The following is a 121,896-nucleotide window of genomic DNA, read 5'->3' as shown; positions in this document are numbered from 1 at the left end:
CCACAGCTGCCTACCACTGGCAGCATGTGTCTCTGATGGTGGTGCACGTCCGCACATGCTTCAGTGCAAATAACAAAATTTAATCTATACATGGATGGCAAAAGTTAGTGGGAACATTGCTCATGAGTTATTGTTAGTTAATGGAAGTTTCATATGAGTATGTAAAGGCAAACCTGGGGCCATAGTGCACAAAGCCGCACTGCTTCATAATTACAGAATCAGGGGCTGGGGGATCTTTAGTTAACTGCATCGTGCTGTATTTAAGACAGTGGAGCTCTTACACACTAGCTCAGGCACTGAGAAAGCTGAATCTAACTATAAGAACTTTGGGGCAGACAAATGTGTTTGTACCACACCCAGTGCTGATTTTAGCCTCTAAGCACCTCCCACTGTAAATAGGAATAGCGTTGTACTGCCATTGAGTATTTTGGAGGACTTTTCTCTGTTTTGATTCTGGTATCTGTTGGCTTTTATAATACCCCAAATGATTATCTGTGCTCTGAAAACATGAGTGCAACCCAACCACACATTTTTTATTTTGACTGCTACATTGCCCCAAGGCTGCTGTAATTCATTGTCTCTGTGTTCTGTTCTTCACTTAAGTTTTAAATCCTCCTGCAAAGAGTAACAGAATATCATTAGCAAAACAGCAGACACAGGGAAGGAGTGGAACTTGTAATCACCAGGACAAAAAGCAGTCAAGCCGCATTTTAAAGACTAGCAAAATAATTTATTCGGTGAGCTTTCGTGGGTCTGTCCCACGAAAGCTCACCGAATAAATTATTTTGCTAGTCCTTAAAGTGCTACTTGTTGGCTTTTTGTTTTGATAGTATATAGACTAGCACCGCTCCCTCTCTGTTAGTAATCACCAAGGCATACTTAGGCCCTAATGAGATATGCTGCTGTTTGGTGATACGAGGAGAGGAGCAGTGCTAAGAGAGAGCTGAGTCACAGCAGCAGGCAATCACATCACAATCAAGAACTCACTGCCATCCAAAGGTAGCCAAAACCCTGGGTTCTTTGTGGGAGGAAAACAAAGGGATGGGCAAGCAAATGGAGTACTATGGAAGCTGGTGGGGCAACTGACACTCGCAAGGAAGTGGGATAGAATGAAAGGAAAAGAGGAAAGGGGACTGATGATGAGGAATTAAAGATATGGGAATGATTTAGACTGCATAAAGGAGGACAGACTAGTGAAGGGAGGAGCTGAATAAGCTAAAAAAAATGGGGACGGGAAAGAAAAAGAATTTGAAAAAGAGATGAAGAAAAACCTAGCTTATTGCAAACTGCTTCTGCTCCTGGTCACAAACAAAAGGAACTTTCTCAAGAAGACCTCATCCAGGCAATGTAAATACAGTGGCAATAGGGAATGGTTGAATCCACCTTGCCTGAAGTAGGAAAATTATAATAAATCACTAACAGATGAAGGAAACCAGAGAGGGAATGGAGGCATTTGCCCAAGGATATTACAGTAATTGTAGACTATCAATTTAAAAAAAAAATCAAAGACACACCATAGGTTCAGCTTAGCACAAAAGAACGCAAAGGACTTTTAAACTGTGGATTCAAACTGTAGCAAATCTAGTTTCTCTTTGCTTTCACTTTCATTCTTTCTCCTCTACCCCATTGTATTCCGTTATCTCCTGCAGTGGCCAAGTTGGTCTCTAGCTAGCTCTAGGTCATAATGTGAGAATTTCAGAATCCAAAGATAGTAACAGAGAGGTAGTCTGTTAGTGTTAGTCTGTACTCCAACAAACCAAAGCAGCAGTAATGTAGCACTTTAAATACTAACAAAATGATTTATTTGGTGATGAGCTTTTGTGGGACAGACCCACTTCATCAGACCAGTCATTGGACATACTGGGCAAAACCTTCGCCAAAGAATAAATGGACACAAGAACAGACATCAAAAAACTCAATACACATAAGGGCTGGTCAGTAAACACTTCAATGGAGTGGGCCGTTCTGTTAAAGACCTGAGAAATTGTGTCCTGAAACACAGAGAATTTAACAACAGATTACAGCGAGAGATTTGTAAGTTAGTACATATTAAAATTCAACACATGAACACATGGTGTGAACAGAGACATCAACTCCCTCACACATTACAAGGACTCTGCTTCCCTTCCTTTGATGCTCCTAATTATCTCTGACAGGACACTTAACATCTTCCCACCTCTTACCCTTTTCCTTCAGTCCTATTTGATTTGTCAGTTTTTATTGCAATTTTTTTCTTTTTTCTTTGGTCCTCTGTACTTAATAAATGTCAGTCTGTGTTGGAAGTAAAATTGATCTGGTGAAGTGGGTCTGTCCCATGAAAGCTCGTCAGAAGAATAAATAAATCATTGTGTTCGTCTTTAGAATCCAAGGATGTTATTCAACAATGAATACCTAACTGAAGAATATTGTGAATTGAGACTCACTTCCCACATCCTTGGGAAGACTGGACTGTTTCTCCCAAACTAGAGTAGTGTTTGATGAAGTGATGGATTTCTCTGGATTTGCAGTGAAGTCAGGCTTCAAATATGTTATGGAGGAGACACCTGTGTGATGAAAGCAATTAGAAATTGAGGAAAACTATGCTTTTGCTTAGAGGAGGCTATTTGGTGGATATATGCAAACTCCAAAAAGAAAAAAAAGAGAGAGAGAGAAGAATTGATTGTATATTTTAGGGCATGGATTGGGAGGACCTGAAATTCACTGCAGATATGAGCTGCAACAATTCCCAGTGCCTACAGTGAAAGAGCCCTGGCAGTGAAGTAAAACGTTATCCATGTAAACTTCAAGTGGCTGTAGTGCAAGGAACTGGGGAGACAATGCAGTGTGCAATACAGAGCTGAAATGCACGGCTGGTGGGTACTCTCACACAGCTGCTGTGTCAGTGCCTGGGCTGAAATCATGTGCATTCCCCTCTGTGCTGCATGTGCACTGCAGTGGTAACACTGGGTCTGCATAAATGTGGATCCAATGGCCCTTCCCCTGGCTGCTCTCAATCCCAGTCTTATCACTGAGCTGGCTGAAGAGCCCTTCTGCAACGGACAGAGTAACGGAGGCAGCAGGACCACCCACACAACCTTAAAGCAGAGCTAAAACAGGGAAGGCCTCCCGCTGTGTGACTTTCACCACTAAATATTTAGCAGTCAGAATATTGTCCTCCTAAACCACAGAACATGATTAATAACCTGTAGAAAACAGTGATGTTCTTTTCTCCAGATCTTCTTGCATTTTAAGGAGTACTCTCTCCTGCTCCAGGGCTTCTATGTACTTGGAATAAGACCAGGAAACCTGCAAAAAACATTTTCAAACATCAGCTTCTGTATCACAGGACTGGTAGTTGATGGTCTATTTCAGCAGCGGGAGTGCTTGTTTATGTTAATACAATACCAGCTTTCTCACAGCTGAAGAAGTTACTGAAAGGGGGAGATGTGCTATTAAATACTGGAATTGAGAACCAATTCTCTAGCCAGATTTAAATCACGAAGCTTTGGGAGGTGTGATTCAGAAGAGTCTAACAGACTGGACGCATATCCTAATTGATTCAGGTCTCCACTTTATTTCACACTTCCTTCTCCGTGCCACATTTTTCTTCCTTTACTCTCCCTAAAATGTTACAGAACCTCATCCCCACCAAAATTTCATTCATTTTCTTCCTTTGCTCACTCAAATGTGCCCTCTTCCTTCGACCTTCTAGGAGCCTCTCTGCCCTCTAACAACACCTCCCAAATTCCAGCAGGTTACATGAAATTTCCCCCTTCTTTCTGCCCACATCTGGCAGCACCCTTCTTCCTAGTGAGATGGTTAGTCCACAGCATGGTACTTTCTCTTGTGCTGTAAGGGGAAGAATGTTGTTTTTAAATTTTAATATACCTAGTCAAGTTCAAAGCAAGCTTTAGGTTGCTCGCCCTAATGCGTCAGAAAAAAGGCAGCTACCAAACATAATGGCTGTGTCTACACTTGCATTCCTGTTTCGAACGAGGCATGCAAATGAGGGAAATCGAAAATGCAAATGAGGTGCAGATTTACATATCTGGTGCCTCATTTGCACATTCTTCTTTTGAAAGAGCTTTTTTCGAAAAAAAATATGGTGTAGACATAGCACTTTCAAAAGAAGAATGTGTAAATGAGGCACCAGATATGTAAATATGCACCTCATTTGCTTTTTTGATGTCCCTCATTTGCATGCCTCTTTTGAAAGAGGAATGCAAGTGTAGACATAGCCAATGAGACTGGACAGCTGTTTGGTTTAAGGCAGAGCCCTACTCAGCAATGTTTGGCATCAGCCTTTTTTCCCTGACACTTTCAAAGTCAGAGCAATTTTAGCTTTGGTGGTTAAGTCCGAGGAACTTTAATTCCTCTCCGACTGTGGTGCACGATTTGAAGATAGCTCAGTCAACAGAGATTACCAGACTCCTCGAAATTCTGAAGCCTCTCCACCCTGGCCTATGCATCTACGAGAGCATGCTGGCTGCTGAATCAGCCAAAGCAGCCTTTTGCAGAAATGGACATCAGTGAAGATAAAAGGCCTGTTTGGGTGAGAGGACTGTGTTGGGGAGATTGTGCTCATCAAAACTTCACTGAACCCAAAAACGCGATTTGGATTTGGGTTGGTTTGAGATGTTGAATGAAGTTCAAGTTGGGCTACATTCCAAATTGTATTCTAGCCACCATTTACACTATAAACCATCACTTAGTGTTCAGAAGCTTCTGTGCTCATTCCTTCTGTTAGCTTAAAGGGAAAAAAAAAAGACTATCCCCCCTGTTTCCCCACACTGTAGAACTCTCCCTTCCCTTCCCTTCCCACCCCCTCCAGATTGCAATATTCCCAGTCTTTGAGAAAGTTTTGACATGAATCTGAAACGCCATTGCCTTGCACTTATCTCGTGTGAATCAGTGCTACCCTCTCTTCTAAATGTACACCTTAAAACTTATTAAAAATAGCCTAGCATCTTAAAATGAAAGAACGTGAGAAGAGGCAAGGCAGGTTTTTAACTAGAAAGTTAATTTGGCAGGAATTAGCAGTTTTGTAAAAACCGTGCAACAACAGCATTCGAAAACTGTCCTCCAGCTTCCCTTTACCTGAGCACTCTGCCTTACATCTCTTCATTGAGGCAGATGGGGCTGGGGGGGAGGTGGATATCAGTAGTGGGATATTTTGTTACTCACGTGTCGTCCATATCCAGTTACAGATGAAGGTGTTCCTCTGCCCATACTGAGCTCTTCTACAGAAATACTGTCTGGTAAACTGACGTTTTTCATTTGCTGTTAGCAATAGAAACAATTCATTGATTAGTTGCAAAAAATCACAGCTGAGCGCTGAAGAATGAAGCCAGAGAAGATGACATTTCAGCTGACACATGCAATGCACTTGAACCTCTTTAATCCAGCAACCCTGGAAAATGGGGTATGCTGACCTAAGGATTTTGCTGGGTCATGTGTGTGTTCTGAGGGGCCAGGTGGGAGAGGACTGGGAATGGATGCTTATCTGGTACCCTGCTCCCAGGGCCACACATGGCTCTGTGTCCCCTGCTGCTCTCAGCCACCACATCCTGGCTGCTATGGGACTGATAGGGAAAAGCCTCTGGGGAATCGGCTCTGCAAGTCGCCATACTCCCAGCTGGGAGGGAAAGAGAGCAGCAGTACACAAGCTGCTTCCTCCTCCATTCCATGGGTGTCCCCAGCTTAGGAGCACCTGGCATACAGTGAGTCAAGAGCAGCACACAGCACCCCAAGCATACTTTGTAATGCCTCATTTTGAAGTTCGTCATTGTTGCATGCTAGGAGGATTTTGGTTTGTGTAGGTGTTTCTTTGCCCAACTCGAGGTTCCCCCACTTGAAATTTCTGCCAACCATTTCCATTGTGAAGTTCCCATCCACCCTCTTGGACCCAAAGGGTATGTCTACCCAGCGAAGTGATTTCAGACCAGCAGCCGTGAGCATCTACACAGCACAAACGCTATTTCGAACCTATGTTGAAATAGCAGATGCCTAATTTCAAAATTGGTAAACATCATTGTATGAGGAATAGCCCCTGTTTCGAAACGGTTATTTCAAAAGAGGGGCTGCGTAGACAGGGAACAGAGCCTATTTCAAAATAAGCCACAGCGCATCCAATTTCAGAATAGGTTTTATTGGGTGTAGATGCTCTATTTCTAAATAGCTCAGTGTTGTTTCCAAATGCCTCTCATGTGTAGAGCGCTATTTCAGAATAAACTATTTCAGAATAAATCTTCCAGAATAGATTATTCAGGAATAATGCTGCTGTGTAGCCACACCCTAAGTGACAGGCTGGACTAGCAGTGGAACACATTTCCATTGGGGCCATCTATAGCATCATTAGTCTGTAGCCAGGGGGGATATGAATTTAGCCTGTCATGCACTATCTGTGTGGACTCTGCTAATGCACATCAACAGTCTGTTGATGCATTTCCAGAGCTGTCCTTAGGATTTATGGGGCCTGATGCAGTACTATTAAACTGGTGACCCTATTCCAGATGGCAGCCAGGGAGGGGGCAATGATTATTTTTATAGATGTTACTTTATAATATTTAGCAACACAATAATTAAATATTTTAAGGAAATTTTAAAGTAAGGTCCAGGAATGAACAGTGAATTCAGAAACTGACAATATATGCCTGGGGTTGGCAAATGCCTGTTAAAAATGACTTCATTACCACTTGAATGTCTCTTTCACAAGTTCATTTTTCTGCCAATAGCTCTGGCAGACTTCTTCAGTTTTAAGTTAACTACATCCTCTCTGGAGGAAGCACAGCCACAGAACTGGAGCAGGAAAAGGCAGATAGATGGACATTAAGACCCAGTGGTGCCTCATATTTTCAGATGCCCTATGCAGCTGCATATTCTGCGTATGGGTAAAGACACAAATGGTGTCAGGTGGTGTTTATAAACTGGTGATAGACTAACATACATCTGCCAAGAACCTGCTTCAAATAGTTGAAGCTTTATGATCTAAAACTTAAGGGTCCTGTTTCTGCTAGACACTGAGCAGAACGTTCATGGAAAAGAGAAGCTCAGCACTAAGCAAGATCTGGCCCAATTTGTTTAGTAACCCACATTTGTGCTGAGAGGCTAAAGAGAAAAGGGAAAAGTCAAACACAGATATGGTGGCTTGTCCTTGCTTGGTAGAGGAGGCTGGAAGAATGAGCACAGAATTAAAAGTACTTGAGATTTTTCAGCTAGGCATTGGATGCTCTTCAGGTTAAGATTTCAATAGCTGTTTTTGTAAGTGAAGGGCGACTGCATATGCAGAAATATTGGCATAAGAGCAATTTACAGAGTAACTAACACGAATAGGAATACGAATGTAGCATGTACAGCCCAATACCATACTCAGGAGCAAATCCACAGCCATGAGTAGCTGGGGCTTAGCCATGGGCAGATATGTGAGAAGGGAGGGGATAAAGCAGCTTCCCCAAAGCCTGCAACCTTTACAACAGCTACTTCAGCCCAAGTATCTGCATGTACAGGGCAACAAAAATGATTAAGGGGCTGGAGCACAAGACCTATGAGGAGAGGCTGAGGGATTTGAGCTTGTTTAGTTTACAGAGGAGAAGACTTAGAGGTGATTTAATAGCAGCCTTCAGCTTCCTGAAGGGGAGCTCTAAAAAGGAGGGTGAGAAACTGTTCTTGGTGGTGTCAGATGGCAGAACAAGGAGTAATGGTCTGAAGTTGAAGAGGGAGAGGAGTAGGTTAGATATTAGGAAAAACTACTTCACCAGGCGGGTGGTGAAGCATTGGAATGAGTTGCCTAGAGAGGTGGTGGATTCTCCATCCCTTGAGGTTTTTAAGTTGCAGCTGGACAAGGTCCTGGCTGGGATGACTTAGTAGGGGTCGACCCTGCTTGAAGCAGGGGGCAGGACTAGATGACCTCCTGAGGTCCCTTCCAGCCCTGTGATTCTGTGATTCTATGTCAGCAAATCCTCTGACCCTGCTGTGGCCTGCCATCATCCCCCACCCACCCAGCCCAGCTACATTGACAACCAGGGCCTGGGCAAAGAGTTGGACTCTGCACTGGACAAGTATCAGAGGGGCAGCCGTGTTAGTCTGTATCCACAAAGCCAATGAGAAATCCTGTGGCACCTTACAGACTAACAGATTTTTTGGAACATACACGTCCGTGGGCAAAGACCCGCTTCGTCACATGCATCTTATCCACAAAAGTGTATGTTCCTAAAAATCTGTTAGTGTATAAGGTGCCATTGGACTTCTTGTTGTTTTTACACTGGGCAGAGATGATGCAACCCATATATACCTCTCCTGTTTCCAGCCCCTCTATGCTGGATTTGCTGCAGCAGGGCCATCAACAGCCACAGATGAAGGAACGGCATTTGCCCACAGTGGCACATAGAATATTAAACTATTCCTTGCCCTGTAACAATCTCCTCTTCTCAACAGGACTTTTTCGGGGCTGTGTAAGGGCTAGAGATTTTCAGTTGTTGCTCCAAACTGCATTCAAACAACTGTCTTTGAGGAACCACAGACTAAAGGGAAGGAAAGGGGAAGACACAAACGTGCCCTACCCATTAAAGGTGGCACTCTTCACCCACACCCATGGCAAACGCTGGCATTTCAGAGGGGTGGTGATGTACTCTGGAGGAATGAGCGTGAGTTGGGGGTTTGCTGATGGCTTGACGCTGATGGCTTGACACTGATAGCTTGGGAAAGCCATAGCATCTCTCTGTGGCTCTGTTTCCCCTTCAACAGAGGGGATAATAAAGCCTGTCTGCAGGCACACATAGTTCACATTACTGCAGTGTCTGTGCGCCTGAATACGTACAGGGCTAGATAAACGTTAATTAGAAGGCTTGCGGGACACTGGCATCTTTGCTCTTAAAGGGACACAAACACATCACATTTGGCCTAACATTTAGATATGGTAACAGCAACCTTTCATCAAACAGAATAGCAGTAGAAGGTTTCCCGTATTTTAGAAACAAAACTGGAAGAGAAACAGCTTCACACACGTTGCCCTGCAGTGACTGCATACCAACCCAGCCTACTTCTACTAGCGCATGGGTTCCCAAACTGGGAGGCGTGCTCCCCGGGGGGGGGAAACAAGAAGAAATTCCAGGGGTGACATGAGGTGACCCAGCCCCCTCCCCGTAATTTCCCCCACCTGACAAAAGAGCCGGTCTTGGCTTCCGGCTCTCAGCCCCTGCCATTTTGTGTGGGCGACCTGGTGCAGCCACTATAAAAAGCGGGCAGCTGGAAAAGACCCAAGTGGAGCTAACTGCCTGCTGCAACGTTGAGTGAGTGTGGGTTGCAGGGGGAGGAGGATGGGGTTAGATGGGGGCCTGGGGGTGCCTGGCTCAGGTGAGGGGGATAGAGATGAGGTAAGAACAGGGGGGCTGGTGATGCCTGGCTTTGTGGGAAGGGAGGGGCTTGGGCATCTGGCTCGCGGGGCTGGCAGGGCTCAGGTGGCTGGCTGGCTTGCAGGACTTGTGGTGCTTGGACAGCTGGCCCTGACATCGCAGGTTTGGGTGGGACAATCTGGCAGCTGGCCCTGGCAGCATGTGGCTTGGGTAGGCGGCTTACGCAGGTGGCCCGCAGCTGAGGTGGGTGGCTGGTGGCAGGTAGCTGGTCCCAGCAGCACGGGGCTCAGGCAGCCAGTGCACGGGCAGGCAGCTGGCCCTGGCAGTGAGGGACTTGGGTGGGAGGCTCTGGCAGCGTAGGCCTCAGGCAGGCAGGAGTCTGGTGTGGGCAGCTCTGGAATCTGGCAGGGGGCTCAGGCAGCTGGCCAGCTGGGGCTGCACCAGGCACCTGCAAGGGACCAAGAAAAACTATTTGTGCTTGTTTTTAATTTTAAATAACATTTTTATGTCAAGTTCTTGTGTTCATTTGAAATTCTGAATTGAAATTGTTTGTTAAGGGGGGTTGGATGATGGTAAAGAAGAGGTGGGCGGGGCGTGAGGGTTTCTCGAAGAGCAAAAGGGGGGCGTGATGCCGAAAGGTTTGGGAACCGCTGGGTGAGCAACGTCTAACAGCTCACACTGACTAGAAACTGCTTGCAAACAAAAGTGAAAGCGAGCGGCCGGGGCACAGCAAGGGGGCATGCAAGGCATGCTGTGCATTCGGGCCCATGACCCTGGTGGGCCCAATCCTGGGAAGCCAGCAGGCTGGTGGTCTTGGCTGCAGCTGCTCCCAGCTGGGCTCCTCGGGTTCATCTACAGGACGTCATCCTAAGCAGCAGGCAGCCAGGCAGGTGAAAGGGGCCAGCTGGGGGTGTCCCCGCATCCAGGACTGCCCCAGCCCCTGAACACCACCCTGCGCCCTTTAGGGATGGGGAGGGAGAGCAAGGGAAAAGCACCTTTCACTGGCTCCTGGCTGCCCAGGGGCAGGGCAGAGGAGACTGCACACAAGTGCATCCACCCCTTTGCTCTCTGATCGTCAGTGGAAGAGCAGCAACAACCCAGTGCTCATGGCTTAGCTACAGCCACCCTCCTCCACACTCCCCCCCTACAGGCACACCAGCCCCTGCTTTGATTTCTGTCCCCCAGGTCCAGCCACCTGCCCTTGTTCCTGACACCCACTTCCCCTGCCCTCAGCCCCCACACCTCTGCCCCCTGCCTTGCTTCCTGCCCTCCCCACATCCCTCCTGTCCTGAGCCTCCCAGCCCCCACCCTTGTTCCTGAATCCCCCCAACTCTCCAGCTCTGATTGCTGCATCTCTGAACATTGCTCCTGCCCCGAGCCCCCACATCCCCAGCTCCTGCCCTTACTTCCAAACCTGCCAAGTCTCCTATCCCTCTCCCCTTATTCCTGAAACCTCCACACCCTCAGCCTCCTGACCTGACCGTCACCCCATCCCCTCGCCCTTATTCCTGACCATCCCAAGCCTCCCTGCCCTTATTCCTAGTCCCCTGCCCTGATCTGCCCCCTGACTCTAATCCTCCGCCATGAACCACCCCCCCACTCCACCCCACATGTACATTTTTACAGGTATTATCGTATCACACCCCCCCACCCTCCTGCCCTGAGCGTCTCCGTGCAGGGCTGTGCAATACGACAGTAACTGTAGGAAGCTTGAGTTACTTTTACCCCTGCAAAATACTAGGTGCAATTAAAATGACACAGACATTTAATGGCTCTTTAATACATGGCGAAGAAGGGGTAAATAATTAATGTTATCTAAGCAGTAATGTTCAGGAGGTGAGCAGTGAGAAGAGGCTTTGCATGCCCCCTCCTCCAAACAGCTGGTTGCGTCCCTGGTGAACAGTCTAATTTCATTGTCAGTGCTGAGAGAGATGCAGAAATCAACCAAAAGGGTAAAGAGTGAATCCTGGCTGAATAATCTGAAGTGCTCTGTGCTTCATATGCAGGAAACATGTTGATTCTAAGTAGTATGTGCTGATCATAAACAGCTAAGCCTGGCCTACTGACGGCGACAATGTGTGCTAGCCCAGTTCCACGGGCAACTGTCCCTTTCCCATAAGCGAAGCTGTCTTTTGTGTTTTCACTTTTCCCTCCCACCACAAGGGAATGAACAGAACTATATTCCCACCCTATTTCAAATGAGAGACAGGGCAAATGCTCTGATCCTGCAAACACTTATCCATGGGCTTGTCTGAAAGCACACAACTTAAACAGATGTGTGAGTGCTCGCAGGATTGGAGCCTCATTCTCCAAGGACTGAACTGTACCCGCAGCCTGTATGTTAACAAAAGACATTTAGGGCCTGATCCAAAGCAAACTCAATGGGAGTTTTCTCATGGTCCCTAAGGGGATGATTGGAATTTTACATGGGCTGTTGAAAAATGGATGTATGGAATTTCCACCTCTCACCTTTATGAGGGCGAGTCTCTCCTCTGCTGTTTTCCTTTTCACTTTTTGTCTCTTCTTTTCCTTTTTTCTCTCCAACATTGGCAAAATTTTCTCATCAGCCAAATTGCTTCGAAATTCACAAAATTTTGGCCAAAATTTAAACAGAAGAGCAAAAATAGTCATCTGAGCAGAAAGAAAAGGAAGTCTAACATGACTATGTTAAGAAAATAAGCGTGTACTGTACACAGTAAATGTAGTTTACATAACAATGCAAGAACTATTTCCTTTTTAGTACAAAGCACGTCTCCTCCCACATATAGTCTCCTGACATTTCAGTCCAGCTTTGCTCTCTGCACATGCTTCTCATCAGTATGGTTGTTGCTGGTGAGAAATACTCCTAAAACACCATCAAAAGGCACTCTTTCTATATTTCCCTAAACAACTGTTCACATTAATAAAAACATCCATCATTTTTCATGAGTATTCTTTATAAAATATTCACCACTTGGAATGCTTTTTACACCACTCTTCTGCTTAAGAATTCCAAATATTCCGTTCATCAGGGAGACAGCTTGGGGGTTTTTTGTTGTGTTGTTCTTTTGTTTTCTTTCTCCTTTGGAGAAAGAAAACTTATTTTCCCTTTTTAGCTTCTGGAAAAGCTCTTAAACCACATTAGAGATCTATGAGCAAGTCTTGGAAAATTTTTAAATGATATAATCTCTCTTGGGGTCTTTTTGAACTGGAATAAGAAAAGAACAAAAAAGCAGTCAGCAGGGTTCAGTGCATGTTTCTGGCACACTGTACTAAGGCTTGACATTGCTGAGAATCCCGTACTGAAACTTCAGTGGGAGCTGAAGGCGCTCACCACCTCACAAAAATAGGGCCAATGTGCTTAATAGTAATATTTGATAAGAATGTGCAAAATTCTTCCATCAGTTCTAAGCTGTATTCTACACAAGTTGGGCCTTTAAATAAGCCTCTTCTCTTATGAGCTATGTGACTCCGCCTGACTTCCCAATAATTCACCTCATGATCTGAATGTTTTATGGATTGCGTTAGTAGATCTTTAAAAAGAGCTAGGGTGGTTTGGTGGGAAATGGGGACAGAAACAGCTACATGTTTTTGAGGAATAGACGTATAAAAAGTAATGACTGTAGAAGGTAAGAAGTGTGGGTTTACAAGTGACCTTATTTGGTCTGTGCAGCAGAATGAGCAGAGAGTGAAAAAACCTGTTCCCATCCTGTTCCTGTTGTGCAGAGCTTCTGAAGAAGAGCAGGAGGAAGCGGGAGGAGAAGAAGGCAGCAGCAGTATTTTCAGTAAAAGGTATAAATAACTTTTGTGGTTTGCTACAATGACTACAACCTTTTCTTACATCTACTTAAATGTTCCTCAAGCCACAGACTTTGGCTGTGTCTACACTACCACCTGTCTTTGAAGGAAGGATGGTAATTAGGGCATTGGGAGTTTACTAATGAAGTGCTGTGCTGCATACACAGCACTTCATTAAGCAAATTCCCCCCTGCGGCAACTTCGAAGTTTTAAACTTTGAAGTACCAACATGTGTTTAGCTGCGGCTCACCCGCCGGTACTTCAAAGTGCTGGGGCAACTTCCAAGTCCCCTTACTTCTCAAAATTTTGAAGTTTAAACCTTCGAAGTTGCCGTGGGGGGGAATTTGCTTTATGAAGTGCTGCCTATGCATGGCAGCACTTCATTAGTAAACTCCCAACATCCTAATTACCATCCTTCCTCCAAAGGAAGGTGGTAGTGTAGACAAGATCTTTGGTCCTTACAGTTTGATTACTTGCATCTAGCAATTATGGAAAATGGAATAAGAGCTCTAAAGCAAGAGCTCCTAACGCAGGGCTGGTCACCCCTTCCCACATAAATACCAGATGAAAAAGGATATGGTAGTGAGCATTTTGGTGATTAACAGTATTCAGAGATCTAGCCCCAATCTTGACCCTTCACATTTCAATATACTAGTATAATAGGTGCAACTTTGTGTCCACTATGATATATGAGTCCCAATATGCCCATAATACCAGAGACCATCTCTAAAAACCAGGCATAATATTTCTAGCCTAATATGATACTGCTTCTCCCCACCCTTTCCCAGCTTACCTGTGCCTCTCTAAATACATATGGCCCTAGTTCTCTCCTGTGCTCTATAATCTTCTGAGCTTGCTCTGGTGGGATATCAATTTGCAGAGCTGGTGGGATGCTGGAATTAAGAAAGCAGCTGATGATAGCTGTGATCTTATTTTGGATGATGGCATCATCACAATGAGAGTGGCACAAGTCCTGAACAGTGGAAAATGCAGCAGAGAGTGAATATATTACTCACCAGTAATTAAGCACTCAGTCCTTTACAAAAGCTAACCAAGCTGAAGAATACCAGTTATATGTAAATAATATGACACACTGCGTTTTACACCCCGCCCCCCCAATAACTAGGATGCAATGGAATTCTTGCACTGACTTCCTTAACAAATGGCATAACAAAGGCCTGTGACATACTGGGTTGCATATTTGCATTCACGATCATGGTGCAGAGGCGACATTTCCTGTATGTACTTCTGGTGAGGCCATGCACTTGCTATCCTAGCCGAGCACGTTACTGACAACAGTAAGGTAGTTCCAAACACAAATGAAGGCACAAAAAGGACTGATTACCAAGAAGACTGAGGTCGCTATGGATAACATGGTGAGCTGTAACTAGAGAGGACAGGGAGGCTTCCTACAAACACTGAGATGTGAATGATTAGGATGGTACAGGGCGACCATTTCTCCCTGTCCCAAATACAGTACAGGGAGATGGGGGAGAGCAGCAGCTCTTCTTGGTGCCTCCAAGCCCAGGGAGCCGGGAAGGAGGTGGCAGCCGGCCCCCCACCCCGAGCCCCAGGCCACAGCAGTCCTCACCTCTCACAGCAGCCCTGAGGAAGCGGCAGGGATGGGGCAGCTGCTGCATTTCTTCCCCCCGCCCCTTCCCTGAGCCTCAGCGGCAGGGACAGCGTAGTCACAGCACTTCCCTGAGGAAGCAGCAGGGATGGGGCAGCCACGGTACTCCCCCTCCCCCTACCTTCCCCAAGCCCCAGGGAAACGGCAGGGATGGGGCAGCTGCCCATGCTCGCCCCACTTCCTCAAGGGGAAAGTAGGCTCACCTGTGGGATCCCTGATCACTGGCCAGCAGCTGCTGGCAGAAAATAGGGGACGATCAGTCCCTTTTCTAAAATAAGTAGGGACACCTTTTTGGCGTCCCAAATATGGGACCGTCCTGCCAAAAACAGGACAGATGGTCACCCTAAGATGGTATCATGAGCTATAACCAGGAGTACTGGAATACAATTAAGAAAGGGAACAATTTAGGCTGCCAGTGAAACCTTCTGGCTGTGTCTACACTAGCTCCCAACTTTGAAGGGAGCATGGTAAGTAGGGTGTCGGGAGATTATTAATGAAGTGCTGTGGTGCAGATGCAGCACTTCATTAAGCTAATTCTCTCCCGTGGCAAACTCTGAAGTGCTGGCTTGCATGTAGCCGCGGCTGTCCTGCCAGTACTTCAAAGTGCCTGGGCTACCTTGAAGTACCAGTGGGTTAGCCGCAGCTACATGCGAGCCGGCACTTCGAAATTTGCCTCTTTGAAGTTGCCACGGGGGAGAATTAGCTTAACGAAATGCTGCATCTGCACTGCAGCACTTCATTAATAATCTCCCGACACTCTACTTACCATGCTCCCTTTGAAGCTGGGAGCTAGTGTAGACACAGCCTCTGTGTGTTACAGTTTCCCAAAGCCCCATGGTTTAGGATTGTTAAAAGTAGAGTGGACACATCTCTAAAACACATACAGCAAGAATTCACTTATATAGGTCTCATTCCTATGATCATATAATTCTCATAAAACTTGTGGCTGAATGCAAGTGCTATGCATTCAAGCTCTGATGAATTGCAGCTGCACCATTAGCCTACGAAAATGTTGTAAAGAACTGTCATCAAGCCCTTTGATACACATGTTCCTTCCATGCAGGAACCCTAACTTTCCATGGTATAATGTGTTTATCACAGTCCCTTCAATATCTCTAGCAAGATGCAGCAAGCACTCCAGAGAACTTGTGAGAGCAGATCTGACTGAGCTCAAGAATTTGGGTCAACTTTTGATAGAAGAATTTGTGTTGCCACTTGATTTTAATTTACAAAGAAATTCAAGCCCAGGATTCTTAACAAGATATTTCATAATTCAGAGACTGGTTTGGTTTTTATTATTAATATTTCATTAATAGTGCAGCGGGAAAAAGTGATAACTGCCATGAGAAAAAGTAAAACCGTATTCAGCATATCATAATATAGCATTGCAACTTTTCTTTCTCACTTAAGACGTAAAAATAAAATCAAATAAATCATACCGGAAGAAGAAACAGGCCATAGGACATAAAAGTAAAGATGAGAGACAAAACTTAAGACAGTCCTCTAATATTTCTTCATATTCGTTTTAAAAGTAATTTTTTCTTTATTATCGTCCACTTGCCCAAAACAATGTCCTGCCAGACTGCCAGGTGGTAAGGAGCACTGCAGAGGTCAACTCCCACAGGGAGTTCTGTTTGAAAACCCATGGCAGGATATGATCCAGGCAGTGCAGGCAGGAGCTATGCAAAGTGCTTCATGCAGCTTTTGGCAAAGGTCCTCTGGTACATCCTGACCTGCAACACACCTGCTAGTCTAGTCCTTGGCATCTATGAAGAGCAGCAGCAGCCAACCCTGCCAAATTGTCTGTGTATATAATTATGGTCAGATTGTACTTTTCTTTGTTCGATAGGAAAACAAATAAAATTAAAATAAATGGAGGGTAAAACAATAGGTTTCTCCACGGACGATGTACACAGAGAAAATGCTTCAGATTGGAGCCCACTTTTCTCTGTAATTTAGCTCAGAAGAAACAAAAACTCTGACATTTGTGGGTGAGTTTTGGCCTCCCAGCTACTCCCAGTTCTGGAGTAACAAGTGGATGATCATCTCCCAGCCTTAGCTAGAGTCTCAGTTCTGCTGTGCCTCCAGAACCCACTGGCATTGGGAAGCATTTGTGTGCAGTAATTTCAAAGTCTGATGAGCCTGCTCTGCTCTTCTGTGCTGACAGCAATATTCCAATGCTAACTTATATTTATCACATCTCCCCAAGTGGCCAGCAGCGATTACAGGTTTCATTAGCATCTCTTACACATGTAGCTATTTTTTATTTTAAATAAAAGTTTGAAAGATGCAAATAAAGTTCATAGCCTGTCCAAGCAACCCCATATCTTTGCACTATTATCCTTTTTCTCCTTAGAATCATAGAATCCTAGGGCTGGAAGGGACCTCTAGAGGTCATCAAGTCCAGCCCCCTGCCTTAATAAAGCAGGATCAACCCCAACTAAACCATCCCAGCCAGGCCTTTGGCAAGCCAGGACTTAAAAACCTCTAGGAATGGAGATTCCACCATCTCTCTAGGCAACACATTCCAGGGCTTTACCACCCTCCTGGTGAAATGTTTTTTCCTAATATCCAACCCACACCTCCCCCTCTGTAAACTGAGACCATTGCTCCTTGTGCTGCCATCCGTCACTACAGAGAACAGCTTCTCTCCATCCACTTTAGAGCCCCCTTTCAGGAGGTTGAAGGCTGCTATCAAATCACCCTTCATACTTCTTTTTCTGCCAACCCTTCTGTAGTGTACACCAACTGGGGACCTTTTTCAATGTGTGCGTTCCCACAGTGCCTGGCACAGCTGGGCCCCAATCCTGACTGAGGTCTCCAACTGTTACTACTAATATGATATGAATGATAATCATTAACCATAGTAAATAATCATAGCAGCCTTCCTCCTCTCTGCACCCTGTGTGTAGAAACCAGGCATAATTGTAGCAAAGCCATCCTGGGTCAATCTAGCTGAGTGTGCTGTCTTCCAACCAGTGGACAGTGTCAGGTGTCCCAGAGGGAATGAACAGAACAGACATGTATCAAGTGATCCATCCTCTGTCGTCCATTCCCAGCTACTGGCAAACAGAGCCTAGGAACACCATCCATGGTCATCCTGACTAGCAGCTATGGTTGGACTTACCCTCCATGAATTTGTCTGGTTCCTTTTTGAGCTCTGTTTTGATTGGTACTTTCACAGCATCCTCTGGCAAAGAGTTCCACAGGTTCACTGTGTGTTTTGTGAAGCAGTCCTTTATTTTGTTTGTTTCAAACCTGCTGCCTGTTAGTGTCATCTAGTGACCCCTAATTCTTGGATTATGAGAAGTATTAAACAATACCTCCCTAATTACTTTCTCCCCACCAGTCATGATTTTATAGACCTCTATCAAATTTGCCCTTAGATGGCTGGTTTCCAGGCTGAAAAGTCCCTACTTTATTAATCTCTTCTTTTATGGAAGCTATTCCAAACCCCTAATTAATTTTGTTGCCATGTTCTGAATCTTTTTCAAATCCAATATATCTGTTTTGAGTAGCGGTGAACACATCCAGTTATGTAGACTCTCTCCTCAAACCCTATGCCACCAACACTCACAGCTATCTCCAAGATACCACTGAATTCCTGAGGAAATAACAAACCATCGGAAAACTTCCTGACAACACCATCCTTGCCAGCATGGATGTAGAGGCACTGTACACTAATATTCTACATGAAGATGGATTACAAGCAATCAGCAATATCATCACTGATGTTAGCACAGCCATTCTGGTGTCTGACCTCTGTAACTTTGTTCTCACCCACAAGTATTTCCGATTTGGGGACAACTTATACCTCCAGATTAGTCAAACTGCTATGGGCACCCGCATGGCCCCACAGTATGCTTATATATTTACGGCTGACCTAGAACAACGATTCCTCAGCTCTCGTCCCCTATAACCCCTCTTTTACTTACGATACATTGATGACATCTTTATGGTTTGGACTCATGGTATAGAGCCTCTAGAAGAATTCCACAGAGACTTTAACAATCTGCACCCCACCATCAACTTATGCCTCGACCACTCCATGTGAGAGATACATTTCCTGGACACTACAGTACGAATCAAGGATGGCCTGATCAGGACCACACTCTACCAGAAACCCACTGACAGCTACGCTTACCTACATGCTTCTAGCTTCCATCCTACACACACAACAAGATCCATTATTTACAGTCAAGCCCTTAGGTACAATCGCATTTGCTCTGATCCTCCTGACAGAGGCCAAAAACTACAAGATCTCTACCAAATATTCATAAACCTGAACTACCCACCAGGAGAAGTTAAAAAAACAAATCGACAGGGCCAGATAAATACCCAGAAACCAGCTACTTCAAGATAGGCCCATAAAACCAACAACAGAACACCACCAGTCATTACCTCCAGCCCCCAACTCAAACCACTGCAACACATCTTTAAAGACCTATACCGCATCCTTAATCAGGATGCCACGCTCCAGAAGGCCCTAGGTGACAGGCCTGTTCTCTCCTACAGATAACCCCCCAACCTTATGAGGATTCTCACCAGCAACCACAGACTATACCACGATACCAATCCTGGAACTTTTCCTTGCAACAAGCCCCATTGCCAGCTTTGTCCACATATCTATTCTGGAGATACCATCACTGGACCTAACCAGGTTATCCACAGAATCACGGGCGCATTCTCATGTTCCTCTACTAACATCATATATGCCATCATGTGCCAACAATGCTCATATACTTTGTATATAGGACAAACAGTAAACACGCTTTGACACGGAATGAATGGACACAAAACAGACATTGAAAAGGTCTTAACTCACAAGCCTGTCAGCCAGCAGTTTAATGGAGTGGGCCATTCTGTTAATGACCTGAAATTCTGTGTTTTACTGAAAAGGAACTTTAAGAATCACCTGCAAAGAGACAGAGCTGAACTCTTTTTTATATTCAAATTTGGCACATTAACAAATGGTTTGAACTGGGACACCAATTACCTTGGTCATTATATGGACTCTTTTACATACTTTGCTTTATGTGACTCTTGACTTCCCCCACCTCCTACTGCCCCTCTGCTCTTCTGATTTGCCCACATTGATTACAATTTTTCTGATCTGTCAACCTTTATAACTATTTTTGTTTCTCTGTGCCTAAAATATTGGGTCTGTTCTGGTATGGCTATGGTCTGAAGAAGTGGGTCTATCCCACGAAAGCTCACCACCTAATAAATTCTTTTTTAGTCTTTAAAGTGCTACTGGACTGCTTTTTTGTTTTGATAGTGTATAGACTAACATGGCTATTTCTCTGTTACCTCCACACTCAGTATTCAATATGTAGGCATTTATATGAATTCATATAGAGGCAATAAGATACTCTACCTATAATTATCTATCCCTTTCTTAATGATTCCCAACTGACTATTAGCTTTTTTTGACTGCTGCTCCATACGGACTGGTTGTTTTCAGAGAACTATCCACAGTGACTGCAAAACCTTATTCTTGAGTCACAGTAGCTAATTTTGTCACCATCATTTTATATGTGGAGTTGGGATTACATTTTCCAGCTTCCATTGCTTTCTATTTACCAATATTGAATTTTATCTCCAATTTTGTTGCCCAGTCACTCAGTTTTGTGAGATCACTTTGTAGCTATTTGCTGTCTATTTTGAACTTCACTATCTTGAGTAGTTTTGTATCATCTGCAAATTTTGCTACTTCACCATGTACACTTTCTCCAGATCAGTTATGAATATGGTGAACAGTATTGGTGTCAGTACAGATCCCTAGGGGATACCACCTCTCTCCATTCTGAAAATAGACAGTTTATTACTACCCTTTGTCTCTTGTCTTTTCACCAGTTACCAAAAGAGGATCTTCCCTTATAGCCAATGACTGCTTACTTTGCTTAAAAGCCTTTGGTCAGTGTCAAAATCTTGTCAAAGATGTTCTGAAACTCTTTGTATACTATATATTGATTGGATCCCCCTCTCCACATGATTATTGACCCCTTCAAAGAATTCTAGTAGATTAGTGATGCATGATTTCCCTTTACAAAAATCATGTTGACTCTCCCCTAGCAAATTAATCCTTGTGCTCTCCTAAACACAGGCATGACATACTTCCCATTAGCTCTCAGATGTAGCTCTATTAAAATCAACAGAGCTATGCTGGTCTACTGCTATGGAGAATCTGGTCCAGAGGAGACATGAGAAACTGGGAGAAACAGAGGATGATGTCAGATTACAGTGTTTAGGAAATATGCAAAACTGTACACATACCGAATATAAAATAGTATTCACCTTACTTACAATGGGGCTATTATTGGAACTATAGTGCCTCTGTAACCTGAGCAAGCATGTTATGTATGGCCATTGCATTTTGTACAGCACAATGAACACATTGCTCAACATATAAAAAATGAAATTTTGGACATCAGTTAATTGACAATATCCCTGTAAAATTCATGATTTTATAAGGTATATAAACACAAAGGAATGTGAGTATGAAATGCTCAATTAACTTAAAATAGTTTCTCTAAGGAATAGAGGGTGTGAATGGAGAAAAGGACAATAAAGTAGTGAAACAGGTGGCATTAATGTTGACAGTAAACATTAGTTAAGTGTCCTGAAGTATGTTAATGGATATATGTTTTTAAATCGGCATGATACTCCCTGCTCTCATTATAGCACCATACCTTATATTTCTGAACTTCTTGCCAAAAAAGCACTCCATTTTCCAGTAAATCTCCTTTCAAAGACACAAAGCGCTGAAACTGTAATGCTGTTACTGGATTCAACAGTGCTTTACGGAATGTAATTATTTCTCTAGATGAAGAAACCCACTTATTGTCCACATGCTGTCAAAAGGAAAAAAAAATGCACTAAATAAATTGTTTCAAAAAGCTATAACAAAAGCATTAGTTAGGATAAACCGATTCTTATCATTGCCCTGACCCTAACTTTCAGTAGTTTATGACAGAGATACAATAGAACTTGGCAATCTTTTTTTTCTTTTCTTTTCTTTTCTTTGTATGGTTGGTTAGTTGGGGTGACACTTTTTGGAAAGGATGGACAAGCAAGGAAATGGAAACAACTATTGCTATTAATTATGGCAACAGGCTGTATTTTAGGGAACATTTTGAGTTTTGTACAAACAACAATACATAGAAAGGAACAGACAAACCACATTGCTAAAAACTCTAAAATGGTTTCGACATGGACCTCACTAACAAAACCTATTTTGAAATGTGTTCCCACCACCAGAAGCTGGGAAGTTTGTTGTTTCTGGAATGAATTCTATAAATAGTAATATATGATTTAAAGTCATCATGACATTTGGGGAAACTACATGCTTCAAAATAGACAGTAAACAGAACGCATGAAAGGGTGAGCTAAAAGGAAAGCCAGAGTGGGTAGAGAAAGAAGGATAATTTATGCAGAAGTTCATTTCACATGAAGTTTAGAATGGAAGTCGACCCTCAGTCTTCCTTTACTGACTTCACAGTTCTCATGCTTTGCTATTATTCTTTGAACAATAAGCCAAACAATTCCTTGTTATTATCAGATGGATGACTGAAACCTACCCTGAAACATGAGGGACGTAGAGAAAGGGAATTATATCCAAAGGCTAGCAAGCAAGGGGTAAAGGAATATTTTTTGTTGCATGTATATCATAGAACACTAGGACCAGAAGGGGCCTCGAGAGGCCATCGAGTCCAGTCCCCTGCCCCGACGGCAGGACCGACCACTATCTACACCATCCCTGATAGACATCTATCTAATCTGTTCTTAAATATCTCCAGCAAGGGAGATTCCACAACCTCCCTTGGCAACTTATTCCAGTACTTGACCACCCTGACAATTAGGAACTTTTTCCTAATGTCCAACCTAAACTTCCCTTGCTGCAGCTTAAGTCCATTGCCTCTTGTTCTCTCCTCAGAGGCCAAGAAGAACAAGTTTTCTCCCTCCTCCTTACGACACCCTTTAAGATATCTGAAAACTGCTATCATGTCCCCCCTCAATCTTCTTTTTTCCAAGCTAAACAAGCCCAATTCTTTCAGCTTTTCTTCATAAATCATATTCTCCAGACCTTTTATCTTTCTAGTTGCTCTTCTCTGGACCTTCTCTAATTTCTCCACATCTTTCTTGAATTGGGGTGCCCAGAACTGGACACAATATTCCAGCTGAGGCCTAACCAGCGCAGAATAGAGCGGTAGAATGATTTCTCATGTCTTGTTCACCACACACCTGCTAATGCATCCCAGAATCATGTTTGCTTTTTTTGCAACAGCATCACACTGTTGACTCATATTTAACTTGTGATCTACTGGAACCCCTACGTCCCTTTCTGCTGTACTCCTTCCTAGACAGTCTTTTCCCATTCTGTATGTGTGAAACAGATTATTCCTTCCTAAGTGCAGCACCTTACATTTATCTTTATTAAACTTCATCCTGTTTACTTCAGACCATTTCTCCAATTTATCTGGATCATTCTGAATTATGACCCTATCCTCCAAGGTAGTTGCAACCCCTCCCAGCTTGGTACCATCTGCAAACTTAATAAGCGTACTTTCTATGCCAATATCCAAATCATTAATGAAGATATTGAACAGAACTGGTCCCAAATCAGACCCCTGCGGAACCTCACTTGTTATGCTTTTCCAGCAGGATTGAGCACCATTAACAACTACTCTCTGGGTACGATTAGCCAGCCAGTTATGCACCCACCTTTACTAAAGTCTAGGTATACCACATCCATTGCTTCTCCCTTATCTACGAGTCTCGTTATCGTGTCAAAAAAAGCTATCAGGTTGGTTTGGCATGATTTGTTTTTTTACAAAACCATGCTGGCTGTTCCCTATCACCTTACTACCTTCCAAGTGCTTGCAGATGACTTCCTTAACTACCTGCTCCATTACCTTTCCTGGCACAGAAGTTAGGCTGACTGGCCTGTAATTTCCTGGGTTGCTCTTATTCCCCTTTTTGTAGATGGGCACTATATTTGCCCTCTTCCAGTCTTCTGGAATCTCTCCTGTCTCCCATGACTTTCCAAAAATGAGAGCTAACGGCTCAGCTACCTCTTCTATCAGCTCCTTGAGGATTCTAGGATGCATTTCATCAGGCCCTGGTGACTTGCAGACATCTAATTTTTCCAAATGGTTTTTAACTTGTTCTTTTTTTATTTCAAAAACTAACTCTACCCCTTTTCCACCAGCATTCACTATGTCAGGCATTCCTTCAGACTTCTCTGTGAAGACCGAAACAAAGGAGTCATTAAGCATCTCTGCCATTTTCAAGTTCCCCGTTACTGTTTCTCCCTCCTCACTGAGCAATGGCCCTACCCTGTCCTTGGTCTTCCTCTTGTTTCTAATATATTTGTAAAAGGCCTTCTTGTTACCCTTTATGCCTGTAGCTAGTTGGAGCTCATTTTGTGCCTTAGCCTTTCTAATTTTACTCCTGCATTCCTGTGTTATTTGCCTATGTTCATTCTTTGTAATTTGTCCTAGTTTCCATTTTTTATAGGATTCCTTTTTTCGTTTGAGATCATGCAGGATCTCCTTGTTAAGCCAAGGCGGTCTTTGCCCATATTTACTATCTTTCCTACATAGGGGAATAGCTTGTTTTTGGGCCCTTAATAATGTCTCTTTGAAAAACTGCCAACTCTTCTCAGTTGTTTTTCCCCTCAGTTTTTCCTCCCATGGGATCTTACCTACCAGCCCTCTGAGTTTACCAAAATCTGCCTTCCTGAAATCCATCATCTCTATTTTGCTATTTTCCCTCCTACCAGTCCTTAGAATTGTGAATTCTATGATTTCATGATCACTTTCACCCAAGCAGCCTCCCACATTCAAATTCTCGACCAAGTCCTCCTTATTTGTTAAAATCAAATCCAGAACAGTTTCTCCCCTGGTGGCTTTTTCAACTTTTTGGAATAAAAAATTGTCTCCAATGCAGTCTAAGAACTTATTGGATAGTCTGTGCCCCGCTGTATTAGTGTCCCAGCATATATCTGGATAGTTAAAGTCCCCCATCACCACCAAATCCTGGGCTCTGGATGATTTTGTTAGTTGTTTAAAAAAAGCATCATCCACCTCTTCCGCCTGGTTAGGTGGCCTGTAGTAGACTCCTAACAGGACATCACCCTTGTTTTTTACCCCTCTTGAACTAACCCACAGACTCTCAACACGTCCATCTCCTATGTCCATATCCACCTCAGTCCAAGTGTGCACATTTTTTATATATAAGGCAACACCTCCCCACTTTTTTCCCTGTCTATCTTTCCTAACCAGGCTGTAGCCTTCAATACCAACATTCCAATCATGTGTATTATCCCACCAAGTTTCTGTGATGCCAATAATATCATAGTTGTATTTATTTATTAGCACTTCCAGTTCTTCCTGCTTATTACCCATACTTCTTGCATTGGTATATAGGCATCTTAGATATTGATTTGAACTTTCCCCCCAGTTTTTTCCTGGCCCTCTTTTTACTCTGACATTGTTGCCCATGCTCCCTCCTACTTCCGACCCATCTCCCAGGTTTCCATGTTCTCCACTTACCTGCCGGCTTTGCTCCCCTGTCCCTGGCAAACCTAGTTTAAAGCCCTCCTCCCATTTTGTTGGAAATGTAACATGATAGCTAGAGCTGAAAGCCCATCAATGGTTTCTCCTAAGAGTAAAATAAAATCACAGGCATGCATAATCTCCTACTACAGTCACCCAGCATGGCTTTTGGGCACTGTGGTAACTCTGATAAGTCCCTCAATGTCTGGGGAAGCTACAGACAGAATCAGTATAGGCAATGCTACCTAGGCTGCTGTTGGCATTCCTAGTGCAGATGTAAGCTCCCTACTGGCTGCCAACCATCTGGATGGTGTTGAGCTGGTTCTTCTACTGAGCAGCTAGCATGCTTCAGGTGACCACGGGTGCAGTTCAATAGAACAGAACTTCAATGGAGTGAATTAAGGACAGCACTGAGAGCAAGGGACTCTCGTTTGCTAATCCAGTGCCTGACACATAATCTGACAGTTCTTGGTCCAGTCCCTTAGCCTTTCTGCCTAAATTTCCCCTCAGTAGACTGTTGTTGTTACTATTATGATATGTGCTTGATTCTCTAGTTAAATAACTGTATGACCCCATACACTGCCCCTGAGCAAGCAGGAGGAAATAATCCCAACTCATGAGGATGACTAATAGCCTCAACTCTTTCAACACTGCTGATCATGAAGTTTGTTAGCTCAGCTGCAACCATAACAAGGATGGGACTGGCTCCTGGGACTGGCTTTCTTGTAACACTGTTGAGCGCTCTTGGAGAGGATGGTGGTAATTGCTCCTCAAGGCTAAAGTTCTGCAAGATTCCAACTTGTTGCCCCTCTTGTTTCACATGTGTATGAGGTTGCTGGGAGGGTTAATAAGGAAGCACGGACTGTAGTGCCTTTTGTGTACTTATGATACACAGCTGTATTTCTCCATCCCTTTTGATCTGTCCGAAACTGCTATATGCATTACTCAGGGCTTGTCCACAATACCAAGATAAGTCAACCCAAGTTATGCTGCTACAGCTATGTGAATAATCTAACTGGATTTGACAAAGCTTAGGCCAACTTACTGTGGTGTCTTCACAGTGTTGCATCAACAGGAGATGCTCTCCTGCTGACTTACCTTACTCTTCTTGGGGAGCTGGAATGTGTTGTGCTGTCGATTTAGTGCGTCTTCACTAGACCTACTAAATCAACACCTGCTACTTCAATTGCAGCAGCACTGATATTACAGGTAGTGAAGACAAGCCCTTAGGCTGTGGCCACACTAGCCCCTCTGTTTGGAGGGGCTATGGTAATGTGGCATTTTGGAATATGCTAATGAGGTGCTGCCATGAATATGTGGTGCCTCATTAGCATAATGGTGTCTGTGCGTGCTTCAAACCTGCTGGTTTTGAAACGCAGCCGCCCGTGTAGCCACGGGCCTTTTGAAAAGGCCCCCTGATTTTGACAGCCCCTTCTTCCCATTTGGTTTTGGGAATAAGGGGCTTTCAAAATAGGGGTCCATTTTGAAAGGCTCCTGGCTACATGGACAGCATGTGTTTTGAAACCAGCAGTTTTGAAGTGTGCATGGTCGCCATTATGCTACTGAGGTGCTGCATGTCCATGGTAGTGCCTCATTAGCATATTCAGAAGTATCGCATTACCATCGCCTCTCTGAAAGGAGGGGCTAGTGTGGCCACAGCCTTAGTGTCTGGGGAGACAGGACATGGCTGGGGACAAGCTAGGTGAGTCTTAATCCAGCTAAAACTCGGATTCATAGATTTTAAGTCAGAGAAGACTATTATGATAATCAGTCTGATCTCCTGCATTATGCAGACCAAATTAGGTTGGTCAGAGGAAGAAACAGCAGGAGTAATATCAACCCCTCATCAAGGGCTTATTGGATTCCCTGTTTGGATTTATGGTTTGTCCCTCAGCTGCTGCCAGAATATTCAGGGACAGCAGCAACCACGTTGGCTTTTTCTCATCCTTAGATGGGAATATGTTGTTGCAGCCATCTCTTCTTGATATTGACTTTGTGACTGCCATCGATACTGTTGTCACCTAAGGGTTGAGATACCATACTGCGTTCCTCATGCAGTAGCTAGACACAGTTCACAGCACAAGCAGCTGAGCTGTACTTGTCTTGCACTGGAGATGGGAAGTGGAAACCTAAAAAACAACATGCTTTAAGAGAAAAGTAGCTACATTTGACTAAAAAGAATCTTCTTATTGGTCCTCCTTCAAATGCAGAAGCTACTTCCATTCAGAGTGACGTGACCAATTGACCAGGAGATGGTTAAGTGTAGGGAAATGGGGGTGAAAAAAAATCAAATTCTTATATGATGAGATGTAAGAAAAAGCACAGCCTTAAGTGATATGCTGCAATTATTTAGTTCTCAAAACAATAGGCATCAAGTAAAAACCCAGTTGACAGAACCTACCTGCACTTTGGATTTCTTTCTGTCTAATGATTTTTTGGGGTAACTGGTGACCTGGTCTCTATTTTGAATTTGATAGATAATAAAATTTAGATGAATAAATGCATACAATTTGCACATCGACAACCACAAAGAGATAAAAAGTGCTCTTCGGGGGGAAAAAGAACTGGCAAATGTCTTCTGAAATGTCATATTACTGAGACATAAGATGGTTAAAGTTGATTTCTCAGAGCTGTAAAGCTAAAATACAATTCTAAATGAAACAGATACTGTGTGATATGATTAAACTTGCCCATTCTGCTGCATACTTCACATTCTTGTTTGCGTCTGCATGTAATTCACTCTCAATAATAAATAAACTACCAGATGCCGGAATGAACAGCTTGTCCCAATAAGTCCACATCATGGCAAATAGAGATGCATGTACATGAAAGAAATCAGTACCAATTCTGAGTCTCAGAGGAGCTCAGACTGTTGCTCAGCCCTGGGGAGAGACTTGACTTACTCCAGGGTGACCTCTCTGGCCAATACAAGGAAGGGAACAATAAGGGTTCCTTTCAATTGGGGGCCAAATTAACACCTAATGTCAGCCACTCCACTGAAGCCAATACAATTACACCACTGAGGCCAGCAGCGTACTTGGGCCTACACATGTAAAGCAGGGAAACAGTAAAGAAATGTATAAGAGCCAACAGGAATGAATCCCAGGGAATAGAGACATAATACACTTTACTTGCCTTCCAGGACTCAATCTTCTTCTCATTTTTCTGGATTAGGAAATCTTCAGCTATGTCCCGTATCTGTAGCTGAACACAAGATTATCAGAATGTTCATATGCCAAGCGCTAAACTTTTCTTACTTAGTGGGCAGGCTAAAATGGGTTTGGATATAAAATGCTCCCAGGTTTTAAGTCATCTGCTTTGGAAAGGGTAGACTTGATCAGGCAACTCCTTTCCAGCCAAAACACCCACTTAAATCAAGGGAATATTGTCTGACTCAGAGCTGAGTGGTCAAATCCAGTGTGTTTGGTCACCCCGAGTTATTAAGACAGATGGAAAATGTCCGCTGGTTCCACTTCTACTAAATAAATGCTCCACAGCAGCTGTTCTCAACCAGGTTCTAAAGCACAGAGCCCAGCATTTCTTGCGGGGCTGAAAATGGGTATGGAACCAAAGACCAAAGCCCTGGTACCCCTTGTGGGGCTGAAGGCAAATCCTGGCACCCAGGGCTGAAACCAGGAGTGGAAACGAAGGTAATCCTGATCCCTGGTCCTTCCCCAGGTCTAAAGCCCTGAGACCCAGTGCCCCCTGCAGGTCTAAAGCCAGGAGCAGAGCTACAGGGCTGAAGCCATGAGTCTCAGCACCCCATGCAGGGCTTAAACGAAGTCACCCCCTTTCCCATGGCGAAATCCCAGCTCCTCCTTTCCCCTGCCTGGGGGCTGAAGTCTGGAGCACAGAACTCTCTCCTCCCTCAGCTGAAGCTCTGAGCCCCACGTTGGGTGGCTGAAGCCAGGCGACCTGGAACTCCCAACCCCCTCAGGGCCCTGTAATTGTTATGTTGCAGTGGGAGCAGGGGAGGTAGATCAGGAGGAAAAAGGTTCAGAACCCCTGCTTTACAGGACATTTTCATCCTTTTACTTCGTGGTAAGATAGGGAACCCAGCAAAGAAATGTAAATGAGGTAGAAAAAGACTAAAACAGACCCTATGATTATTACAAATCATGGTCTTGCACAACAATTTTGGCTTATTTAAAAATCTACAAAATACAGGCTTGGGGAAAGTGTCCAGTGTTCTAAATCAATGAATGGAGAGATGCATGATCCAATGTGCCTACACTCTGGAAAACCCTTTAAACCTCTTCATGTTTGGAAAAAAAAAAAGAATTAAAAGCAAGTCACGTCTGCTTTGCATTAATTCAGTGCCTGGTTGGAAATGTAGATTTCCCCTCAATCAATACAATACAAACTCTCAGTTCAGTTTGCGAGAATGGCTGGTAAAAAGAAGATTTTTGCTCTTCTCAGCACTAGTGTAATATTCCCCTCCCCACTTCCATCCCACACTCAATACACAGTCATAGAAGTCAGAGAGGTGGAAACTATGCCCATCCCCTAGCTTTTTTGCTATGGGCTGTGCCAGCAAGAAGAAAGCTCTCCCCACTCCAAACACTCATGTGTAATTTAACTGACCATTCTTTCATGCAACCAGTCAGAACCAGGCCTGCAGCCAGCCAGTCTTCCCTATTGGCAGCTCTGCAGGAGGCCTGGAGTAACTCCTGTAGGCTATACAGCTTCAGATGGCAGGACATGGGTGGCTGAGAAACTGGGGCAGCAGGGTGTGGGAAGCCTGCTCATTTGCTTGTGTTCTTGTCTCCCTGAGCACCTCTGCAACTCTTTTCCAGGGAGCTGGATTTCTTCTGGGTGTGAATAGGCGGAGGAGTATCAAGGGTGAGCTTTACTGCAAATTTTCAACTTTTTCCCCATGTGGGCTGGCTGTGTAGGCAGCATCAACTGCCTTCTTCAACTTCCTGAAAATGGTACTGAGACAGGCAAGGTTTGCAACATTACCTTTGTTTTCCTATGTGCTCCAGGTTGTTCTTTTGCCAGGAACAATGGCAGCCACTTTTTTTCTAGCCTCATTTGGACATACTTTTGAATTTCTAGCAGAACCGCTGAGGAAAGTCGATCATGAAGCATGTGCCCCCAGCCTCCACCTGACTGCATTAGCTACACAATCCAAAGGCAATAATAGGTTAGAGAAGCTTTTTTGTGTATGAGCAAAAGGCACTTTCCTTGTGACAGATACGATGCTATGGAAACCTGGAATGTTCAAAGGCGATTGTGTAAAGTTCATAAATATTAAGTGTATCTTTATAGGCTGGCTAGTGTTTGCGTTCCTGGCTCAGTAGGTCAGGTAAGGGATGATTCCTGCAGGAATTGAAGTCAATGGGATAAATTCATGCAAATTCCCAATAACATAACAATGAAAGTAGCAAGTCTTTTTCAAGTTTCAATCCCTGAAGATAGCTTAGACTGGCCTCACCTTGTTCAAAATCTTGCCTCACAAAAGATTTCAAACTGCATAACATACCTGCCCTGAGCTGAGGAGATCTCAGGCACACCATCCAAAAATGACAGGACAAAGCAGAATCAGGCCCTGTGAATGTGTGTTCGATCTATCGGAGTGTCCAAGTGGGAGATGGGAGAGCCATCTCATAAGGTAGGCATACATATAAGCTGTTTATTATTTTTCAGTTGTGTTTTCTCTGAAATTATTAGTACTTTGCTTTATAAGAGCTGGCTGATCACTGACTAACACTGTCTATGACCCAGAGAAAGCATACTGAAGGTGCTGACCTGAAGTCAAATCTGTTTGGGCAATCAGTGTGAGCTGTAGGACCAACACACTTAAACACAAGCTCAGCTTTTACCAAAGCATATGCTCATCCAAGGATCACATAAAATAGAGCAGAATGAAGTTGCCCTATCTATAAGAGAGACATATGGTCTACAGAGACTATGGTTGATGCATAAAATACTCTATCCTGATCCAAGCAAATGTTACAAGCATCATGACAGAACACAGTAGAGGTTGAACCTCTATAGTCCGGCAGCCTGGGGATCTGACTGGTATTGAACAAGAGAATTTACTGGACCATGGGAGGTCATTATTGTCTAGCAATACTTCCACTGTATACTGGGCTCTTAGAAGATATACTGGAGCTATATAACAGCACAAAGCACTGACAGCCAGGACAAGAGGCTGTAAACAAACTTTATGGGACCATGGGAAACGTGGCCACACCCATGGCAAGTGGATATCTGGCTAATCAGATTCATGCCAGATTACGGATAGGGTCGAAGGAGAGACCGTGCTGGACTAGAGAGGTTCAACCTGTACCACCTGCTTTAGTCATATAGTTACACTGGTGGTTTTACCTCCATACTAAATACAACAGCTGGAACAGATACTACGGTTGGCTTAAAGTCCCTTTTCGAATGCTTCTTTCTAAACTATACCATGAATTCCTGAACTGAAGCCTAGGATCTGAGCCATGGGGCATAAATTAATTAGGCACTGAGAAACTTTTGAGGACAAGAGAGCGCCTACCAAAGGGATGCATTACACCTTATCCAAAATGGAACAGGACTGCTGGAGTGGAAACTGATTAGGCTTTAGGAGATTTGTTTAAATGCAGGGCTGAGGGAAAGCTGGTGAGTTCTGAGGGCCCTTAGATTAGACACAGGTATCTGTTAGGGATAAAAAAATACCAAAGTCATTTTCAATTAAAAATTCTGTTAGAAAAATAAAATTTTGCATGCAACAAGTAGCAGCTAATTAAAGTGGATGTCTCTCCGTCAACACAAGATTTTGCTAAAAAAATACATATCTTTGCATAATTGTTAATGTGACAGTTTGGAGAATCTGTAGGCAGCTGATGACTTCTGTTTGAAACTGGAGTCTCTCTATGTATATGTGAGTCAGATTGCAAACTCCGAATGTGGGGAGTATTTGCCTCAGCTCACTATGGTAGCAAAACAGAAAATAACACCCACAAGAGGTGACAGGAAACATTTTTGCATCTGGCACTGGGCTAACAATATAGAGTTGTTAAACTCTGGTGATCAGCCATTAAATTGAGTACTCTTGCACAAAAATGGCTACTGCCCAAGCCAACCCAGTTTTTTCATGTCTGGGCTGCTAGTGGAGTGAGGGAGTAAATAATCAACAGTTCATTTGGTGAGGGACTTTGATCACTAAACAGAGGGGACTGGAAATTATAAGACAAAAGGTCTTTCAACAGCCACTGTAGAGAACAAAACAGCATTGTCTGAAGGCATCAGAGAGAGACTCATGATTCAGAGAAGTTATGTGCAGAAGAAGAAGAATCTTGGACACCCAAGATGACTCTGATCAAACCCCAAAGAACATTCAAAACTGATGAGTAAACTGAGTTAGGGAAAAGTGTAAAGGCACGTTACCAATTTGTCTAGATCTGTATAATTCTTTAGCCATTGGCAGAAAATAATGATTTCTTTTGGAACCTTGAAAAGTCAGCGTGGCTATCTGTTTCCATCATCACATGTCCCTAAGGAAGTGAACTGTAAGCTTGAATACCTACAAAGTGAATCTCTGGGCAACTGGGGTATCTTTGTGGGCACATCACCGGTTCTGGGGGCTTAAGGCAACTGGACTGTGAAGTCCCCTATATAGAAAGGGGTAACAGACAGCTGTGCTCAGAAAATGTTCCAGAGAAGCACAAAAAAATGGTGGAGTAGTGTAGCGGGACTACTGCCCCACTCCTGCCTGGAAGGGGTTAATGCAGGCTGGAGGAAGCCCGTGTAACTCCCCAGCCAATGAGGAAAGGGCTCCTAGGGGACACATTCAGAGGGCAGCTTGCTGGAGCAGCCCTGTATATAAGGAGCTGTTCAGCAAAGTGGAGTCAGTTGGGGCCTGACTAGGGAAGGTGGACGACTGTCTTCTAGCAGGAGAGGAAGCAGGTGGACAAAGCATTGCTGGGCTGGCTCTGGGGAACAGGAGACAGGCTCCAACTATCATCTGCCAGACTGCTGATCCTGATATAAGGGCCAGAAAGGTATAAGGGGTCATGGGGAAGTGGCCAAGGGAAAGAGATGCAGTTAAGGGAGAGGGGAGGAGGGCAGGACAAGGCTGCCACCAGGGGGTCCCTGAGCCAGGACTCAGCGTATTGGGTAGGCCAAAGTCCCTCCCTTTCCCCATTATACCACACCTAGCCACACTGAGGAGTGGCCTATACAGACTGTAGCTTGCCCCTGAGGTGAGGGGCTAGACTGAGGCTGCCGTGGGCCACAGTGATGGACATATGGAGGCAAGACCGATTTAACCCCCTGGAAGATGGCAAGAGACTGCAGTGGACACTGCTGGAGAGCAGCGCCCTGAGGAGGACGCCACGGTCAGGGAGTGCCGCAGGTTCAGATATGCAAGAAAGCCAGGAGCAACGTGGATGACACACCAGCCAGGCAAGGGCACCCTGTTGACAAAGAGCTAACCCCCAGGGTAACCAGCATAGGGGGCGATGGTGGTGAGTCCTGCCCCATTACAAGGACCCTATTCATGCTCAGGAAGCTTAAAGCCTGTATGCCTAGTATGTGAGAGTCAAACACAGCAGCCTGCAGAGTGACCAGCAGGGGGAATTCCACCAGAACTGGGACAGCTAGGTATAAACGCTGTTTTAGGTACTGATACCTGGTCTTGTTGTTCTTTTGTAGCTGGGCTATTGGGCCCAAAGAAGTATTTTTTATTCAGGTACTTGTTTTTAATGTCTTTAGATTTTTCCTCTCTCTTTTCTTTTTCCTTATGAAGCATCCTTCTGAGTTGTTCGATGTCTATCCAGCACATAAGATCCATGCTACAAAGAAATTAATGAGAATATTCTTCATTATTCCATGTTGATAACATTTTCTTCAGCATTCTAACAAGTTACTATTTTAATTACAATCGACAGCAATGGAATCAAGCATCCAGATCTTGAATTCGGTACTGGAGGAGCGGTGGTTGACTTTTTGCCTCAGTTATTCCCTGGCAGGTATGAAAAAAGCTCCTATGAGAATGACTGTGACACTTCTTCAAAGCTCACATGTAGAAGGGAATGCCTTCAAATTTTGGTCTATAATAGACCAGACCAAACAATTTCTTTGGATTTGCCTCTTGTGCTCTTGTTGAATATATATATTAATACATTCCTATTTCCTCACTTATTTTATCCATATTAAAATATGAATAATTTCTACATAAAATTCTTGGCCTGTAAATTTCTCATAATCAGTTCAATGTGGGTACTTGCCATTAAAAATGCCAGTTGTTTAGTGAGTTAATCTTGACTGGACACACAGGTTAAATTATACTGGTTTTATTCCTTTATCGCACAAGAGAAATATTCAGATACTCACATTATCAAGTTCACTTTCTTTGACTAGTCTCTATTAATATTTGGTGTTTCTGTGAACATTTCTGACAGTAACTCGTTTGCTAGAATATTTGCAGAAAGTGAAACAAGCAGAGGCAGACCCAGCCAAACCACTTCAATGCATCGTTCTAATAAATATTTGATGACTTTTTTATTTCATTTTTTGCAGTATTAGCTCATGGGTAAGTTTTACAAAACAATCTAATTGATTTAGAAACTGAAGTCCCATTTTCAAAAGTCACTTGGGTACTTTGGAGTTTAATTCCTAGTAGGACCTAGGATCCTTGGTAGAGCTGCTTGGAAAAATTCTAACAGAACAATGTTTCATTGGAATTTGCCGATTTGTCCAAATTGGAATGTATAACAGAGACTGTTTAGTTTCAAAAAAGTTCATCTGGAATGTAGCCTCATTTCCTAGCAATTTATCCACCCAGTCCCTTGGCAGCCCATCATGCAGAGTGCCTCAGAGTTGGGGACCGCAGAGCTTCCAGGGTCCGCAGCTATTGGACTGCTTGCCGGGTAGACTGCCTCAGAGCCAGAGACCCCAAAGCTTTCGAATCAGAATGAAACTGCAGTTTAAAAATCTCAATCCACCATGAAAGAAAGCCTTTTCTCCACACAGCTGTACTCATAGGTCACTTGGGCACTTCTGATTCTTCTGCTCCACACTTGGTCTATAATTATATTTCTATTTACCCAGGGCCAGTAGACAACACCCTCAGCATTAGTTTAAGGAACCCAATTTAAATAAACACTTGGGTGTAAAAAGGGCTTAAGAAGGCTGAAAAGGGGCATGTTTGAGGTCTTTTCAGCAGTTACTTAAGAAGGGAGTACTTTCACAATTCTCTGGAATGTTACAAATAGGGGGACGAATGTGGGAAGATATAAGGAAGTTAGGGAGAAAATCCACATTTACTTCAGTTTAGAAGGTTATCTTACATATGTAGGCTCTAATTTTGAAAACTGGCTCTGTGCATAAGTTACACATGCAGTTACTGTGCTTGTGTACTTAACTGTGTTAATTGCGTGAACCAAAAAGGCAGTTGTTTAAACACTCGTGATAGCTGTGTGCCCAAATTCTTTTGTACAGATTTGCAATTCTGAACCTTCAATGTGGCGGGGGGGGGCGGGGGGAGTTCAAACTGTGCTCCCTCCCAAAAGGAAGTTCTACTCATTAGAGGTCAAATTCTGTGTTGGGTGCATGCCTTTAAATTGTCCTGGGACACATGCAGGCAGAATTTGACCACAAATGATTTCATAATGTTTTCCTAACAGCCATCTGACAGAGCCATTCTGATGTCTGAACAAAATGCTTGGTTTAGGACATATATCTAATTGTTTTTAAAAAAAGTTGAAACTGGAATCCCATAGCCTTTACATAGCCAAAACTCCCATAAAAGACAGTGTGCATTTTGAGTGCCGAAATGAGTGAGGAACAACAAACATACACTGCGGAATGCTCTTCAAGAAAGAGTCGGAATTGTTCTAACTCCAGTCTGTTGCAGATCAGGTCACGAAGACAACAACCTCTGTATTCCTCAGGGACTTCACTCAAGAGCTGTGCTTCTCTGAGAACGTTAGGCTGAGGTAGGGGACTGACTTCAGGAGCAAAACTCTACCAGAAGAAACAATTTCAATTACATAAGCAAGTGTTCTGCCTCCATATCCTAGACAATGTAATTATCTTCCACTACTGGTTTTTACTGGTTTTAATTCATCTTTCTCTTCTGTTGTTGTTAATTGCTGCCATGCAGTCACTTTATCTTCTGTTACAGGAGACTGCTCTATCATGACCAAGCAGACAAGGAATAATGCTGCTACACAGAAAATGTTACCATTGCAGAAGAGGAGTAGAATCCATCTTGATATAAAAACTTCTTGATTCCTAAGGACATGATCTGCATATGTCATTAAGGTACATCAGTGACTTTATTTTAAACATATTGGACCAGATTCTATCCTTAAATAAACCAGTTGCTCAACTGAAATTAAGGGATTTACTCAAGATTTAGGACCCAAAACACTACCCCACACACTGAAGTCAGTTGAAGTCAGACCATTGACTTCAATGGAGGTTGGGTCAGGACCAAACATGGATGTAACTGGGGGCAGAATTTGATCCATAATTACAAGAAGTATGGTTGTTGAGCTAGTGAACAGCACAGTTGATCCATCAAACCTGCTCACAGTCTCCTCTCATTGCTGATACACAAAGTGTTAAACCTCACTGATAGAAAAAGAGTTTGTTTTTGTTAGTAGGTGCTTGTCTTACCTCATCCTTCTTGGAAACACTCTCTTGATGCAAAGCCTGTAGCTTTCTAAAGTACAACGAGTCCAGCTGTCGACTTTCTTCCACCAGCTCCACCTAATAAAAATAATATCTTATGTCATCCCCACAGTACATATTATAGAAAGATGGAGAGCTGGGTAGGCAGCTTGCCAGTGACACTGGGTAGAAAAGAAACACCCGTGCCAGTAATGAGACAGATGTTTAGAAGAAGAAAAAATCACTACGGCCATGTCTACACTAGCCAAAAACTTCAAAATGGCCATGCAAATGGCCATTTTGAAGTTTACTAATGAAGCACTGAAATACATATTCAGCGCCTTGTTAGCATGCGGGCAGCCACGGCACTTTGAAATTGACGCGGCTTGCCACTGTGTGGCTCGTCCCGACAGGGCTCCTTTTCGAAAGGACCCTGCCTCCTTCGAAGTCCCCTTATTCCTATGAGCAGATAGGAATAAGGAGACTTCGAAGTAGCTGGGGTCCTTTCAAAAACGAACCCCATCTGGACGAGCCGCGTGGCGGCAAGCCACGTCAATTTCGAAGTGCTGCAGCCGCCCACATGCTAACGAGGCGCTGAATATGTATTTCAGCACTTCATTAGTAAACTTCGAAATGGCCATTTGCGTGGCAATTTCAAAGTTTTTGGCTAGTGTAGACGTAGTCTACAAGTTGCATCCCTATGACAGCCACTGAGAACAGAAGTCCAGTTCTTAGAATTATAGGACTTCAGAGGAAATGATGGTCACCACCAGTTATGAAACACGAGTACCTCAATAGATGATCCAACCAATGTATATGAAAGCTATAAAACAACTAATCTGGGCTTGTCCTGTTTTGTTCTGTATTGCTTCAGCTGATGACTGCAGATTGTAAATTGTTCACGGCAAGCACCAGGCACATTTACGGTGCTCAGCAACAACCACCGTGCATTTGTGTGGTCAGTTCAGCACTGAGGTGCATAAGCAGCTATTTGATGCATCAATGTGTTGGTCAGAATATTCATATATGGCAACCAAACATTAACCAAACTTGGACCTACAGGTTGGGGTAGCGAGCGACTACAGACCTTCTTCCCCCAGCACAGTCTTAACTATGCAAGAGCTTATATGGAAGAGAAAATAAATATTTCAAAATTAACATCTATCTAGACATTAATTCCATGCTCAGCATCACATATCTGAATGCAACAGGCCATGATCTAACTGTTGTACTGCTGTACAACCTTGGTTTGTTTGTTTGTTTGAGACATAATGGCTATGTCTACACGTGCCCCATACTTCGAAATGGCCACGCAAATGGCCATTTCGAAGTTTACTAATGAAGCGCTGAAATACATATTCAGCGCTTCATTAGCATGTGGGCGGCAGCGGCGCTTCGAAATTGACGTGGCTTGCTGCCGCGCGTCTCGTCCAGACGGGGCTCCTTTTCGAAAGGACCCCGCCTACTTCGAAGTCCCCTTATTCCCATGTGCTCATGGGAATAAGGGGACTTCGAAGTAGGCGGGGTCCTTTCAAAAAGGAGCCCCATTTGGACGCGACGCGCGGCGGCAAGGCACGTCAATTTCAAAGCGACGCTGCCGCCCGCATGCTAATGAAGCGCTGAATATGCATTTCAGCACTTCATTAGTAAACTTCGAAATGGCCATTTGCGTGGCCATTTCGAAGTTTGGGGCACATGTAGACATGGCCAATATGTAGTTTTAAAACAAGTAGGAAAATAATTTTGGACCATTTTGTGCAAAGATTAAATCAGAGAATTAATAGAAGTGGGATGAGCCTCTATAACGTAAAGGATTATTTGATTTGGTAAACAAAACAGCATTACACATCAGAGAAGAAAGCCACTTAACCCAAGGTCATATTGAAATCCAAGGTCATATTGAAACTATTAGGATAAGCACTCACATTGCCAGAATCTCACTCCTGTTAAACACTTCTCTGTACCAAGTCACCTGATCCACAGATACACTTTATGAATCTGAGAATAAAGCTGTCCCAATTTTTGTAACTGCTTGGAAATAGTTGAATTTCCCATTATGCTCTTAAAAAAAGTCCACATATAGAATATAGTCAAGACATGCAACCTTGTTTAATTAATTCTTGTTCTCATAGACACAACTTAATTCGAAGCACCAAGGTGCATTTGAGGCAGCTAGTCTTGACTTACAGTCAAATTGATTCTCCGACATTATTGCTTTTTATCTCTTTATGGTTTTATATATATACATAAAACCATAAAGAGATAAAAAGCAATAATGTCGGAGAATCAATTTGACTGAGAATCAATATATATATGGCTCCTTGGCCATGCATGCCAAGTGAAGTCAAAAGTGAAGACTCAGCTGTGGCAGGCATGGCCCAGGCCCCACTCCCTGAACACCTCTGGACCTCTTAGTATCTCCCATCCCAGTGGAGGGCTTGCCCACACTGTTCACCACCAACCACAGTGCCAGCCCTCCTTGGGCAGCTGCACCTTGGCTCCAACCTCACCCCAAGCTCTCCCTGGGTGGCCAGCCTGCCGCACTGTGGCACCAGCCCCAGCTCTCCCTGAATGCCCAGGCTGCCATGCCACAGCCCCAGGCCTGAGCAGTGCAATTTCTACGGCTCTGGCTGCTGCTGTCTCAGGGCATCTGGGCTGTGGTGCCAGCACCATGGTCCCAGCCCCACCAGGGCGGCCAGGTAGTCGCACCACAGGCCCAACTCTGGCCTTCCCATGGTGGTTGGGCAGACGGCTATGGCCACAGCCTCAGCCCAGCCATAGCCTTCCCGGGCCTGTCAGGCAGCCGTGCCATAGCCCCAGCTCTCCCTGACTTGTTGGAGAGCCATGTCACGGCCCCAGCCCTCCCTGGGTGGCCAAAGAACGTAGGCAGTTTTGGGAAGGCAACACTTTCCCTTGCCTACATTACCTGCCACCCGTGATCAAAAGTGTGGCCTTTAGTCAATGATGTGACTGAGGTGGCACACAGGACATCATCTCCCAGAGAAAGCCTGTGCCTCAAGTGCTTGCATTCCCTCCCAGAGCAGAGTGGTCCAGTTCAGTAGAGGACTGTGCCAGCTGCATCCTCAAAATGGTGTAACACTCACTCCATGGGTCGGTGCAGAGGGGAACTGTGGCTGTGCCCTCGTTCTTTCCCATATGAAAAATATTGAGGGAGCAGTACTTGAACTCACTCAAGCCCAGTGACTTGAATGGGCCTGATGAAGGGACAGAGTAAAGGCTCCTACCTAGCTGGCCTTGTATAAGTTACCTTCCGATAACTGCACTTGTCTTTTTCCAACATTTGCATCCATGGTACCAACAGAAGTGTGAGGATATATTCTTCCGCTGGGTCAAAAAGGTCCTCATAAGGTGGCTCCGTTTTCTGATAAATCTTGTTTTTCTTATCCTGTTGCAGTCCAATATCCATGCTGGCAGAAGGAGCAATGTAAGTGGCATAAAGGAACTACAGGAAAAGAGAAGACAACAATTTTTAACCACCATCCATTCCAACGGCCGCAGTAAATAAGCTAGTTAAAGTAGAGTGTGGTAGCATGCTGGGTTTTATTATTCTAATTATTCTTTCGGTCACATCATCTCCCCTCTCCTCCTCCTCTATTCCCTGTGCACTACTAAATTTTCCAAAATAGAGTTTTTGCCACAGCTCCCTGACTTCCTTACGCCTACATTTTCTGCTTATTAAAAGCTTCTTTGGTGCCAAAATCATGCATACTGGTGATGGTAATGCTTACACAAGCATTTTGCTGATCCTTAGTTACATTCAAGCAATCACAACAGCAACAACAAATGTGGGTCTCCATCTACGCGTTACACATTTTTATTACTCTAAATATTTAACGGTAACAGGATGCAGTGCACTCTACCGCATGCTGTGAAAGAGGGTTACTTCTTGCTTTTTACCAAACAAACCGAGCAAGATTAGAATTTTCAATTTTTGGTTAAAATTCAAAAAATGCCAAGAAGACTGCAGGCCTCCTGCAGGGATCGACTAGCACAGGGCTTCCGTTTGTATGCAGAGCCCCAGTGGTTTCATTGGGACTCTGCCACAGCACAGAAGCCAACTTGAGAACTGGGGCCTGAAAGCTCACTGAAGCAAACATGTATTTGCCTATGAGAACATTTATACAGTATTAAAACACTTTATTATTGTTGTTATTATCTGCTTCTTAAATTACTAAAGTTGTAAGAATATTCAAACTTTGGGGGCAGATTCTGGGCTGCGGTAAATCAGCTGAGCGCACTGACTGGAATGGAGCAATCCTAATATACACCAGCTGAGAAAAAAGCCTTCCTGGTCAGTTTTACTTTTTGGGTCTCACACACTCACAAAATACTGTTGTGTTTCGGTATCTAGCACAGCAGAGGAATATTTGAATCTTGAAAAATAACTTTTCTTTTCTTTCTTTTGCATGTCAAGGGGTGCCAAACCTCCGCCTTCCCAAAATAAAAAGCAGTTAGTAACCCTTCTGTAACTGTTATCCTTCAAGATGTGTTGCATGTGTCCATTCCAGTGTAGGTATTTGTGCACCCCAAGTGGAGTTGCAGGAATTTTTTTCCCCATGATGGTATCCGTCAGGTCAGCTCCAGTGCATAGCCTGGTTCCACGCACTAGCAGCATTGGGGTAAATGGCCCTACTAGCCCTATGGCCCCTCAGTTTATCTTCGTTGACTGACTCAGTGAAAAGAGATGGAGGGTGGGTTTTGGAACGAACATGTGCAAGATATCTTGAAACACACTTACAGAAAGGTCAGCAATCATTTGTTTTGGTTTTTTTGAGTGCTTGCACATGTCCACTCCAGCGTAGTTGACTCACAAGCAGTTGTACAGGAGGTAGCCTCAGAGTTCCAGGACAGGTTGACTGCAAAACCGCACAGCTGAAGCTGGCATCATCTCTAGCCTGTTGGGTGATGGAATCTGTGCACAGACAACCAGGTTGTTGCTCTGTTGATGTCCTGAACGAGGCCTTTGCTAGGAAGGTGGCTGAGAAGGCCTGTGATCTTGTGGAATGAGCAGTCAGATAAACTGGAGGGTAAAATGGCAGTGAGTTCACAGCTCACCTGGATGCAGAAAGTAATCTAGGATGAAATTCTCTGAGCAGAGATGGGGAGGCCCTTCCTGTTCCCTGATATCATGATGAACAGCTGAGTTGATCTGCGGTACAGTTTGGCCCTTTGTATATGGAAAGCCAGAGCCATCTAACATCCAAAGAGTGCAGGCCCTGCTCCTTTCTGATTACGTAAGGTTTAGGGCAGAATACTGGCAGGAAGATTGTTTATCTGGAGTGGAATTGCGAGACCACCTTTGAGAGGAATGACAGGTGCAGGTGCAGCTGAACCTTATCCTTGAAGCAGATTCTCTATAGTGGCTCTGATGTAAAGGCCCAGATCTCTGATAACCTCCTTGCTGAAGTGATGGCCACTTTTCAGGAGAGGTGTAACAAGAAGCACTTTGCCAGCTGCTCAAATGGTGGGCCCATGAGCTTCGGCAAGACAAGATTTAGATCCCAGGAATGGGTTCTCTAACTTGGGGTTGTATCCTCTCTAAGCCTGAGAAAATAGATCATCATCCTAGCCGTGTCTACACGTGCACGCTACTTCGAAGTAGTGGCACTAACTTCGAAATAGTGCCCGTCACGGCTACACGTGTTGGGAGCTATTTCGATGTTAACATCGACATTAGGCGGCGAGACGTTGAAGCCGCTAACCCCATGAGGGGATGGGAATAGCGCCCTACTTCGAAGTTGAACGTCGAAGTAGGGCACGAGTAGACGATCCGCGTCCCACAACATCGAAACAGCGGGGTCCGCCATGGTGGCCATCAGCTGAGGGGTTGAGAGACACTCTCTCCAGCCCCTGCGGGGCTCTATGGTCACCGTGTGCAGCAGCCCTTAGCTCAGGGCTTCTGGCTGCTGCTGCTGCTGCAGCTGGGGATCCATGCTGCATGCACAGGGTCTGCAACCAGTTGTCGGCTCTGTGGATCTTGTGTTGTTTAGTGCAACTGTGTCTGGGAGGGGCCCTTTAAGGGAGCAGCTTGCTGTTGAGTCCGCCCTGTGACCCTGTCTGCAGCTGTGCCTGGCACCCTTATTTCGATGTGTGCTACTTTGGCATGTAGACGTTCCCTCGCAGCGCCTACTTCGATGTGGTGCTGCGCAACGTCGATGTTGAACATCAACGTTGCCAGCCCTGGAGGACGTGTAGATGTTATTCATCGAAATAGCCTATTTCGATGTCGCTACATCGAAATAAGCTACTTCGATGTAGGCTTCACGTGTAGACGTAGCTCCTGTGTGAAAAAACAGGTTGATTGTCGACCTTGGGATGGAAAGTTGAGATGGCTGCGAGGTGGATCTTGACTGAAGAGAAGGTTAGATCTTGTTTTTTCAGCAGCAGAAGAAACTCCAAAATGAGCTGCAGAGTGGACCACATAGCTATAATTCCCTGCTGGGAGGACCAGAAGGAGACATTCTTCCATTTGGCCCTGGTAGAGGGGTTTCTACTGTCCAGTAGGACTCTATAGACCTGCGGCAAGCAAGCCTGGTCCTCAGGGATCAGCTATGGAGCTTCCAGGCTGCTGGACGAAAGGAAATGAGGTTTAGATGGAGCAGCTGACTCTGGTCTCAAGAGATCAGGTCTGGTAATAGAAGCAACAGTAATGGAGTAACCACTGAAAGGCCTAAGAGGATGCTGAACTAATGTTGCTTGGGCAATGTGAATGACCCATGCTCAGTCCTGCTTGACAGTCATCAGAACCGTGTCAATCAGTAGGATAGCATAATATAGATGTTTTGTTCAAAAAGATAGGAATGTGTGTATGAGAGACAGTGGGCTGTGGCCTGACAAGGAGCATAACTGATGGCATTTCCTGTTGTCAGAGGTAACAAATAGATCTATAAGAGGAGTCCCTCACCATTAGAAGATGTTCCTTGCAATGTTCAATCAGAGGGCTCACTCACAGTTAGAGGAGAAAGACCTGCTGAGGTGATCTGCCAGATGGTTCTGTGTTTGAGGTAGATAGGATGACTCTAGACTGACTGATTGAACAATGTGGAGCTCCTACAGCTGGATTGCTTCCTGACACTAGGAGGAAGATTGTCTGTTTATGTAAAACATGGCCATTTTGTTGTCTTCTTCGTAATGTGAGGGAGGAACACCTAGCAGGTTAGGTACCAGTGTTCCCGCTAACTTTTTCCATCCATGGGCAGAATAAATTTTGTTATGTGCACCAAGGCATGTGGAGATGTGCACCACCAACAGACACAAAGGCTGCCCACTGTGGGTGTTCTGGTAATCAGCTGAGTGGCACCTAAATCTTTCCTGGGTGGCTGCCCAAGTGCTCAGCTTACAGAGAACACTGTGTACAGAGGCACTCCACCCACCAAAAAAACCCCAAAACCTTCATGACATTGATATGAAGGGAAAGCTCATCTTGAGACCAGAGGCCTTGAATCCTGAGATGCCAGAGAGTGGTCCAAAGAGAGTCTGAGTGTGTCTTTGTCCCCTTACCTGCTTGTCTTCAGCACCAGAGACTGACTATTCTTTTAGTGCTTGCAGTGTTTCTTCTTAGATACCACAGAGATGATCAGTTCTGGGACCCTGAAGTGGTGGGAGGAGTGCCCCACACCGAGGCTGATGTGCTTGGTGCTAAGTCTGGTCATGGTTTCAAGGTGGGTCTTCAGGCAGCCTCCATAACAAAGACCTGTTGTCTTGCTCATGGTTCTTTTTGGTGCAGGGTTTAAACCCCAGCAAATCTGTTGTGATCTTTCCTGTGAGAGTCTGTTAAGCACTTAAAACAACTTGATGCTTCACTGAGTGGCACTGGGCTTGAAACTGGGCAGCCAAGGTTTGCCCTGGCACCAGGACATGAATGATACGGTACACTAGGTGCAGAAGCTTTCAAACTTAACTGCAAAACTACAGTAACTATTTACACTATAAAAATAGGAAAAGTCACTTGGAGAAAATTGCTGAGGTCCAGGAGCTAAAGGGATGCGGGGTTGACAGGGCCCTTTATATCAGCACAATGAGTGTGAGGCAGCAGAGGCGCTGGAGCTGACCTGATGGATACATGTGGGGAGGGAGGGGAAATTCCAGCAACTTTGTTCAGGGCGCACATACACTAACTGAAGAACTCAGCCAAGTTTATCCGATCAATGCACATCTCTCTAATTGTAAAATGAACTGAAATTTTGCAGATATTGCATGAATTAGACACACGGTGATGTCAAGTCTTGGACGTTACTTAAAACTAATAAAATTACACTGCATCATATTTTAATCTGATCCAACACAGTTCACGTGTAAAAAAGCCAAGTTAGAAAAAGAAAAGTCCGGTCATAGAAAGCTGTGATATCTATCAAAATAACCATCTCATACAGGTGCTATCCATTTTATTCAAGTCAAATTGGACAGCAATAGGACAAAGTTGGTCCATTTACTATGACTCATAAAACCACACAGGGAAGCTCTGAATTAGAGAAGACCACAATGTATTACATTTAACCAGGCCATTTAAATGGCTAACTTTCTTGTAATGTGGCTTTTTAAAAACAAAACAAAACACTTCTCTCTTTGATGGAACTGTTTCTCAAAATAGACTTTTTATGTACCAAATGGTTTTGCTGAACTGGTTGCTTGTCTTGGGTTAGAACTTGGAAAAAGAGAGAAAATTAATCTGTAATGGTCTTTGATAGACAATGGCTATGTCTACACTAGCCCCAAACTTCGAAATGGCCATGTAAATGGCCATTTCGAAGTTTACTAATGAAGCACCGAAATACATATTCAGCGCCTCATTAGCATGCGGGCGGCTGCAGCACTTCAAAATTGATGCAGCTCGCCGCCGTGCGGCTTGTCCTGACGGGGCTCCTTTTCGAAAGGACCCTGCCTACTTCGAAGTCCCCTTATTCCTGTGAGCAGATGGGACTAAGGGGACTTTGAAGAAGGCGGGGTCCTTTTGAAAAGGAGCGCCGTCAGGATGAGCCGCACGACGGCGAGCCGCGTCAATTTCGAAGTGCCGCGGCCGCCCACATGCTAATGAGGCGCTGAATATGTATTTCAGTGCTTCATTAGTAAACCTTGAAATGGCCATTTACATGGCCATTTCGAAGTTTGGGGCTAGTGTAGACACGGCCAATGTCATAAATTATTAGCAGGTTTTGAGACCATTACCTTTGCAACATCAGGTCTGATTGATGCCACTTCCATTGCACATGTGGAGATGCTACAGGGCGACCTCATCCATCAAGGCAGACATTACAGTCACTAAGTTGTACATAGTTATAGCTCTAAATTGCCATGCTGAGCAGGTTATTAAAGGAGCTACAGGAAGCTATAATTTTCCTTAATTAAGGTATGTCTCCACAGTACAGGAGACCCAGGCTCTGCCTCAGGCTTAAGCCCAGGCCTTCTTCTGTCCGCACACACAGATCAGTCTGATTCAGGTCATCAAGCACCGAAGACCTGGGTTCTGGAGCCCCTCTAGAGGATGGGTAAGAGCCTACATCTCACTGTGACTTAAGTCCAAGCCAGTGTTCCCTGTAAACTGAGCGCTTAGGGAGCCAGCCAGGAAGATTCAGATGCCACCCAGCTGATTAGCAGAACAGTTACGGAGAGCAGCATGTGTTTCTATTGGTGGTGCAATGTGGAAGCAGTTCAAGACACTGACCTGAGTCAAAAGTGCAGCACGGATGTGTTAGCACGGCTGTGAAATCACAGTCCAGCAATTATAGTAAATCCAGGTTTACAGTGCAGTGTAGCGATATTCATAGAGTCATAGGGCTGGAAGGGACCTCAGGAGGTCACCTAGTCCAGCCCCCTGTTTCAAGCAGGATCAACCCCCACGAAGTCATCCCTGTGAGGACCTTTCAAGCCAGGACTTAAAAACCTTGAGGGATGGAGAATCCACTACCTCTCTAGGCAACGCATTCCAATGCTCCACCACCTGCCTGGTGAAGTAGTTTTTTCTAATTTCCAACCTACACCTCTCCTTCTGTAACTATAGACCATTACTCCATGTTCTGCCATCTGACACCACTGAGAACAGTTTCTCACCCTCCTCTGTAGAGCTCCCCTTCAGGAAGCTGAAGGCTGCTATTAAATCACCCCTAAGTCTTCTCTTCTGTAAACTAAACAAGCCCAAATCCCTCAGCCTATCCTCATAGGTCTTGTGCTCCAGCCAGTCTTGCGCTCTATTCCTTAAGGGCCAGATCCTCAATGGCTTTAGACTGATGTAATTCTGTTGACTTCAACACAGATGTTTGACATCTGAGGATTTGGTATGCAATCTACCTTTCTCTCAAGATTTTTATCCTATGCCCATCAGTGTGTCTGAGCCCCATAGGGCCAGAGCAGGACTAAGTGTTTGTACTGACACACGATGGGAGAGGTGACAAGGAGCCTGCCACCTCTTTATGTTCCCCGTACGTGGCTCAGTCACAACTGCAGACCTTTCCCTGGCTGAATGTAAAGAGTGAATGGGATAGTGCTGCAAATGCTGCTGGTCATCATAAACCAGTGGGGAAGAAGTGGTTCCTATGGCTCTTTCCCCTTCCACAATGTCTAATGGAACCAGCCAGTTTCAGAGCGAAGAACACATTTCACCTTCTTAAAGTGTGTATCTAGGAGTGACCTAGTGTGGAAAACATTTTCAGTGCTCATCTTCACTCATTGGCTACGTCTACACTAGCCCCAAACTTTGAAATGGCCACGCAAATGGCCATTTCAAAGTTTACTAATGAAGCGCTGAAATACATATTCAGTGCTTCATTAGCATGTGGGCGGCCGCGGCACTTCGAAATTGATGCGCCTCATTGCCGCGCGTCTCGTCCCCACGGGGCTCCTTTTCAAAAGGACCCCGCCTACTTCGAAGTCCCCTTATTCCTGTGAGCAGATGGGACTAAGGGGACTTCGAACTAGGCGTGGTCCTTTCGAAAAGGAGCCCCGTGTGGACAAGCCGCGCGGTGGCGACCTGCGTCAATTTCGAAGTGCCGCAGCCGCCCGCATGCTAATGAAGCGCTGAATATGCATTTCAGCGCTTCATTAGTAAACTTCGAAATGGCCATTTGCGTGGCCATTTCGAAGTTTGGGGCTAGTGTAGACACGGCCTTTGAGTGGCCAAGACAAAAGAAAGAAAATAAACAAAATGCACAACAAACAAAACACCAAAAAACCCTGAGCTCCACAGCAATTTGGCTCCTCCTGGAATCTGGTGTTCCAGAAGACTGCCTTGCTCTGTTGCCTTGGTGCCTCACTGGCTGTGCTTTTCCTCTGGGCCAAGAAACTATGAAGTATTGTGCTTCCAGATTCTCATTTGGACTGCGAAATTCCTGAATGGCTCCTATAGGAGCCTATATCTCGAGGCTATGGTTATGCTACAGCATTCTGTCGACAGAAGTCACTGCCAGAAAAGATTTCCTGACAAAACTTCTGTCGACAGACTGCAGCCGCACGCAAAAGCCAATTGGAAGAGTGCTCTGCTCTGTCCACAGAGCAACCTGACTGCCCAGCTTCTCTGTGGACAAAACAGACACTTGGAAGCACAGCAGACAGGACTGACCCTTCTTCTGGACGCCCTGTCTGTCGAGAGAAGGCCCCCACGGGTGTCCACACAGCTTTTTTGTTGAGAGAATATGTTGACAGCAGCCGTATGTCTCATGGCTCAGGGCAGAACACTGCCCTCAAAAGTGATGAGTTTTATGGACAAACTGTTGACAAAACCCATTTTGTGTGTGGACATTCCACCACTTTTTTTGACAAAACTGGGATTTTGTCAGCAAAACTTGCTAGTGTAACCATAGCCTGTGGAATTCACAAAGCATTAAATTGTATATCACAAGAAAACTCAGTTCAAATTAAGTGACTATAAAGCTGTAAAATTCAAATAAAGATCTTTGTGCACGTAAAATCTCAGGCTCAAGTGCCTTAATTTATTCAATGTTTTGCAACTTCAGTAAATCATACAAAGAATTTTCCTACCTTCCAGCTATATATTTTCCTATAAAAGTATTAAAGTTAGTGATGGGTCCAAACCAAATCCCAGATCTGGAGTCTAATCAGAGTTTGCATCTTGAAGTTATTTATAATGGATCAAATGCAAAGATGGTAAACTTCTGGGAAATTCAGATTGTAATTCAGGTCTGGGTTAGGAACTTCCAAATCCGGGAATGTTGAGATCTGGGGTTTTGATTAAGATTATCATCCTGAAGTGTGAGTATGTAATCTTGGAATGCTTAGATTCAGGCAAAACCGCAAAAAGAATGCTAGTGTTGGTCCACAACAAGTTTGTGATAAGAACTTGAAATCAAAATTTGCTCTAGTATTAAAGTATTATATTTCCAATGATGGGATTAAATTTATTTAGCCTGAAATAACTATTTGTATAACAGATTGCAACTTGTGTTTATTTGTTTTTCTTTTTCAATTCATTTTACATTCCAGCATGTGTGTTCATAATGAAATATCTCATACATTCCTGGATGATTATTGTCATTCATCTTTTTCCCAGTTTATCACATTTTATCTTCACTTGATTTTATTGTACTATATACACTGATATATTAAAGAAACACATCCCAGGGCATGTGGCAAAGCTTAGATAAAACACTGACCAGAATGAAACAGTGATCAAAGTTTCGTCTTGCTTGTAATTGTGTCATGTACAGAAAACTGTATGAAACATTCCGAATATCTCTTGGTAGTAAATAGTAAAATATATGACAATGTGCTATTAGAATCCTGCCATTAGGAGTAGTTGCAGTAACTACCTCCTTGTTTCAAAGGTGAGTGCAGGAGTTAGGAAGGCATCTTTTCCATAAGCAGGCCCTTTTGATTGGATGCAGCTTGACTCTCATCTGTGTTCCAAGGAAAACAAGAATAATTTGTGTGCAGCCTTAAAAGGCAAACTTGAGAACGATACCAAATGTTTCAGCACATGTGTTGATTTGTTATGTTTCATTTCAGCTGTTATGCTAATGGAACAGTTTCACATATTTTGTTCTGATGTATTTACTTTAATGGCCATGCCTATGTAGCTTTTTGTAATTGCACAGTAACAGTGATTGCATGATGTTTTGCTGTCACCACCAGGCCGGGACTGGAAATAGGATAAGAACAGACAAAAATTTGTTTTTCAGTCATGTAGCCTTTTACCCCAGGACAAAGTAAGTATAAAGTACAATCAACTCAGAATGGCGGGTTTTCATATCCACTTTGCACTGGTGCAATTGACAGCACAAGGTGCAATGCAATGGAGACTCACGACTAAATGCTAAAAATTTCAAATGTAAACTTGGCTCCTAAATCCCTACATGAGACTACCGCTCCCCGTGCCCAGTCATAGCCTTCAACTGTTTCTGGGCAGGCATGAAAAGATGCCTCCAAGCCCAAAGAATAGGCTTCCCCCACCAGTTCAGTCAGTGCCCACAATCAGCCACTTACACAGCACCCTCAGTGCTATGGAAAAGCCATGGAAAGACAGTTACTACTGCTCAGCACAGCAATATCCTCAAATGCAAAAGCAGTGTCATTTAAGTTACCATGGCTGCGTGAAAGGCCATTCCTCTCTGTACGCACATATGCTCTATGGAAACAAGTTGTGCTCCCTGGATCTGTTCTCTTTAGAGCAAAAGACACATATATTTAAAGGTTTAGATATAATTTGCTAAGGACAGAATAATTTAGGAAGGAAATGGAGACCCAGGTTTCTCAAAATGGCAGTGAAAACGACATGACATTCTTAAGATAGCAGTTATCTTTCTCCCTCATCAGCGTCCAACAATCTTACAGAGCCAGGGTCTGAGTTATCCACACTGTTGATCTGTGGGAAAATAATTAACTTTTTCACGGCACCTGAACTTACATTGTATACCCAGGAAAGACTTCTCATACACATGCAATATCATTAGCACTATAAAAATCCATGAAGTAGATTAACACCAAGAATGGATATTAATTGTATAATCAGGAGTAATAACAGGAAGAAATTAAATAAAAGGAAAAATTATAGGACTGACAAGTGGAAGATCCACTTTTATGACTAAAAGTAATGTTTTAAACAAAGGTTTCAGGATTTAAATTCTAATCCTTATGGGAGAGAGTAACAAATGATTTACTCTCTCCCTGTCCCTCCCCCACTTCAAAGAAACAGAGTGAGAGGATGAATGATCTTCATTAACAGTAGAGGAGGCTATTTCCAAACAAGAGGTAACACAGGCAGTGAGTAGCAAAGAGGAGACTGTGCAAAATGAATATTAGTTGCCAAAGCTGGGAATGGAATTGATCCTAGGAAACAAACTATGCATGGCTAACATTAAAGTCAAGCAACTCCATGGTAACAATTTAAAGTTGGATTTATTATCCAAAACCTCAAATTTCCTTTGCTTGAGATTGGGAAGACTTGGAAACCTTTTCAGTTCTTCTGTCTTTTTCAAAGAGCCTTACACTGAACAAACATATTAATGAGGGGAAAACACATTTATAACTTACTTGAGCTTGCTTGCTTAGTTTAAAAGGCTGAAGGGTTTCTTGGTAGAAAAGTTGATGATAAGCCTGTAGGTCAAACCAAAAGTACACACTGTTCTTCCACAGCTACAGATGGAAAAAGAATATAAGTTATTACTACCCAATTATCAGGGCTTTATAAAAGCTTGGATTTCCAATCCAAGTAATTGTTTAGCTCCTGGGGTCATCATAAATCAAGCTCAATTTACAATGGTTTTAATCTTCTGTTGAATACTGGCAACAGGACAACGTGTTTAATGGCATTGTCACTGCGATATTATATCTTTTATTGTATCCTTTGCATATAATTGACCATTAAAATTGCTAGCATTACAGTTAACATTTGAAGAGTAACCACATTTTGATGGCGTGAAGCCAGCACTGAAGAAATTTTGATAACGTATGTGCAGAACTTGTGCCATGGTGGGATAGCATTTTGCAGCAATAGCCCATACAATTAAACATTTTATGTTAGACTTATGTTACTGTGACTATATTACATGGTGATATTTGTTTCTATGGCACCATATCTTGGCACCCATTTCACTGATTCAAACAAATATCAGACATCTTTCAGAAGAAAAAGCTAGCATTTCCCCTCCTCTCCCGAACTCTTTATTTTAACCTTTCACTTATGGGGATGGGATTTGACGAGCGTCCCAAGAGCATGTATCTGAGGATACTTGCTTCATGAGACTGGCAGGTATTCCTATACTGTCAAAGAGGAGAGCTTTACTCCATAGCCTGTTGGTTACAAGACGTTTCAGTCAGAGGTCAGGCTAAAAATAAGTTCCACATCTAAAGACACTTGATACAAATGGCTTGATTTTCTTAAGGGAGTGATCACTGCAGATTCTGTTTTCTTCTGTGGAATTTATGGATGCTCTGCCTCTTTGAAAAGTCAGGCTATTTTTATATAAGTGGCTAAATGCACATGTAGGATTCTAACTTAAGTCAACCAGGTTTGAAAGATTTTGGGTAGTGTCTTCTGGAGAGCCAAAAGAGAAGAAAGCACTTCTGGCCACTGCTGCTGCATTTTGGACATCTGTGAGAAATATATAAGAACCCTGCCAATGGCTAGAATGAATGCTGCTTCCATCCTCAACGTCTTAAAATCCTTCCTAAAGATTCATTGCTTCTGCAAAGCCCACACACTGACTAGGTACAACCCATCCCTCATTTACATTCAGCAGCAAGTAATGGCTTTGCAGACAACATAGAAGAAATATAATTACATTTTTCCAGAAGTCCATAGCACTTGAGTGAGCACTGAAGAATTTTAAGTAAATGCTGGATACTTCTGGACATTACTGACACAATAAGGAAGGTCAAAGAGACTACATTCCAGGAGATAGCCTTCCTTTTCCCCTCTATACACATGTTTCTGCAGGCCAGGATCACATATTGTTTTTCTGCCAGATGGAAAAGGCAGTTATTCACAATGAATAGTCCCTTTCACCCCGAAGGAAAACTCAAACTTCAAATAAGTTGAGAAAGTCAGGTTAAGGCCCATCGTTATTTTCAAAATATGCATAAATACAACACTTTCATTCTCCAATTAATGTTTCAGCCTGGATACCCTCTGTAGCGTGGTGTTCAGTCAACTGTGGAATAAATTATCCCAGGGTAGGGAAGGCTCATACCTCATTCCCTGACTTCTCACAGAAGCGTGTAAAGAAGTAGCCTGCTCTGTTTTCCACATAAAGACAGCGCAGCATGCATTCCATTTTAGAACCCCCTAGGACCAGACTGTCGGTAGGACTTTCACCCTTGTTAAGAAAACAGCAAGAAATAGAGGAGATTAATGTTTCTTATATGTTGGCAACCAGATTTTACATTTTATAACACATACAGTTGGTGAACAGAAGTCTGTTAGTCCATCCTTCTATGTTGAGGCAGGACCCACGACATCTGGACCATCACTGATTGATGTTGGCCTAACAAATTCTTTAAACTTTCTAAGGAGGGGGATTCTACAACCTTCCTTAGTACTTAAACATCCTCTTGTGGGTAAGAGCCACAGCCCCAGAATGTGGCATCCTCAGAAAGGGGGTCTTACCCTCAAAAGCTCATTACCTAATAAATGTGTTAGTCTCTAAGGTGCTACGGGACCGCTTCTTATTTGTGAAGCTACCAACCAACATGGGTACCCCTCTGAGTATATAATTATAATGTTTTTCCTAATATCTCATCCTGCAGATTAAGCTGATTACTACTTGTTGTTCCTTCAAAATGGGAAGAATAATTATTCATCCTCTTTATAAAAGCCCTTAATAGACTTAACATCTTATTGGATTCCCCTCCATATTCTTGTTTCAGGGAAGGGCTGCCAACTGGGAGTGGAGGACATGGGGGCAGTTGCCCCCGGGCCTGGTGATTTAAAGGGGCTCCAGGCTGTTTAAATCACTGTTAAAGCCAAACACTTTTTGCTCAGGACCATGCCGAGGACTGGTGGAGGGAGGCATGGTACAGTCCAGGTCCTACTGGGGGCTGGCTGCCAAAGTTGTGCTGCTTCCACTCAAGGCCATGCCCTTTCCCACATTGCCCAGGGCCCAGCCAAGCCTGTCAACAGCCCTGCTCATAGATCAGGTTTTTCTAAAGCTTTTATCATTTTTGCTGGTTTTCTCTGAACTCTCTCCCCAGTTTGTCTCGTCTTTCTTAAAGCATGATGCCAAAACCTGGACACAATGCTCCAGCTGAGGCCTCAGAGCCAAGCAGAGTGGGACAATGACCTCCTGTCTCTTACATACAACACTTCTATTAATACACCCCAGAATGATGATATCCTTCTCTTAAAACACAACAAGAAGTCCTGCAGCACCTTACAGACTAACAGATATTTTGGAACATAATCTTTCATTGGCAAAGATGTTGCATCTGACAAAGCGGGTCTTTGCCCATGAAAGCTTATGCTCCAAAATATCTGTCAGTCTATAAGGTGCTGCAGAACTTGTTGTTGTTTTTGAAGATACAGACTAACACGGTTACCTCTCCAATACTTATCCTTTTTTTGCCATTGCATCATTGTTTTCACTCAATTTGTGAACTACTGCCACTCACAACTCCTTTTTCTAGCAGTACTACCATTGAGCTAGTTATGCCCTATTTTGTAGTTTTGCATTTGATTTTTCTTTCCTTAATGTAGTACTGTGCCTTTGTCTTTATTTAATTTCAGATCGGTTCATCAAAGCTGTTTTGAATACTAATCCTGTCCTCCAAACTGCTTGAAACCTTTCCCAACTTAGTGTCATCTACATACTTTATAAGTATATTCTCCACTCCCTTAGTGAAGTAAATAAAGAAAATATTGAAGCATACGCAACTGAGGAGAGACCCGTCTCGGTCCCATTTGCTTTCTTTGGCAGCAAACTATTGATAACTCTCAGTGCAGTCTTTCAACAAGTTGTGATCCTACACCAGAGTAATTTCACCTACCCAATATTTTCTTAGTTTGCTTGTGAAACTATCACAAAGAATTGTGTCATAAGTCTTACTAAATACTAAGGAAAAATTACTTTTGCTACTACTTCCTCCTATCCTCTAGTCCAAAAACCATGTCAAAGATAGAAATTAGGTTGGTTTGGCTTTCCAGGTTCTTACAAATTGATTTGTTTATTAATATGTTCTGGTAACTTTTCAGGTATAAATGTATCCAGGAGTATTGACTAAGACAGGAAAGATCTGAGGAAGAGATAGTCTGTTTTGACACTCCCCATTCCTCCTCCAAAGAAGCCAAGGGAAAATACAGACAAATGAGCTGATTCCTGAGGAGCTGAGTAGATTGTGGTAGACTGGTCACATCCTGAGGACACTGGAATTGGATGGAAGAGTGAGGGTGGAAGGACAATAGGTTTCCCTCAAAAGATTACTCAGCAGCAGGTATGGAAGAAATAGCAGGGCCTATTGAGAGATGGTCTTGTGAGAAAGATGTCACAGTGGGAAGCTTGAGAGTATGGGATATTTAGGACCTTGGATACTCTGCATATACTCAGTGTGGTCAGCCATTGGATAGCAGCAGCAGTGGCTTGGTAAAGAACTGGGTGGTGGCAGTGGGAATCCCTTGAAATCGAGGATGATCTCCTCCATAGATATTACTTTTTATGGGTCCTTTGGTGACCGGGTGCTTAGCTACAAACTCATTGGCAGGTATTGCAGGTGATGTTGGAAAGCAGGTTTGGGCCATGATTGCTCAATGACAGCCATCTATCTTTTTTCTGACATTTTTCTGTGACTAGGGCAGGTGATTTTTCCTCAAAAGTGGTTGCTCCTTCTCTGAGAAGTCTTCACCAGTTAGCTCAGTCCTGTGCTACTGTCTCCTAGTGCACGGTATTGATGCCATCTCTCTTAATCTTTGACTTGTGGGTGTCTTTGAAGTGTTTCTTCTGGCCTCCCAATCTCTTTTTGCCTTTGGCAAGTTGGGCACTATAGCAATTAGTTAGCTAGGTATGGATCAGGCACGTGCACATAGTGCCCACTTCACCTCAGCTGGTGCTAGTTAATCATGGCCTCTGTACTGAAGGTGTTGCCCTCTGGGAGGACACTGATGTGAGTGTGGAGATCCTCCCTCTTTATGCTGAATAACTTCTGGAGAAAGTGCTAGTGCTGGTGTTCCAGGTTTTCAGGTGTTTTCTCTGGGATACCCATCTCTCATCTATAAAGGAGAGTTGGGATTACCACCACTTTATAAATTAAAAGTCTAGTGTGTGTTCTGACGATGAGTTGTTGAATGCCTATCAGGACAATCTGTCAAAGAAAACAAAGCCAGCATAGCAGATTTCCTACTGACTTTTATGTCTGCCTTCTGTGAGAGATGCCTGCCAAGGTAGGCAAAGTGTTCTACATTTTCCAGCTCTTCTCTGTCAATGTGGAGGTTCCTTGCTGGGTGTGAGGACTGACTAGGAGCTGGCTAGTGGAGACCTTTTGTTTTGCTGATGTTCGGGTCCTTGACTTTTGTAAGGTTCATAGAAGTAGTTAAGGGTGGTTTATAGCTCCCCCTTTGAGTGTGCAACCGCAGTTCATGTCATGCAGTTCACTCACCATCGAAGTCAATCACTATGTGTAAGGATATGCAACGTAGTCTGAAGTTGACTACCAAACTCCGTTTGAAGAGACTAGATGCATAATTGCCCTGTCCTGTTCAAAACTGGTTCAGGGGTGACCACCTAAGCTTGAGCATGTCAAAACGTGGTGGGAAAATGGCTGGGTTGGTGATCAACAGCGATCATTGCTGACCACTCATTACACCAACCAGCTTCCACCATCATATCCTGTGGTGGCATAAGAGACTGTAAGAGCCTTTACTGGCCTATATGGATAACTAAGTAGAGAATAAGTGGCTGAGTCTCTCTTCCATCAGCCAGAGATAGCCTCCTTCAGAGAGACGACATTGATGTACAAATGCAGATGTTTAGCGATGTGAATATCTCCTGAATATTTGGTTTCCCAATATAAGTTTCACTTGACCACAAATATCAGCCTACTCTCCAAGCCCTTCTTTAAATGAAACAAGAATACCTTTAACACAAGAACAAACAGGAATAAAATCCTAACGAAAAAAATTAGTCCATTAACAGATTAAGGAACTCAATGCATATGTGGAAGGTCCAACCACTACAGTCTATTTCCTGAACTGGCACCCTGACAGTGCCACCATCTCTGGGAAAGAGCAGGACACCTTTGGAATGTCCAGTGGATCTGAAGATTATGGGATTTATAGTTGTACAAGTGACATTATTTCTTAATTCTTGGACTTCAAGAAGGAAGAAGCCCCCAAAGCCTCTATAATTTTAACAACATTTAAGTAAAGGTTCTTCCATGCACTGGATTCAAGTAGCTGCTTTTGGAGGCAGTAATTTTACAAGCCATATAATAAAGTTTAGACGTGTTGAAAAAAATTAGGACTGGAACATATTCCTGCTATACATTTTAATATTTTCATCACTGCATATTTTAGGGCTATATTGAAGCCTTCACTTCCACTGGTCACTAAAGTACTGCCTCAAACAGTAGTAGGATGTGGGAATGTCCCTACTGAAGTATTTATACATTAACTCATATATAATAATCCTTTTTACTGTCATACAAAGCTCATTATTATTAAAACATAATCAGTTGCCAGAAGTTACCAAACCATAGTATCTGAGTTACCACCACTCTTTCTTACTCTAAGTGCAAAGAAATAGTATGTACCAATAGATACCAAAGTGTGGTAATTCTGGATGACTACTGGCTTTCTAATTGAAGCATTGCACAAGGCAAAGATATCATCTGATAATCAGACACATTTTCCAAAATCATTAGATATATTCCCTTTGATTGATTTTACTGTAGAATAAAGTGTATTCAACCACAGATTAGGGGAGGCCAAGTTTTTCAAGGGCTACTTACCGGGAGCAGCTCAGCATAGGTAAATTTTCTATCTTTCTGGGGATTCAGGCATTTTGTATCGTTAGTAACAGCTGAGAGATGAATCATGTTGGTTCCAAGTGATTTTGGCCTGGACTCAAAAAAACCACAAGTGTTTGATAACTGCATAAGAAAATATTAGGAATGTTTAGCATAGAGAGGAAACAAATTAGATGGGGCATGATACAGTGTAACAAAATAATAAACGGTATAGAGTAGGTAAATTGACCATTCCGATTTTACCTGTCTTCCTACAGAAGGAAGAAGGAGACATTCAACAAAACTGAAAGGCAAAAGATTTAAAATGAAATGAGAGGATTTTTTTATATACCACATAATTAACCTGTGGAATTCTATCCCACAGGTCATCATGGAGACCAAGTGCTTAGAAGAATTTTGCTTAAAAGATATGTAGGTGCCCAGTCAGAATATTGACAGTTATATCAGAAAGGATTATAAATGTGTAGGAAGAGAAACTCTCGTGCTCCTGGGCATAAGCAAGCCTCTAACAGATAAATGTTAGAAATAAATTTGCTTTACAGGCAAATGAAATATATGTGCTCTTGTGAGCAATAATTGCACTGAATTAGCAGGCAATGGAAAAGTTGCATTCTATGAAAAGAAAAAGTATCTTAAGACTTTTGTAAAGGTATGCTAAATAGTTGAGAAGTATGGAATTTATAGATGATACACAAGATATTTTTGCACCTACCACTTTGTCCTAACATCTGGTTTACTGGTTAGGCTGCAGAAATCACCCCTTGTGATAATTTGATTTGGTGACAATAACCTGGTAACACTCTTAGGAGATAAATCTGTCAAAGTTGTTTTTAATGAAGTTGTGGGTGAGTTGGTTTCACTTCTCTAAAGGAACAGAAAAACAGAACAAATCAGAAATAATTTTTCCCATTTTTGTTCTTTCCGGTGCTCTCCAGCTAAAAGTTTCTATTGACATCAGGGACTTTCTTTCCAACTGCAATATGAAAAGTCAGTTCAAGCTTTTTCCTTTAGCATTTAATAACTACAAAGTGTTAGAAGCTCCTTTGCTAGCAAAAATCAGTATTTCACCCTCTGTCTTTACATAAGAGTCCATTCAACATCAGTGGGATTTCTACAAATGGGATGAAGGTACAGAAGAATATGCCATATCTTGTTTCATGTGACCCATGTTAAACAATCACCTAAACAAGATCCTTCAATTTCAATGTAACCTTTTTGTCTTTGTAGTTCCTGAGTCGATCTAGAAGACATGAAAACTCTAAAACACAGCAGATTATTGTTCTGTGCAATGCCTGATAAAATGCAGCTTCCCCCTACACAAGTTATTATGCAATTCACCATAAGGGGGAAAAATGTGGGCACACCTGGGACATGGCCAGTGGATTTACGCACACAGTACAGATGCAGTCTCCTACCCCTTTCTTTGCCCCTTACTGTCTCCTGCCCATGTAGGATTCTATCCACCCCTGCCTATGTTTCTGAACAAAGCCTTTTTACTCAAACTTAGCTCAGAGGACCGTGATTTGTTCCTTAACAGACTGTAAATATGCTGATGAAAATGAAAGGCAACAGATAAATGTCCTTTAGTTTACAAATCGGTTGAGATGTTCAGAAGAGAACTTAAAATTATAAATTGTCTGCACAGTTTTGACAAAACCTAAGCCCACACAAGCTAACCTCGTTTCAGATTTTCCTATAAACTCCATTATCAGAATCCAACTTTACAGAAAGTTTTGCTAAAATACAAAACTCTTCCAAGCAAATCAGCCAATTTACAGCTATGCAATGAAGCTGTGCACTACGTATGAATCTGAAGTGAAAGCAGGTGAAATTTGTTGGTAAAGACAACAAGAACCAGAAAAATCCCTGTAAAATGAAATCAAGACACTTCCTGAAACGTTAATTAAACATCTGAAACAGTTTGCAGTACCACCAGGCCACCAAGATTAATTTGGACCATATTAAGCCATCTTTTTTCCATGAATTAGTCTTTTAATACACATGGAATGACTTTTAGAATGCAATTTTAGTATCTAACAAAAATATTAGAGGTGGACTTGAACTCAATGCCTGATTTAAAACATTCCATATTCTTGGGAGTGTTTGAAATCTGAACTGTGATCTGAATTCACTATTTGTAAATACCTCCCATCATGAGACCTGTTCTGAGTGGTGTGGGTACTTACAAATTCCACTGAAGTGACCTCTCCTACTTAGGACATTTGTGATAAACTGTGTCCAGAGCCCTGATCTTACAAGGTACAAATTCCGGTATATTAAAAACCCATATCTAGAGCTGACTTTTGTAGCTTGCGACCATCCTTAAAATAAATATCATGTCTGGTTGTTCTGCTGAACACTTATGAGAGACAGTAGGCCATACTCTGCCCTCAGTTACACCACTAAGTGTACATCCAAAGTAACAACCAAAACCAGTGGAATTTCTCCAGATTTCTCTCAGGATACTAGAGGGCAGAATCTTACCTTTTATCAAACTCTATAAATGGCTTTGAAATTTTCTGCTAAAATCTGCTCTCGGGTGTATCTGTGAGGACCACTGACATCAACAGAGTTGTGAGGGTGAAATGTTGAACAAAAGCAGACCTGCAAATCCATGTCCTCTTTAATTCAATAAAAATGTGCCATTACCTTCTGAGGGTCCTTGTTATACCTACCCGAGGATGGGAAGGTGCTATCCTTGGAATGCAAGACTTAGCTCTCAGTGGCAACAGTGTCACCATTTGTGGGTAAGGATCAATATCCAGTCTTGGCCTCTCGTGAGAAGTGTGCCACTGCTTCAGCTTTGCACTGGCAGTTTGTATTGCGGCTGTATGAGTGACACAAAATCTGGGACCCCTGAGTGTGGGGAAAATACATGCTACTAGAATTTATTCAAAACACATGCTATTGGACTAATGTGATATTTACTACATCACTATACAGGGCTATTAGTAACCAGAGTCAAAGACCAGGCAAACAGAAAAGATAAATTTATCTCCCACTCTTTTCTAAATTCAGAAGTGACCTCTTGCCTAAATATATTAGGGTTCCAATTGGCTGCTCTTGAATATGAGACTGCAGTTTGTTCAATCTAATACGCTATGCCCACTCTCCAAAAGAGAATGGAGCCAGAAGATACATAAACTACAACTCCCATGAGGCACAGTGGTATTATGAAGTCATTTGGCAGCCTTAGCTCATTACAGCAGATATTGATGGGGAAAGGGGAGGCAGGAATGAAAAAGAATATGGGTGATTAATCTTTTCAAAATAGGTTAGAATCTGCATAATCTACAACAACAGAAGGAGAATAATTAATGTGAAGACAGAGAGGTAGCCATGTTAGTTTGTACTCCAGCAAAACAAAGCAGTAGAAATGTAGCACTTTAAAGACTAACATAACGATTTAGTCAGCGATGACCTTTCGTGGGACAGATCTGATCTGTAGAAGTGGGTCTGTTCTACGAAAGCTCACCATTGAATAAATCATTTTGTTAGTCTTTAAAGTGTTACATTTCTGCTGCTTTATAATGTGAAGACAGATGATTTACTGTGAAGTCCTTGAAAGAGAAGCCTTTGTAAATCAAAGGTAAATAAATATTAATCAGTTCTACATAATACTTTAGCTCCCAGCTTTCAAAGTGGTTTTCAACAGAGGCAAATATAATTATCACCATTTAGACTTTTGGCAGCAGTGCAGTAAGCAGGTTTTCAAAGTTCACGTAAGACAGCTATTAATATTCTGTTTCAGGTCCAATTGAGGAAAATTGTCAGGCTCAAACTATGCATAGATTTATACCATGTGCAACACCAATGACTTTAGATAAACTGTACAGGTTGCAGCTTAATACGGAGCTTGACCTGGAGTCTCAGATCTCGCAAACAAAAATTCACAGGACCAAGATGTGCTATCCCTTATGCTAACACCAGCTCCATGGGATTGTACAAGAGTAAATGAGACCAGAATTTGCCTCACAACTTTAGCAGATTGCAGTCAAAGTAAAAGGAAGCATATATTGCAAACACAATGGGTACACTGTTCATCTTCAATTATCCTACCAGTAAAGAAGTAAAGGTTTCACTACTTCAGGCTGAATCCATTTTAAGTGTCTTGTATTCCATTGGTCTCCAAGTAGCAGGTCCAGTTTGAGTAAGACTTCTGAGTTGAGAAAATAATCTCCACTGCTCTCTAGATAGAGTTTTTTCATTTTATCAAGCTGTCTTGAGTCAAAGAAAATGTACACATGTATTATGTCCTGTACATTATTCAGAGATTCCAAGGTCAGAAGGGGCCACTGTGATCAGGCCCACTAATCATACAGACAAAGGAGGCAACTGCCCTGGAGCCTGGCAATCCCAGCTGCTACTGTGGCACTGTCAGTGGCTGGAGCTGCAGGCCCTTTAAATTTCCACCAGAGCACTCCAGAGCCCCAAGCAGTGCAGTCCAGGCAGTGCTAAGGACTGGCTGCCCCTTGTTCCGCCCCTTCTGCCCAAGACCAGGGAAGTCTGTTGGTCCCCGATTGTCGTAATCTGGACTGACCTTCTGTACAGCACAGGATGTAACGCTTTCCCCAAAATAATTCCCAGAGGATAGCTGTAAGAAAAACTTCAAATCTTGATTTTAAAAATGGTCAGTATTGGAGAATCTACCAGAATCCTTGTTATAATGTTCCAGTGGTTAATTAACGTCACAGTTAAAAAATTAAACCTGATTTCCAATCTTAAATTGACCAGCTTCAGCTTCTACCCATTAGATTATACTACACCTATCTCTGCTAGCCTGACGATTCCATTACCAAAAAAGTTGTTTCCCCTTGTAAGTACGTCTACATTTATAGTAGCATGTCATTACAGACACTGCACATTCAGCTACAATAAGTATAAATAGAAATATACAGTGTGCCCCATTTCAGGCAAGCAGAGCAGAGCAGAGTGCCTCACATGTCTGAACTCTCAGGATATACACCTTGCACATTTCTCTATGGGCCCAAGCATGTTGACACTGCTATTTTTACCATCTATAGTGTCCTCCTACCTCGCCCCTGTTGGAGCCTTTCCCCACCACAGTGAAAGGTCAGGCAACATGGAAAGGTTCCAGGAGCCCTCTGATACCAAAGCCTTTTTCCAGGATGTGTAGCTGCACACCACATTGACAAGAATGGACACAGTTTTCCTTTCACTTTGGCTTGTAGCCACACGTGGTACCCATACTCTACCTGCTCTCAGAGCCGCAGGGTATAATCAAGTTACCCCTTAAACTTCTCTGTGTTAAACTAAATAGATTGAGCTCCCCATTTCTAACAAAAAGGGCATCTTCCCTAATCCTTTAGTCATTATCACAGCTTTCCTCTGAATCCTTTCCAAATTATCAATCTTTCTGGAATTAGCATCGAGGGGTCCTGTGGCACCTTACAGACTAACAGAAATGTATGAGCATGAGCTTCCGTGGGCAAAGACCCACTTCGTCAGGCAGTGATAGACATTTAGCAGATGGCTGGGTCTTTGCCCACGAAAGCTTATGCTCATACATTTCTGTTAGTCTGTAAGGTGCCACAGGACCCCTTGTTGCTTTTGCAGATCCAGACTAACACAGCTACCCCTCTGACACTTCCTGGACTTATTGACCCCAAAAGTGGAATCTCTTCTAGCAGTGGTCACACCAGGGCCACAGACAGGTAAAATAACCTCTTTGCCAATTTATACGATTATGGTCTCCAGTTATAAAGCTGCTGATGAGCTTTGTATGAAGTATGCCTTGTGAGGTATCATTTGAAAACTCACAACCTGCTGAATGTACTAGCAGTGACAACTAGTGAGGGAGACTCCGGGGCAGGGAGGAGACACTATCCATGTGGCCTCCCCCTTCAGTCCCATTCAGCCTCAAACCCCTTTTCACCCTACTCTGCCCTGCCCCCACCTGCCATTTCCTTCAGATGTGCCACAGTGCCTCCAATGGGTGTGGTGGGGGGGGTCTTGTCTCTCCCCCAGAGTGGCATGTCACATGAGCACTTACCCGGAAGCGGTCCAGTGTGACACTGACAATGAGTCTGGGAGAGGTGGGTGCTGCGGGTGCACATGGACCCTCATGCACCACCTATACATTGTCCCGGCGTACTATACAATAGCGCTGTAACTTACTCTGAGGCTGTGTCTACACTACAGCATAAATTCCAATCTAAGGCACTTAGCTCAATTTTAAATTGTGACTGTTCACATGTCAAATACCATTATTTCAGACTTAGGGGTCACTACAACTGATATTCTTAATCTGACTACCTCAGTGGGATTAACCAGAAGTTCAAATATAAATGTTCGGATTAATGGTAGTGTGGAAACAGCTGCCATTTAAATTGGTTTTATTGGCCTCCAGAGGAGTCCCACATGTATCCCACAATGCCCCACGGTTGTCCATTCTGGACAGCTGCATCTCCAATGCTCTCCAGGTGCACAGGAAGTGAAGTAACAGGCAGCCTGCAAATTTAAGATTTAAGCTAGGGGAAAGTCTCCTTTTAAAAATGGCCATTTCCTTTCCAATGCTATGCAGTGTGGGTGGGAAGGTGACATCACATACCCACAACCACTTGTGGGGTAATTTTTTTCCCATAGTGCGCCAGCGAAGAAACCCAGAATGCTACAGGGCTGACGGAACTATGGGATAGGTTCCCACAATGCACTGCTGCAACAGCTGATGTTTGGTGCTGTAGTGTGGCAGCACTAACTCGACTTTGTTGGGACTTGGTGGGGAGGTGGGGGTACTCAAATTTTAGTTTATAAAACCCAGCATTACAAAATCAATGTTAATAAAATGAAGTTCACCTCGTAGTGTAGACGTAGCCTAAGTTTATGAAAAGTAGGCCAAAACCAGTTCCACCAGAACAAAAGACAGACCAACACCCCAGCCATCTGCTAAATGTCTATCACTATTGTAAGTAGCTGTTCTCTGGTAGGGGAAAGGCATGAATAAGAAATGTATGTTTTATCATGGGAATGATTCAAATCTCACGTTCACAAGACATTGTTTGTCACCTGAACCCCAGCTGAGGGTACTCCTCAAGGAGGAGAGAGTGGTATAAGAATGAGAGACTGTGGCCTTTTCTTCCTCCCTCTCTCTTCCCGTCTATACTCTAAAATGTTCGAAAGACAAAGGAAACATCTTTGAACTGGAGAGGGGTCCTGTCTAGAAGGCTTTTCAGCCCGTCCAGACTGCTGCGTATGGAAAGACAAAAACCCTTTGCTTTAAGTTCACTTAACTTGTAAAATGGTGAGCTTGTTAAATTAGGTATTATCTTACATTTTATCCTTTTATTTTCTCTTCATAACCAGTCCTGACGTTATGCATCACCACTTGTAATCACCTAAAATTCAACTTCCCGCAGTTAATAAACTTATCTTATTGTTTTATTTTAAGCAGCCTGTTTGGATTAAAGTGTCGGGGGGGTGGGGGACTCCATTTGGGATAACAAGGTTGGTGTGTTATCATTTTCCGTTCATGAAATGGCAGAGATGAGCCCCTACAGTTGAAAGGGTACTGAGCAGTATAGGCCCTGCCTCTCGTTTTTGCCAGTCAAGTCTTGTGCCTCTCTGCCCCATGCCTGCATTTTGAGTGATGGGTGGGACCTCATGGGGGAAGAGAGCAAGACAGAGGAGAGCCCACAAAAGATTAAGTTGGTCTTGCAGCCGTCCCCCAGCCTCATTTTATTTAGTGGGTGCTTGAGCTCAAGAGCATCCACAGAGTTGATGCCTGTGCTGAGCATTGTAAGAAAAACATTTGGAGAGAGAGGAACAGGTCTGGGAAAATCAATTTGTGGATATTGCCCTAATTCATGAGTGACTGGTGTGAATGCTCATGTATTTAGCTGGCAGTGAATATGCATGCTGAATCCTGCGTGAAGAGTCCAGGCCTGGATGTTCTGACAGCAGTGTAAAAGGCACCCCAGACTAGAGCAATGACTCCCAAACTGGGGGTCGTACCTCCTGGCAAGTGGGAGTGCAAGTTCTAGAGTGATATGAGGCAATGAGAAAAAAAAATTTAAAGTCAAATTCAGCTGAAATACAGTTAACCGTTGAGTTACACAGGGGTTGTGTTCAAGCAACCCTTGCATAACTCAAATTTTTGTGCAAGTCAAAGGGAGACAGGAACCAGGCTGCCCCCTAGTTCCCAGCTCCCCTGAGCTTGCAGGATCCAGGAAACTGACCAGCCCACCAGAGATGGTCAGTTTCCTGCCTCCCAGAGTGGCGGGAAGCCTGGAACCAGGGGGCAGCCTGGTTTCAGTCTCCCTGAAGCTTGCAGGACCAGGAAACTGACCATCTCATGGCTGGTCAGTTTCCCAGGTCCAGTAAGCAGTGGGGAGCTGGGAACCAAGCAGCACCCTGGTTCCCGGCTCTCCTGCACTAGTGGGGCCCGGGAAGCTGACCAGCCATGATCTGGTCAGTTTCCCAGGTCCTGCAAGAGGCAGGGAGATGGGAACCAGACTGCCACTTGGTTCTCATCTCCCCACCACTTGCTGAACCTGGGAAACAGACCAACTCATGGCTGGTCAGTTTCCTGGGTTCTGCAAGCAGAGGAGAGAGGAACCAAGTGGCAGCCTCATCTGGGGCTGCTGCTGGGGGCTGGGCAGGGAGCCCACCTTCTTCCCAGCCGTGAGGCTGCAGGTCTCCCCATCTCAGGCCAGGGACCCTGCCACTGGCTCTGCTGGTTGTGCTCCACCCCCCCCAACACTGCCCCCCACACTCCTTCTCGTGTAAATGCGAGATACGTGCATTTCGAATGTGCACATCTCAAGGGATTACTGTACTCAGTTTTTCAGCTGCATTTAATCATCTCTTCTATAAGCACCAGTCCAAATTGTTAATCCATTCCAAATATTAAAAAAAGTTAGAGTGGTAAGATTTCAACCTTTGTCGGCATTATTCATCACCAAGTAAATACTGCTGCATCCCTGCATATCCTCAAAAGTGGAAAGATTTATTTTTAACAAAGGGGTGGCCGAAGTATATAAAGTTAACTTCTTTTTATCATAGATATTTCTATGAATGCTAATCTTCCCCACCTTTCAATTGCTTTCTTGGACAATCATTCTTATCCTCTTCAAGCCATGTGCTGCTCAGTTTGCTGATAATCATTGTCAGAATAGTGCTTTTGTTATTTGATATTTCTTCCAGCAGACAGTAAATTCTATTATTTTAAAATGGTGACTATAGGCCTATAACAGTTAGGCGCAGGTGTCTTTGTGTGTTTTTCAATCATTTATAACTGTTTTAATTAAACATTGATATTCAGCACCTAAGTTTATGTTGACAAAAATTACTGTTAATTCTTTCTATAAATATATAGGTCTTGTTAATTACAGAATTTTAAAGAGACTTTAATGGCATTTTATTCAAGTTATATGAGTTGAGAGGCTCAATTTCTTCTGATATATTGAAGGCCCAGTTATTTTTTTTTTCAATTTTTGTATAAAAGTCTGTGACAAAGAAAAGGAAGTATGATGAAGAGTATATCAAGCTTGGCTTCAACACCACTGAAAAAATGGAATTGGCTTCCCTCATTGCATCATATGGCATGCAGTTCTCAGCAATGGTGCCATGAGATCTGGCCATCTCAACTGACATTTGAAGATAAACCACAAGGCAGTGAAATACAAGCCAAAAGAGTTTTTTGCTGCCAAACTTCAGTGCTTGAAACACATGAAGCTGGACACTCAGAGCTTTTCAACAGGAGATGGACAAACTGGTGGAAGCATCTTATGAACCGCTCATTGCCAAAGCAAAGAAAACTGACATGACTGGAAAAACACTTCTGCAGTTTTTTTTTTTTTATGATGGTACCTGCCAGTATTGAGTACCAGCACCTTGGCAGCCACAGCCATGGGATTGGCTAAGGGAGGGGGATGGGAAGATGGCTGAATACCTGCTCCTCTTTTTCTTTTTTTAATACAAAAAGAGCACTGCACTTGGGAAACCATGCTTGCTGAGTGCTACAGGTATTGTGCTTGGTGCCAAAAGCCAAGAAAAGTTATAGAAAATTTCTGTCTCTGATAACAATGAAGCGTCACTTGGATGAACTTCCAGAGGATACCAAAAGACAAGTTTTGGAAAAAATAAAAGCATAGGTATTTTTGTTTTAGGTTTTTGCAACTCAGTGCCACAATGCCACTGTTGAAAGTCAATGCTGTCAGTTGCTTGTCTAGTCTTGCTTTGTGGATGATGGAGCTGTGAAAGAAGAAACGCTTTTCTCAAAAGCACTGGAAACCACATCAAAGGCTTGTGATGTTTTGGCAACAGCTTCTGACTTTTTTCAAGAAAATGGTCTTGATCAAAAGAACAAAATTCTTTCTCAGCTGGATTGCCTTGCTAAGGAGTTCATGCACTACTTTCCAGATGCCAATCTGGATAAACCTATTTGGAAACTGGTGCAAAATCCATTCAACATTGAGGTGGATTCATTGCCAGATCCTTTGCAAGAACAAGCCAACAAACTGCAGTGTGAGGTAAGTGTAAAGGATAATTTTGAAACCATTAGCCTGGAAGAGTTTGGAGTAAAATACCTCCCAATTTACCAAAAACAGAGAAGATTGTTCCCTTTTCTTCTACTTATCTTGGTGAACGTGGTTTTTCAACTCTCGGGCCACGTCTGCATCACATCCATCTGATGAAGTGAGTCTGTGCTCACAAAAGCTCATGCTCAAAACTTTTCTGTTAGTCTATAAGGTGCCACAGGACCCTTCGTTGCTGTTACAGATCCAAACTAACACGGCTACCCCTCCGATACTTGTCTACATCACAGTGATTTGTCGACAGAAGTTACTGTTAAAAGACATCTTCCAACAAAACTTCTGTTGATAAATTGCAGCCACACTCGAAAGTGGATTGCTCTGTCGATCCACTCTGTCGACAGAGAGTGGCCAGACAGGCTGGTTGCTCTCTCGACAGAACAGCCAACCAGAAACACAGCAGATAGGGCTGCCAGGCTGCCAGGGGACCTGGAATCCCTGTTTATCATCGGAGGCCCCTGGAACATCCACGCAGCTTTTTTGTGGACAGATTCCATCGAGAAAGACGTTCTGCCTCATGGGGGAGAGGCGGAAAGCTGTCGGCAAAAGGGCCTCGTTCTGTCAACAGTATGTCAACAGAACGCGCTTTTAGGGTGGAAGCTCCACAGGTTTTGTTGACAAAATGCCAGTTTTGTCAACAAAACCCTCTGGTGTAGATGTAGCCTCATTGTATTAAAACCAAAACAGTGTGATCAGCTGGAAGTGGAAAGTGACTTGCATTGTGCTCTTACGTCCTTATAACCGAGAATTTTTGAGCTTGTAAGGGAAAAACAGTATAATCTGTCTCATCAAATTAATTCAATTCAAATTGCTTTTATTTGCTTAAATTTCTGTTTTACCTTTAACAGTAAATTACAGGAAAAAAAGTCATTCTGTTAACCATTAACCATTGTTGCTCTCTCATTTTTAATGCAGTTTAGTCAAGATTTAGTTTTGAAGTGTTTTAAATTTGAAGTGTTGGCTTTATTTTTTGTTCATTTGGAAATTTTCAGTAAAATAAAATATTTATGTATTTTTCCATCTTCCCTGTATGCCCCAGATACATGGGTAAAATAATTACAAGTTAGTCAATCATGAACAATAATAGAAGTTTGGGTGCAAAGGGTTAAATTTCAATCAAAAAAGGGAGGGCACGGTGGTTTAGTGAAAACCAAAAGGGAAGCCTCACGTCAAAAACCATGGGAACCACTGGACTACAGAATTAATGGGACAGAGCTGCTCAACAGCCCAGATTGTACTTGTCACCACCTCTCATGCTGCATGCATATTCATAAGCCAATTTTCAAATAACTTAAAAATACTTTAGACAAAATGCATCATGTAACAGATTTTAAAGTTACAATCTGCTAAATGTGCATATTCTATTTCTGAGTATGTAACATTCTTGTGTGTGAAGTTAGAAATATAGAGTGTGGATCAGTTTATAAACCCAAATGTGCTAATGAGGGCCATTGCTGATACTCCGGAAACTTAATGGCTCGGTGGCCAAGGTAATAATTTGTAAATGGTTTTGTTTTTTTGTCAGCCCAAACTGTGGTTGGTCCTAGAAAGATGTGTGACCATACCACTTGGTAATGGAATACATCTTGAATCAGACTTTTCCATGAGAATGGGGACCCTGTACAAAGGTTCCTGCCCTGGCGATAAGTCTATTTATGGAATGGAAAGCAATCAGACTTTTAAAATTGCCTCCACACATGAAGAAACCTGAAAACAAATAACTCTAAAGATATTGAGGGCCATAGACCTACACCAGAGCAGGAAAACAATCAGCTCTGCTTTGAATTATTTTACCTGAAAGAGGAAGAAGGGGTGAGGAATATGCTTTGCATGTAACAAGTCTCTTAGGCTACAGTTACACTAGCGAGTTTTGCTGGCAAAACCGCAAAACACACAAAATGGGATTTGTCAACAGTTTGTCAACAAAACTCAGCACTTTTGCCAGCAGCATTCCACCTCTCAGCCATGAGGCATATTGCTGCTGTCAACAGATTCTGTTGAAAAAGATCTGTGTGGATGCTCTGGGAGGCCTTTTCAAGACAGACAGGGCATCCAGTACAATGGGCAGCCCTGTCTGCTGTGTTTCTGGGTGCCTGCGTTGTCGAGAAAGCAGCCGGGCAGTCCAGCTGTTCTGTCAACAGAGCGGAGCGCTCTTTTGATTCGCTTTTGTGTGTGGCCGCACTCTGTCAACAAAAGTTTTGTCAGGAAATCTCTTCTGACGGTGACTTTTGTCGACAGAGCGCGTAGTGTAACTGTAGCCTTAGTGTATTAGGATTAGCTAGCATGTTTTGTTGATTTTGGCTTAGTAACTTTGATCCATCTATCACTTGCAATGACTTAAATCCTACTTTTTATACTTAATAAAAACATTTGTTTATTATCAAGCCCAGTGTAAATAATTGTTACCTGGGGAGGAGGGAGCAATGGCTGTGCATATCTCTCTTTCAATGATAAAGAGGGAGAACGTCTCCCTTTTCCCTGTGTAAAACTATTATACAGAATAAAACAGATTTATTTGGGGTTTCGGCCCTCATTGGAGGCTGTGTTCCTGGGTGCTGTCAACACCTTATAGCTGAGCCTTCCCAGAGCTCAGCTTGTTCAGCATTTCTGTTGCTCTGCTGGGGGGCTTTCATCCCAGCTTTGGGCCTTGGCTGTGGGAGGCCAGAGCTTCTGGACCAGCAAGAGAATGTGGTGGGTGCCCCAGAGAAGAGGTAGGCAGGTGCAGTGGTGTAGTGTGACCAGCACACTGGGTGACAACCTGAAGGAGACCCTTGTGATCCAGCCTATCAGAGTAACTTAGGTAATGTCACATACGCTTACTCAAGATTCCCCCATTTACGCCACCAAGGAGTGCATTAGTCATGTTGGCCACAGCATCACACTGAGAGCTCATGTTCTGCTGATTACTCATCAACACCCACAAATCGTTGTTTACTTGCAGCCTGCTTATCAAGTGATGCAGATTGCTCTGTATTAGTGACCTGTCCCCTTTATTATTTATCACTTCCCCAATATTTCAGTCATCTGTAAACTATCTCAGTGATTTTAAGCTTTCTTCCAGGACATTAATAAAAATGTTCAACAACCAGTTCTTTCAAACGGTCAGTGATTTGGAACCAGGCACTGCCATCTTTTACAAAAAGTGCCACTCCTTTCTCTTTTGCCTGCTCACACTTTCCTAACATTAATATTAAGAGTGAGTCACAAGAGGCGCAATTCATACCATTCAGCAAAGAGCTGTCATTTTGGAAACATGTTTCCAAACAGTTCTAAATAGCAGAACCCAAAACATGGCTTAGGGCAACTAAATGTCATACAGCGTATTGTTAGGGGAGCGTGTCAGACGGCACTGGGGGGCCGACAGACTTGCCAGGCCCCTTGGCAAGGTGGTAGGGGGCCAGCTCTGCACTTCTGGAAAGAGTGGGGCTCAGACATAAAGGGATGTGTTGGGCCAGCCAGCCCTCAGCATTGCCTGGAGTGTGCCACAGCAGCCCCCCCTTCTACAGCAGCCCTCAGAGCCACCCACAATGCACCAGGAAGCACTCTGGCAGCAATTTAAATGGCCCAGAACTCTAGCTGCCACTACTGCCACTTTTGAATTGCTGGGCTCCAGGGCCACTGCCTCCTTACCCTCCCCATGGGTGGACCTGTGCTGTAAACTCCGTTTATAACTTTTAAATCTTACTTTTATAGGGCATCTTGCATTTTGTTTTCATTAAGACATTTATCCCTATTCAGTTTTATAAAAGCCCTTTTATACAAAGCCCTCATTTTGACCCTGATTCTGACCTCACACAAATTTTGCACACACATAACTCAGCCACCTTCAGTGGTTATTCCTGAATTACCCTTGTAATAGAAGAACAATCAGCATTAGAGAGACCGTGTCTGCTTTATCCATTCTTGTCCTATGCATGGGTAATTCTACATGCTCTTAAGAAAAATTTATCTAGCCATCTTCATAAGCATTAAGAACAATGGGAAATACCTTTGCTGCCTTCTAGTATCCTTGAGGACCTTCAGTCTTTCAATGTCCATCCAGAGCCACCAGTACCTTTCACCTAAAGTTCCTTTTATGAACTTCTTGAATCTTTCAAACTCATTCCTGTTGCCAATATCATAAGTTCTGTGACTGGTACACCAGGCAGCCCGACTTTCTGCGACATCACTGTCAGACCTTGAATTTGAATTCACTTCTTCAGTCTCCTGTTCTATGCAATATCCTTTGGAGTCTAACTTGCAGGATGCAGCAACAGGTTGGGAAATAAATGCCTCTGCAGCAGTAGCATAAAGTTGATTTGCTAACTCATGTATAAATACTTTGGACAGTTTAGCGAAGTTCATATCAGTCTTGCTCTTAGTTGCTGGTCTTCCTGTAAGTTTTGAGACTGATTCATTCATTATGTATTGAATATAAGCTGATGTAAACTCTTCTAATGTTTGAAAAGCTACCATTTCCTGTCTACCATTAGATTCCAGATTTTCTTTGTCCTCAACACCGTTCTCCCATTTCTGGTCTAGGTATACATTTAATATGGTGTGGGAAGCAGAGTCAGAAATGGCTACAGAAATGTTATCTTCTGTATTTTTGGATCTCCTGCTAACAGTGTTAGTTTTTGCAGTTCCTGTCCTCTGGGGAGAAGGCAGAGTCCTTTGACTGTATTCCATGGCCAAGGAATCCTCGCCTGCATTAAATCAGAAGAGCTCATTGAAAACACTCTCAGATTCAGACCTGTTCTCCGGGACAACTTAAGCAAGTTTTCAAGTTACAAAAACATGAACATATTCACATTTTATTGTTGTTGTTAGCAGTGAAGGTGCCCTACTGCCACAGTTGGGATCAGAAGATGTGCTTGAGGTGCAGCCACCTCGCTATAAATGGGAAGGGTCTTCTGCCATCATATTTTCTGTGAGAGTCCCTTGATTCTGTGAAATTCCCTCCTCACCTTTGTCCACCAGATACCTTCATTCTCAGGAATGTAACCCCAACACCCTATGATGGACTGGAAAGTCTATTATTTGTCATTACTGAAAATGGCATTAAGTTATTGATTTTTAATTGTTGTCAGGTTGATCAGAGCATAAGACAGGCACCTGTTAAAGGAACAACATCATCTTTCACATAGGCCGTGTCTACACTAGCCCCAAACTTCGAAATGGCCACGCAAATGGCCATTTCGAAGTTTACTAATGAAGCGCTGAAATGAATATTCAGCACTTCATTAGCATGCGGGCGGCCAAGGCACTTCGAAATTGACGCGCCTCGCTGCCGTGCGCCTTGTCCCGACAGGGCTCCTTTTCGAAAGGACCCCGCCTACTTCGAAGTCACCTTAGCTTACTCAGCTGATGGGAATAAGGGGACTTCGAAGTAGGTGGGGTCCTTTCGAAAAGGAGCCCCGTCGGGACGAAGCGCGTCAATTTCGAAGTGCTGCGGCCGCCTGCATGCTAATGAAGCGCTGAATATGCATTTCAGCGCTTCATTAGTAAACTTCGAAATGGCCATTTGCGTGGCCATTTCAAAGTTTGGGGCTAGTGTAGACACAGCCATAGAGAGAGTAAATAAGCAAATGAACATGTCTGCGAATTGGATCCTGGGACCCTGTGATCATGGCTATACTGGGTCAGATCAAATGGTTGAACCAGACCAGTATCCTTTCCTCCAAGAGTGAATGTCACATGCCTGAGAGGAAATGAACAGGATGGGGAATCACGTGCTCTACTCCATCTTGTCTGTTCAGATTTCTGACAAACAGAGATTATGGATACCACCCCTTTGCATTCTGACTAAAGCCTGAGACAGAAGGGGATGGGTTAAGCCATCCAGCCCTCAGCATTGCCTGGAGCATGCCACATCAGCCCCTTATCGTCCATGAATTTATCTAATTCTTTTTTGAGACTTATTAGTTTTGATCTTCGCAACATCATCTGTCAGAGTTCCACAGGTTGCCGTGTGTTGTGTAAAGAAGCACTTCCCTTTGCATGTTTTAAATTGGCTGCCTACTAATTTAATTTGGTGACTCCTAGTTCCTGCATTATGAGAAGGAGTAAATAACATTTAGTTATTTACTTTCTCCACACCAGTCATGATTTTATAGACCTCTATTATATCACCCCCCTTAATCATCTCTTTTCCAAGATGAAAAGTCTCTACCTTATTAATCTCTCCTCATACAAAAGGTTTTCCATACCCCTAATCGTTTTTGTTGCCATTTTCTGAATCTTTTCCTATTAATCTTTTCTGCAATAAGGCAAACATATCTGCACGCAGTACTCAAGATTTGGGTGCACAAAGGATTTATGGAAAGGAAATATGATAGATGGTAAGATAAAGACTCTCTCTTTCTGAATGATTCCCAACATTGTGTTAGCTTTTTTGTCCGCTACTGCACTTTGTGAGTAGCTCTCTGAAAACATCCACTCGGAGACTCCAAGATCTCCTTAAGTCAATCCCAACTATGCCTAGAGAATGGGGGAGCTATGGTTTCCACATCCATGGAGGATAAGGAAGGAAAGTGTGGTGCATACATAATGCCTTTAGATTGAAGAAGCAGCAGATCGTTCATCTACAGTAGTAGCAGAGGGAGATGAAAAACACAGCTCCCCACTAGACGACAATGCTCTTGGGCATAAAAGCCAGTAGAGCCATAGGCTACGTCTACACGTGAAGCCAACATCGAAATAGTCTATTTCGATGAATAACGTCTACACGTCCTCCAGGGCCGGCAACGTCGATGTTCAACTTCGACGTTGCTCAGCCCAACATCGAAATAGGCACAGCAAGGGAACGTCTACACGTCAAAGTAGCACACATCGAAATAGGGATGCCAGGCACAGCTGCAGACAGGGTCACAGGGCGGACTCAACAGCCAGCCGCTCCCTTAAAGGGCCCCTCCCAGACACAGTTGCACTAAACAACACAAGATACACAGAGCTGACAACTGGTTGCAGACCCTGTGCCTGCAGCATAGATCCCCAGCTGCCACAGAAGCAGCCAGAAGCCCTGGGCTAAGGGCTGCTGCCCACGGTGACCATAGAGCCCCGCAGGGGCTGGAGAGAGAGCATCTCTCAACCCCCCAGCTGATGGCTGCCATGGAGGACCCAGCAATTTCGACGTTGCGGGACGCGGATCGTCTACACGGTCCCTACTTCGACGTTGAACGTCGAAGTAGGGCGCTATTCCTATCTCCTCATGAGGTTAGCGACTTCGACGTCTCGCCGCCTAACGTCGAAGTTAACTTCGAAATAGCGCCCGACGTGTGTAGACGCGACGGGCGCTATTTCGAAGTTGGTGCCGCTACTTCGAAGTAGCGTGCACGTGTAGACACAGCTATAGGGTGACAACTCACTGATTACTAGGACAACTGAGGGGAGGGGCAGGAGAAAGACAGTCTACATGACTACCAGCAACCCTTATTACTGAGGAAGTGAATGTGTTCGAGTAGGGTTCTAAAGTTCCTAAAGGACTCACTGAAGTATTGTGGTTAAAGTTCTTGCAAATGGGGGGGAGAGACATAGTTCCCACACTTCCCCATGTGTTGAGACTTTTCAGATCCATTTTGCATTTATATTCCAACACTTTCCCTTCCTTCCTACTGAGGGTTACTGGTAGGCATATAGACTATTTTTCTCCTTGTCCCTCCTCTCAGTTGTCCTAGCAATCAGTGAGTTGTCCCCTAGGGTCACCATATTTGAAGTTTCAAAAAAGAGGACATCTTTGAGAGGGAGTGTGTTTGTATCAGTATCCACCAACTCATGTTGTATCAATGTACTATACATACTATGACACAGTATTACAACCTGAGTTGGTAGACACTGATACAGATATATTCCCTCTCGGGGTGTCTTCTTTTCTGAAACTTCAAATACGGTAACCCTATTGTCACCCTATGAATCTATTAGCGCTTATGCCCAAGAGCTTTGTCCTGTAGTGGGGAGATTATTGTCCACTTACAGTAAGCAGAATTTAGCATTGTGGGAGTAGAGGAAATACATCTATTCTCCATATCCAAGTTCCTATGTATTTTACTGTTGGCCACAGAATAATGACAAGCAGATATAGCAGCATTACCCTAACTCTAGAACAGTTTTAATTTCAATCTTGTCATATTTGTTATGTAAATAACATGGCTGCACCATTAATTAGTACTTACCTTGGCTGACATTGTGGCTGGATGCAACAGCTTGCTGAGGGAATGTAGAACAATGCTGTGCTCCTGGAATTTGAGTGGAAACTAGAGGACGAGTTACTGTATCTGTAGTTGTTGTTTGCTGACTTTTTTTGGCTAGTGTAAACCAATCTTTTGTCTGAGTAATTGTAGCCTATGAAAAGCAACATTGAACAAGTTCAGCTTCACTTACACAATAATTCAATTCTATCTATTTGTTGCAGGGCTTCTGAGAACAGAGATCTTATTGTCTGTGGTTATTGTGTGCTTTCTTGCCACATAGTTTTTTTATAATGTTTGTTCACAGTGATGTAGAAATAGAGCCAGGATTAAAGCATGGCCCTAGAATCAAGGGGAGGAGTTTAAGACCAGGGCCAGGAAGAGATGTGGTATGAATCTGGGAGCTGGGAAGCCAGCCAGCAGTGAAATACAGCTTTGTGGAAGGAGAGCTGCTTGTGGATTTTCTATTCCAATGGAGAGTAAGTTGGAGCCCAGAATTTGAGACTAGGCAAACATTTGAAGGAAAAGACTCTCCAGAGGGGCCTAGTGATGGAATGGGAGTGTTCCCCCTGCACATACAGACAACTGGAAATACTATGATTAGTGGGCCAAACATTTTCCCTGATTGTCAACTTAACTGAAGAGCGAGTGAATGTTTATAAAATATCATATGCCATTAAATATTGGTGGAAAAGATGCAAGATGTAAAGGCAGACTAAATTAGTACAAAGGATCTTAACCCAGTGGGTTCGATCTACCACAAAATTGCTGATATGGCCTATGCATTGTGATGATTTTACCTGGCCAAGTGAGACATAGAACTTTCTCATAATTAATTCTTCTTCGCTTTCCTCATGGAAAGTGGGTGTCCTCTGTCTTTTCATATGCCAGGGGTAATATGTTGTATCTACAATGAAGTTAATACCAGTTCTGCTCCATCCTACTTGTGAAATCAGTTTAGCTAACCTACAGTTTGAAAACATTAGGAGATAAATGAGTAGTTCATGTTATGCATTCAGCAAGACATTCAACAGCTGACCGAAAAAATTCTCATTCTCAAAATAAATTCTGAAGTGGAAATTCCTGTTTTATTTATCTTCTATTTTATTCCCTTGACCATATTTACATACATGCAGAACAATAGCCATTGAACAGTTCAGGGAAAGCCAGAGAAGAATTTCTCCAAAATCTAAAAAGCTGTCATGTAGCACTTTAACAAAATAATTTATTAGCTGATGAGCTTTTGTGGGGCAGGCCCACGAAAGCTCATCACCTAATAAATTATTTTGCTAGTCTTTAAAGTGTTACGTGACTGCTTTTTTGTTTTGATAGAATACAGACTAATATGGCTATCTCTCTGTCACGATCCAAAATCTAAGCATGGTATACATCAGGCTTGATCTTGGAATATGTGTCCGAGTTCAGCTCCAAATTCAAACTTCACCACAGATGGTGGGGAAGGAAAGGATGTTGAGATATGGTTTTCTGGGTTAGATTCACTCTCTTTTTCCCCTCACATCTATGCTCATTTTGGCCCTGATTCAGAAAGGTACCTAAGCATGTGCTTAATTTTAAACACTAACTTCAATGGGAATTAAGCAGATGCTTACCATTCACTTCATATAGTTTTATTTGTATAGTGAAGAAAAGGGTTCAACAGTAAAGGTTTAGCCATGTGCATTTCTTGCCTAAAGGGAAAATACAGCATTTTGCCAGGAGTTATTATCCTTTATACAATTTTCCCTCCCTTGTAAAACATAGTCTTTAATATACTGAATATTGTTACAGTTACTAAAAACATTTTCAATATTTTATGCAGCAATCAGTACCTGAAGAACTGGTCAATTTCTATAATTAAAATTTGACTTAGTAACCCAGGCTAACAGGCAGCTGCTCTTTCAGGGACTCACCAACACAGCTGGGAACATGCTGCACTTTACAGCCAAAAGAACTCAAATGTGAACTTTAGGGATCTGGAGGAAGGGCCTTCCCACAGTAAAGATCCAAGTCTCTGGAACATCCTTTTAAAGGAGGTCAGGAAGAGACATATACCAGCCACCTTAGGTCGTGCAGCCAGCTGCACTATTTTGCCACAATATTCCTCAAAGAGCGTGGGCCAAGGAAAGTCTAGTTAAGTTCCCAAGGGTAGAAACAAGAGCTAAAAGCAAAGAGGACAATGGAGAATTTACTGTCCCTTCTAGGCAAATTCCTCTGCTTTTTATAATTCATTTCCAGAACCTAGATATATTTTGATAGAATCATAGATTCTAAGGCCAGGATGAACAGTTGTGATTATCCAATCTGACATCATGCATAACAGAAGCAGACATAATGGTATTCCCCTAACTCTAGATTAGCTTTGAATTCCATCTTGTCATTTTATGTGAAGTCAAAGGAAATTAGAATCAAGAGGAAATGGTGAAAAGGCATCAGCCTTGTTTTAATTTATCCAGGTCACTAAAATTATGTGGGTTACATGTTTCCTATAAGCTGTGTGCTTGTGCAGCTGCTCAGGAGAGCTTTGAATGCTGCCCAGCTGATTAGCAGAGTGCCTACAGATAGGATTTGTTTCTACTGGTGGTGCACATGCCTTGATGCACATGAAAAATTATTCTTCACATGGATGGAAAGGATTAGAGGGAACATTGGACAAAAGGTCTGAAATAATGTGGGAAGAGTTATGTTGAGATAAATTAAACAGAGAAGATAAATTAACAAATGCATAACTTGATACAACATTATACATTAGAAAGAGCAATACAGATACCTGTACTCAAAGTAACAATCACTTTTTAGAAAGGCTAGGAGTCTTTCTTGCTTAATCCATTGAATTCCCTGTTCTCGCTCAAGACACTATTAAAACAAAAAAATACCAAATATCTGTTAAAACTTCACTTCATCAGATTTTACAAGCCACAATTTAATTGATAGAGGTGCCCTTACAGTAATTCTAGCAAGGTAAACAACCTTCCTCCTCAAATGTAGTCTGCCCAAACAATTGAATTCTGGGCATTTCTATAAACAACTGAAGGCCTGATTCTGATCTTCCCACAACTGCATACTGAGGCAGGCTACTGCTGCAAGGGTGCCTAATTAACTGGGCCCCACCAGCTCCACTCAGGGTGAATAGACTGAAGCGGCTAAAGGAGCTTGGTGCCCGCCTGAGGATTGGCAATACCTGCCAGCTGCAGCAGCAAGGAACCATCAAGGAGCCAAAAGGGAGCAGACAGTGGGAATCTGCCTATGTTGGGAGTGCGCCTGCATGGGAATGGGAGAAGCCGTGTGAGGTTTGTAAAGTGGCAGAGAGTTGGGGGTCGGAAAACTGTGAACGAATAAAGAATCTGGGCATGACCATGGGTGATGAGTTAAATGGGCCTGTGGTAAGCTGGCATTAGGTATGTTCTGGCTCCAGGTTTCTCGCCTGACCTTGTCTGATGCCCTGGGTGACTTAAAATGGCTTGGGGCCCCATGTCGCTGCTAGTGCAATGGAACTAGAGTGGCCTTCTGCCCACTTGCTCTGTCTGTAGTTGAGAGCATGCCCCTGTGACCCCCTAAGCTGTGTGTGTGCATCTGTGCGTACTCCTGCTCTGAGCACCCATGTGGCCACTGGGAAGCTGCAGGGCCAGCCCCTGAGGGCCTCAGCTTGTGGAAACCCCTAGCATTCCCTGCCTAGGACCTCCTGGCAGAGGGGAGTAACCCAAGGGAAGTGCTGCAACCCAATTCCTAGTCCAGAGCCTACACCCAGCACCCAAATTCCCTCTCCAAGCCTGTTCCCCTCCCTGCATCCCAATCCCCTCCCCCACCTAAACTCTCCCACAGCTTTAGGCATGCATGTGGGTGGGGAGACCTCTGTGGCCATGGCTACACTAGCCCCCACCTTTCAAAAGGGTTATGCTGATAAGTCACTTTGGCTGATGCTAATGAGGCACTACCATGAATATGCAGCACCTCATTAGCATAATACAGTGGTGCGTGTTTCAAAAGTGCCACTTTCTAAACGCATGCTGTTCGTGTAGTCGGGGTCCTTTTGAAAGGCCGCTGTCTACAGGAGCGGCATGCGTTTTGAAAGCAGCACTTTCAAAACACGTGTGGCTGTCGTTATGCTAATGAGGTGCTGCATATTCATGGAAGTTCCTCATTAGCATCTGCCAAAGTGTCTCATTAGCATACCCCTTTTGAAAGGCAGGGGTTACTGTATCCATGGCCCGTGTGTTCTGGGCACCTCCAACACTTCATCAAACCTTCAGCATCTGGAGGTGACACTACACTGAAATCTCCCTCGACTCATTTGGGAGGGCACACAGGCCTCAAAGCAGAGGTTCTAGCGCTGTATCCCATTGCACGCACATAGAAACTTAAGCAATTGGAATTCTTTTAGGTAAAGCTAGTGCAAGTGACAGGAATGCAAATCAGAGCACCAGCTGCCCACAAACCAGCTGCAATATGAAACTTTGCTGAGTACTAGACCCATATTTTTTTAAATAACCACAATTAGTATTTCCCTCAATATTTCAAGGGTTGGAGAAGCTTTCAAATGGTCTTAACAAAAGCCCCAATGCAGGAGGTCTGTGGATATTTAAAAAACAAACAAACCAGGACTGTTAGAATTGCATGGCTGGTATCACTTTAAGTGTGTGTGAGGGCTGGTTCCAGGCCATGCTGGCAGGCTGGGGAGCTCTGTAGTAAAACTTGCAATTGACAACAGTATGGAAAGCAACATCTTGAAGCAAAGTGGGATGACTTGTGCCTCTCTGCCTGACAGAGTAGGTTCTGATGTGTTGTAGTTTTGGATCCTAAGAAATAAATTACTGGTACTTAGCAGTCTTCCAAGGAGAGTATTTATGTTTTTATGTAACGTTTCTGTCGTATGCTATGAACACACCATACCAGGTTACTTGTGACATGAGTGGAATATTTGGTGACTCTCTCTAGCATAAATGAAAAGGGAATCAGGCCCCTAGTATTGGAACATAGGTGAAGTAAGATATTTAGAACCTCTGCCAGTTTCCTTCTCTATTACTGGTTCTACTTATTACTGTTTACACCTCTTCTCCATATATTTCACCCCCTTTGATTCTTGACTGACCTCAGATTAATGCATATAAACCAACATATGTACCCTTTTTCCTTTTTAGTAGTTTTAACCAGGGGAGGGGGAGGGGGCACAGACATGTAGCCAGAGAGAATACAACGTCTGTCCTACCAACTTCTTCTTCATGGCGCTCACTTGATAACAAGTAGGAAGTCTTCATTTCATCCTCCTATTTGTGAGCCTGTTCATGGCTGATTAGCCCATTTCTGGATTTGCAGTTCTTATCACAGAAGAAGCAGGTGTTAGTAGCTGTTGGTGGGGTGTGGGGCTGTTTATGATGCTCTTTTCTTCTTCTCTGCCTCTCCTTGTCTGCACAGCAGCAGGACCTCTCAGATTGTGCCACCCCCTCACAGATTACTGCTCTCCTCTGGGGATGGTCTTGGGCAAGGTTCTCTCAAGTGTCAATACCAATGCAGCACATTTTCATGTGTGCCTTCAGCATGTCCTTATATCGCTTCTGCTGGCCCCCAACGCTCCTCTGTCCTTTCTTCAATTCAGAAAACAGAATTTGTTTTGGGAGGCGCTGATCAGACATCCAAACCATGTGACCAGTTCAATGAAGTCGTTGATGAATGATAATGGCTTCAATGCTGTTACCTACGAGCTCTGTGTTTTTGGGGAACCAGAGTTTGACCACCTGTCAGCCTGTGCTCTTGGGGAGGCAGGGAGTGACACTCATGGACAACAAATCCCCTTCCCCCAGGCTTCTGCTTGAATCAAAGACAAAGGACTGAAACTAGCAGGGATGGACACATCTAAATCCCACCAAGAAGGGTGACTGGATTAAGGAAACTCCTAGCCTCGTCTGCATTGAAGACAGAACAAACAGACATCACTATTAACGTAATGAATGGAGAACAGCTCTTCCAAAGCAGGAACCTCACTGAACTATGGGATACTGAAAGTGGAGAAGCACTGCCTGATGGGAAATCTCTGCTCCAGATGCTATTGAACCCACCCCTGGTCACAACCAAATTAGGCATTATCAGACCAATTCTAGTAATGGATCCTATTGATAACCAAAATACTGAAACTGCCTAGTTGCACTGTGAGCTCATTCATGGAACATCACCCATATCCAGGCATGATCTGTCTCTATTGTCTCTCCTCTGTTTACCCGTAATCAAATCCAGTGTTCTTCTTGAACCATTGTCCTGTCTCTACAAAAGCACCTACCCTTGCTCAAGAAACTGTTCTGACACTTGGGTGTAAACTCTACATCAGTTCCATTGAGACCTCATCATCCCCTGTCTGATCATTCTGGGGGCTCTCCTTGTCTCCTGTCCTCTGGATCCCTGGCTATCATCACCACCTGGGACCCCTAATCAGTGTAAGCTCCACAGATTGGTGAAATCTCTCTCTTTCTCTCTTTCTCTCTCTCAAAACATAGCCTCTTAACCTTGCCTTACGTAATTAGTTATATGGTAGGCTAGCCCTAACATTTGTAATCAGTTTATTTACTATTGTAACTGTTAAATATATATTCAATATCCAAAAATAAATAACTTTCATTGTTAAACTGGTTGCTTCTCTCTCTCTTTTTCTTCCTCTCTGGCTCACTCTTCCTCAGGGGTGTTGTTTTGACTTCCCCATTCACTCTGCAGCAACGCTTCTTGCACCTAAGTTAAAAGATCCCTGTGGTGCCCAGAACTCCTGTGGGGTTTGCCCATCGAGTGGGTTACTAGTAGAATGATTGGGCTGTGAAAGTGGGGATAGGGGAGTGGGTTCTGAACCAGATGACATCTCAGGGTGGCAGCTGCGAGTGCTGTGTAACCCAGACACTGAGTCCAAAGGCACATAATGGCCCCAGCTTGGCACTGCTGTGAAACTCAGCTCCTGAGTACAGGGACATACAGGAGTCAGCTTGTAAGTGCTGATTAATTGGTCCTCTCAGACAAGCTCTGGCAGTGTGTGTGTGTTCACCTGAGTCCAGGGTAGGAAGACCTTAATCCTGTGGACCCTAGCTCAGGCGGAATAACTTCATTGGGAAGGAATTAGCAGAAGGGAGAAGTAAAGCTCTTTAGAAACACTAGTGACACAAGCAACACCTCTCCCCTCCAGAACCCCAAATAAATGAACATACCCCAGAGTAACAGGAAAATCTGATAACAATGCTGGTCATGTTCAACTCTTCCAGAATGCTTCCAGAACGTGCCCTTATCCTCCCAAGAGATATTTAGGATTCTCCTGAGGCAGCATTGATGATATTGTTCAAGTGCCTTCAAATGATGCTAGTATGTTGTCCAGGTTTCACTTGCATACTTTAGCGGAGAGATGACTTCCGAGGTAAGGGAAGTGCTCCACATTTTCCAGCAGTTCTCCATTGACTTCAATAGAAGGTACATGAGATTGTCCCATTGATGAGGGTTGGTGGAGCATCTTGGTCTTTTTGATTTTCAGTGTGAGGCCAAGATTCTTGTATGCTTCAGTGAAGGCACTTAGATTGTCTCAAGGGCTGTGAGAGAAAGAGCAATACCCATGTTGTCATCTGCATACTGGACCTCCAGGATTGAAGTCATGGAGGTCTTGCTTTTAGCCTTCAATCACCTGAGATTGAAAAGCGTCCCATTCATTCTACAGATAATCTTCATGCCATCTGGAAGCTTGCCATCAATGAGGTGAAAGGTCATCGTGATGAAGATGTAGAACAGTGATGGGGCAATGACACAGCCTTGTTTGACTCCCGTTTTGACCTCAAAGGGGTTGCTTTGGGATCTGTTGCTGCTCGATGCTGTGGCAGTCATGTTGCTCTGAAGCAGCATCAAGATGCTAATGAATTTTTTGGGGCAGCTGGTCTTTGAGATGACGGCCCACAGGTCGCTATGACTGACTGAGTTGAATGATTTGGTCAGGTCAATGAAACTCATGTATAAGGCCTGGTTTTGGTCACAACATTTTTCTCGTAGTTGCCAGGCAGTGAAGATAATGTCCACTGTTCCTCGGAATGGTCAGAAGCCACACAGGGATTCTGGGAGAATTTCTTCTGAGAGCGGCAGGAGTCAGTTTGCAAGGACTAGAGCTAAGATTTTCCCTGCATTGCCAGGAGGGAGATGACATGATAGTTTCCACAGTCTGATTTGTCATCCTTCTTGAAGAGACTGACAATCAGTGTATCTGAAATCTCATGGCATCTGTCATGTCTGTCAGTCATAGACAATATAGCTGAAGGGGCTTGCAGATCACCTATCAAAGAGGCTACAAAGCAGAACAGAGGCGCTAAACATGCCAAAAAGGGGGAGATGCCCTGAAGAATATTTTTCTTTATAAAGGTCACAAGAGTTTCCTTACATGAAAAATCCCACTGAAAGTAAATTTATCTTAGGAGAAATACTGCACTGTCCCCTATCCCAAGCCTTCTGAGCGGCATTAGTAGTGAAGAAGAGGAGGCATGCTATTCAGAGAAGCCCAGTGAAAACCCTGAATATCTTACAACATCCCAGAGAGGAACAAATTAGGATTACCATATTTGACTTTCAAAAAAGAGGACATCCCTGAGAAGGTGTATACTTGTTATCAGTATCTATCAACTCGTGCTGCATTAATGTACTGTATATGCTGTAACACATAATACAATGTGAGTTGGTAGATACTGATACAGATACACTCCCTCTCAGGGGTGTGCTCTTTTTTACGTGGTAACCCGAAACAAATGCTGTTCTGCATACCATTGAAATCAATCTCTAGATGGTTTCAGGGCTGAATTTGCCCTAAATCAGTGGTTTATAACAGTGTTTCTCAACCTTCTTTCATAAAGTATCCCTTTTCAAAAAAAATTTAGAAGTACCCCTAGACTTCTCTTCTACACCCCTAAGGATATCCGTACCACTGGTTGAGAAACATGGTCCTCGGGTAATCAAATGCCTTTCAACCTTTCCATATTAGTGTACCCTTTTCAGGAGTCAGATTTGTTTTGCATACCACCAAGTTACATCTCACTTAAAACATACTTACTTGCAAACACATATACAAATATCACAGATGACTGCTACTGAAAATCTGTTTACTTTCTACCATCTTATTATCAAATAAATGAATTGGAATAGAAATATTGTACTTACATTTTAACATGAGGCATTTGAAGCAGTAAAAACAAGACATTGAGTGAATTTTTAGATTGTACTGATTTTACTAGTGTTCTTTAAGTAGATTGTTGTACAACTGGGCAAATATCTAGATGAGTTGAGGTACCCCTGGATGACCTTGGTTTACCACCAAGGGTACTCCTACCCCTGGTTGGGAAACACTGGTTCATAACCATTTTTGGTACCTTATCTGTCCCTTGGATGTTGAACCTACTTACACTTTGTTCAGTCATGACTCTCATACCAACATTTCTTGAATGTACTCCTGGGGATTACTTAAAACTAAATTAAGAAGAGCTTCACTTCTTGTGTGCTCTGCAACTTGCTGTTCCAAGAAACATTCACTTAAAATGTCAAAAAACTCTTTCTCCAAACTGTCCGATTGTGCTATTTGACATGTTTATATGTGGTAGCTGAAGTCCCCCATTACTAAACTTTTATTAGATTCTCTGCCTCTTTGACTTCTTTCAACAGTGTGCATTCAATCTTGTTTTCTTAGCTGGATGCTGAGATAGTGCTACTCCCACACCTCTTTAAGTCTGTCTCTCCTGTTTAGTTTGCCACAAGATGTTGCAGGACTAATAGATTTGTCTCATTATTCTGTTGTGAGCCAGAAATTCTGCTTTATCGTGTTTACACTCTGCAAAGCAAAGGGGCAGCTGGATACAGCTAATTTTGATAAGGCATTAGAATAGCCTTAAATGAAAGAAAATTAAGTCACATAATTTACACCAGTACAGTATAACCAACAGTGGGAATAAACCTAGTTTTCCAGTATGCTGAATGTTATTTTCTTTCTAGATTGATTACTATGGGACAGAGATAGTGTCTTGGGAGTTCCTTATCCTCAGGCCAGCCCTTAAAAGGCACGCAGTAGGGGGTGTGGAAGGGGGACTCAGGTGCTCCTGTGTTGGGGGTGGGGAGAAAGGAGGGCCTCAGGCTGGCTCCACACAGGCAGCAGGAAGGAAGGCCTCTAGCCGGCACAGTGCGCTGTCACATTTTCCCTTTATGAATATATGTTCACCTTCACATGTGAATCCTGCAACCTTTAGTTCAGTTCACTTGAACAGAAGGTACATGTGTGTCTCAAGACATAGTCTGGCCCATCGTATCGTGTTTAAAAAAATACTAACATTTTTCCCACGATAACAAGCCAAACACAACAGTAACTGCTGTCAGTATCTATACAATTGGATTTAAATATAAAGGCAGTTGACATAACATGCTTACCATAATACTGTAATTTGGGTCAACACTGAAATCTGGAAAAGTGCTGCTCTTTTTGGAAAGCTGCCCATCATTCTTTGTCTTCCTTGTAATATCATAAATGGGACTGGGAGGTTTCTGATTATGGAGAATTTTTTTCAGCTGGTTTTCCAGATGTTGTGGGGTATCATTAACTACTTCGAAAACTCCAAAATCAGGATTAAACTTAACTGGCTCTGCAAAGGTCTGCAAAACAAGATTTCAGAAGAGAAACCTGTAGAAACCTGTTTCTGTAGTAGAAAGTGCCCTACAAAATGCCGGGTAGCATCATTAAAGTTTGTCTTCTTTCCATGGCTTTTGCTATATATTGCAAAAGTACATCTTCCGCATGTTTGCCACTTTGCCTTATCATTGCACGGTTTCCAATAAATTATTGCCACAGTTCTCAATTGTGTCTAATTGCAAACTATGCAACTCATTTTAGACTCTACTTCACCTTCTTTCCATGTAAACATAGGCCCCAATGCAGCCAGTGCTTGTTCACACTGCCATTTTCCCCATAAAACCAGATTAATCCTATTTTTCGATTTTTGCTTTCACAGAAATGTTGGGGGAATTTCTAGCTTGGATCCAAAATGTTGAAGGATGCCCAAAACATTTGTGAGATTGAGATTCTGTAAAACCAGAACATACAAATAGCCCACTATCAAACCGGAGGGTAACAAGTATTTTATATTAAGAATTTCATAAAATTAGATTAAATCCTGGTCACAGTAACTCTATGGCAAAACTTCTTTTGGTTTTGTACAATAGGGTTAAGATTTCAGGCAGAGTTTGCAAAATTGGCATTTATCTATGTTGGAGGATAAGATTATCTTTCACTGAGGCATAATATTTTTCATTTAGCTTCTTGATTTTTATGACAATATATAATGTACACCAGATTCTATTCTGTTACATTGATGTAAATCCAAAGTAAACACATTGAACTCCTTCCAATTTATCAAATGTCTTTCTGGTAATGAGGTGCCCAGATCTAAACACAATACCCTAGGTTACAACAGAACCACAGCAATGGTCTGTTACATTCCTTTCACACAATGTAATGCTTATACCTACGGACCTCAATCCAGCAAAGCATTTAAACACATGCCTAGCTTAGCACGCGAGTAGTCTCCGTGAAGTCAGTCGGATGATACACATGCTTAAAGTTAAGCATGTGCTTAAGGGCTTTATTGGGTAAAGACTGTATTGTCCACAATTGTATTGGCAAGTTTCACAGCTATGTCACACTACAGAGGCATGTCTAATTTTCTGTCCACCAGTGAATCTCTTTTGACATTATTTTCCAGTTTTCTTTGTGGTTTCAATTCTTTTTCTCCAGATTTATTAGCTTGCATTTTAAAGTGGTTTTGCTGTTTTGTATTTTCTCTTTCTCTCTCATTTTATGTCCAGATCTCCTCCCAATTTAATATCTGAAAATGTCTTATGTATTTAACCTCAATTTTGGCATTTTCTGACTTTTGACTAATTAACTGTGCAAGCTTAATACTTTTTTGTTATTTTTTTTAAAATAGCGTGTGTGTGTGTGTGAGGGATGGGGAGGGGTCTCGAAAGACAGAACTTTAATTTCCCAACCTTTGATGTGTTCTCTCTTGCAGAAAAATACAAATGACTCATTGAAATGTCATAATCTGGAACTATTTGAATAGACATCATCAGATTATTTTAGTTCTATGGTATTTAACTTGAATACTATCCAAAATCAACATTAATTTATCACTCATACGTACTTTTACTCTACCTCTAGTATGAGAGTTTTAGGCTCGATTTTTCATTCTGCATTCTAATTAACCGAACAGAAAACAACCTAGCAAAGTTCATGTAGTGTAAAAGATGCCAATAATAACTTTTCAAACATAAACTGTATTCTCACTTAGGATGTTTGGTCACAAATCATTTATAAGACAAATACACTAATGGAATGAAAAAAAGTAAGATTTCAATTAATGCACATGAGAACAAAATAGCTACATTCATCAAACATCAAACAACATCTACACTAGCTCCCAACTTTGAAGGGAGGATGTTGAGTAGGGTGTTGGGAGATTTTTAATGAAGTGCTGCGGTGCATATGCAGCACTTCATGAAGCTAATTCTCCCCCGCGGCAACTTTGAAGTGTTACATTTCGAAGTGCTGGCTTGCATGTAGCTGCAGCTAACCTGTGGGGGAGAATTAGCTTCATGAAGTGCTGCATATGCAGCGCAGCACTTCATTAATAATCTCCTGACACCCTACTTACCACGCTCCCTTCGAAACTGGGAGCTAATGTAGATACAGCCCAAGTTTCCTCTCACCAATCTTGGTATGTGCACCCATACACACAAGCTAAAACTCTACCAGACAGAGAATTTCATCAGTGCTTCAAATAGAAACATCCTTAGAACAGTTAAAATGTATGGAGAAGGAAGTGATTGTTTAATTAATTAATTAGATTAAGAAAAACACAATAAAAATATTTTGTTAGCTAAGTCATGTCTGTAATTTACATCTATAACAAAATATTCAGTAAATCCAGGACACCAAAATTTCACAAGAAAATTTGAAAGGCAAAAATCAACTTAATTTGGCCTGGTTGCAAAACACTCCCTTCTGCTTCTGAATGTCATAATTGTCACCCATATCCTAAACATACAGTATGTGAGACATCAGCATCACTAAGACAGAAATCACTAAGCCAAAAATGCTTGTTTATATATTGTTGTCTAGGAGAAATTTTACTAACTAATTGAAAGCAAGTCTCTCAAATATCAAATGCAAACACAACAGCTGAATACAGGTTGAAACTCTCTAATCCAGCACCGTCAGGACCTGACTGGTGCCAGACAAGCAAATTTGTCAGATAAAGGGAGGCCAATATTTTCTAGCAGCATTACAGACACTTTCAGTGCTTACTGGGTTCTTAGAAGACGTTTAGGGTTAAATTACTAAGCTAAATAACAGCGCAGAACACTGAGAACCAGGACTGGTGGCTCTAAACAAGCTTTATGGAACCACAAGAAACTTGGCAATGCCCATGATAAGTGGTCATCTAGCTAACTAAATTCATGCCCGATTATGGATGTTGACAGATGAGAGAGTTTAGGAGTAGAAGTTCAACCTGTATGTTCTAGGCTGAAGAACACACTGCCTGTACAAGTCTTAGTTGTAAAGTCTATAAACGTACTGATGACTCCTGTCCTCTACTTCTCCCAGAACATCATCCATCAGTGTACTCTTAAGGTATCAGATGTATCCATCCCATTTCCATGGCCTCATCTTTTACAACTGCCAAAAATATTTAACCTCAGCTGTGGTTCCTATCATGTAAAAAAATGCTCACTAAACCCCACCCACAGCCTCATAGCCCAAATCCAAGATAAAATGGGTGATATCAGCTCAACTTCTTTTAGAGTCAAAATCTGAACAGGCAGTGAACGAACAGAGTAAGTCTTAATAAATCACACATCTTTTTGACTTTGCTAAAACTTATGTACTCTAGGTAAATGTCAATGAAAGTCCAAGTCAGAAAAAGTGATTAAGTAGCTTTGGGTGTTCAGGATGAAATCCTAGGTGAAGATGAGTCAGTGGCAAAACTACCAGTAACTGCAGTGAGGCTAGGACTTCACTCCCACTGCTGAATAAGGAGCAAATCACAGGCAACTGGTAAAGATCTAATTAATGAAGAGGAAATGCACTTTTTGTCAATCTAGTGTCAACAAGGAGAGAAATAAGAGCAGCTTCTTCTAATGTTCTAGATTATTTCACAAATCTTTCATTTGGAGTCAATCCTGTGTTAGGCCATTTTCTGGCAACATAACCTGGAGGGCTGGGACTCAGTGGTGAAAAAGTCACTTGCAGACAGGTTGTGGTGGGTGCCAAGGCACATGCAGTTTCCTTCTGTGCAGCCAGGAAGAGATGGGAATATATTACCCATGATATGGTTCTTCCCATGTGATTTAGTGCTGTCTTAAAAATGGGTAATATTCTGATTTTTGTCAGGCATGTGACTTGTTCTCTGCCACCATCCACTGCCTGATTTTGCTCCATGAACACCACTTCTAAACAAGTATACTCCTGATTTAAACTGGCATACATCAGAGGGCAATCAAGGCCAGAGTGTCTGTTTTCTGAAAGTGCCATTAGCTTAAATATTTTATTTATTTTGTTTAACTTATTTTCAGGATAATTTTCAATGATCCAGATTCTACAGTCCTTATTTACTCAGGCAAAATCCCATGGAAGTTTTGCCTGTATAAAGATTCAAGATCCCTAGCTAGACTGTCTGTCCAGGTATTTCTTCTGCAACCATCACCATCATAGCTGGGTGCAACAAAAATCATGGAACAATCAACCTGCAAAATAACAATAATCTTCTCCACGTTACACCATTAATATGTGTGTGTGTTTGTATACACAAAAGGAAAATATAGGCTGTGTCTACAGTAGCCAAAAACTTTGAAATGGCCATGCAAATGGCCATTTCGAAGTTTACTAATGAAGCGCTGAAATACATATTCAGCGCCTCATTAGCATGCGGGCTGCCGCGGCACTTCAAAATTGACACGGCTCACAGCCGTGTGGCTCGTCCAGATGGGGCTCCTTTTCTAAAGGACCTGGGCTACTTTGAAGTCCCCTTATTCCCATGAGCCGATAGGAATAAGGGGATTTCGAAGTATCTGGGGTCCTTTTGAAAAGGAGCCCCATCTGGACGAGCCGCGTGGCTGCAAGCTGCGTCAATTTCGAAGTGCTGTGGCCGCCCGCATGCTAATGAGGCGCTGAATATGTATTTCAGCACTTCATTAGTAAACTTCGAAATGGCCATTTGCATGGCCATTTCGAAGTTTTTGGCTAGTGTAGACATAGCCCCACAGTGCCTATTTTTAATACCATAGAAGTGTTGAAATCTTTTTCGCCAGAGAAATTACAGTGTCCATTCTTTACGGCTTTTAATTGTGGAAAGGCATTTGAAAATAAGTAGGTCTTAAAATTTTTTGTTGGTAAAATCCATAGTTACTCTGGTTTCTTCTGGAACGGAATGCCATGGCCAAGGGCACGTCACCAAAAATGCCCACTCTGTATGAGTTTTGAGTTGAGTACCGTCAGCTCAAGGGTTCCTGATTAGTGAAGCTACTGTGGCAGATCACAAAGAAAAGGATAGTCCTTGAGGCTATGTCTACACTATGAAAAATAGTTGAATTTATTAAAGCTGACTTTTTACCACTAGATTTTATAAAGTCAATGGTGAGTGTCCACATGTGTCTGGAAAGTCAACATAATGTGTCTCCATTGCCTTTGTTAGATTTGACTGTGTCAGCAGTGCATTATAGGTACCTATACCACAGTGCCTGCAGCCCCATTACATTCTGGCTTTTCGTGCCAGTGTGTTACAGGAAAAAAATGCCCCACAAGTGATTGCGGGTGTCTGATGTCATCATCCCACAGTACATTGACCTCTCCCCTCTACTCTCCCCTGCCATTTGAAAACAAATGGGCAAGGAATTTTGCTCCCTTTTTCCAAAGCCTGCCCTGACTCACACTACTGCATGGTCCTAGCATGGATCTTAAGCAACTTAGAGACACTACACAGTGTGTTATGGCCACCTCCAGAAATGCCCTGCACTATTTTATTAGACAAAGCAAGTGGGAGAATGAGGAGGATGCAGACATTGATTTGGAGCATGTTGAAAGACTGGAGATCTGGGATGCAAAACTGCTGACTGCGCTGGATGCATTGCATTCAATGGAGTGCCAGTTCTGGAGACATGAAACCAGCACACACTGGTGGGACTGCATTGTTTTGGAGGTCTGGGATGACCAGCAGTGGCTGCAGAACTTCCACATGCACAAGCCCACTTTCAGTGAAGTTTGTGATTTGCTGTCCCCTGCCCTGAAGCGTAGTGATATCAGAATGAGACCTGCTTTGACAATTCACAAGTAAGTGGCAATTGCTCTGTGGAAATTTCAAATGCCCAACAGCTACCAGTGAGTGGGAAACTCGAGGTGAGTACATCTCCAGTGGGGGCTGTGGTGATCCAAGTAGCCAAAGCAATCAGCGGTCTTCTGCTGCAAAATATTGTGACTGTGGGAAATGTGCAGGACATAGTGGACAGCTTTGCTGCCATGGGGTTTCCTAACTGTGGTGGGGCAATAGATGAATGTATATCCCCATCCTGGCCCTGGACCATCTGGCCTCTGAGTACCTAAGCCACAAGGGGTACTTCTGCATGGTGTTGCCGGTGTTGTGGAACACAAAGGTCGTTTCACCAATATCTACATGGGATGGACGGGAAAGGTGCGTAACATGCATCTTTAGAAATTCAGGTCAGTGCAGAAAACTCCAGGATAGGCCTTTCTTCCAAGGCCAGAAGATCAAGATTGGAGTCATGGAGATGCCCATAGTGATACTGGGCAACCCTGCTTACCCTCTGCTCCCTTGGCTCATAAAGCCATACACAGGCAACCCAAACCACAGCAAGGTGCGCTTCAACTACAGGCTGAGCAAGTACAGAATAGTGGTGGAATGTGCCTTTGGCCATTTAAACACCAGATTTGGGTGCCTCTTGACATGTTTGGACCTCTGCGGAACCAACATCTTTGCTGTGGTTTCAACGTGCTGTATTCTCCATAATATTTGTGACACAATGGGGGAAAAATTTCATGCCATCCTGGCGGGCAGAGGCAGATGTCCTGGGCAGTGTTTATGAACAGCTGGATACAAGGGCAATCTGCAAAGCGCAGATAGATGCAATGCAAATAAGGGATGCTTTGAAAAAATAGCTTTATAAATGAGCAGACGGCCACATGAATCTGCTGCATTTGACTATTGTGACACCCTTCACTCTCCACAATGATGTATGCTTGACCTTTATGAAAGCACCTCCAACTGCACCCTACCCCCTGTTAAACAATAGGGCCGTGTCTACACTAGCCCCAAACTTCAAAATGGCCATGTAAATGGCCATTTCGAAGTTTACTAATGAAGCACTTCATTAGCATGCGGGTGGCCGCGGCACTTCAAAATTGACGTGGCTCGCCGCCGGGTGGCTCATCCCAAAGGGGCTCCTTTTTGAAAGGACCCCACCTACTTTGAAGTCCCCTTATTCCTATGAGCAGATGGAAATAAGGGGACTTCAAAGTAGGCGGGGTCCTTTCGAAAAGGAGCCCCGTCGGGACGAGCCGTGCGGCAGCGAGCCGCGTCAATTTCGAAATGCCGCGGCTGCCTGCATGCTAATGAGGCGCCGAATATGTATTTCAGTGCTTCATTAGTAAACTTCAAAATGGCCGTTTACATGGCCATTTCGAAGTTTGGGGCTAGTGTAGACATAGCCTAAATGACACAGCAGTTTTCACAATGGCTTTTTTTTAATTTATTTATAGGGTAAGGGTTAAGGGGTGGGGAAAAGAAATGGAATTTTGGCATCACATGTGTGGGAATATGAATCTTTTGCAACGTAGAAAGGTCCTTGGGGTGGACTGCAAAGCTGTCCCTGCCCTCCCCCCTCCCCTCATTCTGGGCTCCTGATGAGGGGAGGCCAGGCAATATGCTGAGGAGGCCATATGACTGAGCATTCTGTAGAGAGGGGCCATCTGAAGTTCCAGCATGGACTAGAGAATGTCGGTCTGGTCTCTGGCAGCCAATAGGAGCTCTGCCAAGTCCTGGACACTATGCTGGAGCACAGTTTGCCATCTTTGCTGTGCCCACTTTCTATCAGCAATGGCTTGGGCTCACTCCTTCTGGGTGTCTTGTAGGTGTTGCAGGATGAGGTCCTGCTTTGTTCTTTTCTTGCAGTGCATGACAGAGAGCCTGTCGCTCCCATTTGCTCTGCCTGTTGAAGACAGTCAAGGTCAAAATTTACATACAGTTTTTAAATGTGACACAATGTGCAGATCCATACAGTGAATGGGTGTCTGTCTGAAAATCCTGCAACTTTTATTTTCCAAGGCCACTTTTGGCTTCATAGGGCTGATAGTGAATCAATCTCTGAAGAACAGCAGCTACAGCTTCTCGAGACCATTTCATTGGCAAGATTCTGGCAGATTAGGGGAATGGGGAGTTTGGAGAGACACAGCCCAGCAGCTGCATTGGGTGGGGTGAGACCACCAGTCACATGGTGGGTTTTGAGGTAGAGGGCACTCCTGTGGACTGAAAAGCCTGAAAAAAAATTTCTCAGCATCTCCTCCAAAATCCTGTGCAGGTACAAAGCCTTTTAAAGTAGGGAAAGCCCACACTGAACATGATGGTGTCTGGAAGCAGGGTCTGCACAGTCCAGCAGCTGCATGGTGGGGAGGGGAAAGGGCGAGCCTGCTAGCTGCATGGCAGATTGGGGCACTCCTGTGAATTGTAAAGCCCCATCCCAGAAAACTTTCTCGGTGTCTCCCCTGAAATTCTGTCCAGGGAAAAAACCTTTTAAAGCAGGGAAAGCCAATGTTGGACATGCTGGTGTCTGGGAGTGGGATCTGCACAGACTGGCAGCTGCACAGTGGGTGGGGAGGAGGTAAGCCCTCTAGCCACATGGGGGGAACAGTGCTGTAAAAGATAAAGTGCAGAAAACAACTTTCTTAGCATTGTCTCATAAATCTTTGCAGCTATGTGCTTATAGGGGGGAACCCAGAGAGCCCGTCAGCAGTGTGGTGGGAGGGGAGGGGGCCAGGAGAGCACACCAGCTGTACTGTGGAGGGGAGGGACAGGACAGAGAGCCCACAAGCCACATGGTACAGTAGGGCAGTCATAGGAAATTTAAATGACCAGGGAGCAGTGGGATAATATGGAAGGAACAAACTTTCATTAAACTTGCCATGCTTCTTCCAGGTTTCAAAAAGAGACATCAGCCCCCTAAGTATAACAGCAAGTGAAGAAGAAAATATGCTTATAGCATGTGAGCACAGGGCTGGAAAATTTGCAAGAATGCTATGTGGTGCCATGATGGTGTGTGGTGCTAGATTACTGACTGATGACTTGGCATGGCAAGGTGTGCTATAGTGGAAGCCAGAATAAATTAGGCCTCCCAAAAACCTTGTGAGAAAAATAAAAGAATACCTGTCTGAGACCTTTATGGAGAGCTCAAAAAATGATAAGCCCTTCATCTCCAGAAAGTTGTTCTAGGGGCCCTGGGTTGTGGATGCATAGATCCACCTCACCTTCCATGTAACCCAGCTGTAGCAGTTTAAAAAAATATGGTCAACATAAGGAAACCTCTACCCCAGCCCAGCCACAACCTGTTGTAGCAGTTTAAAGAATATGCTCACCAGAAGAGCCCTCTCCAGCATTGCTGAACTCTGGAGTATCCTGTCATGAAGGGACTGATTCTAGAGTGATGACGAGTTCCTGGCTGCTGGAAGGATAAGCTTCCTCGGCCATCTGCTGACTGGCTTGCTCAGCATCTTCCTTCTCTTCACTGGCCTCCATCCCCTCTTCCTTGCTGCTCTCACAGGACAGCTGAGCAGTTTCTCCTAAGGAGTCCAGGCAATTCTTGGCAACTGTAGTTGGATCCTTCCCCAGAATTTCATCAAGCTGCTCATAAAAGCAGCATGTTTTGGGAGATGACCCAGACTGCCCATTGGCTTCTCTCACCTTCTAATATACCTGCTGGAACTTCTTCATTTTCATCTGGCACTGCCAAGAATCCCTGGTGTAACCTTTCTTCAGCAAGCCCTGGAAAGTCTTCCCATAAGTGTCCACATTTCTTTTGCTGGTTCGCAGTTTACTCAGCACAGATTTATCCCAGCTCCCTCTGCCCCACTTCCCAGAAATGCTGATCCTGGATCTCCTGATGGCTCCATGCTGGGGCTCTTTTGTGACCTTGAGAACTCTGAAAACCATAAGAATTCATGGCCAGATGCTCCTGAGGTGTGCTCCTGGGGTCTGCTAGCAACTCTGGCCAGAAAGAAAATGAATTCAAATTCCCAGGCCTCCTGTTATCTACTTCCTGCACTTCTGGAGAGCAGCAGAGGTGAAAGCAGCCAGACCAGACCTCCTACACTATAGTGACAACACGGGTTCAGTAACTATATTCTCAACTGGCCATCCATCCCACCTCCCATCATTGCCGAAATGTGATTCCCTGAAAATAATGCAGGGGGACGAATGTAGCAAGAAAGGAATAATTTTTGGTTCCCCCATACAATATTGTTAATGGAAAGGGTTTTCAGCTTTCCAGTGCACTATAAGGCTTCTGTGCAACAACTGTGTTCTCAACTGGCCATCCATCCCACCTCCCATCATTGTAGAAAAAGGAATTGTTGGTTTTCCTCCGTGGCAGCAAGCCCAGGTATGGGCCAAGGAGAAGCAGGGGGAAGGTGTCACTGGATGACTAGTTGAAGTATTCTCCCTCCATTGGCAGTGAGCTCCTTAGCCACCACGGGAGACTTGTCCCCAGCATCAGCAGCAAGCCCAGTATGGGCCAGGGGTAGGGGGCCTGGTGTCACTGGATGACCAGTTGAGCTGTTCCTTCCCCATTGCAGCAGCAAAGCAACCAGTATCTTAACCACCAGGGGAGACTTTCCCATGGCAGCAGCAAAGCCCCTAGTATCTTAACCCCAGTGTAGCCTTGTTGACACGTGGCACAGCAGTGCAGGGGCTGGTGCCAGGCAGCACAGAAAAAAATAGCAAAAGTACAGACAATTGGGAACTCCTTGCAGGGGCTCTCTGAATGGGTAGATGCACGCACCCTGCTAACAGCATAGAGAGAAAGAAGCCATTTCTCAGGCTGTCAAACTAATATGAGCCCACAGCTAAAGGCTCGCTGCTCCCACTTGGAAAATCAAGCTCTTTGGGTGTGTTTACACTTGCATTCCTCTTTTGAAATAGGCATGCAAATGAGGCAAACTGAAAATGCAAATGAGGTATAAATTTGTGTATTTGGCACCTCATTTGAATATTCTAATTTCAAAAGAGCTTCTTTGGAAAGAAGAAAGCCAGTGTAGACGCCACTCTTTTGAAAGTAAACCCCATCTTCGAAAGAATCCTTCTTCCCATTAAACAAAGGGAAGAAGGATTCTTTCGAAGATGGGGTTTACTTTCAAAAGAGCAGTGTCTACACTGGCTTTCTTCTTTCCAAAGAAGCTCTTTTGAAATTAGAATATTCAAATGAGGTGCTAAATGTGCAAATTTAGGCCTCATTTGCATTTTTGTTTGCCTCATTTGCATACCACTTTCGAAAGAGGAATGCCAGTGTAGACACACCCTTCCTGTTACTGGAGAGCAGTGGCCAGAGCAGAGCACAGAGAGGGGCATTGTGGGTTACATACGGGACACCTCTGAAGGCTAATAAATTCAGTTGTAAGACGTGGCGCTTCCACACTGGCCTTTAATTGCATTTCTGAATTCAAGCTTGATGCTACATCCACCAGGCAACTGTGATTTTGTAATCTTGAGATTAGTGCACCTAAAATGAGCTAATGGTCTTTACAGTGAAGACGGTCACATGGTAAAATTGAGCTAACTGAATTAAATTCAAATTTATCTCATAGTGTAGACGCAGTCTTAGTACATTGGTCTGTGCACACTGAAGCATATAGTACAGTGGTATCCAATAGAAATTGAATGGATTGCCACGTGCCCCTCACCCCAGCGACACCCCCTCAGAGAATACTCACTTGCACCACTTCCATACGGCTGTAGCTGCACCACCACCCGAGTTCCCCACAGCTGGAGCTGCATTGCATGAGCCACACCACACCACAGCTGGAGTCACCACCATGTGGAACTGCAGGAGTCTGCAGCTTGGAGCTGCCTCTGCTGCTGCCACCATATGCTTGTCCCACCAAGTGGTGGGATGCGTGTACTGAGCAGCAGGAGGGGTGCCCCACATATGTAGCTCTCCTGAGCCACATCCTGCTGCCCCATTTGCCACATGTGACGAACGGGGAGCATATTGGACACTGAAGATATAGTATCTCTTTTGTATCCATTCCTGGAGGTGAGAAATGTATAGTTCACAGTGCCCAGGCCCATATCTAACACAAGAAGGTATAGCCACCTGGCCAGCTGAAGATGGAAATTACAATATTTCTGTTTCCAGTCTTTTATAAAGGACCACAGTTCTTAAATTACTCACTGAGCTAAGTGTAAATTGCTTTCATATATTGTAATTAATTTTTAACTTTCTCAGATCACTGCACCTAGGACCAAAAGAACAATGCCCTTTTGACTAGCCTATATAATTTTATCTTTCAGCAAGTTTTTTTCTGACAACCTATCGTTCATTAAAGTATCCATCATTTGGTATTAGAATATACTACATAGTACTGTGACAACCTAGTTATTTAACAATCACAGAATCATAGGGCTGGAAGGGACCTCAGGAGGTCATCTAGTCCAGCCCCCTGCTTCAAGCAGGATCAACCCCCACTAAGTCATCCAAGCTAGGACCTTGTCAAGCCAGGATTTAAAAATCTCAAGGGATGGAAAATCCACCATTTCTCTAGGCAATGCATTCCAGTGCTTCACCACCCTCCCAGTGAAGTAGTTTTTCCTAATATCCAACCTACACCTCTCCCTCTTCAACTTCAGACCATTACTCCTTGTTCTGCCATCTGACACCACTGAGAACAGTTTCTCACCCTCCTCTTTAGAGCTCCCCTTCAGGAAGTTGAAGGCTGCTATTAAATCACCCCTAAGTCTTCTCTTCTGTAAACTAAACAAGCCCAAATCCCTCAGCTTACCCTCATAGGTCTTGTGCTCCAGACCCTTAATCATTTTTGTTGCCGTCCGCTGAACCTGCTCCAGCACATCCACATCCTTTTTATACTGGGGGGGCCCAAAACTGGACACAATATTCCAGATGTGGCCTCACCAGTGCCAAATACAGGGGAACAACCATTTCTCTAGATCTGCTCGAAATGCTCCTCCTAATGCACTCCAGTGTGCCGTTAGCCTTCGTGGCTGTGAGGGCACACTGTTTACTCATATCCAGCCTTTCATCCACCATAACCCCTAGGTCCCTTTCCATTGTACTGCTCTTGAGCCAGTCGGTCCCCAGCTTATAACAATGCTTGGGATTCTTCTGCCCCAGGTGCAGGTCTCCACACTTCTCCTTGTTGAACCACATCAGATTTCTTTTGGCCCACTCCTCCAATTTATCCAAGTCACTATGGATTCTCTCTCTACCCTCCAACGTATCTACCTCTCCCCCTAGTTTTGTGTCATCCGCAAACTTGCTGAGGGTGCAATCCAGTCCCTCATCCAGGTCACTAATGAAGATGTTGAACAACACCAGCCCCAGAACTGAGCCTTGTGGCACTCCACTTGAAACCGACCACCATCCAGATATTAAGCCATTGACTACTACCCTTTGGGCCCGACCATCAAGCCAGCTTTCTATTCATCTTATAGTCCAAGGATCCAATCCATATTTCCTTAATTTATGGACAAGAATGTTGTGGTAGACTGTACCAAAAGTTTTGCTGAAGTCAAGGTATATCACATCCAGTGACTTCCCTATGTCCACAGAGCTTGTTACCTCACCATAGAAGCTAATCAGATTGGTCAGACAGGACTTGCCCCTGGTGAATCCATGTTGGCTACTTTTCATCACTTTCCCCTCTTCCAAGTGGTCCAAAATGGATTCCTTGACGATTACCTCCATTATTTGTACTGTACTGTAATATACAACAAAGTACTGCTCTACTGCTAAACAGAATCTCCAGTGTTATAATTGTAAAATACACTGATGGCATATTGTAAATAAAAAGAGTGAGTCTCTCTCAAACTAAGCATATGCTGTCTTGGATTTATAGTATCAAATCAAAAGATATTTCTTCTACTTAATTCGTTGCCCAAATACTAAAAGACCTGGTTAGTTAAGTTTCTAGGCAACAGCTATATCAGTATAATACAATCAAAAGACAAGATTTTTAGCAGAGTTCTTAACTCTAAGACACTGCAACATCCCTGTCTGTCTTCTGAAAGAGAAAGTAAGTTAGGAATATAAAACAATCATGCTACTGTATTCCCAATATCAGATGAACTTAATCCTCAATCAGAAATCAAAGAGAAATTAACTAATAAGACCTCTGCTAATAAAAAGGTCTAATATATGCTACTTTCCTCTAAAATACTTAGGATAAAAGTAGAAGAGACACTCTGTAGCATTGTCCCCCCGGAAACCTTCAGGGATTCCCTGTATAAAACAATGTTGGCTGAGCAAGCATTGCCAATGTGAGTTGTCTTCTGTAGATTTCAGGGACCACTGCAAGTGCTCGGACCATGAAAGCATGGCTCAGGGTTTGTGCTGCCATGGAGGCAGAATGGTGGACCAACCACTATGGAAACAAAGGGACATCTGATAGACAGCCTGGCCCTGAACTAGGTGTCTTGAGATTTGTGCAGGCACGTCCAAGGACATCCATGGGTTTAGGGAAGCACAATCCATCCCCACCATCCTTTGTGATTAAATGCTGTGGAGAAAATTTAAATGGAAACTCAGCTTCCCAACAAAAAATGATGTGTGTTGGGAGGGGGGAGAGTATTCTTGTGATGAGGAAAAGATGAAGCATTTTAAGATAAAACTGCTACATCACAGAATACTCCAGATTTATCAGTAGATGGTGAACACTTAAAGAACATTAGTTTTGGATTCAGGCAGGCTAAAGCAGCTGGAGAGAGAGCACCTATATTCTTCTTACTGTGCCTTTGTTATTTAATTGAGTTTCCCAGAAAAGTTGCAGTGAAAGGTACAGTACATAGGGAGAGAACTCCTGTAAGAAGACAGTATCTTCTCCGTGGGCTATAGGCATCCTCTGCTTTATTCTCATCTGATCACCAATGTTCCTTAAAATCAAAACCCAACGTTTAGAATCCAATTCTATCCTCTTCACCCAGGAAGAATTCTCCTGAAATCAGGGACATTTACTTTCAGGCAGATTCAATAGTGGTATGAATGTGTTGAGGTGGGAGGGTGGGTGCAGCACTAGATAAAATCAGTAGACATCCACCACTGCTCAATTTTGTTCATATTTGCAAACCAGAGTGCCTTAAATTAGGCACCTAAATAAAAGTGGTCTGATTTTCAAAGGTATTTAAACTTGGATGCAGATTAACTCGGCTACCCCTCTGATTCAATTCACATACTGAATATGTCTTCATTTCTAACCTATAATATTTTGATGGATGGCAAGTTAAAGATATAGATTAACTTGAAGCAAGCAAAATTACATACCAAGAAGTCCAGATACTGTGTTATATTTTATAAATAGTAGCAAAGATTGACCAATGACATCTTAAGATATTAGATAATACCATTAAAATATAGAAACCCTTCAAAAGAACTGGAAAACAAACAGAACACTTAAATTTAAAAAACACAATATACAAGAAGTATTTACAAGCAAGTTTAGCTTAGTACTCATCGCAATAAAGTTTTTTCTTGCATTTAGGAAGCAATTAATGTAACATACTTACTGGAAGACTCAAGAATTCATTAAAGTAGCTCACAAGCATATCATCTGTTGCTAAATAATCTTCCTACAGGAACATGAAAACACAAGACAATGTTTACAGCAGTCTATCTTAAAGTGTATTTGTACATATTGTAGTCTGTTATACTACGATTTTCCTTAAAGCAGATCAGAATATTTGCAGAAAAGTAGGCTTTTCACCCTGTCATTGTACTGTTTAATACTCATTGTACACCATTGATGTGCTTCGTGCCATACAAAACGTAAAAAGATATGTCCATGTGCCAAAGAACTTAGGCTACATTTGGACCACACCTCTAACTTTAAATAAGATACAAAATTTGTGCCATGCAAATTGTGTGTACTATTTCAAGTTCACTTCAAAATAGGCTATTTTGGCATTTAGCACTGTCTGCACACAGCCAAATGTTGAAATACTGCACTATTTCGAGGCATCCCTTACTCCTCCTGCAATGAGCTGTAGAGGAATGCTGAAATACCGGGTGTGTTTCATAGACGTGAAGTAGCTATTTTGGGATACCTCAGTATCCCGAAATAACTCTGCAGTGTAAACATAGGCTTACAGACAAAACAGTTGGGGCTTGTCTACACTTGCCCCCAACTTTGAAGGGGGCATGTTAATCAGGGCATTGAGCGATTACTAATGAAGTACTGTGGTGAATACATTGCACTTCATTAGGCTAATTCTCCCCCACGTCAACGTCAAAGCTTCAAACTTCAAAGTGCTGGCGTGTATGTAGCCACAGGCACTTTGAAGTGCCTGCGTGACTTTGAAGTCCCTTTACTCCTACACACGTCAACACTTCGAAGTTTGAACCTTTGACGTTGCCATGGGGGAGAATTAGCCTAATGAAGTGCTGCTGCGTATTCACTGCAGTACTTCATTAGTAATCTCGTATCGCCCTGATTACCATGCCCCTTCGAGGTTGGGGGCAAGTGTAGACCCAGCCTTGTAAACCTAAAAGCTAGTAAAAGTGGAAAATTTGCAAATTTACTTCTGAAAAAAATTGTTATGTAAGTAGCCTACATCATCCTGACGTGTTTCACGTCCTCCTGCCTGTCTTCACCTGGGAAAGAGGAATATAGTTGCTCTGTGAAGCTTCTCGCCTCAAATTGATATACATGATGGGACAGCCACAAAAGGTGAATAAGAGTGTTCTAGCCAGATCAGAGTATGGCCCACCGTTCCAAGCAGTAGTATGCCATAGTTGAGGGGCTGGTCCAAACTGTGAATTTTCCCCATCTTAACTTGGAGTGGAATCAAGCCCCTTGTTTGCAGTTTTCTGTATTTATATTGTTTATCACTGTCATATTTCAGTATCACAAATATGATTTGAAGGTTAACAAAATAATACAATTCAAAATTATTTTCTTTTTGATCTCAGGGGATCAATACCTCTAGAGCCCAAACTTACTTCTGCAGAAATCAATGGTAAAACTCCCACCACTCATGTCAATGGGAGAAGGAAGAAACCATCATAGAATATATTCTCACGGCTTTTTAAAAATCTGTCAGGTTTATGACAGACAATCTTGCCTAGATTTTAATAATGCCAACTATTAATGGGCTAATCAAATACGCCGGACAGCCTGCCACAATAAAGAAATAAACCACATGCCTCTGGTTGTCAGCTACCACCACACACTGGAACTCATATGGGGGGTCTCCTCAAACAACTAAAACCCATAGGCAATGGATACTCCATCCTGAAAGATATCATCCCTGAACCCCCCTTCTGGCCTTCAAACCCCTAACCTCTCCAAGTTCACCATCAGAATCAAGCTCCCCACAGACCAGAACACACCCACTCAAAGCGGCACCAGATGTCGTCAGAACAACCAGTGCTGTTGTTTCACTAGGAGAGTGGTAAACTCTGGAATGGGCTTTCAAGGAAGATGGTAGAATCTCCTTCTCTAGAAGTCTTTAAGTCCCAGCTTGACTAAGCTCAGGCTGGGGCAATTTAGATGGGATTGGTCCTGCTTTCAGCAAATGGCTGACCTCAATGACCTCCGAAAGTCTCTTCCAACCCTATGATCCTGTGATTCTATGCAAAACCCACAGACATAATTCCACTGCTACAAAGGTCAACACAAGGCCAACACACCCTTCAAGATCCCTGGGTCTGACACACGCCTATCACAACATGTGTTGTACCTCCTGCAGTGCACTAAATGCTCCAGTAGAAATTATGAGGATGAAACCAGACTATCCCTACACACATCAATAAACTCACAGAGGAAAATTCTAAAAGACTGTCACCTGTGGACAAACACTTTTCACCAAGTGGTCACTCTGTAGCTGACCTATTAGCCCTGATCTTCAAAGGAAACCAGCATAACTTTTTCAAAAGACAAGCCCCAGAGCTTAAACACGTGACTTCGTTGCACGATAAAAATCACGGTCTTAAAGAAGATGCTAGATTTATAGTTTACTAAAAAAATCTGTAACTCACTTTTTGAACTAATACTGCAGGGATTCTAATGGTCCCCTTCACCTTGAAGTTCTAAGAGGACTGAGAACAGTGGTGTCCAATAACATTGTAAGGATTGCCACAGACCCTGCACAAGGAGGCAGGCACATCCCCCACAACTAGGCATCCCTGTCCCGAGCCCGGCACCTCTCCCTCAGAATCAGGCACCCCCACCCCATGCTAATTGCCAGCGACTCTCCAGATCCGCCACCACTGCCATGGGAGCCAAGCCGTGGCTGGAGCCATCGCTGCGTCAGCCACCTGAGCTGTGTCAGGCTGCACCTGGAGGCATGCCTGGGGCCATGCTGTGTGTTGCACTGGGGCTGTGTCATGAGCCTTGTGGGGAGGAGTCACTGCTGCCACAGGCACCACGCACTTGTCCCACTGAGTGGTGGTGCGCATGCGCGGAGTGGGCGGAGGGCGCTCCACATGTGCAGCTCTAATGAGCCGCATCTCGCAACACCGCAGTGTCCAGCTCGGCAGTTGGGGGGAACAGAAAGCGTATTGGAATATATGACATTTATGTTAAATCTCATATTCAGCTGTGACACTCTAATCACCTTTCCCAGACTTTCAGAAGAGCTCTATATAGCTCAAAAGTTTCTCTCTCTCACCAAAAGAAGCCAATCCACTACAAAATACTACTTCCCCCATGGTGTTGTTCTAACATCCAAGGATTTACACGGCTTCAAACACACCACATACAATTTCTCAAACACTTTTATTATCTCTGCCCATAAAAACTGCCTGTGGAAGCATACATGTACATCTGATGAAGTGGGCTCCAGCCCATGAAAGCTTATGCCCAAATAAATATGTTAGTCTAAGGTTCCACCAGATTCCTCATTGGTTTTGCTGCAACAGACTAACATGGCCAACCCTCTGAAACTTATTGTATCATAATAGACTGGAGTTGTAGGAGACCTCAGGAGGTCATTTAGTTCATCCCCCTGCTCCAAACAGGACCAACCCCACCTAAGTCATGACAACAAGAGCTTTCTCAATCTTGGCCTTGAGATGGAGATTCTGGCACTTCTCTAGGCAATCCATCCCAGTGCTTCAGCATCCTTCTAGTGAAAAACTTTTTTGTAATAGCTGACCTAGACCTCTCACACTGTGTTTTGAGACCATTGCTTCTTGTTCAGTCACCTGCCACCACTGAGAATAGCCTGGCTCCATCCTCTTTGGAATCCCCTTTCAGGTAGCTGTACGCTGTTATCAAATTCCCCCTCATTCTTCTCTTCTGAAGACTTAAAAAACCCAGTTTCCTTAACATCTCATAGTCATGTGTCCCATTTTTTTTTGCCCTCTACTAGAGTCTCTTCAATTTGTCCACATCCTTCCTGTAGTAGGGATGGAGGGGGCGCAAAACTGGATGTAACATTCCAGATGTGGCCTCACCAGAGCCAAGTACAGGGCAAGAATTACTTCCCTCCATCTGCTGGCAGCGCGCCTACTAATGCAGCCCAATCTGCAATTTGTTTTCTTGGCACCAAGGGCCCATTGTTGATCATATCTAGTTTCTCATCGACTGTAATCTTTAGGTTCTTTTCTGCAGAGCTTCTGCTCAGCCAATTGGTCCCCAGCCAGAATGTCATGCAGCAGTGCATGGGGTTCTTCCATTCTAAGTGCAGGACTCTGCACTTGACCTTGTTGAACCTAGTCAAACTCTATCTATGGCACTTGTTCAGTTATTAAGAAGGCAAATGCTAATGCTTTCTCCATAGTGATTAAATGCAACTATTCAGATGGACAACAGTATTTGGTGGGACATACAGGGCACAAATATTCCTTGCACTACTACATCAAGCTCAGCTCCATGGCAGCTTCCTGTGTACCAGCACTAAGGAACTGGGAGAGGCATGGAAAGGGAGGGTTAAAGATATTTGGATTAAGCATTAAACGGAAGAATTTGGATCAGTGTCTGCTCCAAAGCATACTGAAGTCAGTGGAAAGACTCCCACTGATTTCAATAAGCCAGGTTCTTAAGCCTAAATTCAGCAAAACACTTAGCCATGTGCTTAACTTGAAGGCAATGAGATGCACATGCTTTAAACCAAGATATGCTTAAGATGTCTTCTGAATCAAGGCATAAGGGCCTGATCTTGTGCACAACAAAATTAGTGGAAGACTCCCATTAACGTCAGTGGATTTTGGATAGAGACTAAGTGCCTAAGGGCTTTCTTACTTATTTAATAGTTTTGTTAGAAAAGGGCTGTGACTGTACAAAAAGGACCTATGTTTCATATTTGCTGTGCTTAATTAACACATCATTAGATTTGAAATGGGTAAAAACTGGTTTGGTGATGATTAGACAATTCATATATTTATATGTTAATATACATCCAAATGAATTATTGGAAGCAAAGCATTTATTCCTCCCAGAATTGGAAGTCCTATGAAAATATAGAGGTACGCATGTTCTTATTTGCTAGAAGAATGTTCTTTAAAGTCTCATATAACAGCAAGAAATAGAAACAAACCAGGTCATTCATCAATAAAACTTTTACTACACTCTTAAAACAAGCTTTGCTACTTATTGCACCTACCTGCAAGTTTTTTAAAGAATATGAAAAAGACAATAAAACTTTCCTATGGGACTTTTATTTAAGCAATCAGTCTTCTTCTTATTTCAAAATAATATTTACATACCTGCTATTTGTCCATTAGAGTTCATATCATTTTATGTACAATAAACCTTTTTAGATGTTTGTGGCTGTGGCAATGGATGTTTTCTTTTAATCGTTTCCCTGATGTGTTCCATGGCATGCAATCGAAGTAATAACTATTAAAAGCATTCTCATGATTCTAATAGGCAGTCTGGATGGACTACAAATGGTTTGAACTTCTAGTGCTTATGCAGGCAAAACTTCAAAACTGAAGTAACTTGGAATTTTGCTGGCATTCAGTATGCAGGTATCAAGGGTCCTATTATTGTCTGTCTTAAAGCAGTGAAGGGGATAGTAAAATCATTTTGTCAGTGGAATCTTGTAAAAATGCTGTTTAGATTTTCTAGGGAAGCATATCCCATGACATTGTATCTATTCTATATATTGGTTTTCTCCAGGTCACTGCTGTGAGTGTGTTAATACAGAGACAGAGTGATGTTATAAGATATCCAAGGAGAATCTGAACACAGATGGGCTTGGTAAGACAATAAAACGATGCATTAAAGGAAGCTTCTACTGAAATGAAAAGTGTTCATGGATAAAAATCAGGTGCTCATTTTAAATGTCAAAACCTTAAAGTGATTATAGAAACTGCGATCTTGTGCTGAATTCTGTATAGTGGGATCCATGCACCTACTTGAGTTCCACTGAGGTCAAGGGGACCTGCCCACATGGAATAGATTGTAGAATAAGAGCCTAACCCAATGTAAACTTCTGGTTTAACTAGGTTATTAATATGTTATAATACATATTTTCTATTTATTCCTACATGAAATTAACCTGGATTTCAATATATATTGTTTATATTATAGTAGCACCTAGAAGTCTCCATCAAGGATTGAGCTAAATATGTTTTAAAAACATGCATACTTCATAGGTGTTCAAAGGGGGAAAGTGAAAGGGAGGAAATAATCAGAGGACAATGAATCTGCTCTCAAAATGGTAAGAAAAATGCATTTGTAGAACATAGGAGATTGGACCTTCTGATTATATTTCCTTCCTTCCTCTTCTACTATTTTATTCTTCATCTTTGCAGTCTTGTCTCCTTTACATTTCTGTTTCACTTTTTCTAAAACTGCAGCAATTTTTTCTTACTCAAATGAAACAAAGAGAACCATTTTTCAAAAGAATCTTTGTCAGAAATAGCAGTATTCTTGCTGGGAATAAAAAAAAAAACAAAAAACAAAAACAAAAAACCCCAATGCTCAGCTACTACAGTAGAAGAAATAAAAATCCACATAGGAGTTTTCCATGACTAGTTATTTTCTCAGTAGTCCCAAAATGACAACAAAAATTATTGATCCTTTTAAAATTTACTTACAAATACATCTTCTGTTATATCTGGAGGCTCTGAAACACACATATAAAATGCTATTTGTTATTCATCCAACACATTTCCATTTACTGAGGTTTGTTTGACTGCACACATACTTTAGACGTTAAAGTACTTTGAAAAATAAGTGATGAGACTCTACAAACTTCCCGGGTTTTTTGAAATAAAATAACCTGGTCTGAGGAAATACAGTATTTCCTTAGAATTTGCTTTATTCCTAACTCCTAACAGCAAAAAAACATGAACCAGATCTCAAAAATCATGATATCTTAAATACTGTAAGACTTTTTTCAAATCATATATTGGGAGTACTTGTCTTGGAGGTATTTGAAGCCTTTATGGTGCACTTGTCTCACGTTTTCCAGCTTTACTCTAAACTCATGAAGACTAGAAATTTGTTCTTTTAATAAAGCTGAGATTCCCATGTAATTCCTTGATTCCAGAAGCTAGGTCTGAACAGATGAGATATTTTGAGACTCATGCTAAAATTACGAGAATGAGCAACACGGGAAATGTTCCCAGGTGAAACATATGCTCTAAGTCTCACCCACTTGAAAAAGGACTGAAGAATTCTTTTTGTATGAATTTCAATGATAGTTTAAATCTCCCCCCTTGGAGTCATTGCCCCCTAGCCTGACATGCAGCCCAAGTACTCTTTTGTGCAGGTATTTGCTGGTACTAAGTACCGGCACCTCGGCAGCTCCAGCTGTGGGATTGGCTGGAGTGGGAGTGGGGAGCTGTCTGAGTACCTGCTCCTCTTTCTTTTACAGAAAAAGCACTGTGCAGTCCTAAGTAGTTACTGCCCGATTGCCCAGTTGGAAGAACTTTACATACCAGTGGTGAGCCTCTTCTCCCTCATGTTGGAACTTTTTGCGCAGAGACTGATCCCCTGTTGTGTTAATGCTGTGTTGTCATTGGGACAGCCGGCAATCCGTGCTTGGAGACCTGGAAAAAGACACTGCAGAGCCTTGGCTCAGGGCACACAAGCTGCAGCAACCTTGCCTGACTTTCTTGTGTGGTTCACAGCAAGTCTGGGTTGCTATGGAATTGCAGACAATGCATGGAAAGAACATGAGCCATTAGCAAATACTTTTCCTCCTTACTGAGCGTGACTCATTGAAACAAAGTCACCAACTGGACAAGCTGGCAAGATTACCACTGTTCCTCTCCAGGGGAGAGATTCATGAATAAGTGAATAGGGGATATTTATTATTCACTGATTTGGAGTGGGCAGGAAGAAAAGATTACACCAGCCAAATCCCAAAACTCCCCAATCCAAAACTAAACAGCTCTCTGCCCCAAAAGATTCTGTTTTCCTCCCAAGATACCACACTATCTTGCACGTCTTGATTTAAGGGGCTGATCGGTTTGCATCATCGATCAAATAATTCTGTGTCTGTAACTGAATTCTGGGGCTGATCACACAAGAGCCACTGTAAATCCCAGACACTGTCTGCAGTTCCCAGCACATGCAAGCAAAAAGGGGAAGAGAAGGAGGAATTGTGTCACTGTGTTTGAGGTAACATCCGGGTGGTTTCTCTGACAGGTACAGCAGACCTCATTGTGATGTGTTGGCTGCTGCCCTTGTGACATCCTTCCCTTGTGAGCCTTGTAACTGTTGCTACTGATTGCAAGGCCCTAACTCAGCGGGAACAAAAATATAGCTGTATTTTCGAATATGTAAGGAGACTATATGTAACCAAGGTGGGCAAGGGAAGAGGCCAGGGGAGGAAAAAAAAAAGGGTGATCCTGGTCTGAGGGTATAAATTTTTTCCTTACCTGAAAAGAACACCCTGGAAAAAGAAAGAAAAGACCCTTTCTTTTGAAGTATATACCAGAGACCTTTTCTTATACCTGCAACAAAATATGTAGCCGATCCATATAGCCTATATCATTAATGTGAATAATTGGTTATCTTTTTCTTGTGCCTGAAATTATTGGTATAGTCATGACTGGAAGCCTGGTAGAAAGAGACAACTGTTGTTATCATCCAACTAATCAAAAAAAATTTATATGCACAAAACAACCAAATTAGCCTAAAATGTATTATTAGTAAAGAAATATCCAGATAGGCTGAGATTTTTAAAGAGGCCTCAGGGAATTAGGCACACAGCTCCCAAAGAACTCAGTGAAATTTGGGCCACCCAACTCCTTTTGGCTCCTGTTAAAATCTCTGCCTGAAAATTTTAAATCAAGCCAAACACGTTAAAGGGCATTTGGTGTTCTCGCTTTAGTTCAGAGATCCTCTGTGTCGTCACATTTACCTTTCATTGAGTACCAAGACAGCCTTAGCTTTTGTCAAACAGTTGTTTTCAATAACATGATTTCTTAAGCTGAACTGGGTGTTTTTTCCAAATATAAAATATGGTTTATTGAATATTATTACTTTTCAACAGGAAGTTTCTTCCAAGAGCAAGTAATGTTCTGAGAACTAGCCAGAGAAATCCTGCTGGTCTGATTGCGGTTTGGTGACAATGAGGCTGGAATCTGAACTGTGATAATAAAGCATTATAAATGAGATTGGCTTAATGATGGAAGGAAAATGTTAGTAGTTTCCCAAATTCAGTGGAAATTACAGCCAGGTAATTAAAATAATAATACAGCCAACTGTCTAAATGAGAAATTGTTAGCTATAACTGGAGTTCATTTCGAGTACTACCATCTATTTAAACAATAAAGCATAGATCGTACAGCAGTGCTGAATAGTATAGTTGAGGTGAACAGTGACAAAGGTAAAGCCAAGTGCTTTTGTTACACTAGAGAAAAATATTATTTAAAACAGAAGTAACACAAAATGTAAATAACTTCAGTCCTTCCAAATTAAGTGGCTTATTGATAATTATAGTGTCAATATAGTCAGTATTCTAGCAACCAATAGAAAACAATGAGAAAGCAATGAGACATGACAGACCAGGGCTAATGCTGAAATATGTGAATCTAAGACTATGTCTACACTAGCCCCAAACTTCGAAATGGCCATGCAAAGCTGCCTATCTGCTCATAGGAATAAGGGGACTTCGAAGTAGGAGGGGTCCTTTCGAAAAGAAGCCCCGTTGGGACGAGCCGCACAGCGATGAGCTGCATCAATTTCGAAGTGCTGCGGCCGCCCGCATGCTAATGAGGCGCTGAATATGCATTTCAGCGCTTCATTAGTAAACTTCGAAATGGCCATTTGCATGGCCATTTCGAAGTTTGGGGCTAGTGTAGACACGACCTAAATGCATTATTCGCCACTGCTACACAATTTGGCATTTTTAATGTAATTATAAAATAACATTTTAAAAAGAAACACTTTAAATATTGAAAGTGTATTTTTAAAATTCTCCCAATAGCTGCAACATTTTAACTTAACTTAAATACAGTTCTTTTGAAATCACATTACACCGCATTGAATTCTTCCATTTTAGCACTGTAAGGACAACTCAAAAAAAATAATTTAAACGTGTTAACTATACCACTCTCTCTTCCCTGCTCTCTAGGTGTCTGCAGGCTTCTAATAATCACTTGTCTACAGCCATTTGCTTATAACTTTTTCATTAACAATCAATACTATTACAAAAGGAGAGGTGTTTGTCCGTCCATCCGTCCATTCCATCCTGGCCAGGTCCCAAGGGCTGGAGCTGGCAGCAGAGCTCTGCGCCTTGACTGGTTCCCAGACCCAGGGCTGCCAGGGTTCCCGGGGCCTGTGCTGGATCCCCTGGGCTGAAGCTGCTGGACTCCCACCGGCCCAGTTCTCATGGCTGGAGCTACCGATGGGGCTCTGCACTCCAGCTGGCTGCGGGCCATAGGGCTGCTGGGGTTCCCCCAGCCCTGGCTTGGACCGTGGGGTTGGAGCTGCCAGTGAGCTCCTGGCTTGGTAATCACCACAAGGGGGTGGGCCCTGCCAATATTAATAATAATTAATAGAAACTGTTTACTACATCCTTTTTTAAAATAAAAAGTGAAAGCTATAAACCAACTCCAATGTTAGTGAATTACCTTTAAAATGCAGCCATGTGGTTCCATTTGCATCTTTAAATAAGCTCACTCAAGAGGAAATAACACTTTTCATACATTCCTCATATTCTCAATGGGTGAAATTCATTCTGGTGTAGGGCACCTCAAAGCCCTCCATAACACTGAAGTCCCACAATGGGACTAGGAAGAGGAATTGCAGGAGACTTCCCATTTGGCCACTTCTACACATGCACAATCTTCCAGAAGAGTGGCAGCTTGGTCTGGAAGATCTGTGGAGAGTCTACACATGAAAGGCACTTTTCTGGAAGAAATCCAGAGGAACACCCAGCATCTTCCGGAGTCCTTACTCCCTCCCGAATGAGGAGGAGCACCTTCTTCCAGAAGAAAGTATGCGTAGATGCTCACGGACTGCTTCTTGTGGAAGAAGCAGTCTGCCATGGCAGTGGCCAGCCAGAGTGTGGAGATGCCCCAGGCAGCCCCAGCGAGCCCCTGTGGTCTCTGTGTCCATCCACTTTTAAAGCTGCAATGACCCAGAGACCCCGTGGCAGGAAGCTGAGAATGTGGAGGCAGGGAGCACGTGCTGAGCCACTAGCCACACTCCCCCAAGGCCCTGTGTGACCCACCAAGCCCCAAGCCTGACAGATGACCAGCAGGCCAGCACCCCGTGCCCCCTCAGGAAGAAGGCTGCTTTTGAAAGTGGGGCTTCCTTTCAAAGGAACCCCATCTGTACAGCTGTTTTGCATTTTGAAAGCAGCTGTTCCCGAACAGCAAGTGGCTGTCAATGTAAAAATGAGGGATTGAATATGCAAATTAGTCTCATTTGCATTTTTGCTCCACCACATTTGCATGCACTTTTCAAAAGGGTGGGGCCAGTGTAAACATAGCCTAAGAGGCATAGAAAAGTGTCAGGAAGGGAAAGTACTGGAGAACTGACTGGGGAGAAAGTGACGAAGGAATAACTGGAGGAGATAGTTTTTAAAAAGGGATTTGAAAGCAGGAAAACAGGATGCTTGGCAGAAAAGTGAAAGGCGTCTGCTCCAGCCGGAGGGGCAGCATAATGAGATGCACAAATCCAAGCAAAAATGGGAGGAGTAAAGCAAGATGACTTGGAAAGGACATAGAACTTGAGTCTCGGGGAGTAGGAGAACATATAGGCTATGTCTACACTAGCATTCCTCTTTCGAAAGAGGCGTGCAAATGAGGGAAATTGAAATGCAATAAGGTACAAATTTTCACATCTGGCACCTCTTTTGCATATTCTTCTTTCGAAAGAGCTTCTTTCAAAAGTAGAAAAGCAGTGTAGACACGGCTCTTTCAAAAGTAAACTTCATCTTTGAAGGGACCCTTCTTCCTAAAAAAATAGGAAGACGGGTTCTTTCGAAGATGTGGATTACTTTCAAAAGGGCTGCGCCTACCCTGCTTTTTTTCTTTCAGAAGAAGAATATGCAAATGAGTTGCCAGATATGTAAATCTGCACTTCATTTACAGTTTTGATTTCCCTCATTTGCCTGTCTCTTTTGAAATAGGAAAGCAAGTGTGGAAACAGCCCAAGTAAAAATGTAGTTGGAGGTGTGATTAAATGGCTTCAAAGGTGACTAGCATGAGGTAACACCTCCTCTCCACAGCATCATTCCCACAGGCCGTTTCTACAAAGGCCACTTCCTTCAGAAGTGGCATGCTAATACATGGAGCGAAAGATGCTAATGAGGCATGAATGCAAATTCCCCACGCCTCATTAGGATAACATCACGTGATATGGAGTCCAGAAGACCATTCTCCCAGACTCCAAAACACCGTGTAGAAGTGCGGCCCCGGGGGCCTTCTGGAAGGATGTGCTTCTTCCAGAGGCCCCTTCTTTCCAAAAATTTTCAGGAAGAAGGGGCCTCCAGAAGAAGGACTTACTACTGGAAGCCCCATCTGGGGCTGCGCTTCTACACAGCATTTTGGAGTCCGGAAGAATGGTCTTCCAGACTCCAAATCACATGACGTTATGCTAATGAGGTGTGGGGAATTTGCATCTGCCCCTCATTAGCATCTTTCGCTCCGTGTATTAGCATGCCGCTGCCGAAGGAAGTGGCCTGTGTAGAAACGGCCACAGGCATCTCCAGCATCACTGTAGCACTAGCAAGAGCTATTCTTGGTTGTTGGGTTTATAATAACCCCATCACTACTAGCTTTGGTGAAGATAAGAGCTGGTTCCTGGGTTACTCTCTTAGGTCATATAATTGGTTGTGCTTTTGGTTTTAAAGCATATTTGATCCCTGCTAAAGATCATGGTGTACATATATAGGCTGCCAAAATTCATAATACCTGTAGAAGAAGATTTTCAAAAGCACTAAGTGACCAAAGAACACATTCCATTGAAACAACTGAATATTATGGGTATGATATCATATAGCTAAAGAAGAGTTACACTTACCTTACAGAACCTGTGGTTCTTTCAAATATGTTGTCCAGATGGATGGATGGACATGGATTCCATGTGCCACATTCCTGCGAGACTGGATTTTTTGGTCAACAGTATCCACGGCAACTGTGCCTACACCCTAAAAGTTATCAGGTTCCCTCCCATGTAATGGCATAGAAAGCAGAGCAGGCCTACTGTTTCCTTTGCCAGTACAGCTTCCCGATGGATTACTAGAACTCTGTTATGGAAGGGAAGGAGGAAGGGTTGTGGAATCCATAAAGAGACTACATCTCAAAGGATCAATTAAGAGAAGGGATGTAAGTGTTCTTTCTTCTTTGAGTGACTCTCAGATGGATCAGGTGTTCCACTCAGAAAACTAGCAAGTAGAGACCTCACAATCTCAAATTTAGAAAATACTTGTGTGTCTCTGAATCCGCGTTTTTCACTGAAAAAATAATTTCAGTTGAAAAGTTTTCCCTCTTGGGAAAAACAGTTGAGGACCTGGCAGCTTTTCAAAGGGACATTATTAAGGGTCTAAAGGCAAGCTATCCCGCTGCATAGGAAAGATAGAAAATATGGCAAAAGACCACCTTGGCTTAACCAGGAGATCTTGCATGATCTCAAAATAAAAAAGGAATCGTATAAAAAATGGAAACAAGGAATAATTACAAAGGATGAATATAGGCAAACACCACCAGAATGCAGGAGCAAGATTAGAAGGGCTAAGGAACAAAATGAGCTCAAACTAGCTACAGGCATAAAGGGAAACAAGAAGGCTTTTTATAAATATATTAGAAACAAGAGGAAGACCAGGGCCAGGGTAGGGCCATAGCTCAGTGAGGAGGGAGAAACAGTAACAGGGAACTTGGAAATGGCAGAGATGCTTAATGACTTCTTTGTTTCGGTATTCACTGAGAAGTCTGATGAAGGAATGCCCAACATAGTGAATGCTAGTGGGAAAGGGGTAGGGTTAGAAGTTGAAGTAAAAAAAGAACAAGTTAAAAATCACTTAGGAAAATTAGATGTCTGCAAGTCACCAGGGCCTGATGAAATGCATCCTAGAATACTCAAGGAGCTGATAGAGGAGGTATCTGAGCCTTTATCTGTCATCTTTGCAAAATCATGGGAGACAGGAGAGATTCCAGCAGACGGCAAAAGGGCAAATATAGTGCCCATCTGTGGAAAGGGGAATGAGAATAACCCAGGAAACTCCAAGCCAGTCAGCTTAACTTCAGTGCTACGAAAGATAATGGAGAAGGTAATTAAAGAAATCATCTGCAAGCACTTGGAAGGTGGTAAGATGATAGGGAACAGCCAGCATGGATTTGTAAAGAACAAATCATGTCAAACTAATCTGATAGCATTCTTTGATAGGATAACAAGCCTTGTGGATAGGAGAGAAGTGGTAGATGTGGTATACCTAGACTTTAGTAAAGCATTTGTTACTGTCTTGCATAATATTCTCATCAAAAAGCTAGGCAAATACAATTTAGATGAGGCTACTATAAGGTGGGGGCGTAACTGGCTGGATAACCGTACCTAGAGAGTAGTTCTTAATGGTTCTCAATCCTGCTGGAAAAGTAGAACAAGTGGGGTTCCTCAGGGGTCAGTGTTAGGACCAGTTCTGTTCAATATCTTCATCAATGATTTAGATATTGGCATAGAAAGTATGCTTATTATGTTTGCAGATGATACCAAGCTGTGAAGGGTTGCAACTGCTTTGGAGGATAGGATCATAATTCAAAATGATCTGGATAAATTGGAGAAATGGTCTGAGGTAAACAGGAAGAAGTTTAATAAGGAGAAATGCGAAGTGTTCCTCTTGGGAAGGAATAATCAGTTTCACACATACAGAATGGGGAGAGACTGTCTAGGAATGACTACAGCAGAAAGGGATCTAGGGGTTATAGTGGACCACAAGCTAAATATGAGTCAACAGTGTGATGCTGTTGCAAAAAAAGCAAACATGATTCTGGGATGCCTTAACAGGTGTATTGTGAACAAGACACGAGAAGTCATTCTTCTGGTCTACTCTGTGCTGTTTAGACCTCAGCTGGAGTATTGTGTCCAGTTCTGGGCACTGCAGTTCAAGAAAGATGTGGGCAAATTAGAGAGGGTCCAGAAAAGAGCTACAAGAATGATTAAAGGTCTAGAGAATGTGACCTATGAAGAAAGGCTGAAAAAATTGGGCTTGATTGAGAAGATTGAGGGAAGACATAATAGTGGTTTTCAGGTATCTAAAAGGGTGTCATAAAGAGGAAGGAGAAAACTTGTTCTTCTTGGCCTCTGAGGACAGAACAAGAGGCAATGGACTTAACCTGCAGCAAGGGAGGTTTCAGTTGGACATCAGGAAAAAGTTCCTAACTGTCAGGGTGGTCAAACAGTGGAATAAATTGCTAAGGGAGGTTATGGAATCTTCATCACTAGAGATATTTAGGAACAGGTTAGATAGATGTCTATCAGGGATGGTTTAGACAGTATTTGGTCCTGCCATTGGGGTAGGGGGCTGGACTCGATGGCCTTTTGAGGTCCCTTCCTGTCCTAGTGTTCTATGATTCCGTGATTCCACACCTGTGGCCATTGCTCAGACCACTGTGTCCATGAAGTCTAGTCTTGCCTGAAGGAACACCTTGGCTATTGCTCTGTCCTTTTCAGCTAAAGTCCCAAACTCCACCCTAGAGTTAGCAGGAAGGGGCTCTTTGAACCTTATGGCAATCAGAAATTAAAGTCATATGGCTAAACATTCTGAAGGCCCCCGTGGGGTAGGCTTTCCTCTCCAAGAAGTCTAGATTTTTTGCTGCAGCTTGGAGCTTGGTGGAGGATGAATAAAAATAAATTTGTACCCCTTCTGGAGAATGAAATACTTCCTTTCCACCCAGTTGGCAATGGCCTGAAGGGGCTTGGGGGGGTCTGTCACAGTTTTTATGGGCTGTTGAATGGCTCTTGATGGGCTTGATAGTCACCCTGCATCACAGCCATAACCCTACTTGTCACTGCTTTGTCTGAGTAAGTCTAAGAAGTGGCCTAGACAATCACCAGTGCCTAGACTTCTCCAGCCCTGGTGAGTCCCCTTCTGGTGTGGTGTTAGGGTCCCTGACATCTGCTCTAGGGACCTGTCCTCTTTCTGAAGGGCACAGAGGGTGCAGCCTCATCTCCCGTGGGATACCTGGACCATTTGAAGCCAAGAGATCCATACTGGCCTCTGAGGAGGTATCTGCAACTGCCAGAACCTCACACATGCCCCTGGGTCTCATCGGCCGGGCATCTGTAACTTGCTCTAGATTCAGCTTCTGGTGAGGCACAGGACTCTGCTTGTGATTCTGAGCCAGAGAATCCACTCATAGGTGCCTTGTGGTGCTAAGTGGCCTTGTCTCTGTGGAGACCAGCATCTCTGAGGAAAGAAGTGCTGCAACCAATAACAGAGCCACCCTGGAGAGCATTGTCATGAAGGACAGCGGCACTTCAAAGATGAACAGTGCCAGGATTGTGAGTGGTACCAAGACTGCTTGCTGTGCCCCAGCAGGCAGCAGTGTGGGGACTGCGATCAGTGCTTCGATTGTGACCAGCGCTGGCAGACTGACTGGTGCCAAGTGAGACCAGTACTGGGACTGTGACGAGTGTCTAGGCCAGGTGCCATGCTACAGTGGATGTGGTCTTGGTGCTGAGTCTCCTGATGATGAGTTGGATGGGGAGTGGTACCTCACCCTCATTGCGGGTTTGCCCATGACTGGTGCTTGCCCTCTTAGAATTGGAACTCACCGTGCCTAGTTTGTCTTCTCCAGGCCTCAGCTCATGGATGTCAGTGCCAGGAGAATCAAGAGGTTTTGCACTGCCTCACACACCTCTGGTGGCTGTGGTGCTGCACAGGTTGTATCTCCTTCTTGGCTCACCCTATGCAGGAAAACTCTCAGTGCTGGACTCAGTGGTTCCCCTACTGTGGCAGGAGTCAGTGGTGAATTGCCTCAAGTTGAGAGTAGCCACCACAAATCACACTTTCTCAACAGTCTGTCTAAAGGGGTAATGCACCCTGTCAGATTTCTTCAACCATTTCTTCAGCATTGGTGATAGGGACTGGCGTTGTGTCGTCGGCACCACTTTCTCGCATGCCAGAGAAGTCTGACAATGCCTGCAGGCTGGTCCTGGGGAGCCCAAGCCATAACGGGCATCCCAAATGGATGCCAGTGCACTCCTGGTAGTGGACGTGCTTGGTATTGGGTCTGGCTGACACTCCGAAGCAGGAGGGCGTGCTGCCTACATGAGTAAGAACTTCAGTTATTATTTATCTCTGTTTTGGCCCTTGATTTGATGTCCCTACAGATAAAGCATTTTTCCTCAATTTGACGGTATCTTGAGCATTTTAAATAGCTCTCAGGAGGGTCACCTACTGGCATGTGCTTGCAGCACACTGAACGCTGTCTGAAGGCCTGATACTGAGGCATTTACAGTGATGTAAAACCAATAGGTGTAACTGGACCAAGTACACTCTAGATCATCCCTGACAGATGTTTGCTTAATGAAGTGCTGCATTTGCACCGTAGCACTTCATTACTAAACTTCCAACACCCTACTTACCATCCTCCCTTCGAAGTAGGGAGCCAGTGCAGACAAGCCCTACTCACAAAAGTTTCATTAAGAAATAAATTAAGATGCAGAGATTTACCATTTTGGTGGTGGTTAGTAGCATTAGCTGGTCTTTTTTTAATCCACAAGCAAAATGGTTTTGAGCCAGCTCCCGGCTGCATGGGGCCGGAGGGGCAGGGCTGAGCTCCCCCTTTGTGTGCTGATGAAAATTGGTTTGTGTGCCACCTGGCATGCATGCCGGAGGTTACTGACCCCTGCCTTACAGGACTGGGTTCACAATAGAGAATGAGCTATGATATGGTCTTACTTCTGCACTCTCACTGTCAGAGTGGAAGTATGCTGGTGGGACTGCGTTCTGAACCTTGCACTATTACCGCCTGAGCTAAACCTATTTTATGAATCAACAGAAGACTTTAGTCCAGTGATGGGCATGAGTGGCCTTCCTTCATCTCAGTGGGTCGCAAGATGGATGAAACCAGGATGATCCTCCAGGATCAGGTAGTTTTCTTAACTGCACTTGCTGAACACAGAATATGTGGGGTGTGCCAACTGAACCATAGTAGCCCTTCGGATACAGAGCAAGTGCACGGCCCTCACAGTCAATCTCATGTGCAATCAGTATGCCCTTGGTTTAAGTGCACAGCTGTTTAATATCAGAGAGGTAGCCAAGTTCGTCTGTACGTTCAAAAACAAGAAGAAGTCCTGCAACATCTTATAAACTAACAGATATTTTGGAGCATAAGCTTTCGTGGGCAAAGACTATGAAGTTGGTCTTTGCCCATGAAAGCTAATGCTCCAAAATATCTGTTAATCTATCAGGTGCCACAGGGCTTCTTGTCATCTCTTTAATAATACTGGTAGAGAAAAACTATACGAATGGAAACCAAAGTAATCTGGCAACCCTATGCGGGCAACAGTAAACAGAATGTCTCTCACCTTCAGGCTGCAGACCACTGCATCAGTCCCTGGCGCTACTGGCTAGCACTTTTTACGATCACCAAACAGACACATGTGCATGTGCCCTCACACGCTTTTCTGATTTTTGCTGTTGCTGTTACAGGGTTTAATACCCCTCCCATCCCTAGAATTCCTCACTCTCTGACGGAGGTGGAGTAGTACGGAGTGTTTATATAGCCAGCATTTTGCAGCGTAGGAGTATCACTGACTTGCTAGAATATAGTAACATTTAGTGAAGATTTGGTTTTAAAATAAGGAGAAGTTGGGAGAAGTTTCTAAAATTCTAACCCCATTTTCATCTCCCAGGATAAAATTAAAAGGATGCCATCATCTTTATATTTAATCGGTTATTTTAAAAGACGAACTAAGGGATACGTGTAGTACCTGAAACAATGTCTCTCGCCCATCCTTTATAAATATATGACTATTTCCCTATCTTTAAAAAATGTTTTTCTTTCCTCATTGCTAGGGGAAGATATATAGCATGGAAAATAATTATATGCAAAATACTTACATATATACGTTGAAAAATGTTTTCCCCTGATCTCCATCAGGTATGGTAACATTATGAATTGCTTAAAAATTAACAATTGGAGGTAAATGCCTAGATTTTTATTACCAATCAGTCTTTTCCAAATGCAGCAAATATCAGAATATTTAGCTGTTAAAATATAAAATGTTTTTAATATAAAATTAATGTGCCTGGCATAATGCAAACAAGGAACATAATTGCAAACACCTAACAGTTTCCTTTCTTTCACAAAACTTTGGTGACCTCTAGTGGTAAGAACTTTCAAACACTCTACCAAGTCAGTGATACTGCTCAATAGACGCCATCCAATTAATTTCTAATTAAGAGCAAAATTCATAAAGAAAAACATAGAATCATAGGGCTGGAAGGGACCTCAGGAGGTCATCTAGTCCAGCCCCCTGATTCAAGCAGAATCAACCCCCATTAAATCATCCCAACCAGGACCTTGTCAAGCCAGGACTTAAAAACCTCGAGGGACAGAAAATCCACCACCTCTCTAGGCAGAGCATTCCAATGCTCCACCACCCTCCTGGTAAAGTAGTTTTTCCTAATATCCAGCCTACACCTCTCCCTCTTCAACTTCAGACCATTACTCCTTGTTCTGCCATCT

General features: G+C 43.2%; 1 protein-coding gene across 1 annotated transcript; it reads right to left on the bottom strand.

The window, feature by feature from the left end:
- Positions 1 to 517: 517 nt before the first annotated feature.
- RGS22 (regulator of G protein signaling 22) lies at positions 518 to 103,622 on the bottom strand. Its single transcript, XM_074985436.1, has 27 exons — positions 103,563 to 103,622; positions 102,363 to 102,425; positions 96,282 to 96,473; positions 86,944 to 87,165; positions 79,307 to 79,392; positions 77,340 to 77,505; positions 76,525 to 76,693; positions 72,363 to 73,059; positions 61,881 to 62,042; positions 60,497 to 60,677; positions 58,534 to 58,685; positions 57,804 to 57,912; positions 53,060 to 53,185; positions 51,402 to 51,503; positions 40,171 to 40,365; positions 36,909 to 37,001; positions 36,085 to 36,251; positions 33,916 to 34,078; positions 30,258 to 30,416; positions 28,422 to 28,499; positions 21,429 to 21,590; positions 13,900 to 14,079; positions 11,799 to 11,960; positions 5,164 to 5,259; positions 3,183 to 3,285; positions 2,424 to 2,543; positions 518 to 615 (listed from the first exon to the last, which is right to left on the bottom strand). Exons 1-27 carry the CDS (start codon positions 103,620 to 103,622, stop codon positions 599 to 601), a joined length of 4,182 nt encoding a protein of 1,393 aa, XP_074841537.1. The 3' UTR covers positions 518 to 598.
- Between the last annotated feature and the right edge of the window lie 18,274 nt (positions 103,623 to 121,896).

This window comes from Carettochelys insculpta, chromosome 2 (assembly GCF_033958435.1).
Source record: "Carettochelys insculpta isolate YL-2023 chromosome 2, ASM3395843v1, whole genome shotgun sequence".
Lineage (NCBI taxonomy): Eukaryota > Metazoa > Chordata > Testudines > Carettochelyidae > Carettochelys > Carettochelys insculpta.
Note: the sequence above shows the minus strand (reverse complement) of the source record. Positions and strands in the feature narration are given on the sequence as shown.

Excerpts from the sequence above, each read along its gene's own strand:
- RGS22 (XM_074985436.1), bottom strand. The coding sequence starts at position 103,622 with ATGGGGAAAATTCACAGTTTGGACCAGCCCCTCAACTATGGCATACTA. Across the intron at positions 53,186-57,803 it reads CCTATGCTGAGCTGCTCCCG|GGTGAAAGTCCTACCGACAG; the intron begins GTAAGTAGCCCT and ends TTTCTTAACAAG. Across the intron at positions 36,252-36,908 it reads GTGTTTCCAAGAAGGATGAG|AGTTTTGCTCCTGAAGTCAG; the intron begins GTAAGACAAGCA and ends TTCTTCTGGTAG.